The sequence below is a fragment of the Coptis chinensis genome, chromosome 9 (assembly GCF_015680905.1).
Source record: "Coptis chinensis isolate HL-2020 chromosome 9, ASM1568090v1, whole genome shotgun sequence".
NCBI classification, from domain to species: Eukaryota; Viridiplantae; Streptophyta; class Magnoliopsida; order Ranunculales; family Ranunculaceae; genus Coptis; species Coptis chinensis.
Window position 1 is genome coordinate 13,178,862 of NC_141464.1, and position 144,179 is coordinate 13,323,040.

The 144,179-nt window shown below is 37.4% G+C and overlaps 3 protein-coding genes and 1 pseudogene across 6 annotated transcripts; 2 read left to right on the plus strand and 2 right to left on the minus strand.

Moving 5' to 3' along the window:
* Positions 1 to 24,724: 24,724 nt before the first annotated feature.
* Positions 24,725 to 41,992, plus strand: LOC147474829 (uncharacterized; annotated as a pseudogene).
* A 1,595-nt stretch (positions 41,993 to 43,587) lies between these two features.
* LOC147474830 (germin-like protein subfamily 1 member 18) lies at positions 43,588 to 44,709 on the minus strand (the record flags this gene model as incomplete). Its single annotated transcript, XM_086582356.1, has 1 exon — positions 43,588 to 44,709. A coding segment is annotated over one exon (561 nt), but the record flags the coding sequence as incomplete, so codon positions are not given.
* Positions 44,710 to 53,176: 8,467 nt separating this feature from the next.
* On the plus strand, positions 53,177 to 54,445 carry LOC147474831 (ubiquitin-like-specific protease ESD4). Its single transcript, XM_086581658.1, has 6 exons — positions 53,177 to 53,279; positions 53,372 to 53,476; positions 53,558 to 53,621; positions 53,703 to 53,798; positions 53,907 to 54,010; positions 54,268 to 54,445. The coding sequence occupies exons 1-6, from the start codon at positions 53,206 to 53,208 to the stop codon at positions 54,296 to 54,298; spliced, it is 474 nt and encodes a 157-aa protein (XP_086437784.1). The 5' UTR covers positions 53,177 to 53,205; the 3' UTR covers positions 54,299 to 54,445.
* A 76,992-nt stretch (positions 54,446 to 131,437) lies between these two features.
* Positions 131,438 to 135,310, minus strand: LOC147474832 (soluble inorganic pyrophosphatase 4-like). Of its 4 annotated transcripts, none has more exons than XM_086582367.1 (6): positions 135,110 to 135,310; positions 134,925 to 135,003; positions 133,708 to 133,755; positions 133,079 to 133,196; positions 132,866 to 132,947; positions 131,438 to 132,335 (listed from the first exon to the last, which is right to left on the minus strand). In XM_086582367.1, the coding sequence occupies exons 3-6, from the start codon at positions 133,714 to 133,716 to the stop codon at positions 132,299 to 132,301; spliced, it is 246 nt and encodes an 81-aa protein (XP_086438493.1). In that variant the 5' UTR covers positions 133,717 to 133,755; positions 134,925 to 135,003; positions 135,110 to 135,310; the 3' UTR covers positions 131,438 to 132,298. The 4 variants fall into 4 exon arrangements, 2 of the variants coding, with proteins under 2 accessions (XP_086438493.1, XP_086438492.1); XM_086582366.1 differs by having other exon boundaries at positions 133,076 to 133,196; XR_015207599.1 differs by lacking the exon at positions 133,708 to 133,755 and having other exon boundaries at positions 132,866 to 133,196.
* Between the last annotated feature and the right edge of the window lie 8,869 nt (positions 135,311 to 144,179).

The window sequence follows — 144,179 nt, forward strand, 5'->3', positions numbered from 1 at the left end:
GGGCTAGTGTTAACTTACTCCCATTTTATTTGTATAGACAAATAGGTCTAGAGGAGCTACAACCCACTAAAATGACGTTGCAATTAGCTGATCGGTCTATTAAGTATCCTAAGGGTGTCATCGAAAATGTTCTGGTAAAAATTCAGGATTTTTACTATCCGGCTGATTTTGTCATTCTCGACACAGAAGTCGTTAACGACTCTATCCCGATCATCTTAGGGCGTCCTTTTCTGGCAACTACCAATGTGCTCATTAATTGCCGTGATGGTTCAATGTCCATGTCTTTTGGCCATCTTGCTGTTGAAGTCAATGTTTTTAAAACAAAGACACAATTACCCGATTCGTCTATGGATGGAGAGGTTAGCATGATCGAGAGCTTTGCTCGAGATTATTTCAACAACACGTTCCCTGATAATCATATGCCCAAATTTCTTTCCTTTGGAAGATCAGACTCCAACATTTCCATCCCTACATTAGTCGATACACATATTACGGATGAGGAGGAGATAGATGACTTTCTCAAAGATATAGAGGACTATCATAGTAACGTGGATATGACCAATCTAGATGAGCAATTCAATGAGTTTCTTAGAGCAGGTGATGATTCACCCTATCAAGAACTACTTTGCACAACAACCACCTCGATTCCCCTCCTTCCACCCTTTGAAAGGAATCTTGAGGTTGCACTCAATCCTTTTGTTTCCCCTGTGCTCCATAATTTTTTAAATCGACCTAGTAAACAAATACTTCAGAAGGACAACCCATTTGACACCTTCATTTTCAGACTTTAGACAATCCCTACACACACAATGAATGAGTTTTGTGCTAAAACCACATCTTCATTGTTTACAGGCTGTCTTTCTACAACTTATCCATATCCACCATATTCTCCACAACCATTCACTTTTCCACACTTATTTACTAGAACACCCACTCATTCAAAAATGAAAAAGAAGGTGCATGCTAGGTTACGTAATAGGGTTATCCGACTTCGCTTTCATTTCACTAGGTTGCGTCATAGGAAATATTGGTGCTTGATTGTGTTTGGATATGTTTTCTGTGATATTTATTTATGGAATGATCCATAACTATTTCGGTTGTTGATATATGGTAAACTGCATGTTCATACATACGTTTAGATAAAGTCTCGAGTATCTGACTATAAATGACTCAACTTTTGTATTTAGTGCATTTCCTTTCATTTCCATATATTGGTGAGTGCACCATTAAGGTAACCGGGCCCTCTCTATGGAGTGTGTGGCTGTAAGTACCGGATCCTAAGTCCACGTTTAAACATAATTGACATTTTCCACTCTTGTATGTTTTCTCGGATTTTTGAGTCATGTTTCTCTATGGGGTGAATTATGTCTTTCTTGTTTATTGTTTTCTTTTTAAAATTAAAAATAAATATATATATATATATATTAAAGAATAAACATAGTAATATAGGAAGTCTCGGGAATCTGACTTTAAAAGACCCACTGCTAAAAACAAATTTTCTAAGCTCCGTTGTAATATAGAGTGTTTTATGGATCATTGGATTGGAAATTCTGTCCTGATCATTTCCATATCTCATTCGCAAAAATCGGACCGGTAACGAAGCGGCAATTTTGATTTGAAGTTTCGAGAAAAATCGAAAAAATTCAAAAATTTCAATTTGGGCTTGGGCCCAACCCGCGCCCACCGACAGCGCGACCGCACCCTTACCTTAGCCAACAGTCGCGATCTTCTTCTCCATACCGCCATTAACGCCCAAAAGCTTCAAACAAACAAAAATAAAATAAAATAAAATAAAAAGAAAACCTAAATTAACCCACGCCCCCAATTCAAATCGATTTCAAATCTAACCTAAAAGCTTCCCACCACAACCCCCACCGATTTACATCACCAAAAACCACCGAAAACTCCAAATTTTAGTGCTGCCGCGCCACCACTCCACCACCACCACTGTTGCTTCAGTTGGTCGATTTAAATCCCACCACCACATCCCATTTAAACCCCCACTACATTCCAAACTTCCAATGGCTCAACAACGCCGAATTTTTCCGGAGCAAGCTTTTACCGGTGACCACTTCGCGCCGTTCTACGGTGACAAAATGATCAGTCGAGATTGGAATAGCTTGTGATACTCGACTGAAGCCTATTACCACGAGGACTTAGTCAGACGGTTCTACAATACGAGGGAGTTGGAAGGGACTAGGATTTTTGTTGTGGTGGCAAAGAGGAGGAAGGAAGTGACGACTGGTTGTTATCGAGATTCTAGGCATCCGCCTAGAATCCATCCGATGTCACCACCGCAGAGTCCCAACATAATGGGGTAGAGCCATTGATGAACGAGACAGTTATTGGAGGGGACTACAATGCGAGATCGCATTGTGTCCGACAGGCTTCCCTTAGGACCAACCAGCTGGCTGCAGCTCAGTGGATTTGTCGGAACGTCCTGGGGAAAGAGAAGGTCAGTGACATCGGCCTGAACTGCTTCCATATCTTATGGATACTCCAGGAGCAGAAGTACAAGTTCTGTATCTTGGAGTTTCTACTTAGCATGATTAGGGGAGTAGGGAAGTCTGTTGCCCCTCTCCCTGTGTTGATAACCAAGATCATGTTGAAGTTGAGAGCAGCTCAGGCGACTGATAGGACTTACATCACCCTACACCGTAACCCGCACATCTATAGGGAGTGTGTCTAACGAGTGTGGAGGTTGGCTGAGGATAGAGAAGAAGAAGAAGAGGCTGGTCGAGAGGAGAATGCCGAGGAGGCTGGGGGAAATCAGAATGCCTCGGAGGATGAGGAGGATTTGACGTGTTTTGATGCGGATGCCTTGGAGAGGTGTCGGGTCGATGCGTAACGCATGGATGTGATTCATCGTGGCATCGCTTAAGCTCAACACTATCTGCGAAGACCTCCGACTCGACAGGCAACGATGCATCATAACCGAGGTCCGTACCCAGAGAGAGGAGAGGTGGGAACAGATGAGGGCCGAGCTAGAAGCTCAGCGCCAGTTCCGGGAAGAGATGCTTACACGATTCCCACCTCACGGGGACTCTCCTTCTGAGGACACACCATCGAGGCACGAGCGTCGTCGCCGAAGGACGAATGGTGCTGGCCCATCAGGAGCCCAGGAGCAGTCTCCGGACCGTGTGCCCTCCGCTACCAGTACCGGAGTAGTTAGGGATAGCATCGTTTGATGTTTTTATGTTTATTTGTAGTTTCATTATTGTTATTTATTTTAATGTAAGTTTTATTTCCGTAATTTGAATTTTGTAGTGAAATGTACTCCGAATGAAAATTTTAATATAATGCGGTTATTTTTATTATGCCTGGTTGTCTCATATTGATCCCACCTTCCCAAATTGTTTGGGGGTGGTTTTATCTATTCAAGCATGATTTTTATATAACCCTCGTGTTAGAATTTATTGCGGAGTCAAGGTGAAAATATGGCCGTTTAGGCATATCCAGGAATAATTATAAGGGTAGGATGAAATCTAGATTAAATAGGTAGATTCTATCATAAATTCAACCTAAAAGATACTAGGTTTGAATTAGAATCAAGATAATGAGTTGTTTCCGTTTTCGGGTTTGGAAATTTTAGGATTTCCGAAAACTGCCGTAATTAGTTTTGGCAACTTCCCGATCCGTTTTAGCAACTTAAAACCTATATAAACTTCATACATTCTACACTCACAACTCACACTACACCTAAACTCCATCACTCACCTTTCACTCCCACGATTCCCACGTTTCGGCTCATTTTCCGAAGTTTCAAGAACTCCGAAGCTTTTCAGCCCTCACAGAGCGCGCTCGCATCTACATATTTTTTTTCTGAATTTTTGTCGAAAGACTTTCGCTTTTAAGCTGAGAGCGACCACGCGCTCAAACACTGGAAATTCCAACTATTTAGAGCGACTTTTCATACTTCTATCGAGCGCACTCAGCTACCGACTTCCGTGGACATAAAAATTTCCAGTTTTCTGCGGGTAGTATCTGGATCATTCATAGCTATTCTAGAGCGTAATTTTGAGATGACATCTCCAACACTGATACCGGAACAGTCTTTCGAAGATTTGTTCCAAAACACTACTTATGGTGCTTGGTTTCGCGAGGCGATCACATACGTTGGCTGGGAGCCGCTTATGGTAAGACCTGATGCACTTTATTCTCCAACACTAGCATCTTATTTTTACGATAACTGCATTTTCTTTGAAAGACCAGATGGAGAACAAGTGTTCTCCATCAACATTGATAATGAACCAATGGAAATTACCAGGTTCTTGCTAGCATTTGTTCTTGGACTTGCTATGCCCACTGAAATACAAGACCCATGGTGCTATTGGGTAGATAATATGTATGTCTACACTTACGAGTTCTTGCATGAGTCGTACGGCGCAGACAATTTCCGTATCGAGGACCAAGGGGACTATAAGGTCACTTTTGGTAGCCTGTCCATGAACATAGGAACTGTTATGTTTTGGATCATGCTAAACATTTTAGGGGAATGGCATTTTTCTTCTGTGAATGATGCCACTTGCAGCGTTTTCCTTGCTTTAGCCACAGGACGTATGTGTCATGACCTTCCCCGAACCTTGATGTCTAGTTTAGCTCGATCCCATAGCATGAGGCATAAGTTCCTTCTTATGCCTGTTCTAGTTTCCCGTATTATGCTATGTTTCTTTCCCCTGTTTTTGTACACGCTTTCACGGATTGGATTACGGTCGACGCATGCGACCCACCAATAGTATTATTCGATCCTTCCGTGTAATGACTTGGCAAAAGGTGGAGGATACAACCTCATCAGGTTGCACCCTACACCCCATCGACCAAAGTGGCTCTTAATAGGTTAGCAATAATAGATGATAAATGGCGTGAAGCCCGGCAAATTATCATGGCATGGCAGATCGCAAAGGAACCTCACTTCTTTAAGGAAGAAGAGGATGAGTAAGATGATGAGTAATCACGGGGAGATAAGGTAAGTTTTCATTCTAGTTAGTGTCTCGCTTATGTCCCAAGCAATTTCATTCTTGTTAACCCCATAATGGGTAGAACTTCATTATAGAGTTAAGTCGGTTTTATTTCCTATATTAGTACGCTCTAACTTTTTTTTGTAGATATCCCTGAATTTCACGCTTCAATCAATGGTATTTTTCTTACCCTCTTTATTTAAATGCTTTGAGGACAACGATGCTTCTTATTTGGGGGGCATAGAAACTTCGTGTAATTAAGGCATCCGTTAGGATATAGATAAAGTTAATATGCATTTGTTTTCTAGTTAAAATTTTAAAATTCAAAAATATAAATAAATAAGTTCATGCTATACACTTAGGAATAGTGGTATTGTTTTCCTTCTCTATGCTCTTAACAATCTAGAAATCTCAATGAGCTTTTGCATCGAATAATTTTTTAGAAACATAGGTTAATATGTAGGTAATAATCTTTGCATCTATTTATAAATATATTACATGAGTATCGATGATTGTTAGCGATAAAGTTTCTGAAATCTAGGCTAGAGTACTTATTCTACAAATCTTGTGAGAATATAGCCTAAAGCCTTATATGAGCGAAACATTTGAGAAATGACACAAGGGAGAAGTAAAATCCGGATAGAGATATCACACGTCCACTTGCTTGATCACTAAACCATATCCTAAGCGAGAATTTAGGCCCTCTTTGGATCGATATAGCCAGAAATTCAAACCTATGAATTATTGTCCGCTAGTCGCCCCTCTGAGCCTTTCTTTAGCCTTTCATAAACCACAAATCCTTTACCCTGTTACAAAAACAAAAACAAAATAAAAAAATAAATCAACCTACACAATTTAGAATAAGTCTGAGAATAGAATGAGGAAGAAAGAAGAAGAGAAAAACTTGTGTAAACAAAAGTTAGTTAATTGCTTCAGAAAATAAAGAAAAGAAGTTTCCATCCAAGGAAAAAAAAAATAGAAATAAATAAAAACTCCAAAAATAGAATAAAAGGGAGTCAAAAGCCAAAGAAAAGAAAAAGAAAAATATGGCTAAGGATGGAAACAAAGTATAGAAGCAAAAGAAAATAACAAGGTTTTCTCTAAGTTACATAATATGAAAACTCTATTATCTCAGACTTGTCCTTTTTGAATATCCATTTCCTTTCTTCTTAAACCATCTCCTAATCCCCTCAAGACCTAATAAAGACCTCTAGCTCAATTAGGAATAGGTTAGTGTGATAGTAAGTGGCAGATGTGTTTTGTCGACTCCGGCTTCCTTGTTGTCATTGAGATTGTAAGGTAAAGTGTGCCCACATCTGCACTAGAGTAGCTTAAAACTTGAGTGGAAAAATCAGAGTGTTGTATCTTGACTATTATTGTGAGAACCTACTTAAGGACGTTATTCCGAGTTTCAGAAACGAACCTGCTAGGCATTTCATAGTATTACTCATTGTATATATGTTTATTGTAGATGATTTATTATTATGCATATATTAGCTTAGGTTTTGACTTGAGTACTCTATATGCATTGCTAATGAGAGGTATAGATAATTTAGAGTATGAATAAGGAAACAATAGTTTTATTTCTTAGTCGTTGTAGTATAGATGAAGTTTGTGAGTACCTTCATTGGAAAACTCTCACGAGGCTATAACTCGTCCACTAGGGAATTCCTAGTGGTTTAAGGCCTTGTTGCATATGGTCAATGCAATCGCACTCAGGAAAACGAGAGTAGTTAGAACTCCATTTTTGGTCACTTATTATAATTTCTTATCTTTGCTTGAGGACAAGCAAAATGCTGTTTGGGGGTGGTTTGATAAGAGCCCAAAGCTGTAGTTTTAACCCTGTAACAGACATACTTTTAGACCAATTATGTGAGTAATAATTAAGAGTTAACACTGATTACGTGTTTTTATGCATTTCAGGCTTCAAAGTCCATTATGTGCAGAAATGTGCCACTTTAGCGAGATAAAGGAGCAAAGGTCAGTTACTAAGGAGTTCCATGATTAAAGGCCAAGATTCAAGAAGACAAAGCCTTTCTAAAGCCCGGTCAAAAGCTGAAAAGTCGACGTGGGCTGAAACAGCACACAAAGTCAGCAGAACTTCCGAAGGCCATATCTTTGGACTCAGACCTCAGAATGGGGCCTACCTTATGTCAAAACGACCGGCTCGGAAAGAGCTTTCCAATGGTCTAAGACGTGATCCAATCAGAGGAGGAGAAGTGGACGAAAAGTCTGTTGAAGCCAACTGTAGCTGAAGAGGCCTTTTTGGACTGAAAGAATTGGGTTTTGGGCCTGATTCTCTGGCCCAAAACATGGCTCCAAGCCCATGCACGATTTTTGGATCTGAAAGTATAAAAACAAAAGCTTAGCTCTTTGTTAATGGTAGATAGTTAATGGTAGATAGGTTAGAGTAAAAAGTAGCCATTAAAATAGCTTCTAGATCTAGTTTTTATTTAATTGTTTTTAATCAAGTTTAATTTCAAATCCAATTCTTGTTTTAGATTAAACTATTAGAATCATTACTCTTAATTAGTTTGATTAATAAAATAGCTAGTTGTTAAATTTCGATTCTTGTCATTTACATTTGTGTTAGATCTGATTCATTTATTACTTGTTATTCAATTCTTAGTTATTAATTAGATTTTAATTATTGTTTAAATTAGATTAGTAAATTGAAATTCTTTATATCATGTTTAGTTTAAATTTAATCGGAAATGATTGCGGAATAATTCTCGGCTAAACCTCCATTAGAGGGGGTTGAGAAGCCTTGATGAAAGCTTGATTCCGACTATCGTAGAATCGTCGTAATTTCCTTTCCACTCTAGAAACGATTAGTTCACCATGAGAATGGGTTTAATCGTTCACATGCTAGTTATGAATTGGTAGGAATGCCATGTGTAATTAGGGATTAGGAAGAACCAATTGTTCTGCGAAGCAGTTCAACTCGGATTCTGACGATTAAATTATTCGTTAATAGGATTAAGTCGAAGTTGAGGTGGAATCAATCCCCTCTAACTCCTTATCATAGAATCAACGTAGCATTCCCTTAGCTATTTTGATAACCGACTAGTTGCATCTTGTGGGTAGTTGCATCGTAGTCTAGTTGCCTTTTCGTAAATCTCTCATTAGACCTTAAGTAGAGTAATTACATGTGATAACACAGCATGCGGAAGGACTAGGAGTGGAACGAATCACTCTACTCCACTATATCTCATAGGATTGAGAGTAGAAATCTTTGATAAGCATATAGGATCATAATTAGTTTTAGTTTACTTACGTTTTGAGTTCATCGTTCATTTCGTAGGTAAGCTATTCAATTTAATCGTTTATCACCTACATATTAACCTAAGTTTCTAACAATTATTCTGATGCAAAAGCTACGTGAGACTTCTAGATTGTTAAGAGCATAGAGAAAGAAAACAATACCAATATTCCTAAGTGTATAGCAGAAACTTATTTATTTATATTTTTTGTAAATTTTTGAAACTTTAACTAGAAAACAAATGCATATTATACATATCTATATCCTAACAGATGCCTTAATTACACGTGTTTCTATGCCCCCCCCCCCCCCCCCCCAAACAAGAATCATGCTTTGTCCTCAAAGTATTGTAAATAAAGAGGGTAGGAAAAATACCATTGAAACGTGTGAAATTCAGGAACATCTGCAAAACAAAGTTAGAACGTACTAATATAGGAAATAAAAACTGACGCAACTCTATAAGAGTTCCACCCATTATGGGGTTAACCGAATGAAATTGCTTGGAACATAAGCAGACACTAACAAAACTAAAAACTTACCTTATCTCCCCGCTTTAGGCATCCTCTTCCCTCGTTAGTGAGACGAGGTTCCTTCGCATCCTGCCAGTCCATTGTAATTTGCCAAGCTTGCCGCCAGTTATCATCTACTAATGCTAACCTGTTAAGTGTTATCATGTCTGATGGGATGTACGGGGCAACCAAATGAGGCTGCACCTGCCATCCCGCCAAGTCATTACCGAACCACCCGATTGGTGGGTCTCATGACTTCAACCCTTTTCCAATCTGTGAATTGTGCACAGAATACATACAGGTAAACAACTACGCATGATGCGGCTTACTAACACAGGCATAAGAAGATACTTACGCCTCATGGTTTGGGCTCTCTTAAGACTAGCGACTAATACTTTCGGGGAATGTCATATCGGCGACGCCCCCGCCTAAAGCGAGGAAAATGTCACCAGCAGTATTGTTCGCAGAAATGAACTGCCATTCCCCCAAAATATTCATCAGGATGAATAACATGGTGGTGCCTATGTTTAGGGAAAGGCTACCAAGGGCAATGCTATATCGCCCCTGGTCCATTACTCGAAATACCCCTCCCCCATAATACTCATGGAAATATGTATAATCATAAAGATATGCATTATCGGTCATATATGCCCATGTGTGAACAGGATCAGGTATTGGTAATCCTGAAACTAAAGCGACCACATTTTTATCGAATTGATGTGCCGTGTCTTCGACTACGATGGAGAATTCTTGTTCTCCATCCTGATTACAATAGAATTTAACATGGTCATAGAAATAAGCAGTAAGCTCTGGTGAATATGAATCGTCATCACTTACCAGTAGATGACGCCATCCTAACTGCAGGATCCTGTGTTGGAACCAATGTCCATAGGTCTCGGTGCCCAACACATCTTCGAAAGACTGTTCAGGTATGACTATAGGAGATGTCATCTTAACTACTCCTTGAACAGTTCCAAAAAATCCTGGACTGACCCTCTGAAAATTGGAATTTCCCGCGTTAACAGAAGGCAGGGCGCGGGTGCGCTCACATAGGTGTGTTAATGCTTTTACAGTGTTTTGGGCGCGGGTCGCTTCTCGACAAAAATTTTGTGAAAATGTAGAGGGCGCAGGCGCGCTCGTAAGTGCTGAAACCGGGGTTTAGAGCAAAAAGAAAGAAAAACTTAGAGTGGAAGGTGCGGGATGATGGTGGGGTGTAGTGTGGTTTGTTAGTGTAGAAAGAAAGGAGTTTAAATAGGTTCTGAGCTACCAAAACGAATCGGGAAGTTCCCAAATTGTTTGAAGGCAATTTCCGGAAATAGAAAAATTCCAAACCCGAAAACGGAAACAAACCATTTCCATGATTTTCTATAAATCCTGGTATCTTTCATACTTGATTTAGAATAGTAACTTCTAAACTCTCATAGATTTCATGCTACCACCACACAAATTATAGATATGCCGATATCGGCCAAATTATCAACCTTTCCTCCAATACAACTTTACAGCAGATGATCATATAACGACTTATGCTCGGTATAAATATTTCCACCCCCAAACAAGTCGGGAAGGTGGGATTAATGATAAAACAAGCAGTACTCGAAAATAACCAATTATATTAAAAATAAAATTTAAATCCAAACAACATTAAATAAACACATTACTATTTAAATTTAACTACTTAATTAAAATCCAACTAATAAAACAAAATTATGAAATAACAGCGAACACAACTGATGGTGAACACCTAGTTCTGTGATGATGATGGGCCCTGGGATGGAGATTGGCTTGAACCATCTGTCCTTTGGCGACGACGCTCATGCCCAATGGGACTTGGCTGAAAACAGTCCTCTACGGGTGGCATGCGTCGTAGCATCTCTATTCGGAACAAGCGCTGGGCTTTCATCTCAGTACCGAGTACTGCATACTGGGTTTGTTGATGCTGGTGGATAGTCCCCATGTTAGACAAGATATCGTCCAGAACCCCTTCGAGAATTTCAAATCTCCTCTGAAGGTTCCCTTGCTTCTTTTGAACTACAATCTGTCTATCTCGGATATTTCCACAAATATCATAAACGCACCGCAAGGCAGTTTGCAACACTTGCATGCGTTCTAAATTAGAATTACAATTATCTAATGCATCTTCATCCAAACATGTCATATCTTCCCTTTCATCCTCTGACTCAACCATTTTTTCTCTAGACAACGGCCAAGTCTCTTGGATGCAATCCGTATAGATACTTGCATTAGAATGCAATTTGATCTTAATAGGAGCAGATCTTACGACAGCTCTAAAGGAGAGCATGATCTTAGTGATCAATACGGGAAGAGGCGCCAAGCTCTTCCCCACTCCTCGAATCACATTAAACATTAAATCAAGGATGCATAAATTATACTTATTTGTTTGCAAAATCCAGAGAACGTGCAGACATTACAGGCCGATATCACTGACTTTGTCTTTCCTGAGGACGTTCCTACCAATCCACCGAGCTCTGACCCGTTGATTGGTTCTCGAGGTGGATCATGGGACGAATGAGATGTCGGATTGTATTCACACTCTAGGACAGTATCCTTCATCAAAGCAGGAACTCCAGTATACTGGGATTCCTGAATTGTCATTACCAGGTTGCTTTCAAGTGTAATTCCTAACAGTTCGGCCAACAACTGTCTCGTTACTTCCCTCCTCGTTCCTCCTAACTTTATGAAAATCCTATCCCCTTCCAATTCTCGCTTTTTATAAAACTGTTCTACCAAATCATAGTGATAGAACTCCTCAGTCGAGTACCACAGTCCGTTCCAATGCCTCTTAATCATCTCCGCGTCGTAAAATGGCGCGAAACTGTCGGAAGCAAACGCGTGCTCCGGCAAAATTCTACGTCGTAGCGCCATTGAAGTTTCTTAGACAAGTAATGGTTTTGTAGACTGTGGGGGAGGCGAGTGTGAAGAAAAACTACTAAAAACACGGTGGTGGCGGTGGTTACTTGAACTGGTGGCTGTTTTTTCGGAGTTGGGGTGGTGGTGGTAATGGTTTAGAGAAGATTTAAGTTGGCTTTGATTATCTTGGTGTGGGTGTAGTTAGGTTTCCTTCTCTCTCTCTATTTTTTTTTTTATTTTGGTTTTCAAAGTTTGATTTAACTTGTAATTGGCGGGATTGAAAGGGAAACACTGTGCGTGCGGTTTGGGAAGGAAGGAGACGCACAGTCGTGCGTGCGGTTTGGGCCCAAGCCCAATTTGAATTCCGAAATTTTCCGATTTTTTGCGCAATTTCAAATTCAATTTGCCGCTTCGTTACTGGCCCGATTTTGGCGAATGAGTTATGGAAATGATCAGTAGAGAATTTCCAATCCAATGATCCATAAAACACTCAATTCCAACCATGGGTGACGTATAAGAGGGTGGAAGAACGCCTCTAAGTGCGTGTGTGACGTAAGTTATTCGAACGAAGGAATTCTAGCTTTAGATTACGTCAACCCAATTGAACTACAAGTAATGGGCCTAAGCAACACCAATGGAAAGTTTGAGCAATCCCGATGGAAAGATCGACTGCCCACCCCCAAACAAATTTTTAAACACAAAATTTGTTTAAAACGTGGGTCGTTTAAAGTCAGATTCCCAAGACTTGTTGGATTGCTATTTCTATGATTTTAGAATTTTTATTTTTATTTTATTTTTTATTTTATTTTATTTTTTATTAGTTTATTATAAGAAACACGAAAAACAATAAATACATAATTCACCCCATAGAGGAACATGACTCAAAAACCGAGAAAACATGTAAAAGTGGAAAACGTGAATTATGTTAACCGTGGACTTAGGATCCGGTACTTACAGCCACACACTCTATAGGGAGGTCCCGGTTACCTGAATGGTGCACTTACGACTATATGGGAGTGAAAGGAAGTACACCAAATGACAAGGTCAGTCCTCATAGACAGGGTCCTGTAAAAGGACTTCCTCTACATCAGGGGACAGAAGTTTGTGAAAATGTTTTAACCGTTGACCATTAACTTGAAAGGTACTATTGTCATTTGGATTTACCAAGGTGATTGCCCCGTAAGGGGTGACTTCATAACGAAAGGGCGGACCAAACGGTTTTAGTTTTCCTGGGCAAATATGTAGACGGGAGTTGTAAAGCAAGACCTTTTGACCGACCACAAACTCTTTGTGCAAGATATGCTTATCATGAACACGTTTCATGTTAGCTTTATAATCCTTCGCGAGATCGTACGAATCGCTACGGATTTCTTCAAGCTCATTCAATTGCAACTTGCGTTTGACACCGCCTCATCAATATTGAAGTTAAGGCTTTTATAGCCTACGTAGCACGGTGCTCTAATTCAACCGCAAATGACATGGTTTCCCAAATACAAGTCTAAAGGGAGACATACCTATAGGAGTTTTGAAAGCAGTTAAATGCGCCCATAAGGCATTCGATAGACGCTTTGACCAGATCTTTCCTATCGGGGTTTACAGTTTGTTTCTAAAATCTTTTGATTTCCCTATTAGAAACTTATACTTGTCCGCTAGTTTGTGGATGATAAGGAGTTGCTACTTTGTGTGTAACTCCATACTTTTTCACTAGGGATGCAACAACTCATTTGCAAAATGTGTTCCACCATCACTAATGATGGCTTTCGAATGCCAAACCCGATTTAAAATATATTCTTTAATAAAAAATACAACGGTCTTATGGTCATTGCTACGGCAAGCTAGGGCCTCTATCCATTTAGACACGTAGTCCACAACAACTAGAATATAAATGAAACCGTGGGAAACCAGGAAAGGACCCATGAAATCAATGCCCCAAACGTCAAAAATTTCTACTATCAAGATTGGATTTAATGGCATCATATTACGCCATGGATTCGCCCAAGTTGTTGGCAAATCTAATACACGCCTTGCAATGCACTTGGGCATCCTTAAAAGGGTAGGCCAATAAAATCCACATTGAAGAACTTTAGCAGCTGTTGTTTTCATCCCACTAAAATGGCCACCACACTTTCTGTCATGGCGAACGAGAGAACTTCATTGTATTCCCACCGGGAATACAACGGCGAATAATAATCTGATCCGCACAATACTTAAAAAGATAGGGCTCATCCCAAAGAGTATAACTTAACTCTGGCCAAGAACTTCTTACGTTCATTTCTTGACCAATTATAAGGCATAACATCAGCCGCTAAATAATTTACAATGTCAGTATACCATGGTGCTGAAAAAATGGCATACAGATGATCATCAGGAAAAGAGTCCGGTATGGACTCAGAATCAGTCTGATCGTCGTTTGTGAGTCTAGATAGGTGGTCGGCAACTACGTTTTCGACCCCTCTTTTGTCCTTTATTTCTAATGTGAACTCTTGCAGGAGAAGGATCCATCGAATTAATCTCTACTTAGCATCCTTCTTCGTAAGAAGATTCTTAAGGGCTGCATGGTCTGTGTAAACTAAGGTTTTAGAACCAACCAAATAAGGACAAAACTTATCTAAAGCATAAATGACGGCTAAGAATTCTTTTTTGGTAGTTGAATAATTCCGTTGAGCATCGTTTAATGTTTTACTAGCATAATAAATAACAGTGGACTTATTATCTAGTTTTTGTCCCAAGACTGCACCAACTGCATAGTCACTAGCATCACACATGAGTTCGAAAGGTTTAGACCAATCGGAGGTCAGATAATGGTGTGCGATGGTTAGGGGCGGCTTTTAAAGTTTCAAAAGCTTGCATACGCTTAAAATTAAAATCAAAGATTGCATCTTTCAAAAGCAGATTAGTTAAAGGCCAAGCTATTTTCGAGAAGTCTTTAATAAACCGCCTATAAAAACCTGCATGGCCTAGAAAGGCTCTAATATCACGGACAGTCCGTGGTTTAGGTAGAGTCGCTATCTTATCTAGTTTGGCCTTATCTACTTCGATGCCATCACTAGATACAATGTGACCTAGTACTATGCCCTTTTTCACCATAAAATGACACTTTTCCCAGTTTAAAACGAGGCTCTTTTCTTCACACCGTGTCAAAACCTTAGACAGGTTAGACAAACAGTCTGTGAAGGAGTCTCCATAGATAGAAAAATCATCCATGAAAACTTCCATAAAGCGTTCTACCATGTCACTAAATATATGAAGCATACACCGCTGGAAGGTTCCAGGAGCATTACAAAGGCCAAAAGGCATTCGTTTATAGGCATATGTTCCAAAGGGACATGTGAAGGTAGTCTTTTCTTGGTCATCAATATCAATAATAATCTGAAAATAGCTTGAGTAGCCATCCAGAAAACAATAAAAAGCATGACCAGCTAGGTGTTCGAGCATTTGATCTATAAAAGGTAAGGGAAAGTGATCCTTTCGTGTCATAGCATTTAACCATCTGTAATCAATACAGATCCTCCATTTCATAGGACCTTGTGTGACAACATAGTCACCCTTCCCATTTCGTACCATGGTAACTCCCGATTTCTTAGGAACTACATGAATGGGGCTTACCCATTCGCTATCAGAGATTGGGTATATGATACCCGCATCGAGTAATCGTAAGACTTCTTCCCTAACCACCTCTTTCATGGCAGGGTTCAAGCGACGCTGAGGTTCGCGAGAAGTCTTCGCGTTATCCTCCAAATGGATACGATGAGTGCAAACATTAGGGTCAATTCCCTTAATGTCGGCTAAGGACCAACCAATCGCAGACCGATGTTCCCTAATCACCCGGATTAAACGTGTCTCTTCATTCTTAGATAACAGAGAAGATATAATTACCGGATGACTACCATCCGGATCAAGTTGAATATATTTTAACTCTGGTGGAAGGGGTTTAAGCACTGGGGTGGAAGGAAAATCAATAGATGTTTTGTCGGGGTCCTCATTTTGCATAATGAATACTTGCTTAGGTAGCAAGTCTTCATACTCAATATGTGGAGCAACCGAAGTGTCTACAATTGGTGTGGACTCAAGGATGGTGTTGACTTCCTCTAAGTAGGAGTCATTTACAAAATCTGAAGTTCCAAAAGAAAGGAATTTGTACATATTATTTTCAGAAAACGTGTTGTTAAAATAATCTTGAGCTAAGCTCTCGATCATGCTAACCTCCCCATCTATAGACGAATCTGGTAATTGTTTCATCATTTTAAAAACATTTACCTCAATTGTAAGATGGCCAAAAGATAAGGACATCTTACCATCGCATCAATTTATAAGTGCGTTGGCAGTTGCTAAGAAGGGGCGCCCTAAGATGATCGGTACAAAGTCGTTGGCGACTTCTGTATCGAGGATAACAAAATCAGCAGGATAGTAAAAATCTTGAACCTTAACAAGCACGTTTTCCACTACACCCTTAGGATACTTAATTGACTTGTCCGCTAATTGCAACGTTATTTTTGTAGGTTGCATTTCTGTAGACCTATTTGTTTATACAAGTAATCACGGGGAGTAAGTTAACACTTCCCCGTGTCTAATAAAGCGGTCGTCGTGTGGGAATCTCCTAAGGTGCATTTTACAGTAGGACGACCAGGGTCCTTGTACTTAACGATTCCATTATTTTCGGATAAGTTGGGAATTGTTTAGTTAAAAAGGCGTCTTTAGGTATGTTGGTCTTACGCCTAGTAGTGCACAACTCTTTAAGAAACTTAGCGTGGTTAGGGAGCTTTTTAATAGCTTCGAGAAAAGGAAGGTTTATCGTTAGATTCTTGAAAACGCTTTCTAATCTCCTCAAAGTTTGTATCCCCGGTTAGCATGGCTAACTTCGAGGAATGGTGGTTTTGCTCTATATTTAGCGTATGGCTCGACTTGATGTGTTACCTTGGCTTTCTGTTCTTAGTTTGTTGTTTAACCGGTACCTCTACAGTGGTAGGGTCTTCAGTTTCTACTTCGGTATCTAGTTCGATATCCGGTGTAGGGAGTACTGATGGGGTAACTATAGGCATAGTTACTTTGTTATCAACCACTCTTCCAGAGCGGAGAGTGGTGATGGTATTTAGGTCACCTACTATTGTCATTTCCGTACTAGTATTACCGTTTACCTCAAAGGCTGTGTTTGTTGTTTTAGGGTTGGGTATGGATTGTCCTGGAAACACGCCTTTTGGTTGGGCTTTCTCTTGGGCTAACTGTTGTATGCCCTTATTTATGGATTGTAAGATCTGTTGGTTTGATTGAGTCATTGATTGGAAAAGTTGTTGGGTAACCTGTATAAAGGCGTCGATACGATCCGGTTGTGTAGGTGTAGTAGTCCGCGGTGGTGCGACCGAACCGCCTCCGCTGATTATTAATGGGTGGGTTGTGATAGTTACTATTGTTAACCGGAACGATACCTCTATTAGTATTATAACTATTATAATTATTCTGACCTTGTGCTACACCTTGTCGTGGTTGCACTTGGTTGTTATAATTATTATAATTTCCTTGACCTTGTCCCTGTCCTTGCCTAGGTGGAGCTTGATTATAGTTGTTTGCTTGCCTAACATTTTGGTTATTAAACCCTGGAGGTGTAACTTGTTGATTGTTTCGCCAACTAAAGTTGGGATGTTGTCTCCATGGGGCATTAGGAATAGGATAGTTATTAATAGAGCAAACATTATCTTGCTCTAATTGTTGTTGTTCCTAGGCGAGAGTACAATAGGAGTCAGGGTGCTCAGGACTCAAACAGAAATTACATGGGTTGGAGTTTACATTCATGATAGGGATAGGCTTTTGTTGAATAGAAATAGCCTCTACCTTTTTAGTTAGAGATTCGATTAAATTTTTAAGTTCTGGATCGGGTTTCATCTCAAACATACCGCGTGCCTTAATCGCTGTTGAAGAAGAATTAGCGAGGGGGGATATCATCACTCCCCCAATTGTTATTGCATTTAGTTTATTCTTCTAAAAATTTGTAAGCCTCCGAGGCTCCTTTACTTAGGAAACTACCCCATTCATTATGTCAAGGACTTCTTTATGGTGATGTTGAAGTCCTTTGAAAAGGCACGAAACTAACGTGTCTTTTGCTAGATTATGTTGTGGACACTCTATAAGCGGATCGGTGAACGATTCCAAGCCTCGAAAATGATTCATGAGGGTTACGCCGGAAGAAATGAATCTTGGAAAGCATCTCATCCGTCTTTAGGGGTGGGTAAAATGTTCCATAAATAGTCAAACAAGTTTAGCCCACGAGTCCACAGAGTTAGGCGCTTGGGCAGTTAACCAAGACGGTGCCTTATCGGCTAAGGTGAAGGGAAATACCCTCAGTTTAATTTGTTCCGCACCAACCGTAGGATGATGGAATGTTGTAAGGACTTGTTCAATCCTACGCATGTGTTGGTAAGGTTTTTCATGGCCTAAACCATGGGAAACGGGTAACAAATTAAATATGTTTGGGGATTCAAAATCCCCATTAGGTCTCCGCTAGAACGATGCAAGATTTAGGGCTATCGCCAAGGCTTTGTAAAAGTCGGAGAGAGAGTCTCTCTTTCTTCAGCCATTGTGTCAGGTGTGGTTGGTGGAATAGTAGTTAGAGGTGTAGTGATTGGTATACTCAATAGATTTGTTTGTTGACGTTGACGGTTAATTACGTTCGGTGTTTTCCTCCGACCAGACCTTAATCTCATGCAAGTCTAAGTCTAAACACGACAACAATCCAAACAATCTTGATATATTAGTATGAACCTCTAACCGAGATCACGAGGTATGGAAGAAAGGAATACCGATAGGGTCCTTGCTTCGCTTATGAATAAGCGTCTTGTTTATCGTGTTCGTTCGTGTAAATAACAAGTTAGAACACCTGAAAACTTAAAAATCGAAGTTTGAAACAAACTGTTGAAATCCGGGATTTTTGGCTTAGTGGCGCAAGCGCCGCGATAGAAGCCGGTCGCTCCTTGTTTTAGTGACTTAGCGCGGGTCGCGCTCGGTATGAGGGCGGGTTACGCTCGTGTTCCAGTAACTTAGGGCGGGTCATGCTCGGTCTGAGGGTGGGTCGCGCTCATGTTCCGCAGACTATATAGGCAGGTGCGCCCTTATAAGCGCGATGGCGCTCGAAGTAAATTTTGTCGCTGAATTTTTCGCTGAAACGGATAACCACAGTATGAATCAAACAAGGGTGGGTGGGTTTAATGGGACTTAAAAATGACTAATTCTATTATGAAAACAATGCTAAAGTGCAACTAAGATGGCAGTGGCGCCATTTGATAAAATATAAAATTGATTAGTTTTACCTACGAAATAAAGCGATGCTGACTCTATACGAAAGTAAAACTACAAACTATTTACGTGTCTATATTTATCAAAGATGTTTGTTTTCTACTCTCGAATCTATTGAAATAGAGTGGAGTCACAAAGTTCGTTCCACTCCTAGTGCTCTAGCATGGAATTGTTTTCTAATCTAATTAGTCGTTTTTAAGTCTAATGAGAGCTTTACGAAGGTGTGTTATACTACGATACCTATATGAAATTGATTATGTTGAATCTAACTACGAATGCTATGGAAATATGATTGTTTTGAATCTAGATAAAGGATTAGGGGGGAATTGAATCCACCTCGAATCCAACTTAATAGCCTAGCATAGATTCTTGTATCTCGATTCTTACGTTCTTATGGCAAGAAATTCGAGTTCTAATCCCTAGTGTTCATGGAATTTCTACCGAGTACTAACTAGCATGTGAGGTCGTCCACCCATTCTCATGGCGAATCACGACCTTCTAGATTGGAATAGATTCTACAATGCTTCTACACTATACCACTAAGTTTTCATCAAGGCTTCATCAACCCCTCTAATGGAGGTTTTAGCCTTGAATCATTCCGCAATCATTCCCATATGAATCTAAACTAAACATATTATCAAGATTCGAAATTTACTAATCTAAACTAAACGATAATTAAATTCTAATTAACAACTAAGAAATGGTAACCAACAATAATTAAAACTAGATCTAATAGATTGAAATAACACAATTCGAAATTGATAAAATAACTATTTTATTTATCTAATCAATCAAGAACAATGATTCAAAGACTTAATCTAAAACAAGAATTGAAAATGGAACTAAAACTTAATTTAATTAATTAAACTAGATCTAGAATTATCTATATTGTTTTAGGTCTAACTAGCTACCATTAACAAAGAGCTAAGCTTTGGTTTTTATATGTCCAGATCCAAAAATCGTGCATGGGCTTGGAGCCATGTTTTGGGCCAGAGAATCAGGCCCAAAACCCAATTCTTTCAGTCCAAAAAGGCCTCTTCAGCTGCAGTTGGCTTCAACAGACTTTTCGTCCACTTCTGCTCCTCTGATTGGGTCAAGTCTTAGACCATTGGAAAGCTCTTTCCGAGCCGGTCGTTTTGACATAAGGTAGGCCCAATTTTGAGGTCTGAGTCCAAAGATACGACTTTCGGAAGTTCTGCTGACTTGTGTGCTGTTTCAGCCCGCGTCGACTTTTCAGCTTTTGACTGGGCTTTAGAAACTCTTTGTCTTCTTGAATCTTGGCATTTAATCATGGAACTCCTTAGTAACCAACCTTAGCTCCTTTATCTCGCTAAAGTGGCACATTTCTGCACATAATGGACTTTGAAACCTGAAATGCATAAAAACACGTAATCAATGTTAACTCTTAATTATTACTCACATAATTGGTCTAAAAGTATGACTGTTATAGGGTTAAAACTACAGTTTTGGGCTTTTATCATTATTGGTACATTGGGCCTTCAGTACGATATTGTTCAGAATGATAAGAATCGTGTCACTGAAGTGTTTCTCCATACTGGTGGTTCCGATCATGAGTGCGACCATTATTCTGTTCACCACCTGAATTCCTCGGGACTTGCCAATAATCTATAGAACCTTGAGGTGCAGTCAGGCAGTTATTAGCATTACCTTGCCTACCGAGAATGTGACCGGGGGGAGGGGTGGTTGTTTCTCGGCGGAGGTCGGAGAATTTTGTGCCCATTACTTGGAACTCGTTGATGGCTGTTGCGAATATTGTGAATCTTATCGTCACCACTTAAACGATCCCACACACTGTTATGTTGTTGGCGTGTGTTACATTGTGGTGTGACAGATACAACATCATCTGCGAGTGGAGTGGGTCATTTCAGATGACGCTTGTAGTAGTTGTTCTATTTTCAGACACTCTTGAACTTTTTAAGAAGTGTTTCATGAGACATATGACTTACATTATCTGTATTAGATGATGGAGAATCGTCAGAGGCATTAACCTCGCACTGAATAATTTGGCGCATTGGTGGAACGGCAGTAGGGTCGCATGCAACCTGTGGTGGAAAAGGAGTAGGAGGGATTAGTCCGTTATCGCCAAGTTGACCTTGAACATCATGTTCATGATGATCATCAGTAATTGCATAGGGACCTTGAGCTCTTCGAGTATACATCATAACTTTTGCAGAACGTGATCGAGGGTGTTGAATAAGAACCACAGACGGCGCCAATTATGTTTCGACCAAATATGATCAAAACACTAAGTGGTGACGAAAGAGATGAATAACGTAGAAAAGTGATGGTGATCTAGAGAATGATGAGACTATACTTTTTGGTTGCCTATGTACCCAAATTATCGATGGGATCAAGTCTCAAGAATGTAGTTCTGTATGAAAAATAGTTTGGTATTTATATAGGTAGAGTAGTGACTTCTTGTAGCTCAGGTATCCTTGTTGCTCAAGTAATTGTAATTGAATATAACTCTCAACTGATAATTATCCTTTGATAAGAAATGAATATGGACATAAATTAATATATGAAAGTGGCAAGCCATGTGGCTAAGGTTCAGCCTTAGACACATGAGTTAATGAGTCTGTACATTGATCCCTGGTATTGCAAATTGGGTTTTAGCCCTATCGATCAAACGAATAAAGTGGACACCCTTACTAATGGACGTTTGTCATGTAGGTGGGGATCGAAACAAATCTCAACTCTTAATATAAACTTTTTTGAAGTATACTCACTATAATATTAAAGTTTTAAATGGCGGCACCATCATGGTTTGAAGGAGTGAGAGTGATTGGTTGAGAATCTAAAAAGGGAGCATCATTCTCATCTCTCCATTTTTATTTTTTTTTTAAATTTTTCATCATTTTATTTTTATTGTTTTCTGTACTGAGGTACTTTTTTACAAATCAGGCTGCAGGACAACAAAGCTGGAGAGGAGGTGATCAAATAGGCAAAAGACGACAACCATCCATTGGCACTAGCGGGCGACCGCGCAGGCATGGCGAGGGCGACCGCCCGGGTACCTCCACAGAAGTGTGTTTGATTTTTTCACATCCCAGTTCATTTGTGACAAGAAATTGTACTCCGAGCTCGGATTTTGTAATAGAGTAAGAGAAAACAGTGGAACTTGTTTGTAATAGTTAGTTATAAAAAGAAAAACGAAAAAAAAAAACTTGGTTTTTGATTTATTTCTTATGATGAACAAGACTTAAACTTGGTTTAAGTTTAATACTTACCAAGGGATTAAGGTTTTAATTGCCTTGGGAAGTTCAACTGTGTGAGGCAAGTTATGGATCATAGCTCAGACACTTTGAATCAACTTGGTAATTAACACTCTAAGTCCAATTGACTCTAGTTAATCTTGGTGATTAATCTAAAACTAGTTAATTTGGTTAGTATAATTTTAGTTTAGTTTTAAGTTGAGCCCTTGATGGTAAAGTTGTATAAATTGTCATAAACCCAACTTGTGGGCTTTTTAAGTGGGCCTTTATTGTAACTTAAAACTAGATAAAGCTTGAAAGGTTGGGCCTGATTCTTAGATCAAGCGCCAACCGACGGTGTCTTCTCCTCAAGCAGCGTGTAAGCATGGCTTGAGAGGTAAATTCTAAACCTACTTGAGGCCCAAGTAAGAGGATACTTGTGTGTTCAAGCATGCTTACGTGATTGTTTGAAATTTACTTTCCATACTGTAATTTACAATTGCGCATAAGCCTGAACCCGAGCCATAACAACCATTGGGAAGTCATTACCCAATGTAGGTAAATTGGACATTGCTTGATTCTTGAAAGCCATAGACCAAAACAATTAATTAAAATCTATCACTACAACAAAAAGTAGCAACAATAGTGACCACAAGATAGCCTACCTCATGGGCACGCTATTTCAACTAGCAATAGTAGCGAACCTAACCTGCTCGCAATTAAAACAGTAGCACACGCTGCCGGCTATTTCAATTCTTACCAAATAAAAAAAATAGCGTGCCGCAAGTGAAACCAAAAAAAGAAATCACAAGCACAAATCATTCCCCGGGTTTCCAAACTCTTGGGACCAAAAAATCGAGAAAAAACCTATAAAATCGAGAAAAAAGTGTCACTATTTTCTTTTTCCCCTTTTTCACTCTTTACTCCTCACATAAAATCGAGAGAACCCATTTCTATTTTGTCTAAAAAAAATAGGAGAGAGAAAACTCATTTCTCATAAACCAAGCGAAAACGAGGCGAGTGAAAATTAGGGATTTCAGATTTGATCATTTGGGATTTCAATGGTGATAAATTGATAATTAGGGATGTCAATGGTGATAATTACTAATTTCTGACATTTTTATGTAGATCAAATTGAATTTTGAGGCAGATCGATCTGTTTCTTCATTAAATTCGAGGAGATTTCGGGTTGTTCGTGTTGATTGATTTTCTGTTGTGTAGGTAACATACATATTTCATATTTATGTCATTTCATTGATGTTCGATTGAGTTATTGGAGTTTGAACTCATTTTATTTATGTTATTTCAATTTCTAGTTTATGTCATTATTGATTTCATTTGGTTATTTTGATACTAATATTGCTAGTTCAAACAAGAGTAGTGAGAGCATGTTTGAAACAGTTTAACTATATGCTTAGTATTGCATGGATTCATTGACATTAGTAGAATTGTTAGTTATTTGGACTTCAAACTTTTGTTTGTTTGACTTTGAAAATTGAATAGAGAGAGAGAGAGTGATGTGAGAAGATGGACAAGGAGTGGATGTCATATGATAGGTAAAACAACACCTTGCGTCAGTACCTTATCACTTCTTAAGTAGTTAGGTTGTTGATTCCTGTTTGTTACTTGTAGAAACACCAATGAGTATAAAGCTGGGGTTCGAGAGTTTATATTGTTTGCTAGGGGGAATGCTTTAAAAACTGGAGAAAACCTAGATAATATCTTATGCCCTTGCAAACAATGTAAGAACCTAATGCGTCAGAGTTGTGAAACTGTATGGGATCACCTAATAATTAAAGGGATGGATATGACATATGATACTTTCGTCTGTCATGGGGAGAAACCAAATAAAGTCATACCAAATTTTGAAATGTCAGAAACATATAACTTGTGTAGAGCTGCTTATATGGAGAATGAGAGGAAATCAGTAATTGATGATGATCGAACCAATGATGAGTTTAAGAATTACATGGAAAATGTTGAATCACCTTTATATCTTGGTTGTACAACGTACACAAGATTATCAACAATAGTGGTTTTATACAAATTTAAAGCTATCAGTGGCTGGTCTAACAAGAGTTTTAATAGGCTATTGGACATATTGTGGGAAATGCTTCCAAATAACCATACACTACCAGATTCTCTATATTCGGTGAAAAATCTACTAAAGGAGTTTGATTTAGAGGAGAGGAAAATCCATGCTTGTGTGAATGATTGTGTTCTTTTTAGGGGTGATCTAGAGCTTGCAAGTACATGCCCAAAATGTGGTTCTTCTCGATGGAAAGTAGATGACAGGACTAATAAGGTTTATAAGAAAGTTCCGGAAAAGGTGTTGAGGTACTTTCCTATAATTCCAAGGTTTAAGAGGATGTTTGGGTCAGTTGAGAAGGCTAAACTTTTGAGGTGGCATTTTAATAATAAAAGTAAAGATGGCTACATGCGCCATCCGGTGGATTCCTTTGCGTGGGACAAAATCAATAAAAATAGCCTTCTTTCTCAAATGATCCCCGAAATCTTAGACTTGCTTTGGCTGCTGATGGAATGAATCCTTACAGTGGTCTAAGTTCTAAGTATAGTATTTGGCCAGTAATGCTACTGATATACAACTTACCACTGTGGTTATGCATGAAAAAGGAATACATGATGTTGGCATTATTAATACTAGGGGATAAGCAACCGGGGGATGAATTAGACGTGTACTTACAACCACTTATAGATGACTTGCTTGAGTTATGGAATAAAGGGGTTCAAGTATATGATGCATTCACCAAAAGCTTTTTTCGTTTGAAGGCAGTTTTGATGTGTACTATAAGTGATTTTCCATCTTTTGGAAATTTAGCTGGATGTACAGTTAAGGGGAAAAAAGCATGTTCTGTGTGTGCCAATGAAACCTATTCATACTGGTTGCCTTTTAGTAAAAATTTTGCATACATGGGCAGTAGGAGATTTCTTCCTAGTAACCATCCTTATCGGCAGAAAAAGAGTTGGTTTAACGGGAAGAAAGAACTTGGAGAAAAGCCAAGTATATTGGCGGGCACAAGAGTTTTTGCAGAGGTTAAGAACATTCAAAATGATTTAGGGAAAGCCAGGATAGGAATGAAAAGAAAGAAGAAGTGTGGGCACATGTGGAAGAAGAGATCAATTTTCTTCGACTTGCCGTATTGGGAGGTAATAACTATCTTCAATTTGTATATAGTCCATATGTTTTTTTTTCCTAAGTTTGTAATAGATATTCATTTTGCAATGTGATAAAATAGTTCTTCATTCTGTTTTTCAACATCTAGTTTTGTTACACAACTTGGATGTGATGCATATGGAAAAAAACGTGTGTGAAAGCATTGTCGGGACATTATTGAATGTGAAAGAAAAATCTAAAGATGGACTTCATTCTCGCCAAGATTTACAAGAAATGGGAGTTAGGTGTGCATTGCATCCAAAAGATAATGGTAAAAGAACCTTTCTTCCTACTGCACCTCATACTTTATCAAAGAAAGACAAAAATATCAAGTATGTATAGTCTATTGTTCTTAATAGTTTTGTTCATAAGATTTTAAAACTTAAGAGGGAGTACTGTTTTTTTCCTTAGGCGATAAGTATGAAGTTCAAGAAGATGAGATCAAAACAGAATCTTCCACACACATGTAGTCGATAGGGATATGCTAGATTGGAGGCTGAAATGGTAAGATCATTCAATTATGATTATGTCATTTCTAAGGGAATAGTTAGCTTAATATATCTAGTTCACTGCTTAACTTGTTTAAAATTATATGTAGAAAGAAGAGACTTCCAACCCTTCCTCTATATCGAGAGCTGATGTGTGGGAGAAAGTACATACTAAGAAGAATGGTGAACCCGCCAATGATGCAGTTGTTGTGAAAGTGGTAAAATAATATCGTGTAAATATACTTGAATTTTTCTATTGTTTAATTTATTTAGTTATTGATGGTAAAGCCAAATATGGATGCTCAGGAAAAGATACAAGAATTTAGAGAAACCCAAGCAGAGTCGTCTTCCTTATCTCTCCAAGACGATGCTATTTCTCAGCTGTTTGGACCTGAACGCCGTGGTTGAGTGAGAGGATATGGGTTTGGTGTATGTTCGTCAATGTTGGGACTTATTTCTCAAAGCAACGAAACAGTGGCCCAACTGCAAAAAGTAGTTTCTGATTTAAACGAGAAAGTCGCTAGCATGGAAACTTTGAGAGATGAAATGCAACATCATATCATTGAAAAGAGGGAAATGCAAGAACAAATGAAAAATATGTAACAATTAATGACTCGGCTTATGCAAAGTCAGGCAAGTGTGTAAAGTAGTTTGGCTTTATTTATGTTTTTTTCAGTTTTAAATATTTGTCATATTAATATTGATTTACTTTTAAAACAGGGCATTTCATCATTTGTCCATGCTACTAAATCTCCACCCCAGGTATACAACCTTCACTGTTGTAGTTAAGTTTCTTTTTTGTTTGAAACTAGTTTGATTGTCTACTTATACAAACTTTCTGTGTTTAATTGTGCTTTTTTTTTGCTTTCTTATTTTATGATAGCCATCTTTTCAAGGTATTGAGTGCAAGTTGTTCAAGATGGATGAAGAGGATATAGTTGCTGAAGGAACATGGCTAACAGATGATTTGAATGCAATTTGCAACGGTGACAAACTTGGGCAAGGTGCTTGCAAGATTTGGGTAACTAATGCATTTGAACCTAGTGCAAAAGTTTGGAAACCGTCCAATGGGTTACGAACGATGGAGCAGGCTGTGATAAGATCGATAGCATGGCCCAGTGATCATATTATTAAAATGGGTATGTATCTTTTGTTTTTTCTTTTTTTGGATAAATTGCATGCATCTGTAGTAATGTGGTTTCCTGGAAAACTTCCTTCTCTATTAGTTCCTTCACATTTGCATGTTTACCCTGTTCAGCCACTTGTACTCGATTACCCTGTTCAGTCCCTTGTGTCTGATCTCTGTTGCTTGTTTGGAATGCAGGTTGACCCACTCTAGTGATTGGTTAGTTGCTGGAACTGTAGGCTGACTTCTGTGGAGCTTAGGTTGCTGAAATTTTAGACTGACCACTGTGGACATTCATGGAAAATTGAAGTATTGCATCAACGAACGTAGTTTCAGATATTTTGTAACATTGTTTTCAAGCTCCGAAAACATTTGAAAATCAGATTTTTGTTTTTATTATTATTGTTATTATTTGGAGGATAAATACATATGAGTGAGTGTATAATTGCATATTATGGTTTCAGTGATGAATACAATTAGAATTTGGGTTTCGATCAGTTGTCTTTGCAAATATTTGAATGCCAATATTTATAGTGAATGGGGTAATCTAGTAGCCACTGCAGGACAAAAAAAAAACACAAATAACTAGTCAATAATGGCGTGCAGTGGCATCCATCTTATTAATGGCTTGCATTTTAGACTATTGTTACATTTTATTAATAACGTGTAAAGCAGGCTATAAGTGGTTCAGCAGTCATAGCTTGTCAGGGGCGCTATGTTTGACTTGGCAGCAAAGATAGCAGGAGCTTTAATAGCTTCCACCTGAACGCTATTATAGATCTTTCATAGCTTTCTTTGGAAGCTATGGTTGTTATTTTCTGTTGCAGTGAATCAACTAGAGTCTAAGTAGTCACGCTCCTCTAGAAATGGACAAAAATTTAGCTATGAGGATTTAGAGTAATCAGTTACCAGATTCCGATGGGCCAACTACCTTCCTCACTCCCCTCCCCTAGATTCATCATGAGTGAGATTCTTGGTAGTACACCACTTGGTGAAGTGACTGCTTACTCTTCTGAGATGTAGTAGAGCCATCCTAGTCTCGCGCCCAATTGTTCCTCTGAATAGGGCATAGTAAAATTTATACCAAAAACAAAATTTTCAAAACTCCATAGTTGCAAAAACAAATTTCGATTTCTTGAGCATACATTGTACCATTTGCGCATGTTAGGATAGTTTTGGGGTCTTGCTAAAAGTGTATGATACTGAGTTCAAGCACTTCTAGTATTATCAAGAATAAAAATTACTCACGTAGGAGAGTTTTTCGACCTAGACAATCTCCTGTTTCTAGTCCTCTATCTCTTAAGATGGCTGACGAAGTAGTGCAAGCTGAAGAGCCTCTCTCCAACTTCTACACACCGTTGCAAGATGGGCCTCCATCTTATATATGACTCACACCGCTTATGAGCGGTTTAAGGATTCCATTGATCGTGTTCAATCTTCTACCCATATTCCATGGGTTGGAACATAAGTTACCGTACGAGCATTTACGCCGGATATATGAAGTATGTAATACCTTTCATCATCCGGGCGTCATTGACGATCAGGTTAAGCTACGAGTGTTTCATTTCACTCTAGCTGGCAAGAGTCACGCATGGCTTCTCTCACATAAGGCCGACTCTTTCGATACATGGGAAAAGTTTGTGTTCTCCTTCATGAAAAAGTACTTTCCGCCGAAGAAAGCAAAAGAGAGAAGAAGTAAGATATAGTTCTTCAGACAGAGTCTGACTGAGACATTTTCCGAAGCATGGGATATATTCTCTGACCTACTCAATTCATGTCCTCACCATAAACTAGAAAAATCCACTCTTGTCCAATGTTTCTTCAAAGGCCTTCTCCTATAACACAAAGTAACCCTCGACATCATGAGTAATGGTAATTTTTTGGATAGAGGTGCAACCGAAGCTTTAACCTTTCTTGAAAACCAAGTTGAAAAGAGTACCCATTAGGGTGACATAAATAATTCCAGAACAGCCCAACCCAGTACAACTAAGACTAGTGGTATTTTTTAGGTGAAATCAGATCCAGAAATCAAAACCCTAATAGAAACCCTCACAAAAAAGATAGATGCCCTCCAAACCAAACAAAAAGACCAAACCCCTTATCCTGTCATGAACGTGAATTACCATGCAATTTCTGTCTAAGCTTAAATCATATAGATGCCACATGTCCCTTGATCACAAACCTATCATCACTTTAGCTAGAAGAATTATGTGTTTTCAATGTACCAAATGCACCGTGGAGACAACATCCAAACTTTGCATGGACCAACATTCCACAAAACCAAACACCCCCAGGTTTTAACAAACCAACAAATACCTTCAGACAAGGATAAGGACAAGGTACTTATAACAATCAGAACAGAGCATTGGTTCCATCCCAGTTTAACCAGAACTATTAACAACCAAAGATACCTAGTTCCCGTTACACCATCAACTAGTGTCTAAACAGATAAGCCCACCGAAATAATGATATCTATTATACAACAGCAAACCCAAATCCTATCATCCATACAACAATCTCTGAACTTGTTAGCCCAAGATAAAACCAAAAAAGGTGTGTTCCTAGGTCAAGCTATTCCTAATCCTAAACCAACAAACACATTCTTTGAAGCAACAAGTGATGTGAACGAAGCTGAAGCACTAAAAATTCTTTCTTAATCATCCCATCTACGAGGATTGACTCCTCCTGTTCCGATGTATCCCTTTTCTTTCCATTCCATTTTTTGCTTTAAGGGGATACATCAATAAGGTAACCAGACCTCTCCACTTGGAGGGTGTGCTTGTAAGTGCCAGAGACTTAGTCCACAGTATATCTCGCATATTCTTTGTAAAACAATTTTTACTCGTCATTGGAGTAAGTGTGAACCTGTGGAGCGAGTATACAATTTTTCTTTTCTTTATTTTACACTTCTTTTTAGAATAGTTTTTCTATTCCTGTCTTTTACAATTCCTATCTTTATTTTCATTTTCCTGTTTTATGTTTTTACATAAGCATTTTTCTTTCAATCTCACCTTTGACGTTGAGTAGTCTTTCCTCTATAAAGAAGAGATGTGAAACAAAGCAGAGGGCGATGGGGATTGAGTGAAGGTGTCTTACAGTTGTCTCTCATGGTTGTTTAGCATGTCTCGTCTTCCATAGGCATGCCAAACTGTGGAATGGTTTGCAATTGGAGCCCTTGATTTTGAATTTTTTTTCCTTCTATGGGTGATTTCTAATTGTTTCGAGCTTCGTCTTTCTCTCTGGTTGGAATGGCTTTAACTAGGGCTAACTAGAGAGTAAGAGTGGAGGGACTAGATTATCTAGAAATAGAGCTAGTCCTCTTCAGTAGATTTGCCTACTTGCAAAACAAGAGGTGGAAGATCTAGGGAGGCAAAACCATGAGGTGGTTCGTGATCTGTTTATAAAACAGCGGCCGGGTTTGTCATTTCGTTCGCATTTCAATAAAATTGCGAAAGTTTATTTATAAACAAAAACTAATTCGATCACGTGATGTTTGTGAAAATAGATTTAGGTGAGAAAATAATAAAAATAAAAGAAAATAGACTTTGATTTTGGAGATAGAAAATCAGTTTGAGCAAATCATATCTCTGTTAAAAGAATTAGTCTCCATTTTTTATCCCTAATAACGACTCTTCATCTCTGAATGAGCGTTATTAGCATGTGGAATTGATTCAGAACCCCATCTCTGGGTGAACTTACTCAGTTCATAATCGTTATAATTATCGAAACACCCTCCCTAACGAATATAATCCTCACTCGGGCAGAGTTTCTGCTCTGAGATCACAGAACTAAAGTGTTATTCTAACTAACATAAAATAAAACTAAATTAAAAACATTTTAATTAAAAACTGGAAATTAAATTCTTCATTACACTAGGAAAACAGTAAACTACTCTACTCCTACTGATGGAATGCTAACCATTGCATCAGAAAAACTAAAACTAGAACCTTCTAGTTATAGTTTTTCTGACGGTCTAGATTCAATCCATCTAATCTAAATCTAACGATTACAAATAAAATATAATATCCCAGGGAATATTCTAGGAATATTCTAGGGAATATTCTAATAATATTCTCCAGGGAGTATTCTCTAGAATAGTAATGGGCTTGTAGTAAATAGTAACAGGCTTTGGCGTTATCTTCATATTCCAAACCGTACGACCATTTTTTGGAAGCTAGATATCATTGTGTAAAGTTTTCTGTGCTGCTCATTTTAGCTAGTCGAATGCTTGAATCAGAGTTAGGAGATGGAAGATATCGCCGTTTGAAGTTTTCTCCTGACTTTCGGGCTGATTTAGGTCTGTTTGACCAAAATCTCTTATTTAGCTGGCTTAGGGACTCAAGTTTGGATTCTTCAAATTGTTTCATGGTTCTCTGTGTAGGAACCATTATGGTTTCGCCAAATGATTTACTACGAACAGCGAAACACCCACGCGCAGCGGAATAAGGGGTGTCATGGTTTGGTTAGAAATTTACCTTTTAGATTCGGCTATGATAACTCTGAGAATCCAATAGCTATGCAATCCGAAATCAACCTCTTGATCTTCTGTTGTATTCCTATGCACAGAGTGGACGTTGTGTGGGCAACGATCTTCCAACCTCTTCTTTCTCTCTTGGCCTCTCTCACTCACAAAATTGGATCCGATTTCTGGATCTATTTTTCTTGAGCAAAACCTTGATTTTTTTTGGTGTAGAAAATGGCCAAAGAAAAAGGTTTCCTTTATATAGGCTACAACAGGGACCATGAGGAGAAATTAGGGTTAGGCCTCTTGACGGCATGGGCTTCCCATGTTCGCCCAGAACACACGACCTAAGTCTGTCAACAAATGACTTATTCCACTAAAGGCCATTGTTGCACTACCGCCCTAATCCCAAATTATGTGTCAGCGTTTATGGGCTCCATATTATATACTTGTGGATCTCCCCGTGTTTAAGATATCGAATGCCCATTGATTAAGTCAAGTTACTAACAACTACATTAATCAAGTTCTTATGTCCTTGAGTAGTACCACTCAACCTCATTGTCATGTCAAAATAAATCCACCTGCAGGGTTTACATGACAATCTTTTTGAGCTCCTCAAGGGGACATCATCAACCCGACTTCCAGCGGGTCACGGATTCCTTCTATAATTAACAATACACCTTACATACAATGTCATTACCCAATCCAACAAGTTTGTTGATTAACAAATGAATCTCACTCATTGATGATTTAAACCAATGTACAATGTACATAAGTGTCCGTTATTATATCCGGATTAAGAGGACAAGCATCCATAATAACAAAGGTGTTTGTCCTCTTATATGGTCAGTATAAAGAGAAACAACCTCACTTGGTCCTGTTCAATACACACAAAGTGTACTAGTGTAATCCTATAGTCAAGATAGACTAATACCAGATTATACTACAACCGTACCAATGGTTTGTCCAAATCCATTTAGGTTGTGAATGTTTACTTATACTTTATAAGGTACTGATGATATGATCTTCTGTGTCAACACACACCATATCATCTACAATATAAAGTATTAGACACATGCATATAACTAATAACATATATAATATGCATAACATTTGCCCATATGATTCTCATTCAAAATATAAAGAATTAGAGTTATTACAAAAGTAATGCTTTTAGTATATAACCCTATCACTCTGAGCCCATGATCTTTGCTGGCAGTTTGGAGGTTTAAATGAGTTGATACTGAAGATTTCAAGTCCAAGCTTTATTCGGCTGTATTTCATGCTAAAATGTAGGTTCTCTGTGTATTTTATCGTTGTCTGTTAAAACCTATGAAAACATGAAAATACAATTAATTTACATTTATTAAACACATAATTGACCCAAATTTAATGTCTCTACGGGGTTTAAAACACAGTTTTGGGTACTTATCAACCACCCCCAAACAGCACTTTGCTTGTCCTCAAGCAAAGAAAAGACACTAAAACAGACAAGTGGCCAAAAATGTGTAGTCTTCAGCTAATTCTCGTTTCGCAGAGTACGATTGCATTGACCGTATGCAACAAGGCCTTAAAGCACTAGGAATTCTCTAGTGGACGAGTTTTAGCCTCGGGAGAGTTTTCCAGAGAAGATACCCACAAACTTCACCTATACTACAATGACTCAGTAATAAAAGCTTGTTCCCTAAATTAGATATCAGATATCTATACATCTCACTAGCGGGGAACGAAGATTAATTCCTTTGAAACCTACGTTAATAAATGTACAATAATCAAAACACTTACATATAAATATGCATGTAGTGACTTTTTACAATGAAATGTACAAACAGGGCCATTCATGGATCCTTCGGAGAGCGTCCTTAAGTAGGTTCTCACAGGTATGTGTCGAAACACAAATTCTCTCATAATTTTTACCACTCAGATTTTGCTTAATCTAGTGTGTAGTGGGCACACGTTTCCTCACATTCTCAATGACGTCCAAGGAAGCCAAGGTCGATCAATCACATCTACCACTTACTATCACACTAACATATCCTAATTGAGTTAGATGACTTTTATTAGGTATTACGGGGCTTAGGAAGTGGTTTAGAAGGAAGGGAAGGGATAACAAAATAATGAGTTAGAGAAAATATGGTCTTCAAATATATAATTACTAGAGAAAACCTAGTGTTCTTCTGTTTCAAAACTGTTCCATACTTCGTCCTTTTTGGCTTTTCTACTCCATTTGATTTTTTTTTTGGAGTTTATAACTTTGATTTTTTTTTTCATGCAATTTACTTTTTCTTGGTTTTGACACAGCTAACTGGATTCATCAAGCGGTGCCAACTGATAGAACGAATTTTCGTATTTGTATAGGTCTTTCTCTTTTCTTTTATGTTTTTCATCATATTTCTCATACTCATAAGATATTAATATGGGTAAGGAAATAATTGTTGAAAAATGAAATGGCTAATACAAAGGCTCAATGGGGAAATTAAAACTAGGGGAAATATATATTTTTTTGGGTTTGTATATTTTTTATTTGGCTAAATCGGTCCAAAGAATGCCTAAATTCTCTCCTAGGATATGGTATAATGATCAAGCAAGTGGACGTGTGATTTCTTTCTACTCGGAATTGCTTCATCCTTGGGTCATTACTCAGATACACATATGTTGAGGTTTTTTGGCTAGATTCTCACTGGATTTGGAAATTAAGTAGTCTAACCATGGGTCCCAGAAAATTACTGCTATATACAGTCATTGACACTAGCTCATTGCATGAATATTTATGAAAAGATATAAAAACTATTGCGTACGTATTAACATAAGTTTATAGTAACCAATCCTAATTCTAATGGTAATGTGAGATTTCTAGACAATTTTTATCATATAAAAGGAAACAAGACCTTTATTACTAAATACGACTAACTAATTTTTTAATTTTTTTTAATAAAGAAAAATAAATAACCTAACAGTACCTAATTTTTGCAAAATGTTTCTCTCCCACCCCCCAAACAGATGGATGTTTTGTCCTTAAAGTATCAAGAGAGATAGGGAAAGAAATTACCTGAGAAATGTGAGCAAAAATTCGGCTGAAAAAATTACAGCATGCAACAAGAAAATTGAAAATAGCAAACAGTAAAAAATACACACATATATAGACATAATAATTTTGGTCGTTTATAGTCAGATTCTGAAGGCTTTTATCAAGCATAAGGGTTTGTAGAAACCCTTGGCATTCACACCCAGATGGTGGAATGATTTAGCAAATACAAATTATTCGCTAATATGTTGAACAAATAAACTCGTGTCGTTGATAAACATTACCCTACCACCCATCAGGTACTAAATTGGAATACACAAGTTATTTGGACAAAGGAACCAACGCTTACAACTATCTCTCCAAATAGAAGGGGTGCAGTTACCTTATTGTGGCATTACTTGAATCACTACTAAAAAAAGGGCTTTCTATGACGGCTATTTTTTTTCTACCTTGACGACTTCCGTATAACCCGTCATTATTTCTAACTCACCATTAATTTTATGACGCTTGATGTCAAATGTTGACGGTTATAGGTCATGCGTCATAAATATATGTGACGTTTTTTATCAATGTGTCAAGTTAGTGACTAACAATTGTATACTTATCGTTCATTTTATGACGCATGATGTTAATGTTGACTGTTATACGCTAGCCGTCATAAATATCTTTGACGTTTTTTATTAATGTGTCAAGTTTGGTGTCTAATTTATGAGGTCATTCTCACAAACGTCAACTAAAAAATTGTATAATTTTTTCCTTCTGGCACTAACCGGTGTTTAATTAATTGTCTAACCATTTGGGAACAATTAAAAACGAAACCATTATAACCGACTGGTCGAGTGAACTGTGAATATGAATAATTGGGTTAAGTCTTGAGTCAGTAATAGTATACCCATAGTTCATGATTCCGAACGAAACTTTGGAATTTCGCCCGGAATTTCGGTTTTTCAAAAAAACGGAATTCCAAATAAAGAGTCGAAATATCCGAAATTTCGAATGTGATAGGGGTCGAAATTTAATGAATTTTGGATTTTGGATTTGTCGAATTCGAATTCGAATTCGAAATTCGAAATTCGAAATTCAAATTCAAATTCGAACTATGAGTATACCGAATTCTTAATAACCAAACTCTTTTTTTTTTGGTAACTCAATAACCAAACATCGCAAATAACCAAAACTGTGATTCCCTATCTAATACCGAAGGTAATAAAATCAATATGGAGAAAGAATTTCCCCGCTCAACAAATATACAACGCGCGCTTTCTAATCTAATTCCCGGATTCTCCTAAACCATAACAGTTTATTATTGTAAGTTGTCAAATTGGGATTAGAGATTGGTTAACGCGCGAAAGAGGTAAATATTCCCCTTCACTCTGATTCATAGGGATTTGCTTTGGAAACCCTAGCATAGTATCTCAATTATATATAAATTTAAATGTCTGCATCTTTTAACTCATCTTGAATTTCAGAATCGTAGCAGTGTTCTCTTAGAGTCGAACTTGGAGTGGAGTGCGTTGCTTTTGCCAAGGAAGTGATTTCTTATTAGCAAGTAAGATTTTACTTTTGTTTTTTTGCTATCTGTTAAGCATTCTATAAAGGTTTTATAATGTTGTTTTGATTTAAAATTTCATTAAATAGGGTGTTTGGAATTTTTTTAAAGGTATTATCTATACATAACTTGTTTTGGCTGCAATCTTGTTTAACACGACCGGATTCGGATTGCTTCAAATGATTCTTTTGGGTACTCAACTGGATGCTTATTGCTGATGCTATTTTCTGTTGTAAAACTCTGATGTATATATATCAGAGTTTAAAACTCTGATGCTATTTTCTGTTGTAAAACTCTGGATGCTTATTGCTGATGCTATTTTCTGTTGTAAAACTCAACTGGATTCTGGATTGCTGATGCTATTTTCTGTTGTTTAACACGTATCTGGATTTCTTGTTTGTAAAACTCTTCTGAACCATGCCATAGTTTCCGAGGGATGTTTTAACATTATATTTTTAAGTGAACTTAGTTCTCCTTATTGAATTTGATTTGAACTTATATTCTTCCGCATTTGTGTGTGTATATATATATCAGGTCAAGTAGTAAGAAATGTGTCATAAAAATTACACCGGCATTAACACTCATACTTACTCAAGCCTGAACAGATTGGCCATCAATTTTGGTCACACTAGCCTTCTCTCGAAGTTAAAAGCTTGTTTAGAACCATTAACCTTTGCATCACAGTGGGGTAGCAAGTTTGGTCGAGTTGGGCTTCTTCACTTGTTTAAAACCACTAATCTTAGCATCACCGGAAGGAACAATGAGTACCGAAAAGTTCTTTTAGTTTATTCTTATTTGCCACCTACTTCTTTTTCCCCTAAGCTTGGTCTTTTTTATATTGCCACTACCCTTAGCTGGAGTCGAAATGGCTACTTCCACCTTCGCCTCCTTCTCTCCATCTTTGGGCTTTGCCACATTAATTTTTTTCTGCACTGATTTGGTAGTAGCATCTGAAGCACTCTTTTTGACTGACCCTGCAACGTGCCCATTAGAACTGCTGCTACGAACAATAAATGCCTTTGCCGGCTTACGAAATATACTAACCAGGTTAGCAGTAGCACTCTTCACTCCATTACTATCATTTAACTTGGTCGGTTTAACTGAAAAGAACCTCCTACCGATACATTCTTTCGAACCAAAATTGAATCTCACGGTACTCTCTAGACGAGTATATGTTGTGATCATACAAGATTTTCCGCCGTACGAATGCTTTCTCTCCTCCTCGGCTGATGATCAATGAAAATATGGTGGAACTAGCAGATCGAGATCGGTGGCACATCGCATTAGTTTTAGTTGGCTTGCAAGAGCTCGTTCGGTGAAAAGTAGCTATAGGGAAAGCAGAAGTAAGGGAAGCAACGCTTGGTAAGTAGTCAGTAAGGTAACCTGAAGTCGACTACGACTTGTCATTGTCCCTCCGATCGATCATTCCAGTTACAACCCGTTCCATAGGTGATAAAAGACTGGTCCGTTCGCCTTGTTTGAGGGCGTTAAAGGTAGAAGATAGGCCTTGTAGTTCCGGAGAGTAGGGCGTTATTGACCGATATGAGGGTTGTATTTACTATTGAGGGAGACAGTTCTTGTTGTTGAAGTAGTCAAGGCCTTCTTGTAAGAACTATAGGTAGAATGAGCTAACATAGAAGCCACTGTCATCATCACTTTTGATGTCTTAAGCAAATCAAGAAATCGACCGAAGTCCGATCCCCGACTCGAGATCCTGTGCCTAGGTAACTGTGATAGAGTCCTACCTTTATGAGAGGTTAACGAAGTTTCGGGGTGGCTGAAAGAGAAACGGGTTTCCTCCGAATTGGATGTTTTCACAAGTGAATTATACAAGTGCCCCCTTCTTTTCTAAACTTAAGGTGCGAACTACATTTACTATAGTTAACACTATTACTGAATGGAGAATATTGTAAACAACTCCCTGAATAATTCTGCAGTGTCCTGTATTGTGACTGTCGAGCAAAACCACAAATAAGTGTAAGAGAATTGCTAGCGTCCTCACCCCTTTAAGGGGTAGGACCATCCTACCTCTAATTAAAACAAGAAAAGGTGACCAGTAAATGTTTTGAGCTGCTTTCTTTAAAATCATTTTTTTAAAGTGGGTTGAGTCCAATTAAAAACAAGAAACAAGAAAAAGGGAAATAGAAGAGAATTCCAGAGACACAAGCTATGTAATTTCTTTTGATGTTTGAGTTGGTCTTCTTCAAATTGATTAAGTCATTTTCTCTTGGTTAGTTATGAACAATTATCAACATATCTTGTGGCAAAGTTGCTTTCCAAATCTGTTCCTCTTTAAATTCATAAATCTTCCAAGAAAGGTTCTTTACAACATAAGCAATCCACTAAAGCATTTGAAATTTGAACAAATCACACAAGTAGTTATATCTTGTATTGTGGTCATAGTGGAAGTGTGGAACCATGATGGGATGGAACAAAGAAAGTGAGTGCTCCAGACCAGATCCCGTACAAAATATAAGAGAACGTTATGACGGAATTCAGGGGTATGATATGTTCATCACTAGACCAGTTCTAGTGGGACTTTCAGTGAGGGTCGGTCTGTTTTTAGTTTGGATGAGAAGGTAGTGAGTCAACTCACTTCTTGATTTTTGGTCTTTACTTCATTTAGTTTTAATAAAAGAGGAACCTCTAGAAATGGTCAACAAGTAAGTTCTTTTGTCAGATATAGAGGTAGGATGGTCCTACCCCTTAAAGGGGGAGGACGCTAGCAATTCTCTAAGTGTAAATAATAATAATAATAATAATAATAATAATAATAATAATAATAATAATAATAATAAAATGAATAGAATTAGAGTGTGAAAAGTTAGAAGAAATAATTATTACCATGATTTGTAAACGAGATGAAGTAGAAAACTTACCGGGTAAAGAACCGAATACAAAGAGTCTATTAAGTTGAAACGCCATTTAGAGATAATGATTATAATAATATGTTGGAATGATAATTTGTTTAGCAGTCAAACAATCCATTTAGAGTGGAGTACGCTCATTGCGTGAAAAATGAGAGAGAGAGAGTCATAGAGCAGTGTCTCCTTTTATATATAGAAGAAGTGTGAACAGTGTGTTACGGACTTACATTGAACTAGTAATCAAATTGAGATTGTTAGTAAGTAAATTAATTTGCTCCACTGCAAATGTCTACTGGAAAGTAGTAGTGATACAAAAATTAGAGCACTTTTATGGTGCCTATGAGAATACATAGTAATAGAGAAGAATAAAATCACTAATAGATTTAATGATCTTGAAGCGATTATTTTTATTTTTATTTTCTTAACTAAAAAAGTGCAAAATTTGGGTGTTTTCAGGATTTTTGTGTTATACTTTATTCGAAATGGACAAAATGTGGATGTCCAAGGATAGGCTAACAGATGAATATATTGTTGGGGTTAAGAATTTTCTTCTGTTTGCAAATCCAACAGAGAGTGAGACCATTCTCATAAGATGTCCATGCAAACACTGTGTGAATCTTTGTGAGTTTACTCAAAAGGAGGTTAGAAACCACCTTTTTGAATCTGGTATCGACCAACACTATACTAGCTGGATATATCACGGGGAGAAAAGTCATAATGCAGCCCCTTCTAGTGTCGATGGAAATGGAGACCATCAAGATTATCACAATATGGAAACTCCAGAAGATGCAGCAAGTACAAAAAACTTGCTAGATGCTGGACGTGACCAATTCACCGGTGATCCTGTAGAGTTTGAACAATTGCTCCAAGATGCTGAGAAACCATTATATGAAGGGTGTACAAAGTTTACCAAGTTATCAATGGTGGTTAAACTATTCAATCTAAAAGCCAAAGGTGGGTGGTCAGACAAGACTTTTTCAGAGTTACTGAAATTGTTTGGAGAGGCGCTTCCGGAAGGTCATTTACTACCGTCCTCACTGAATAAGGTCAAGAAGACATTGTCCGTCTATGGAATGAAGTATGAAAAGATACATGCATGTCCTAACGATCGCATCTGTCATGAGGTGACACGTATAAGGATCTTCTTGTGTGTCCTACTTGTGGAGCATCAAGATATAAGGAGAATAAAAAAAATATGACCGAGACAAGTAAAGGTGTGCCTGCAAAGTTTTGTGGTATTTTCCACCCATCCCAAGGTTCAAAAGATGTTTCACCAGGCAAACAAAGAAAGGATTTGACATGGCATGCTGATGCAAGAGAAGTTGATGACAAATTGCGTCACCCAGCAGATTCCCGAGCATGGAAGACTGTAGATTGCATGTGGCCAGAGTTTGCAGCAGATTCACGAAATTTGCGTCTCGCACTCTCTCCAGATGGTGTCAATCCACACGGTTCTATGAGTAGTAGGTATAGTTGTTGGCCAGTTATGTTGATCACTTACAACCTTCCACCATGGTTGTGCGTGAAGAGAAAGTTTATGATGCTTACATTGTTGATATCAGTCCACGACAACCGGGGAACGATATTGATGATGTACTTGAGGCCCTTGATTGACGACTTAAAAAATTTTATGGAATACCGGGGTCGATGCTTATGATGCTTACCGACATGAATCCTTTACATTGAGAGCTGTGCTAATGTGGACAATAAATGATTTTCCCCCGCACTTGGTAACCTATCCGGGTCATTGCGTTAAAAGGATATTATGCTTGTCCAATATCGCGGTGAGAATACACCTTCGCCGGTGAAGCATTCTAAGAAGATTGTATACATGTCCACCAGAAGATTCCTCCCAAAGAACCACCCTTACGAAAGCGAAGAAGATGTTTAACGGTAAACAAGAGTTTCGATCACAACCGAACCATTAACCGGTGAGAAAGTAAAAGAAAAGGTTAAACCGCTTAATATTTCTTGGGGAAAAAGTTAAGAATGTAACTGTGAAGAATTTAGCAAAACCAAAAGGGCGGAAAGAAGTTAGGAAACGAAAATTGAAGAAGTCAATGGGTAAAAGGAAGCGACAGGGTGCAGAGAAAAAGGCAAAGACGTCAACCACATCAGCAAGGGTTGATAATGGAGTCGATGATATTTTGAAATGTTGGAAAAAGTCGTCAATATTTTTTGAACTGGACTATTGGGAGTATTTGCCTGTTAGACACAACTTGGATGTCATGCATATTGAGAAGAATGTTTGTGACAGTATTATTGGTACATTGCTTAACATTCCTTTCAAAACAAAGGATACTGTTAACGGTCGTCTTGATCTTGAGGAGATGGGAAGGGCGGAGTTGGCACCAAAGATAGGTAAAAGTAAAACTTTCCTACCCCCAGCTTGTTTTACATTATCTAGGGATGAAAAAAGAAGAGTTTGCCAAACATTGCATGAGCTGAAAGTCCCCGAAGGATACTCTTCTAATTTCAAGCCCCGTGTTTCAATGGATGATCTAAAATTGCAAGGGCTGAAGTCGCATACGATTGCCACGTTTTGATGCAGCAGTTGCTTCCTGTGGCAATACGATCTGTCTTGCCAAAGCATGTGAGATATGCAATTGTCAGGTTGTGCTTCTTCTTCAGTGCACTTTGTGCAAAAGTAATAGATGTGCAGCAGTTGAGTCAAATTCAAAGGGATGTTGTTGTCACCGTATGTATGCTGGAAAAATACTTTCCCCCGTCATTCTTTGATATCATGGTTCATCTCACGATTCATCTTGTTAGAGAGGTGAAGCTTTGTGGTCCAGTTTTCTTCCGATGGATGTACCCATTTGAGAGGTAAACCAACTTACTGAGCTTTCCTTTATCCTCGGTTCGTATGACATAGTAAGCATTATTGTACCATTTTCCCATTGAAATGTCTTAGGTACATGGTGGTCTTTGTTATGTTATGTCTGAAACCGTAATCGTCCAGAAGGTTGCATTGCTGAAAATTATATTGCAGAGGAAGCAATTGAGTTTTGCAGTGAATTCTTATCTGACTTGGATGCAATTGGAGTTCCTCCCAATTGTAAAATCACTCCTGATGATATGTTGGTGGAGGGAGTTACCCCTGTAGGGGGTTCTGCTGCTGAAGTTGATAGTACTGCCTTGGAGCAAGCGCATCTTTATGTGTTGCACAACACAGGAGTTGTTGAGCCTTACATAGGGTAAAATATGTTGATAGTTTACTTCCATTCTTCCATTGGTTTAGAATTCCTATAGCTAAATGTGAGATTGCTTTCGGTAACTAAATAGGGAGCACATGGACTACCTGAAGAAAATCCACCCCCGTCAGTCAAAGAAACCAACATGGTTACAAGAAGAACACAATCGTACCTTTAGTGATTGGCTTAAAGAAAGGGTACAATTAAGCAATTCTAAAGTACCATTTCTTCTGTAAACTCCATTTAATCATTACTAACTCTTATAAGAACACAGGTTTCACAAGAGCGACGCATCACCAATAACAAAGTCTCGGATACCTTGATGTGGATATCTCAAGGGCCTCGGATGCATGTATTAAATTATGAGAGCTATATCATCAATGGTTATCGGTTTTCCACAAAAAATCGGGATGCTTCACGTGTCACTCAAAACAGTGGTGTGAGCTTGGTCGCCGCATCAATGCAAGTTGCAAGTGCGAAGGATAAGAAACCAGCCTTTTCTGATATGTCCTTTTATGGAGTTATTGTTGAAATATGGCTGCTTGATTATTTTAATTTTCACGTTCCAGTGTTCAGGTGTGATTGGGTTGAGAGTAGGAATGGTATCAAGAGAGATGATTTGGGTTTCACATTAGTTGATCTTGGTAGAGTTGGGCATAAATCTGATTCGTTTATCTTAGCTTCTCAAGCCAAGCAAGTCTTTTTTGTTCCTGACCAACTTGATCCTAAGTGGTCAGTTGCTCTGGCAGCTCCTAAAAGATGTTATAATGTTGGCGATATTGGTAATGACGTGTTTGATGGGGACATAGGAGACAAGGTTCATTTCGAAGTATTTCCAAGTGCTGATTCTTTTGATTTGATTGATGAATCTCGGTTAGTTTACACACGTGAAGACTGTGAGGGAATATGGGTTGAGAATGAATCATCTAAAACCTAGTCATTTTGTTTTTTTTTTCTTCTCTTTTGTTTCTGCGATTTTTTTATTGTAAGATTCTCTATAAGTTGTCAATTGATCAAGATTTTTTAAGCCTTCAGTGAATCTTGTATTTAGTTATTTCTATTAGTCACTTTTTCTGTTTTTCCATTTGGAGCTTTACTTATTTCATGAGTAGACTTCATCTATGCCAGGTATTATTCAAACAAATTTTTTAGCTTTCATTATACTTGAAATACAAATATTTGTTGTATTACAATTCATTCTAGAGAGATAATTAGCAGAATCTGTCAATCACTTATAACATCTTCTATAATTGTAGAATTCCAAGCCTAATGACGACATGACCAACAATAAAAAGAAGCTTGTTATACATTTTCAAACCCAGGCCAATTAGTCAACATAGCCTATCTTCATATCTTGTCTACACGGTTCCCCTTTGCGCTTTTTTGCATCGGTTGTTAGTCCGATAAATGTTTCTTTCTTTCTTAAAATCGGTATTTTTGTTGCTTCTTTGCCCTAAAATGGATGATGGGCACTTATTGCAACATGAGTAGGAAGAATCGATGGCCCCACCAAGTTCAATCCCATCACTACATCTTGGTCCCCTTCGAGGGAAAATAATGGGGAGATAGCCATTCAAGGGAGGGCGGAACCACGATCAAAAGTTCTCATAATCCTCAAACCATTATCTCACTGGGAAACTAGCTGTAGAAACCTGTGATGATCCATTCCTTCGGGTATGGCACTGCAATAAATGTTTTGCAACTTCGTCCCAGTCAGGGATACGCTGATAATCTGGTTCTATTCCATTTCCATTGATGTCCATATGATTTGGCGTTACATACTTCCCAACAGTGACTACCACACCCGATCCATCATTAAGTTAGAATACGATTGAATTAGACCCTTATCGAAAGTCTTCTCCCCAACAAGAACAGCTCTGCAGTTATCATGAAGTGCAGTAGCTACTATTTCACTTGAACTAGCAGTCTTGTTGTTGACCAATACAATTAGGGGAGCTGTAACCAGAGGCACAGTCTCAGCAACTATAGTATTATGGTACTTGGGATCCTTTCCAACTGTGTATATCACCGTATCCCCCTTACTGAAAGTCTTCTCAGCAACTATAGTATTATGGTACTTGGGATCCTTTCTTATTTCTATAGCCAATCACAGACTATATGGCAGTAGTAGTACATACAAACAGCAGTAGTATTTTCGCAGTTCTAGGCAATGTCCATCCCGAATTTAGCTTGAAGATTATCAACCACATTCTTGTCAAGCTGGAACGCCTTGGCAAGAACATCATCGGAGATAGGCGGATTGGATCCAAAGATGTTGTTGGCAATAGTAATCACACCAGGGTTCTGGCTGCTTATACCAACAAACGCAACAGCTTGAGTGTTACCAGTGTTGAACTGGAAGTGAATAAGGCCTACGGGGATCACAAACACATCACCCTGATAAAGTACTTTGGTGATGAAACGATTATCTGGATTGGATGTGACAAATCCGACATAAAGTGTACCCTCCACGACTACTACGATCTCAGTTGCTCGAGGGTGCGTATGCGGCGAGGTTAGACCATAGGGTGCAAAGTCAACACGAGCCAAAGAGATGCCTAGAGTGTTAAGTCCAGGTATTTGAGCCACATTTGCTGGAGTGATCGCTGAACCAAGTTGGTTCGATGTGTTCCCCGGCATATGAAGCCCGCTGAAAAAGAAATCATTGGCTGTAGCAAGCTTTGGGTCCTTGCAAAATTTCCCATTCACGAAAACTGCAAAACGTTAAACGTTTATAAATTAGCATGAAAGTACTAAGAACTAAAAGAAGTAATAACAACTCTATATATATATATATATATATAGCAATATGATATGACTGACCACCATCCGTGATTTTAACGTAAAACCTATGTAATATATATATGGAACCTAAAAGATTAGAGCTTATTATATGCAGCAGACTCTTAGTTCTATTCTAGATTGACTTATGTGCAGGGCACTCCTCTGTTTGCCCACCAAACTTTGACAAACGGTACTGGAGTGCTTGACTTCAAACTGTAGCGAGAATGCCAAGTCTTGCAGCCCAAAACCATAGGCGTTAAACCCATGAGCCAAAAAAAAAGAATGGGTTAAGACGTAAACTGAGAATAATAGCTACACGAAATGAATTTAAGAGAAACATTTACACAAATTAGTTCTTGAAACTCGAGTTCTGTCGTCTTTTAAAACTCTTGAATTTTGTTTCTTTCCATAAGCAGTAGGAGACAACACAACCTTCTAAATGTCATGGTCGGTTCTCGTGTTATTCATTGGCAGAAAGTCTAAAGGATCCAGATGAAACTATAGTAGGAGTTCTTAATCCTATGCTTTCACTATACGTAGTGAATCATACAAAACAAATTATGCAAATCTGAGGGCTTTGCTTAAAAATATATCCATAAAAAAGGATAACAATAAAGTACCAAAGGAACTTGTATAGTCCATTAAAATGCAACACTGAATAACATGTACATCTCAATAAAACATCAAATGACTAATGTACATGGGTTGAAAAACACATTATATCTACTTTTCGTATGCATACCTTAATAACGAGTATTGTCGAAGACTCATGTGTCTTGACTTCCCATTGTAAGGCGGCCTACCTTAATAAGCGTAGCTTAGCCATTGCAAATTCGACAACAACCTTTGGAGTTGGTTTCCTCCATAGTGGTATGTCCACCGACAGTTTCTTCACCATTCTCGCCGTTATCATTTCGACAACATGGTTGAGTCGAATTACAATCTGTTCTTGAACCTCCCCAAGATACAAAGAACAACACCACCCAATTTCTATATCTACCCAATCGTGGACATTGTGTGGGACTCTATGCTGTATCCATTAGACAGCAGTCTTACTACAACTTTTAATGAGGATATTATAGGCAGGTTACATCTCAGATTTCAAATACAGTAGGATACCCTTGAAAATACAACTATAGTTCATAGTCACTTTCAAATATCTTACAATTATAGAAATATGAGATACTATGTTAACTCAGTGTTAATGTAGCACCAAAAGAAGTAACCAGAGGCACGCCTCTACGGCACCACGGACTATTTCACTTGAACTAGCAGTCTTGTTGTTGACCAATACAATTAGGGGAGTCAGAACCCAGGGCACGCGGTCAAAGAACTATAGTATTATGGTACTTGGGATCCTTTGTTTGTTAGCTACTTTGATATGAGGTATTTTGTTGAAAAAGAATTTGCACAAAAAAACATTTACATAAGGTTTTCCTTGAATGAAGTGTGTTTTACCAAAACATTTACATAAGGTTTTCCTTGAATGAAGTGTGTTACAGCGTGATTTTGGCTCTCAAGAGCTGAAATCACTCAAGTCACAAGTTTCCTGAATTTAGACCTCGCTATTCTGAGAATCCAACCATGTCACCTAGCCCTTCACCAGCGGAAATGATTCTACAATTACAGAAAAAGAAGGAAGTGTAAGGGGGAAAAACCGTTAAGTGAGATGACATGTTACACAATCACTAAGCATTGAACTTGCTATCATACATACCAAAAGTTTCTTCAACTTGTTCTTCTTCTTCTTCTTTTTATCTACATAGGCTTCAAGTTCCTTCTCACGGACAAGGGCATCCTCCAGAGCCTGCGAAAAACAAGAATAATCGGTCTGAATAAAAAGCATTCGACGTTTTTTCCTTGAATGTGCCACTTGCTAGTAGTCATTACCTTGGGCCAAATACATACAATGAGTTCTAGCAATCAAGAAGAGTAGAGCAGGTGTTAGTATTTCAAATTCAAAACCATGAGTCTATAAAATTACCCGTTTGGTTGCCATGAGTTCTTGTTCTAGGGCATCGACACGTTCACGCCAAAGATTCAAAGCATTTCCTCTTTCTCGCCAGGCATTGTAGGCCGGTTTTTGTGAGAACGGTGACCTTCTCTTCCAGTCACCATGCGCTTCATGACGACATATGTATTTAGCGGCGGATATGGTAGGTCCAGTAACCGGTGGGGTAGTTGGCGCTTAATGTTGTGGTCTACAGAGTCAATAGTCTTTGGAATAGAGGTTGGCATCGATGAGCTTCTTTGGTATGTTGAAATAATCTGATCATAGTGACAACACCCATGACAAACGCCGGGGCCTTGAGAAGATTTGAGCTTTAGCTTGTCGAAACCTTGCATTCATCATAAGGAGAGAAACAACCTGAAATTCAAATAGTAGCATTTGATGGCTCGGTTATCTGACAAAGAAAACGTAAACACTTGGCAATACAATATTATTAGGTTATGACACCACCACGGTGTTCTCTTTTTGATTCGAAACTTATTTACAAGAAATACAATTTTCTTGGTGTGCATTTGCTATTACTAGGTGTTTATTATATATATATATATATATATATATATATATATATATATATATATTTATATTTATTTTTCCTTTTACACATATTCCCTGTTCATCTCATATAATACTAATTAATGTCCCGCTTATATTTTTTCAGCTTAGCCTAGCCATGGATCCGGATGAGGTTGTCCATTCTGAAGATGAGGTTGTCCATTCTGAAGACGAAACACCTATAAGTACTAGGGTAGAAAGGAGAGGCGCAACTGTAATGCATTGTCTTTCTGGTGATTGGGATGGTATCATCATAAGAGTTCACTTTGATGGGAAAGGTAGGCCTATAGGTCAAAAAGTTTGTAATAAGCTTTCTGGTTGGGAAGGTGCTCTTGCGAGGAGTCTGATTCCCCTAAGTGCTTTTCAAAAGTGGACGAAAGCACCACCAGAACTTTTAAAACTATTATGGGCTGGCATACTGGTAATTTATTTTGAATTTTGAATTTTGAATTTTTATTTTCTGTTGTTTCTTATCTTGCTTGTAACTTGGATTCGGTTTATTTATTCGTGACCCAGATAAGATTCGATATAGATATCAGGTATAGGAAGTCAGTTTTGAAATCGTTTGGAGTTAGATGGAGGACCTTCAAGAATATGCTGACTGTCAAATATATTATTCCATTTAAAGATGATCCCGAGGCACTCTCAAAACCACCTGCAAAGTATAAGCTAATTAAAAAAGCTGACTGGGATGCATTTGTGAAATCGAGATTAACAGAAGAGTTCCAGGTATGTGTGAGACATTTAAATAGGTATATTGTTCTATTTAAATTAATAATTTTTTTTTATCTATTATAGGAGAAGAGTAAGTTACAATCTGCACGAAGGGCAAAAAGGTAAGTATAATCACCGAAGTTAGCGGGGCTTGGATATGCCGGGCTTGATAGATAAGATGGTGAGGACTTGTACAACTTTTTAAAATCTTAATGTATATAGTAAACCATATCAAATACTTCATAACTAAATTGATTTTTTTTTTGTATATCTCATTATAGCAAGAAGAGTTGGGAGAATCGTTTGATGAGGATGATAGAGCAGGCTTGTGGCTTTTAGCTCGGCAGAACAAGAGTGGCGAATACTTTAATGATGATATAAGGAAGGTGGCAGAAAAAATTGTAAGTTTTGAGCTATGCTAGCACGGGTAATAGACTAAAGTACTAATGTTCTAGTTCATGTCAGACCTTGTTCAGTCTTCCCGCCCATGCCGCCACTGTTGCTCCTGTCGGTGGAGTCACTGTGTGCCTCTCCTTAACTAGTACCAATGGAAAAGGAACGATGTTTATATAAATGAAAAATTAAGCCCATCCATTATATAGAATTTTCTTTTGTGTGTTTCCAAAACCCGGAGATCCACACTCCCACTGGCAGAGTCCTGTGTTTTTAATAAACAGTCGCTACCCCCTGGTAGGTGCTAGGAAGAAGAGTTCTGTAGCCATTGGGGTGAAAGCTTAAAGACCTTTAAGTACACTAGAAGAGTACTGTCTAGTGTATATGAACTTTAAGTACGGTAATAGTAGTTTAATTTGTATATACCTCTTTAGTCCTCGAAAGCAGGTGAGTCAGTTAATTCTTAGTTTTCACTAGATCAGTTGATTTAATTGATCATTTTGGATTGCTGTGAGCCTGTACCAAAAAGGGCTTCAATAAAATCTTAAAACCAACTAATATATTTCTAGATCACCCAACTTTATGTAACTCATGCATATGGTACCATTCTATGGATTTTCTCTGGGGAAATGATATTGGTGAAGCAATGTTACATGAGGTGGAAAATTTTTGCGCCTATTATTGGAACATGTGTGATGAAAGTTAAAGAATTTCCACCAATTAAGTTTCTGGCTGTAGGCTAGTAAATCACATACCTGTGGAAGTTGTAGGCATTTACTAATTTTCAACACAAGCTTTCCTCAAGGCATAGAACGCAGAGGTTTAAGAATATAATGATGCATGTAAGCCACACTCTGACTACTGTATTGTCTGTACGCAGTATAGATAAATATGGGCAATTGGGCATGAATTATAATTTGTCTGTCTCAAAAACCAATAACTCCATAGTCAATACTTATATAATCTTGTAAAACCAGTTATTAGATTCTCATAGTTGGCCTCATTACTGGACAGCCAAGTATTGAAGTTGATGTATTATAAAGGCTGCTTTCACTCCAAATAAACTAAAGGACTAACTACTATTATATTCCAGCCCATGTCAGAATATGTTCAGCACCCCACAGGCCTGTTCTAGCCCATGTCAGACCTTGTTCAGTCTTCTAGCCCATGTCGGACCCTGTTCAGTTCCAAACCCCATGTCGGACCCCTTGCTCAGTCCCTTTACAAATCAATATCAAGCTTCAACAGACCATGTCCATACCATTCATGTCCACCCGCAATACTTAACAGGTCAAAAAAGCATTGGCAGTCCACCAGTCAGCCCATGACAAGCCGTCAACCGTCCCAATTAGGCATGGCCAGTCCACCAGTTAGCTACACTCACTAAGAAAACACACATTGAGAATGATGGGTTGATATTTTCTTTCTCAGTAAATGTATGATCTACCTTGCTTAAGAAGAGAGAATGTTTTCGCAGGAACAACTAAAAAAGGAAGAGGCTGAAGGGAAGTTAGTAACCCAAGGAAGCGATGATGTTCTTACGAAGGCATTGGGGACTCCAGAACATTGTGGCAGGGTTAGAGCAGGAGGGAAATATGTCACTCCAACTACTTACTTTAATCTCCCTAAACGGGGATCAAAAGCACATAGAGCAGAGATGGAGTCCACGATCCGTAAGAAAGAAGAAGAAAACCAGGCATTAAAGGAAAGAGTGAGAGAGTTGGAGACCTTACAAGGAGTGATTAGCTCACAACACATAGAGAAAGTTGCCTCCAATGGTTCCAAGAATAATAGTAAAAAGCGAATGGAAAGTCCAAATGATGATGTATTATCTTCTGGCACTAACAACAAGACAATTAATAAATGTCTTGAGAGAGCATTGGGTGTGAATTCGAGAAAGAAGTCGAGAAAGGTATTACTTTAAATAAATGGCTACTCAATGTAAATATTTTTTCAGTTTTGAATTAACTTGTTCAATATGTGTGTAGGCAATTAGTGGTGCTAAATCTAAAAGCGATGAAGGCGCCTCTAAACAAAAATTAGGAAATGAGCGGTATATGTTATTTAACGTGCAATCTTTAAATGTTACTTAAAAGATTGTTGATTTTAAATTCATTGTTATGTCTCTTAGGATGTGGGCTTGAAGAACAGTAGTGTTGCTAAACTTAATAGCAAAGTGGCAGTCTTTCAACATAAGTCGGGCGCAAAGCGGGTAATAGTTTTTTTTTTTTTTAATGAGTTAGAGAGGCATAGGAAGGTAAATGTTTTTACAACGGTGATAAACTCAAAAGTGATATGCCAATATCTATTCTGTCGTTAGGAGTATGGAGTGTGAGCCTTGTAAACAGTTACGCTTTTCATTGGTATGACACAACTTTTTTTCGTATGTCAACCTGACATAAATGAGTTTATCTGAGGTTGGAACCGTTAGTATAGCTCGGATACTCTTACATAGGGTTTTACCCAAGTGATGAATAGTGTACTATTGTTCCCATCTGGAGTTTCTATAATCAGAGAGAGAGAGTGCACATGATGTGATATGGTTAGTGTGCATGACTGTTGAAACCACAGCGTGTACCAGGATCAACTTGTACACGCTGTCTTAAGAAACTTAAAAGTATACACTAGAATATTCATCAAATTAGCCACCAAACCTACTTGAGCAGTTCACAAAAGTATCAATAGAGCTCACGTGCCAAAGGCTTTATTTGTGGCTTAGAAAGATATTAGTTAATATTAATAGAACAGATTAAAATACACAATATTCACAGGCAGTATGGGAGTAACGTACACTCCTACGCTACTAACACTAGGATGCAGGTGGATTTGCAAATATATGCCGCTGAAACATACTTGCAAATAGTTAGTAGCACAATATTCTAAATACTTATATAGACACTTTACAGGAAAGTTAAGGGGTAGGTACAAAAAAAAAAAAAGGGGGGGTTTATAATTTATCTTCAAGGAATTTTTAACTTAATTATAGATAGGAAACAAGCATAATGGTGTGTCATTATCAAAATACAATAGCTTTAAAAGATGGAAAAAAATGACAATAGCTTAGCTTACCGTACTCTTATCCGTCCTAGTTCCTATGCAATAATAGTGAAAGTACAAGAGTCATGGTGTTATTGAGGGTGCGAGAGATGAGCGAGAATGAAAAACATCACCCCACAATGTTTTCACCCATTTTCATTTGTTTTCAATTTTTTTTTTTTTTTTTTTTTACGTCACACTTTATTATCCATCACATAATATTGGGTATGTGTTAGGAAATAAATCAAGTATTTGCCTACAAAATAGGTAACGGTTGGTAATATTTCTAACATAAAACTTGTGTGACAAACATTATAACGGATGAATAAGTGTTAGCAATCAATTTTACTATATGTTGCAAATTAAGTGTTATGGTGTAGTTCTACCAATAATGTTATACTCAATTGTTTTGTTGTTTCAAAAGTGTAAAAGCTGGCTTTTGGGGTCCAAAAGCAATATTGTTGGGATGCTAGTCTAATTGAGGGGTTCGGACCGATGACAATATCCATAATGTTAAAATGGGGAAGGCTATGTGCGTGTACAAATCATAATGCGCAATTTTGGCAAATTCTCTTCTGCCAAGACCGATTCGGATGATGATATTACCACCATAGGAGGTGCAGTTGGCTACCACGTGGCTTGGCCAAGTGACTTTGTGGTATTTGACAATTTGGCTATCTCAAAACCTATGTTAGGAAACAAGCAGGTACTTGTCATTTTGATATTAACTAAAAGTGATAGTTATATATAGTTTACAAATATCTATTAAAATTGTCCTTATAATGTTTGTTAGGTCATGGGATCAAAAGACAGTGATAATGGTGCTAAAGCCAGATCAAAAGGCAATGATAATGGTGCTAATAAAGCCAAAAGTGTTATGCCAATCTCTAAACCTAAATCAGGAAATGAGAAGGTAAAATCTCTAATTTTTAAAATCATTAATCATGGTACTCACTAGAATTTTTAATTTATAATTATTTTAATGTTTGTGGTTGTTTTAAAGTGTAAACTTGGTTTTGGGTCCAAAAAGCAATGTTGTTGCTGATGCTTGTATAATTGAGGGATTTGGACCGATGACAAGATCCATAATGATAGAATGGGTGAAGGCTATGTGCGTGTACAAATAATACGCAATTTCAGCGATTGCTCTTCTACCAAGACCAATTCCTCGATGATGACATTACCGGGGTAGGTGGTGCGGTCGGTACCACGTGGCTTGGCCTCGTTTGGTTTTGTCATACTTGATAATAAGGTAAAACGTATTCTATTATATTTTTTCTATCAATATTTATATAAATTAGCACCTATTTGTATTTATTATTCATTGTTTATTTATTTATTTTTATAGAAAAATGAGGTCGACTGATGAGCATGACTAAAATTATATTTGAAGAATTTACGGTTTTGGTCGGCAATATAATGAAGGGAAATCATATAAGTGAAATGGACATGAGGATTTTGAGCGTGAACTGCAGTTTTATATTGCAAAAGATGAAATAATGGATATTTGTCATAAGCAAATGTTGAATGCCAATTGCATTGTAGTATATATCCGGTGAGTGGAATCTTGGATTTTATTTTTAAGAGATGAGTTGTTTAATTTATGCGCATATGTCGTACTAATGGTAGTATACTTTACTTTTAGATATTTGTATGAGAAATCACGAAAGTTCTCGACAGGTTTGGATTCATTATCTGGCGATTTCAACTTGTATGCAGACAAAAAAGAGATGAATCGTCTGGTCTCAAATAGATTAATGGCAAGACAAGGAGACCAAATTATTTTTCTTCCGTACAATTCGGGGTATGCTTGTTGGTCATGTTATTTAATATATATGCATTCTCATTTTATTTTTATTTATTGTACTTTCTTAACTCCTATATATGGTTGTATAGGATCCATTGGGTTTTGGTAATTATTGACGTAAGTGCAAAAAAAGTATATTTTCTTGATTCAACTGGAGGTGTCCCTGATATAAAACTAAGATGCATGGTGAACACGTGAGTTGATTAATCTTATTTTTATTTTGTATGTCATATATGCAAACAACTTGTAACTTAATTGTAAAGTTTGTTTTTTAGTGGGATGAAGACATTAGCATTAAGTGAAGGAAAAAGAGTGGAACCAGAGTGGGACTATGTCAAGGTAAATATACAATATTTGAATGTGAAAGATTTACTTAGTGTATTGAATGTGTTTTGACAATTTGTTTATGTTTTCGTGTAGTGCCCAATTCAACCAGGAGGATACGAGTGTGGATATTATGTCTTGCGGTTCATGAGACATTTTATGATGGATCCTAGTCAATCAATTAAGACAAAGGTTAGCAAGTCTTTCTTGTTAATATATTCTAAAATATCTATGTAATTTTTTCTTGTAAACGTATATCATATATATTAAATTTTTTGTTGACTTGACGTACTCGTGTAGCTAATGGAGCTGGCCAACACTATCACCTATACCAATGCTGAGCTTATTGAAATTCGTATGGAGTTTATTGACTTTATCGAACGATTTATATCGCCAAGCCAAAGGTATGAGTATGTATTGCGATAATAGTATTTTGTTTTTATTTTGTTTGCTACTTTTTGAGGTATGGGATGACTTTAAATGTAGTAGTGTATATCTTGAATCACACCCCATTTGCATTGTAGGTATTTTCATTTATTTTTACTTCCGTTGTGAGAACTAGGTCCCATCGCATTGTTATCGTCATGCTTATATGAAATAGTCTGCTTTTGGTCAGTGGCAAATTTACTAATAATATTTCTTTACTTTATTTGTTTCTTAGGTTTGACAACGTTCGATCGATCGATGGATAATATTTAATTTGTTGATGATGGAGTTTATTAGAATGACTTTTAGTTTGGTTGAATGTGCTATCAAATAAATGTATCTAGCATTTTTCAGTGATGTTGGATAAATGATAAATTGATGTAAAGAATAAGTGTTTCTGAATGGTTTGAAAATATATGGGTTGCAGTTATTGTGGATGTTTTAATATTATTTTTGAGAATTTTATAGCTGTTTTATTGTTAAGTTCTGAAAATTGAAGTTTTATTAGGTAGGAATTGAATTACGAGGTTATTATCGCGATATTTGAATTACGGGTTATTAGGTAGGAATTGAATTACGAGGTTATTATGCAGTATTTTTACAGGGGAAAATATAATAATAATATATATAATATAAATTAAAAAATAATTAAAAATAAAAAAATAAAAATAGATGACGGTTGTAGACGAAACCGTCCGCATGTAAATTATTTGTTGACGTATTTTTTCTTCCATAAAATGACGGTTTTGTAGTAGTTGATAGGCATTTCATGACGGTTCTACAATAGTCAATGGGCATTTCATGACAGTTCAACAAGAGTCAATGGGCATTTCATGACGGTTCCACATTAGTCAATTGGCATTTCATGATGGTTATGGCGTGAACTGTTAGAAAATATTGTTAATTTCTTGGCGGTTCTAACTATAATTAATGACGGTTATATATGAGGTGTCATAATAAAACTTACCTACTATGACATTTTAAAGACTAATATATGTCATAATGGGAGGACCTTCTAAGACATCTTTCTATGAACCGTCATAAATTTAATGACGGTTTTGGTTGACTTTTATGACACCCTCGAAATGGCGGCTAGATTTTCAATCGAGAAAGTGTCATGATATGTATTTCATGACAACTAAAAAATTGTCATAAAAAATACTTTTTTAGTAGTGAGATGATGAGTAATCGCGGAGATAAGGTAAGTTTTCATTCTAGTTAGTGTCTGCTTATGTCCCAAGCAATTTCATTCTTGTTAACCCCATAATGGGTAGAACTTCGTATAAAGTTAAGTCGGTTTTTTTCCTATATTTAGTATCGTTCTAACTTTGTTTTTTGCGATGTTCCTGAATTTCACACGTTTCAATGGTATTTTTCCTACCCTTTTTATTTACAATACTTTGAGGACAAAGAATGCTTCTTGTTTGGGGGCATAGAAACACGTGTAATTAAGGCATCTGTTAGGATATAGATATGTATAATATGCATTTGTCTTCTAGTTAAAATTTCAAAAATTCAAAAATATAAATAAATAAGTTATGCTATACACTTAGGAATAGTGGTATTGTTTTCTTTCTCTATGCTCTTAACAATCTAGAAGTCTCACGTAGCTTTTGCATTAGAATAATTGTTAGAAACTTAGGTTAATATGTAGGTAATAATCTTTGCATCTATCTATAAATATATTACATGAGTATCTATGATTGTTAGCGATAAGTTTCTGAAATCTAGGCTAGAGTACTTATTCTACAAATCTGTGAGAATATAGCCTAAAGCCTTATATGAGCCGAAACATTTGAGAAATGACACAAGGGAGAAGTAAAATCTGGATAGAGAAATCACACGTCCACTTGCTTGATCACTAAACCATATCCTAAGCGAGAATTTAGGCCCTCTTTGGATCGATATAGCCCGAAAATTCAACCCTATGAATTATTTTCCGCTAGTTAAGCCCCTCTGAGCCTTTCTTTAGCCTTCCATAAACCACAAATCCTTTACCCTGTTACAAAAAAACAAAACAAAATAAAAAATTCAACTTACCCAATCTAGAATAAGTCCGATAATAGAATGAGTTAAGAAAGAAGAAGAGAAAACACATGTAAACAAAAATTAGTTAGTTGCTTTAGAAAAAAAAGAAAAGAAGTTTCCATCCAAGGAAAAGAAAAAAAATAGAAATAAATAAAAACTCCAAAAATAGAATAAAAGGGAGTCAAAAGCCAAAGAAAAGAAAAAGAAAAATATGGCTAAGGATGGAAACAAAGTATAGAAGCAAAAGTTAATAAAAAAGGTTTTCTCTAGTTACATAATATGAAAACTCTATTATCTCAGACTTGTCCTTTTTGAATATCCATTTATTTCCTTCTTAAACCATCTCCTAATCCCCGCAACACCTAATAAAGACCTCTAGCTCAATTAGGAATAGGTTAGCGTGATAGTAAGTGGCGATGTGTTTGATCGACTCGAACTTCCTTGTTGTCATTGAGATTGTAAGGTAAAGTGTGCCCACTTTGCAATCGAGTAGGAAACTTGAGTGGAAAAATCAGAGTGTTGTATCTTGACTATTATTGTGAGAACCTACTTAAGGACGCTATTCCGAGTTTCAGAAACGGACCTGCTAGGCATTTCATAGTATTACTCATTGTATATATGTCTATTGTAGATGATTGATTATTATGCATATATTAGCGTAGGTTTCGACTTGATTACTCTATATGCATTGCTAGTGAGAGGTATAGTTAATTTAGAGCATAGATAAGGAAACAATAGTTTTATTTCTTAGTCGTTGTAGTATAGATGAAGTTTGTGAGTACCTTCATTTGGAAAACTCTCCGCGAGGCTATAACTTCGTCCACTAGGGAATTCCTAGTGGCTTAAGGCCTTGTTGCATATGGTCAATGCAATCGCACTCAGCGAAACGAGAGTAGTTAGAACTCCATTTTTGGTCACTTATTCTAATTTATCATCTTTGCTTGAGGACAAGCAAAATGCTGTTTGGGGGTGGTTTGATAAGAGCCCAAAACTGTAGTTTTAACCCTGTTAACATCATACTATTAGACCAATATTGTGAGTAATAATTAAGAGTTAACACTGATTACGTGTTTTTATGCATTTCAGGCTTCAAAGTCCATTATGTGCAGAAATGTGCCACTTTAGCGAGATAAAGGAGCAAAGGTCGGTTACTAAGGAGTTCCGTGATTAAAGGCCAAGTTTCAAGAAGACAAAGCCTTTCTAAAGCCCGGTCAAAAGCTGAAAAGTCGACGCGGGCAGAAACAGCACACAAGTCAGCAGAACTTTCGAAGACCGTATCTTTGGACTCAGACCTCGGAATGGGGCCTATCTTATGTCAAAACGACCATCTCGGAAAGAGCTTTGCAATGGTCTAAGCCATGATCCAATCAGAGGAGCAAAAGTGGACGAAAAGTCTGTTGAAGCCAACTGCAGCTGAAGAGGCCTTTTTGGACTGAAAGAATTGGGTTTTTGGCCTGATTCTCTAGCCCAAACCATGGCTCCAAGCCCATGCATGATTTTTGGATCTGAAAGTATAAAAACCAAAGCTTAGCTCTTTGTTAATGGTAGATAAGAGGTAGAGAATAGTAGATAGAAAGTAGCCATTAGAATAGCTTCTAGATCTAGATTTAATTAGTTTTAATTAAGTTTAATTTCAAATCCAATCCTTGTTTTAGATTAAACTCTTAGAATCATTACTCTTAATTAGTTTGATTAATAAAATAGCTAGTTTGTTAATTTCGATTCTTGTCATTTACATTTGTGTTAGATCTGATTTCATTTATTACTTGTTATTCAATTCTTAGTTATTAATTAGATTTTAATTATTGTTTAATTTAGATTAGTAAAATTTCAATTCTTTATATTATGTTTAGTTTTATTTTAATCGGAAATAATTGCGTAATGATTCTCGGCTAAACCTCTATTAGAGGGGGTTGAGAAGCCTTGATGAAAGCTTGATTCCGATTATCATAGAGTCGTCGTAATTTCCTTTCCACTCTAGAAACGATTAGTTCACCATGAGAATGGGTTTAATCGTTCACATGCTAATTATGAATTGGTAGAAATGCCATGTGTAATTAGGGATTAGGAAGAACCAATTGTTCTGCTTGAAGCGATTCAAATTCGGTTCGACGATTAAATGGTTAATAGGATTAAGTGGAGTTAAGGTGGAATCAATCCCCCTCTAACTCCTTATCATCGAATCAACGTAGCATAACCATAGTTATTTTGATAACCGACTAGTTGCATCTTGTGGGTAGTTGCATCGTAGTCTAGTTGCCACTTCGTAAATCTCTCATTAGACTTAGAGTTAAGAGTACTTATACGTAGAAAACACAGCATGCGGAAGGACTAGGAGTGGAACAAACTTCATACTCCACTATATCTCATAGGATTGAGAGTAGAATCTTTGATAAATTAGGCACTTAAGATAGTTTTAGTTTACTTACGTTTTGAGTTCATCATTCATTTCGTAGGTAGACTATTCATTTTTATGTTTTACTTACGTTTAGTTTTACTTACGTTTAGAGTTTCATCGCTTTATTCATTAGTAAAATTATTCTTTTTATGTTTTATCAATATACCTTTCATACTCCATCTCATTTTTTTGACTAACTCCAGATCTGTTTTTTCCTTTCTTATTCAATTTCGAGTAGCTTCCTCAATTCTCTATATATATTGATATCAATCTCATCCTTGGCAAACCGTTCTTGTCAGGATTAAATCTCTATTGTGTTTTGAGATTGGCGATCAGATTATGATGAAGGCTTAACTTGGTTTGATAATTCATTGAATTCTAACCAATCATATCTTCCGGCTTTTGTTCAAGAGTTTCAAACTTATATTGATTCATCAAATCAAACAATTAATCGAAATGTCACGACCAAGGGGTTGAATGAGAGAACTTGAATCTGATTGATCCCCATCATTACCCTGATGACCAGAATGATCAGCCGGTGAAAGAGAGAGATTTTTGGTTAATTAGTTGTTTGATTTGGGGATTAGTTTTTTGGTTGCTTGATTTTTGGTTAATTAGTTGCTTGATCAGGCAGTTCCAATGATCACGTCCAATTAGTTGCTTGATTTTTGGTTAATTAGTTGCCTGATTTGGGGATTGAGGTTTAATTAGGTTTTTTAATTTGAGAATTTGGGATTTGGGGAAACACGTGTAACCTGCGTGAAATTTGTTTATCAAAACAAAAACTTGCGTGAAATTTTGGTGACATTTCGGAGAATTTTCGGAGCCACATCACCGGTTATTAGGTGGGCACCTCAATGGTGCCACATGAGCATTTGGTCGGACACATATACATCCGGCATGCCACATATGCATATGAATTAACGGAAAGCTAACGGTGGCCCAAACTGATAAAAAAAAGAAAGGTCATGGCCCAATTTGCTCAAAAAAAAGTTCTTGGCCCAAATTGATAAAACCAGCAAAGTTCATGGTACTAAACGACCATTTTTTCTATTATCTTAATCTAAACATACATAAACAATAATTAATGAAAAATAAAACCTAAACTAATTTTAACTTTTAACCTTGCTGATGGATTACTAATTCATTTTAATTAAAAAAAAACATTTTTAATTTTTAAATTGCATTTTTAACTAAATTTTTGGTTTTTGAAACTCATAAACTTGTAAATCTATCTACTTTTTATCTACTAAAAGTTAAATTAAAAAGACCTAGGGGAATTAAAGTGGACTTACATATGAAGATTCCTAGCCAACGGAATCTTCATATGATAAAAATGAGGTGCGCCAGTCGAAGGAGGAGCGGTCGCGTGTCATTTACGTCCGATGGGAAATGGTTCGCGGGTGCGTGTTGTACGCAGATGCGAGGAATGGTTCGCGGGCACATTTTTCACACGAGCGCGCGTGTGGCCGGGGTGGCGCGAGTTTTTTTTTCTCAGTTTGCACTATGTTTTCTATAGCAAGTTTCGGTAGGTCTTCTCGTGCTACTATCGGACTTCGTTTGCGCAGAAATATACTGGAAACACACAAAAACGAAACATCAGTAACGAAAATTAGAAAAAAACTAAAAAATTGAAATGAAGATTAAGAAGAAGGGTTCAATGATTGTTGTTCTTCTCCATCTTCCTCTTTCCATATGAATCCATGACGGCGGCGCCATTTGAAGAAGATTTATTGATAGTGGTGGAAAGGGTTTTGTTGTTCATCTTAGATTCTTTGTTTAGAGAAGGGTTTTTGATGGATGAAACACTAAACTTTGTAACTCTTCTCTCCTAGTCTCTTTTGGCTATTTGGAATTACTCTCAATCTTAAACTTGTATTGAAATGATTAAGAAAACTTGTATTGAATTGATTAAGAACTTGCTTTACACTAAAGCTTGAAGAACATGAAAATGGAAAATAAGGAAATGAAAATTTAAAATAAAAACATTTACCCTACTCCTAATGACCAAAGATTTAGATATAGGGTTCTCCTCCTAACAAACCAAATGGTTTGGACCCTAATACATTGGATAAGAAATTCTCTATATCTCTTTGGTTTATATAGGACACCATTTACAATTATTCCTTTCCTTCTAGAAACAATATTATGGGCCTTTGACCTAAGCCCATACACTAGAAGTCTTGAAATTGGCTTTAGCTCCCTGGGTCAGTAACTTTCATTCTTGAATCCTTGCGTCCTTGACTTTGACAGTTAACTTGACTTTTGACTTTAACATTTGATTTTGACTTTCCGGCACTGTTGCTCCTAAGTTGGAATCTTCCCAAGCAACGTAAATAGCCATCCTTTTTATGTCAAAATGCACGTATTAGGAATATACGTCCTAAATGACATGTATCCTGCAAATGGTAACAAAAGTTCATTAAGCATAAGAAGGGCATATTTGAAGCATTGTAAATGTACTAAAACACACATTTGGTGATTGATCATGCATCACGATTGTCAAGGATGGACGTTCGCTGGAGCTCACAAAGGAGGTGGTGAGTGCAGTTTTGGGGATTCCTCTGAAGGCTTATGTTTAGACGAAACAATCCCGAGACGATAAGACCATCGATGTGATGATAGTAGAGACACTTCTCGAGGGGGTGAAAAACCTCAAGTCTCATTGTGCTTTTCAGAGTTTGCTATGAATGAACCAGTTAGGAGTATCTCAGTAGACATCCTACAACCTACTAGGCTCAGCCAAGCCTTCAGATATAGGTAAGACGATGCTTCATCTTTTATGGATTCTTCAAGAACAGAAGAATAGCTTCTGTATCATCTCTTTTATGTTTGAGTAACTTTGCTAACCAAAGAAGTCTACTGCTCCTTTACCAGTGCTGGTCACCAAGATCATGCAGCACTGGGGGTTCCAGGCCACAGATGCCCTAGTGGAGGTCAAGGATGCTACAACAAGTTATATATATGCCCACTGTGTCTAGAAGTTATGGCTTCCACATGAAGCCAGAGCCACTGAGCAAGCACGCCTGACTGAGAAAGTGGATTACTTCCCTAAAGATGCCACTCAATAGTTCACTCAGCCTATGGAAATAATTCACTTCCTCTATGGCGGTCAGAGGATTCTGCATTCGTATCTCCACCAGCTCAGGGGAACTCAGGGGAATATTATAGCGGAATAGCAGACCTTCAGAGAGGAGTAGCAGTCCATCCAGCAGGAGCAACGACATTTTCATCACAGTGTCACTAGAACATTGCAAAGCATCAGAGATGCGCTCCTGCGTAGTGAAAGACATGCTACGACCCGACGTCATCAAGGAGAAGGATCTTCTCGACGTCGAGACGAGTCACACACGGATTCTGACTAGGCATTTCCTTAGTGTCCGTATAGTTAGATATATTTATTTTCTCTTTTTCTTTCTTACGTGTATGATGTTAGTATAAGTTTAATTATATGTTTAATATTATATTTTTGTTAGTTTTGTTTTGTTTTCTTATGGAATTTGGTATTTGAGTAGAAGGTAAAACAAATACATCATGCCAAAATTTTCCATTTTTCTTTCATGCATTTCATATATGTTTTCAAAAATACAAAAAAACCAAAAAGATTTCATAGTAGAATAAATATCCCTAGTATAATAAACCATGTATCTCTCGTTCTATATCAAACAACCCGTGCCCCAAACTTATTTAGTGGTGGCATATTTTCATCATGAAGAACAGAATATAGGTGTATCGCCATTTTTGCTCATGTTTCTATGGTAATCTCTTTCCTCATCTCTTCATACTTTGAGGACAAAACATAGTTCTATTTAGGGGTGGTATAGTAACATTTTGCAAAAATTAGGCATTTTCTATATAGTAGATATAATAGTATATTTTTTCTTTTCTAATTTTTTTTCGAAAAAGACCAAAAATATTTTTTCGTCTAGTATCAAAAAGTCTTGTTTCTTTTTTCTATAATAAATAAAAAGTTTAGAAGTCTCTTTATAGCAATAGAGTAAAGATTCGTTCTTCGTACTTAATTAGACTAATATACGTACAATAGATTCTGCATCTTTTCATGAATGGCATGCATCAGCATTTGTTTGTATATAGCAGTATGTTTCCGAAGTCAAGGTTAGAACAATTAAGTTCCATATCCTGTGAGAATCTAGCCAAAAGACTCATCTGAATGATTAATTGAGTGATGCCACAAAGGATGTCTGGATAGAAAGACCACACGTCTACTTGCTTGATCACCATGCCATATCCTAAGAGAGAATTTAGGCCATTTTTGGATTGATATAGCCAAATAAACATTAAAACCCCAAAAAGATAGTTTTTCTTTAGTTACCCCTCTTGAGCCTTCACCTTTTTCTAAAAGCCTTTTAATTCTTCACCACATATTCCTAACACAATAAAAAGCATACTCAGCTGACAAGTTGAGAACTGCATGGATACCAGAAAAAAGAAAGAGAATACCTTGTACAAAAATAGAACAATTATTTGCTTAAAAAAGAAAAGAAAGACCCATCCAAAAACCAAAAGGTGTCAAAAAAATCGAATCTCCCAAAAGTTCAAAATCAAAAGGAGATGATATCAAAACCAAAAAGAAACAAAAGAAAAGTTAGAACTCCCAAAAATTCACAATCATATGGAGTCACAAAGCTAAAGGTCTAAAAGAATGTATCACAATTTGGAAACAAAAGAATAAAATGAGGTTCTTCTCTGGTTACAAGTATCTTGAAGACCCAGTTTCTCAACTTATCGGATTTTGTTTTTCCCTTCCTTTTTCTTTATAACCCATCACCCTAACCCTGTAACTCCTAATAAAATACCTCTAGCCCGATTAGGAATAGGATGGTGTGATAATAAGTGGCAAGCGTGATCATCGACCCCCAGTTTCTTTGGACGTCATTTGAGTATGCGAGGAATATAAGTGCCCACTACACTTAAGTGAATGAACCTTGAGTGAATCTATCAGAGAGTTGTGATTGCAACACACCCCTATGAGAACCCACCTTAAGGACGCTCTCCAAAATTCATGGAAACAACTCTGCTTTTGCATTTTATTGCTCATGTTTTGCACATTTATCTTTAGATGATTAAATTACTGTACATATGTTATTCTAAGTTCAAAGGAGCTTGTCTGTATTCTCCGCTAATGAGATGTATGAACTTCTGAGAATAAATAAGGAAACAAGACCTTTGTACTACATAGAAGAAGTTTGTGAGTACTTCCACTGGAAAACTTTCACGAGGCCTTGTTGCATATGGTTACCCTTGTTGCACTCTGTGAAACGAGATTAGTATAACTTATAATAAATCACTCATTTGTGATCTTAGTTTTCTTTTTCTCTCATCCTTGCTTGAGGACAAGCAAGTTGCTATTTGGGGGTGATGATCAGCTCCCAAATGTGCGTTTTATTACCCTTATATTACTGCATTATAGCCCATCTTACCCTTAAAGAAAAGACAACTCATAGGTTTTATTGCCTTTTTCAGGATATGGAGAATTTCAGACCACTTATCATAAAAGTTGTGTCTTAGCACCAAAAGGAGCCTTAATCACGTTTACTATGAAGACCAAAAGCTGCTATGGAAAAGTGCTAAAAAAGTCAAATTCAATGGTCAAAGTCAACGATCAAGGTCAAAGGTTAAAGCCTTCAACTCATAAGACCAAAGATGGAGGCCCTTATCTCAAAATATGATATTCTCCAAAACCTACCTTGGTCAAGAAGAAATCAAAAAGCAAAAGTGAAGTGTGAGGTGTCTCAAAAGTGATAGAGGAGGGCAAATCAGTAAAAGGCAAACGTAGGGGTATATAATCTAAAAGTTAGGGAGAGAGAAAACATCCATTGCTTTAGGGTCCAAACCATTTGGTTTGTTTTAATTTTCTTGTCTAGTTTTCAATTCAAGTCTTTTACTTTATTGTTCGATCTTCATTTCCTTTTATTTAAATCTTGTTATTTTGCTTTGTTTGTTTTAATCAATCAATCTTATCTTGTTGTTCTTGTTTCAATCTTCAATCAATACTTATTTCAATGTTTTCATGTCATTTCCATACCAAACAACTTGAGTTTTCATGTTTTCATTAGCTTAAAACTAATATAATATATACCGAAAGTCTACCTTTCTTCTTCTTAACTCCCACACTCAAACTCTAAACAATTTATGATGAACCACACTTCTTACAAACTCTTTTGAAGATTACATACTACAATCTAAAACTTTAACACCCGGATGGTGAAAAGTATTACATACTTCATGTATCTAGTGTAGATGCTTGTATGGTAACTCACGTTATAACCCGTGGAAGATGGGTAGAAGATTGAACACGTTTGGTGGAATGCAAAAATCGATCGTGAGCAGTATGAGTCGTATACAAGATGGAGGCCCATCTTACAATGGTATGTAGAAGTTGGAGAGAGGCTCTTCAGCTTGCACTACTTCATCGGCCATCTTAGTAGATGGATAACTAGAAACAGGAGATTGTCTAGGATGGCGTGCTCTCCTACGTGAGTAAGTTTTATTCTGGATAATACCAATAGTGCCTGAACGCAGTATCATGCACTTTTAGCAAGATCGCAAAACTATCCTAACATGCACAAATGGTGCAATGTATGCTCGAGAAATCGAAATTAGTTTTTGCAAGTATGGCATTTTGAAAACTTTGCTTTGGTCTATATCTTACTATGCCCTGTTCAGGGGAACAATTGGGCGCGAGACTAGGATGGATCTACTACACGTCTTAGAAGAGTAGGCAGTCACTTCACTAAGTGGTGTGCTACCAAGAATCTCACTCATAATGAATCCGGGGAAAAGAGTGAGGAAGGTAGTTGGTCCACCGGAATCTGGTAACTGATTACTCTAAATCCTCATGGCTATATTTTTGTCATTTTTTGGAGGAGCGTGACTACTTTGGGATCTGGTTAATTGATTTTAATTCATTTTCTTTGGTCTAGGGCTTTCAAGAAACAAGCAACATCCAATTTACCTACATTGGGGAATGACTTCCCAATGGTTGTTATGTGGCTCGGGTTCAGCCTTATGTGCGAATGTAAATTGTAGTGCGGAAATTAAATTTCAAATAATCACGTAAGCATGCTTGAAGACACAAGGTATCCTCTTACGTGGGCTTCGAAGAGGTTTAGAATTTACCTCTCAGGCTGTGCTTACACACTGCTTGAGGAGAAGGCGACGTCAGTTGGCGTGTGATCTGAGAATCAGGCCCAACCTTTCGAGCTTTACCATGTTTTAAGTTACAATAAAGGTTCACTTAAAAAACCCACAAGTTGGGTTTTTGATAATTAAACTGCCTTCAAGGGCCCAAAACTTAAAACTAAACTAATATTATACTAATCTAATAGATTAACTAGAGTTAATTAACTTAGAGTGTTGATTACCAAGTTAATTCAAAGTGTGTAATCTATGATTCACAACTTGCCTCACACACTTGAACTTCCCAAAGCAAAGAAAACTCTAATCCCTTGGTAAGTATACAACGTCAACCAAGTTCAACTCATGTTCATCCACAAAATTCAATCAAAAACCATTTTTCCTAAAAAAAATTTCGTTTTTCTTTTTATCTCTAACTATTGTAAACAAGTTCCATTGGTTTATCCTACTTTATTACAAAATCTAGGCTCTTAGATCAACTCAACATCGAAAAACATCTACATCTGGAAAAAACTGGATGGTAGTGTGCCAAGACGTGTATAGGCGGTCACGCACAATGGTAGGTGCAGACGCACGCACGATCGCTCACCGGCTCCGACCATGTTGTGTCGTCTTCCGTCAACAAGTTTAGCTCATCTCCATCAATCCCTGGCAGCGGCGCCATTTGAAGTTGTGATAGAGGTTTGTTTCTTCAAAAGATTGTAAGAAGCGAGGTCCATCCTAGATTGTTTAGAGTTTGAATGGTTGGGAGTTGAAGAAATTAAGGTAGGATCTTATTTAGGACAAGTTTTGGTTCTAAGTAATGAAGAACATTGAAAACTAAAGTAGTTTTGAAGATTGACAAGACATAAACTTAAAATCAAATAGAAGGAAATAATTAATTGATTGATTGATTAAAATGTAAAAAACAAGAATAAGATGGAATTCAAAAACAAGAAAGTAAATGACTTAATTGAAAAACTAGGCAAGAAAATAAATCCTACATTACACTAGATTAAGTCTAGATGCATTCTCTCTCCCTAACTTTTAGATTATATACCCCTACTTTTGCCTTTTACTGATTTGCCCTCCTCCATTACTTTTGAGACACCTCACACTTCACTTTTTATTTTTATTTTTGTTTTGCTTTTTGATTTCTTCTTGACCAAGGTAGGTTTTTGAGAATGCCATATTTTGAGATAAGGGCCTCCATCTCTGGTCTTCTGAGTTGAGGGCTTTGACCTTTGACTTTGACCGTTGACTTTGACTATTTCAGCACTTTTTCATAGCAGCTTCTGGTCTTCATAATAAGAGTAATTAAGGCTCCTTTAGGTGCTAAGACGCAGCTTTTATGATAAGTGGTCTGAAATTCTCTGTAAACTGAAAAAGGCAATAAAAGCTATGAGTTGTCTTTTCATTAGGCATAAGAAGGGCTGTAATGCAGCAATATAAGGGTAATAAAATGCACATTTGGGAGTTGATCAGATGCTCACAGTGGCTACAACACCAAATCCCTTTGGCAGAAGAAGACCAAGAGAGAACCTTATTCATAACAGAACAAGGGATTTACTGTTACAACGTCCTCCCGTTCGGTCTCAAGAACGCTGGAGCGACCTACCAACGACTTGTCACAGAAATGTTCCAAGACATGTTAGGAGATACCATGGAAGTCTACATAGATGACAAGGTTGTCAAAAGCACGAAATTTGTAGATCACTTAGATCATCTTCCAAAAGTGTTCTTCATATTGCAACGAACTCAAATGAAATTGAACCCCGAGAAATGCCTCTTTGGAGCATCCTCTGGAAAATTTCTGGGGTATCAGGTCTCACAGCAAGGGATAGAAGCCAACCCAGATCAGATTTGAGCGTTCTTGAAAATGCCCGATCCAAAAACAAAGAAGCAAATACATAAACTATCGAGAATGGTGGTAGCTCTAAACCGATCCATATCAAGAGCATCAGACAAATGCCGACCTTTCCTACAAATTCTCAAGAAGGGAGAACAGTTCTCATGGAATGAGCAATGCCACCAAGCGTTCTCTACTCTCAAAGACTACCTATCAACACCACATGTGCTGGCAAAACCAATTGATGGTGAAACACTGGGGCTATACTTAGTTGTGTCTGACTTCACTATCAATTCAGTTCTCTTAAAAGAGGAACAGAATCCAGAAAAACCAATCTACTTCACAAGCAAGACATTATTTCCAGCTGAGAAAAACTACTCCCACATTGAAAAGGCAGTACTGACATTACTTTATTCAGCAAGAAAATTCAGACCATACTTCTAAGCATATCCAATCAAAGTGCTCACCGACTTCCCACTAAATAAGATCATTCTTAAAGCTAACAAAACAACTCGCATGACAATATGGGCAGAAGAACTCGGTGAACACCACATTGAGTTCACCCCTAGAACATTTTAGAATGGCCAAGTCATTGCAGATTTCTTAGCAGACTTCCCAGTTGATGGCCTAAACTGGGAACCAGAGGTCGACATCCCAACCTCTAAACAACACGATGCGTCAGTATGGTCACTCTTCATGGATGGAGCTAGCAATCCAGGTGGCAGCGGAGTCAGAGTAGTCCTAGTGTCACCAGATGGCGTTATGGTGGAAAAATCAGTTCGCATTGATTTTGCAACCTCCAATAATAAAGCTGAGTACAAAGCCCTGGTCATAGGGCTCCGTATGGCGTTGGAACTCAAAGTTCAGGAGTTCAAGGTATTTAGCGATTCACAACTGGTCGTTCGCCAGGTTGCCAACGAATGCACCACTAACGAAGGTAACCTTTCTAAGTACCTTCAAGTTCTACATCAAATTCTTCCCTATTTAAAAAAAGCCACCATACATCACTTCCTACGGGAAGAGAATCATCAGGCTGATAGTTTGGTGTACCTCGCTACCCAAACAACAAACTGCGACCCTAGGAAACTACTTATCGAAGCAATTGATACACCAGCATACCAAAATGAGTGTCCTAGAAATAAGCAACCTGTGCCCACTCTCTAACTCTCAGATGAGTCAAACATGGATGCAACCTATCATAGATTATATCCAGCTAGGCAAAACACCAACAGATTGTGCCAAGGCTTGATAAGTTTAATACCAGTCAGGTCGCTACTGCCTAGTAAACGGCAAACTTTTCAAAAATCCATCGGAGGGCTACATCAGAGGTGCATAAGCCCAGAACAAGGTCAGATGATTTTCGTAGAGATCCATGAGGGAGAATGCGGGAATCATGCAGGAGGTCACTCCTTGGCTCACAAAGCGATCTCACAAGGATACTTCTGGCCAAGAAAGCTGATCGATGCCAAGAAATATGTACTGAAATGCATTAAGTGCCAAATATTTGGCCACAATATTATTCAGCCAGCTCGAGAACTCATCATCATTGCCAGCCCTTGGCCATTTCACATATGAGGCTTGGACATCATGTGTCCATTCATTCCACAGAAAAGCACAAGCTTCCGGTTCGTCATAGCGGCAACTGATTACTTCACCAAATGGGTGGAAGCGATCCCCTTGTCTCATGTCAAAGAATTTAATGTCAAAAACTTCATCTGGACCAACATCATTACCAAATTTGGCCTTCCCCACACGTTGGTGATGGACAATGGCTCCCAGTTCAAGGGAAAAACAGTTAAGGAGTTTTTGGCCAAGCGGAACATCGTTCACGCGTTCTCCACCCCCCAATATGCACAAAGCAATGGTCAGGCAGAAGACAACAACAAGGCAATTCTACAGAACTTAAAGAACAAGATTGAAAAGAACAAGAGCCAGTGGCCAATGCAGCTAGAAAACATTTTATGGGCTTACATAACTACAGCTCGCTCTAGTATAGGCGAGTCACCGTTCTCACTATGCTACGGCATTGAGGTCGTCATTCCCTCTAAGCTGACAATTACAACGACTCACTCTGAGATCGTTAAATCTGGTCATAATGATTCCATTCTTGCTCAAGAGGTCGACTTACTTGAAGAAGGCAATGACCTAGCAGCCATTCGAGTTGCATCCTACCACCAAACTCTGAGGAAGTCATACAACAAGCGAGTAAACCCTCGAAGTTTTCAACCTGGCGACCTAGTCTTGAAAAATACTAAAGATGACTCGAAACTGGCACCAACATGGAAAGGCCCTTACATAGTGGAACAAGTCGTTAGTAATGGAGCATATTGGATCAAAACTCAAGACGAGCAGACATTACCACGTCCTTGGAATACTTTCTTGTTAAAGAAATTTTATCAATAAAAGATTCCATTTGCATGAGTTCTTACTCTTGTCACTATACACATAGTTCTTGTTTGCATCAATGCATAGCAGCCTCTCAATGTTAACAAACAAACGCACAGCTCGCTCTTTAAGAGCAAAATGCTTACTTGAACTAAAACATTCACCATAGCTAAAATGTTCTTAATGACAAAACGCTCACTCGAGCTCAAGGGCTACATAGCTCCAACATTTCTCACTCGTTGGAGACCTACACTTCTAGGGTCAACTTAGTGAAGAACACTCTCTAAGTGCAACACGCTTACTCAAGCTAAAACGCTCACTCGAGCTCAAGGGCTTCATCGCTCAAACACTTCTCACTAGTTTGATACCTACACTTCTAGGGTCAACTCAGTGTAGAACGTTCACTAAGAGCAACACACTTACCCAAGCTAAAATGCTCACTGGAGTAAAACGCTCACTCGAGGTCAAGGGCTTCATCGCTCAAACACTTCTCACTAGTTGGAGACCTACACTTCTAAGGTTAACTCAATGTAAAATGCTCAATAAAAGCAACATACTTACTTAAGCTAAAATGCTCACTAGAGTAAAAGACTCACTCGAGCTCTAAAACTACACAGCAACTCACTCAATTGAGTAGAAGGCTCACAATGATCACTAAAGTACGACGATCACTCAAGCCACAATTGATAAGCACCCAAAATTGTAATATTAAACCCTATTAAGACACATAAATTTGGTTAAATATGTGTTTAATAATCATGAAATAAGTATATTTTCGTACTTTTGCAGGTATTCGCAGTAAACATAAAAAATTGGTTAAACCTGCGTTAAAGCACGGGGAACGACGTATATATGAATTCTTCCAAATCCGCACAGAAGCATCAAACTTCCGAAGCCCCTACCTCTTGAACCAGGACTCCAAATGCAACAAGTGAGCTGCTCAGACAATTAGGGCGATGAACTCTACGCATAGGCGGGAAGTTGTAAAATTACCAAAAGACTGGACCGCCACTAGACTGCACGTGGACCCACTATACAGACCCACAAGATTTGATGAGTCATCAATCATGGAGCATGTCAAGACAAAAATGACAAATTATTAGTGCAAAATTGACACCTTGCATGTAATTAATTAGATTAGGTGTTAATAGTGAAAAAAAAGGCAAGGTGTCACTTTGTTTTAATGTGGTGGATAAAAATGAAGTAAATGAGGTTTGGTGTTTCACGTGGGATGAGGGGGAAGAATTGAAAAAGGAAGGAAGAAAACAAACAAGGGGGGAGACACTCCATTTACTCCCTTGACTTCTTTTCCTTTACCATGTATTATTTTAGTTCCTTAGTCTTGGATATTATTTTAGATTTTAGTTTTGAAAGAAATAGCTTGTAATAGTTTTAATGGAGGAAACCTTGTGTTCCTCTTGAAAAATTCTCACTTCTTCATGCAAGTGAGTTTATAAATAAATAGTTTTCTTCTTTTTGTTCTCTCTCCCTCTATTTTACATTCTACATTAGTCATTTTTTAGCCCAAGGACCATGAGCTAACTTTCCCTTTGTGGGGAGTTAGTAATACTCATGTGAGGGAAAATTCTTGTTATTTGGTTTGGTAAGTTGTTTAGGAAGAACAACTAGACCTACATCCTATCCCAAAATGATAGTTGGTGTAGAGTCTAGTTAGGGATCAAGTAATGAGCTTAGAGATAAGTTATTGCTTTGGTTCCACATGCTAGCATGTATGAGCTTAGAGATGAGTCATATATGTTAGGGATCAAGTTTTCTTTTATTAGGACTTGTCTATGAGTTCTAGGAAGATAAAAATGAACTTATTAAAATCAAATAACAAAAGTTATCTTCACATGAGGAGTATTAACTCTCCACTTTTGTTTTAGTAAAATTGTATTATGTCTTAGTTGCATGATTACGTAACTTAATGTTTTTAATTTTTGTGTAGTAAAGAAACCAAATATTTAGTATTAATATAATCATATTTAAACTTACTCACTAGTTCCCTAAAAGAGTAAAAACCAAGTTGAGTTGGTCCTAGAATTTAGGTTGGTTCGAATCCTTACTCCAAACTATATGAACACGAAAATCGTGAGTAAGAAAAATCTTTGAATTCGCACTTTCGCCAAAGAAGAGATTCAAATCTCTAACGTAGCAAAAAGGTGAATATCAACAATCTTATTAGATTTTGCAAAACATGCACTCCTAAGTTCAACTCAAATTTGGATATCATAACAGCAAGCACTGGCAATCAAAATAGAAGAGAAATAAGAAAGCAAATAAGCATGCATTTCATAAAAGCAAAATATGAACAACCTGAACAGACTCGGGAAACTAGTTTATCAACTAATTGAGCTGCTGGGTCATCCCAGAAAATTAACTCGCTTAGAACACAAACTACCATTCTGAACTACCCAGAACATTCCAGGAAACCAGGTTGTCCAAGTCTTAAGACTAAAAATAGATAATAGATCGAACTTCCCAGGTCACCCCAGGTTATCAGCTCTTAATGTATCTGGCCTATGCCACCACTATTTGGAAACGAACTGCCCAGGCAAACCCAGAAAATCAGCTCTATTGTATATCCACCACTTACAAGCGACTTACAAATTCAAGAAACAAACAAAAACCTCACAATCTCAAGACTTAGAAGGAATCAGACAACATTGTTCAAGGACTCTGTCTGTAACGGATCTAGTTCCTCAGGTGCAACTTTTTCAGTTCCAACATCAACAGGCAAAGCGGCAGTTATCGGTTCAGGGAGGTCGACAAGCGCTTCAGCTCGCTCACCAGACACAACACTGGTAGAAGGAACGTTACTTGCATCTCCAGGTACGACTAACTGTTTTGCACCTGGAGCCCCATGTTCATGCTCCTCCTTCAGCTGCACCTACACCAAGTCCAGCTCATCATACTCCTTGCACACAGCGTTGTACGTTTGCTATGCTTCATGGGCAACCAACTTGCACGTCTTGGCATACTCAATCACCTTAGCCAACTGCTCTCTAAGCTCTCCAACCGAGCTGATTAGAACCCTCTTCTCCAAGACAACATCATTGTACAATTTCTTTAACCCCTCCAGCTCTTTCTTTTACATATCCTAAACGACCTGCACGTTTGCCAGTTTTTCCTTCACCCTTTCCAGCTCTCCCTTCTTGGCCTCACTAATTTGTGTCATTTGCTTCAATTTCTGATACCCAACAAGCAGCTGCACACAAACTACAATATTAACTCAAGTTACAAGACCAACGAAAACTAAAGACAAATTAACACTTACCAAATAGTGAGCCATATCCATCGTCCCCAAATTCTCATCCAAGTCCTTGGTATCGAGCTCATTTTGGTCTCCATCCAGAACTACCCCATCCAAGATGCAGCTAGCAATGGGGGCAGACCTAAAGCTGACATCATATCACTTGACTACATGCTTCCTCCAAGTCTTCTCACTAACATAGACCAGGTTTCGATCCAGATAGTCACCTTTTCCACGGGGAGAGGTTGCCTTGCCTACTTCCTTATTAGCGAACCCCCCCCCCCTTGCCAGCCACCGGTAGACACGAACCCTTTTCAAAGTTATCAAGATCAAGCAGACCAAGATCGAACTGGGGCATCGTCCTAGAACTCCGGGCCCCTTTCCCTCCAATTCGCTCCAGAGTAGCACCCAAGCCTTAACCAATAGAAGAGTCCACAATCTTAGCCAACTTGGTGGTCTAAGGCTCAGGTGCCTCTGCCTTCCACTTGGCCAAGTGGCTGGGTCCTCGAGTAACAAAACTAATTTCCTCCAGTTCCAGTGGGTACCCCTCTTTCACTCTCCCCACGAGAACGACCCCACCACCATTACCTCCACCTAAATGCACAGGTCGCCTCACCGACCCACCCCCTGACCCCGAGGTGCCAACACCTTCCGTAGGTCACCCATGCCCAGCACGGTTCCTGTTCCTTGCCTCCCTCGTCATAATGCCACTATCTTCCTTTTACATGATAGATTATATAGAAAATGAACTACCAGATTGACCACGAGCTCGTTTTTTTTTTGTTCCTTCTCTTCAACCGTATTTCCCGACCTCCCCTCTCTACAAAGTAACTCGCTACTTCAGGCAGTGATAGAATGTAAATTACACTTTTACTCCTACTTAGCTAAAGAGACTAGGAAGAAGTAAACTATATTTTCAAATCTTTTTATATGAAAGTTCTACTCTCAATTATCATGTAATAAAACTAGAGTAAGAATTCATTCCACTCCTAATTGCTTAGATAATAACTAATTACACTAATGATGAACAATTAAATAGCATGAGAGTAATGATTTAAAATAGAACTAATATGGTGAGAACTAATATTGAATATATACTAAATTAAACTATGGCAATGAAATATTAAGATGTGAATATGAAGAAGGAATTAGGGAGATTTGAAATCCACCTTGATTAATCCCTAACATGCTAGTATACAGTTTGTTGCAACCTTAATCTTTACTTTTTCACCCAAGGTTCAACATAAAGGTTAGGTCTTTTTATCCATAATTATTCATGGTATCTCTAGCCAACTAATAATTAGCATGAGAGGAAGTTGAAACCCATTCTCATTGTGAATGAACTACCCTCTAGCCTAAGTTTATTTTACTTATTGCTAAATAGAAAACCCTAGACTTAAAGCTCTTAAATACAACTATTCTATACTAACATATCAAGTCCTCATCAAAGCTTCAATCAAACCCTTCTAATGGAGGTTTAGCTATGGTTCATTAGACTATCATGGAATAACTAATGAGAAGAAGAAGACATAATTAAAAGAATACTTGTATTAAAAATTACTTAAATTGTATTAATGGTAGCTAGGCTAATAAAACATAAACTTTTAAAACTATAGATTGAACTAAAGAGAAAAGATAGAAGAGAATTAGAGTTTTACCTTAGACCTCTTTATATAGGAAAGGGCTAGGTTTACAATTTTGTGCATGGGCTTTGGAGCTATATAGCTACTAAAAGAAGGGGTTTTTGTGTCACTTTTTAAGTCCACTAAATCAAGCCCAAAACCTAATTATTTAAGTCCAAAATGGGTTTATCTATAAGAAATTACTGTAACAATGTTTTTGTCCACTTTTACTCATCTGATTTGATAAGGGCTTGAACCATTAGAAAGCTCTTTCCGAGCCGGTCGTTTTAAAATATAATAGGTCCAATTCCGAGGTTTGAGTCGAAAGATACAGTCTACAGAAGTTTTGTTAACTTTTATGCTCTATTTCTACCCGCGTTGACTTTGGCTTTTCAGCTTTGACTGGGCTTTAAAAAGGCTTTTTCTCCTTGAAACTTTTTTTTTGCACGCAAGTAAGGAAATTTATTAATTGAAGGAGTTGTCAAAGATAATACAAGTTACATTTTTTTTCATCCAAATCGATAGTAGGTCCTAAAGGGACTTTCTATCTTAGTGACAAAGTCTGGTCTACTAGTGCTCCATACTGAAGTGTCAGGCAATAAGGTGGATCCCTTCCTTGCTGCTGCATCCGCACTAAAGTTGCCTTCTCTCCAAACATGTGATAGCTTCCAGTGTTGTAATAGTGCAATTGCTCGCTTCCATCTCACTCTAAACCTCCATGGAATTGCATCGCCATTGAAGGCCTTTACAGCAACTTCTGAGTCGGCTTCAATCCATATGCAACCCTAATTTATCTCCACAAAATTTCTCCTTGAAACTTGGGCTTTAACCATAGAACTTCTTAGCAACCAATTTTTGCTCATTTCTTTTGCAAAAGTGGCATATTTCTTCACATAGTTGACTCCAAGACCTGAAATACACAAAAGTATGTAAACAGTGCTAACTCTTATTTATTATAAATATAATTGGTCTAAATGTAATATTATTAAGGGGTTAAAACTACAGTTTTGGGCTCTTATCAAACCACCCCCCAAACAGTATTTTGCTTGTCCTCAAAAAGATGAGAAATTAAAATAAGTGACCAAAAATGGAGTTCTAACTAATCTCTTTTTGCCGAGTGCGATTGCATTGACCATATCCAATAAGACCTTAAACCACTATGATTTCCCTAGTGGAGGAGTTATAGTCTTGTAAGAGTTTTACAGAGAAGATACTCACAAACTTTATTTATACTACAACGACTAAGAAATAAAATTAATTTTTCCTTATTTATTCCCAGATATCTATATATCTCACTAGCAATGAATAAAGAATAATCAATTCGAAACTTAAGCTAATACATGCATAATAATCAAATCATCTATGGATAAACATATATATAATAAACTATGCTATAAAATGCAATAATAGATCCGTTTCTGAAACTTTGGAATAGTGTCCTTAAGTAGGTCCTCACAAATATGTCAAGACAAAAATACTCTAATTTTTCTACTCAAGTTTCGCTCACTCCAGTGTGTAGTGGGCACACTTTTCTTCACAATCTCAATGACGTACAAGGGAGCCGAAGTCGATCAAACACATCTGCCATTTACTATCACACTAATCTATTCCTAGTTGAGCTAGAGGTATTTATTAGGTGTTGCGAGGATTAGGTGATGGTTTAAAAGGCAGGAAATGGATATTCAAAAGGACAAGTCTGAGATAATAAGATCTTCAAAATATGTAACTAGATAAAACCTTGTTCTTACTTTGCTTCTACACTTTGTTTCCATCCTTAGCTATTTTTTCTTTTTCTTTTTGCTTTTGACTCATTTGATTCTGTTTTTGGAGTTCTACAATTTTATTTTTTTTCTTTTCTTTAGATGAAAACTTTCTTTTCTTTTCTTATTTGAAGTAACTAAAAATTGGTTTTCCACAGGTCTTTCTCTTTTCTTTTCTCCATTTCATCCTACTTCTCAAGCTCATTCAAAAATAGGTAAGCTGATCATATTTTTATTTTGTTTCTATAAAAGGGTCAAGGATTTGTGGTTTATGAAAAGGCTAAAGAAAGGCTCAGAGGGGCGACTAGCGGAAAATAATTCATATAGGTTTGAATTTATGACTATATCGATCCAAAAATAGCCTAAAATTCTCGCTTACACTACAAGAATACTGAGCATTGGCCACGGCCATAGACCGTGACTAAAGCCCTTTTGCCACAGTTTATGGCCGTTGCACGACCGTTGCCAATGCGCCTGTGGCTAACCTTTTGCCACGGCTATGGGATGTGGCCATGGTTTTTGCCCATGGTTTTGGGCCGTTCAATAGGCTGTGGCAGATACCCCTTTTCCCACAGTTGTTAATCGTGGCCAATGCTTAGATGAACCGTGGGGATTGTTTTTCTTGAACTAAATCAATAATTTAGCCACGGTTCTAAGCCGTGGCAAATGTTTTGAATTGGGTAAAAAAAATATGATTCCAGCGCCTTTATACAACACCTGTAATTCATACAAAGATATATAATTCCATTCAAACCCACAAAAATCATAATTTTTCACAATTTAACATTTCATACACAATGTGTACTTGACATGAACGTTTTTACATCATAGATTCCATTTGAAATCCAAACTAACATAGAGAAAAAAAAATATAGTACTCTTTAAGAAATTTGAAATATTATTAGGACTCCCCCAAAAAAATGAAAACATCACCAGATAGACATAGCGCCCAAACTCGATAGACTATATTTCTAGCCATCTATACAGCACCTCAACTTCTTTGGATCAAAGTCCGCATATTTCGGTTCGCTTGCTTGTACCTCATCATGTTAGACAATAGGACAGGCATTGAAGATATAGCTAAAACCATATAAAATCAATCATTAGAACTTGAACTACACACACATCTTCACAGAAAAATTACGTCGATATTTAAGATTCAGTCATCATCAAATAGAAAGTTTAATAGTACAAAACACTAATAATATCAGCACCAGCCTCTGCTCACTGGGAATGGTTTAAAGCCTCTGAAGCTGCTCCTATAAAGGCCTCACATGAGTTTTATAGACATGAGCGTCCCCAGTAACATGGTGATACGAACAAATTTATATAAACTAAACTATCTATGTGTAAATACAAATAATCAATCAACTAAATAAGTGTTTATATCAATATTTCTACTCTCAAATAATAATGAAGTAATATAAAGAGTACAGATTCATTCCACTCCTAAACTACCAAGACATAAAAAAAAATCAACTAATTTAAATCACAAAGAAACAATGGTAAGAGTAATATTATGTTAAGAGATTTCTATTCTATGATTATATTATGGATTCAAATAAATCTAAATTAACTAAACTAATAGAAATAGAATTTTGATGGAAGAGAAAGTTATAGAGAAGAGTAATCAATCCACCTAATAATTAGTTTCAAGCAAGAATATAATTATTAATAAAAAAGATATCATCTTTAGGTTTCCACACAATGATCCAACCTAAAGCCTCAAACTTTATCATCCCTAGCAACAACCTACATCTCTATTGTTATTATTACTAGCATGTAGGATTATTACAATTAAATCTATCGACTTAATTACAACAATCCCTAGTTTAATTTAATATATACTTATTTTGGAAGTCATACAATAAACTAAACTCATTGAAATATATACACAATTAAATAATTATAATAAGCAATCAATTCCTCATTATGCTTCATAATCACTCCCTCTAATGGGGGGGGGGGGGGGATTAGCCTAATATCATTGGATTAATTAAACTAAAATAATAAAATAAAGACATAATATAAAGAAGAAGTAATTAAATTGAATAAACTAAAGTTTTTCTTAAAATGTTCTAATGGAGGCTACAATTATAAACCATAATTACTTAAACTATACTAAACTAAAGAAGATGGGGAAAGAAAGAGAGCTAAATTATTCTAACTAATGGGAGGGAGCGAGATAGTTTAGGGTTTTTATTCTCTTATATCATAATACAAAATCGTGCATGGGTTTTTAGGTTAGGTTATTGACCCATAAATCAAGTCTATAACCTAATTGGTTAAATCTAAGACTTCTAATTCTGATTGTGTTACTGTAGCACACGTTTTAACTAACTTATGCTACTCTGATTGAATCAAGGCCTAGACCTTTGGAAAGAGCTTTCAGAGCCAGTCATATTGATATAAAATGGGCCCAAATCCTAGGCCTGAGTCCAATGATAAGGCTTTTTAAAGTTCTGTTGACTTTTCTTCAGCTCTCTAATCCGGTTTGACTTTCACTTAATAGTGTTGACTTGGGCTTTTTAAGGGTTTTTTATCCCATTAAACTTGGGCTTTCTTTATGGAACTTCTCTAGCAATCACTTTAGCTCCTTTTAGCGCCTAATTAGTAACGAATTGACATTTATTTAACTCCGAAGCCTGAAATACTCAAAAGCACGTAATTAGTGATAAACTTATACTATTAATAACATAATTGGTTAAATAGAAATACTATTAAAAGGTTTAAACTACAGTTTTGGGCTCTTATCAAACCACCCCCAAACAGGATTTTGCTTGTCCTCAAGCAAATATGTGAAATTAAAATAAGTGGCCAAAAATGTATTTTTAACTAGTCTCGTTTCGCTGAGTGCGACTATATTGACCATATGCAATAAGGCCTTAAACCACTGGAAATTTCCTAGTGGACTAGTTATAGCCTCGTGAGAGTTTTCTAGAGAAGGTACTCACAAACTTCATTTATACCATAATGACTAATAAATAAAAGTAATTGTTCCCTAGTTTTATCTCAGAATCTATACATCTCACTAGTATTTAAACAAGGATGATCATTCTAAAACTTAAATTAATACATGCATAATAATCAAATCATCTTAAGATAAACAACTATACAATGAACTATGATATGAAATACAGTGGCAGGTCTTTTTCTGAAACTTTTGGGTAGCATACCTAATTAGGTTTTCACAATGAATGTGTAAAGACACATAATACTCTAATTTGTCCACTCAAGTTTGCTAACTCAAGTGTGCAGTGGGAACACGTTTCCTCACAATCTCAATGACAATCCAAGGAAGTCGAGGTCGATCAAACACATCTACCACTTACTATCACACTAACCTATTCCTAATTGAGCTAGAGAGGTCTTTATTAGGTGATACGAGGCATATGTATTGGTTAAAGAATGAAAGAAATGGATATTCAGAAAGACAAATCTGAGAAAATAGGGTCTTCATATTATGTAACTAGAGAAAACCTTGTTCTTATTTTGCTTCTACACTTTGTTTCTATCCTTAGCCTTTTTATTTTGGCTTTTTTACTCCTTTTATTCTATTTTTGGAGTTTTTATTTTATTCTATTTTTCTTTTCTTTTCTTTCGATGAAAACTTTCTTTTCTGAAACAACTAACTAATTTTTGTTTACACAGGTTTTTCTCTTCTCTTTTCTTCACTCATCCTATTTCTCAGACTTATCTAGATAGGTAGGCTGATTTTATTTTTTTATTTTGTTTTATTGGGTAAAGGATTTGTGGTTTGTTAAAAGGCTAACAAAAGGCTCAGTGGGACAACTAGCGGATAATAAATTTCATATAGGTGTGAATTTCTAGCTATATCGACCTAAAGAGGGCCTGAATTCTCGCTTAGGATATGGTGTGGTGATCAACCAAGTGGATGCATGATTTCTCTACTCGGAATTTACTTCTCCCTTGTGTCATCACCCAGATATTTCACTCTTATGAGGTTTTTAGGCTAGATGCTCACAGGATATGTATTAAGTACTCTAACCTAGGTCTCAAAAAAAAATACTACCAAGTACAATCAAAGATGCTCATGCAAGATGTTCATGATGAAAAGGCACAATGACTATTACCTATATATTAATCTAAGTTTCAAAAATTAAATCCTAATGCAAGTATTACGTGAGATTTCTAATGCAAGATGTTCATGAAAAGATGCAATGACTATTACCTATATATTAATCTAAGTTTCAAAAATTAAATTCTAATTCAAGTACTACGTGAGATTTCTAAACTAATATCATCATGGAGAAGGGAACAATACCATTATCACTAAGTGCCTAGTATAAACAATATTTATGATTTTTAATATTTTATAAAGAAAAGTGTATAATTTACATCCTAAAAGTGCCTAATTTTTGCAAATGTTTCTATCCCACCCCCAAACAATTGAATGTTTTGTCCTCAAAGTGTAAAGAGATAAGGAATGAATTTACCATAGAAACGTGGCAAAAATTGGCAGTACATGTAACATAAATATTGTAAAGATGGTATGATAACATGAAGCACAATTAAATTGTTACGTACTAACTAACACAAACTCTACTAGAGTAAAAATGACAGGCAAAGGGTGGCAAAAAGTGTTGAAATGAAAGACCAAAATACGCCACCTCCAAACAAAATTGGAAAACTAATTTTATGTTTGAAAATTTTTGTTTGGCCTATACTCCAGAAAGGTGATATTGTACAAAAACTTGGGTCTTTTAAAGTCTGATTCTCGAGATTTAATATGATATATATGTATTAACATGCAGTTTACCATATATCAATAATCTAAATAATTGTGGATCTTTCTATAAATAGTTAACACGGAATGTACCATCAAACAGAATCAAACACCAAGATTTCCTATGACATGGCTTAGTGGAATGGGAGTGAATTCTGATGGATCTAGAACCTAATCGAGCATACAGTTTCTTCTTTTTCCTCCTACGAAAAGAAGGCCAAGTGAATGAGCGTGAGAAAATGGATGGTTTTGGAAAATACGTGGGATGTGGATAAGTTTTAGAAGGATGGAATAGAAAAAATGGTTGGATTCCATGAGGGATTAGCTCAGGAGAATGGTGGTCGGGTGGTGCTCTTGGTAGTGTTTGAGAGGGTGGTTCATCACAGGCTCTTAGAAACTCATAGAATTCCTCATCTAGCTTGGTCGCATCCACATAATTATGGTATTCATCTCCATCTTTGAGGAATTCATCTATCTTGTCTATTGTGAGATTGACTTCATCTCTCATAGGGTCGGAAGGAGTCAAAATTGTGATCTTTGTCTTCTTCCATAAAAGGGGTATCTACTAGTGTGGGGAAGAGATCGTTGGAAGCACTAATGTGATATACAAAACTCTCAATGGACTTCACTTCTCCTTCTATAGGAAAACCTAGTTGTCCCTGCTTTTGTCTAAACATGTTAACTTCCATAGAAAGATTTCCAAAAGAAAGAGTCATTGACCCGTCCCGACAATTGATTTGGGCATTGGCGGTTGCCAAGAAAGGACGCCCTAAGATGATGAGAATGGAATCATGAGCAACTTCTGTGTTGAGAATAACGAAGTCGACTGGATAGTAAAAATCCTGAACTTTAACGAGAATGTTTTCAACTACACCCTTGGGATACTTAATAGAACAATCGGCTAACTATAAAATCATTTTGGTTGGTTGAAGTTTTTTTAGGCCTAGTTGTTTATATAAATAAAAAGGGAGTAAGTTAACATTCCCCGGTCTAATAGAGCAGTTGTTATGAAGTAATCACCCAAGGTGCATTGTACAGTAGGACGACCAGGGTCCTTGTACTTAATAATTCCATTATGTTCAGATAAAGAGGGATATTGTAAAGTTAAGAATGCTTTGTTAGGTATGTTGGTTTTCCTCTTCTTGGTGCACAACTCTTTTAGAAACTTAGCGTGTCCAGGTAGACATTTTATAGCATCTCGAAAAGGTAGGTTTATAGTCAAATTTTTAAATACTTCCCTAATCTCATCAAAATTATCATCCTTTTTAGACACAACTAGTCTTTGGGGATACGGTGGTTTATCTCTATATTTAGCATAAAGTTCAAAAGTATTATTAGTCTTTGCTTTATCTTTATCCATTTTCCATCTAGGTGTCCATATTGGAACTTCTACAGGTGTAGGATCATCAATATCTATGGTGGTATTTAGTAAGGTTGTACCTTTTGGTTGTGGTTAGACTGGAACTTCTACAGTTGTAGGGTCTTCAGTTTCTATGATAGTATTTAGAATGGTGTCATTTTCAGCTTCTGTTTGCAGGCGATCTTTAGACAAAGTTACTTTGTTATCAACTACTCTCCCTAAACAAAGGGTAGTGACTGCATGTAGGTCCCCTTGGTTTATATCACCATTACAGTGAATACTATTTATTTCAAAAGCGGTGTTTGTTGACTTAGGATTATACACTGCTTGACCTGGAAACACACCTGTTTGGTTATTATTTTGGCTAGGAGACATGTCAATAACCTTTTGGCATAAAGACTGGATCATTTGTATCATTTGTTGCATCATTTTAGAGTTTTGATCATGTTGATCTTTTATTAAGTTGGAGTTTTGTTACTTAATTTGATTTTTTTTTCCAACAAGGTCACTACTATTTTGTTTGTAGATGGTTGAACTAGAATTAAGGCTTGTTGAGCATTCATGTCTTGATGTTGATAGTTCTGGGTCATGGGCACTAAACCACTATTCTGTTCATCTAAGTTTCCTTGTCCTTGAGGTTGAGTTAACTGGTTGAAGTTTGATGGTTATGGTGGTGGTTGTGCATAGACAAGAGAACAATAGAAGTCAGAATGCTCAAGACTAAAATAGACATTACAATTAGTAGAGTTAATGTTAATGACTGGAGTGGAGTGGGTTGTTGTTTAACAGAGAGGGCATCTACTTTTTTAGTGAGGGCATCGATAAGAGTTTTAAGCTCTAGATCAGGTTTAACCTCAAAAGAAGAAGGAGTATAGTGGGAAGAGTCTTTACCTCCCCAATTGTTGTTTCTCTTATATTGATCTTCTAAGAATTTATAAGCCTTCAAGGTTCCTTTACTAAAAAAACTACCCCCAGTCATGATATCTAGAACCTCCTTATGATGTTGTGAAAGCCCCTTGAAAAAGGCACGAACAAGCGTGTCTTTCGCAAGGTTATGATGCGGACATTCTATGAGAAGATCAGTGAAATGGTTCAAGGCCTCTAAAAAGGATTCATGAGGGTTCTGGTGGAAGAAATGAATCTTTTGAAGCACTTCATTAGTCTTCAGTGGTGGGTAAAACTGTTCCATTAAACAATTGAACAAGTTTAGCCCATGAGTCCACAGAATTTGGCGTTTGGGCAGTTAACCAAGATGTCGCCTTGTCGGCTAGGGTGAATGGAAACACCCTAAGTTTAACTTGATCCGGACTTACGCTAGAATGATGGAATGTAGTGAGAACTTGTTCTATCCTACACATGTGTTGATAAGGCTTCTTGTGGTCTAAACCATGAAAAACTGGTAACAAGTTAAATATATTTGGGGGAATTCGAAAATCCCCTACTAGGTCTACAAGAATGATGCACGACTTAGGGCCATCGTTTAGTGCTTTATAAAAATCAGAGAGAGGAGTTTATGGTTCTTTAGCCATTGATGCAGGTGTAGTGTGTGAAATTCTAGATAGGCGTGTGGTATTGCATTTACAAAAAACAAGCCTGATTATACTAGAATTAAAATTCCTCTGACAAAAGAAATAAGGAGTGGAAGAAGGAGTACCTGAATGCCTCCTTGCTACATGTGTGAATAACGTCTTGTATACACAATCCTAGTGTATTTAAGAAGTTGGAAACACTGAAAATATATATAAATATGAACAAAACGAGAGCCGGTGACTAACCTGTGAAAATCGGGCTTCCTTCAGAAGGGGTGTGGGTGTGCTCAAGTATAGGGTAAACAAGGACGCAGGCGCGCTCAAGGTACTGTTCGCAAAAACATTCCAGTAACAAGAGGGCAAGCATGCTAAAATGATAGGATTAAGAGGGCGCAGGCGCGCTCCAAAAAATTTGAAATTTTTACAATAGTTTGCTAAGACGTTTAGTAAGTTGCCTATAAAATTTCAGAACAATTGGAGTTATGAAAGTCCTTCTACTGCCCTTGATGTTTAGTAAGATGCTCTTGACCTTTTTCAATGAATCCTTCTAGTTGCTTCATATAGATGGTTTCCTCAAGACTTCCATTAGGGAAAGTTGTCTTGATATCCATTTTATAGACCCACTTGCATCCAATGGGTTTTACACCATTGGGTGGCTCTACAAGCTCCCAGACCTGATTAGAATCCATAGATTCCATCTCAGAATTCATTACCTTTCACCAAGATTCTACATCTCTATCTTGGAGTGCTTCATTGTAGGTCCAGGGATCAAGATCTTGGTTATCAGTGGTTATGTTTGAAGACATTCCCAAACCAATCCACCTGTCAGGTTGTCTAACAACCCTCCCACTACGATGAAGCACCTCTTGTTCTTGTACGTCATTAGTGACATGTTGTGGTTCCTGTTCTTGTACTATTGGTACTGAAGGAGTTTAATGTCTCTCCTCTCAATTCTTCTAGAATAATACTACTCAGGGTAATAATTTAATGCACTGTGGGTGGAATAAGATTAATGATGTATAAATTGCCTTCTAATGCACTAGAACAGATAAAATGTTTATTTTTCTTAATGACGATCTTGTCATTTAAAAGAAACAGGATACCCATCCTTAATTAACATAGAAACTGAAATCAAGTTCTTTCTAAAATTAGGCACATAAAGACAATTCTTTAACACCATAGTCTTATTTCTACCAAAAGATAAACAAACATCTCCCACTGCAACATCTACTACTATCGTAGCACCCCCCCCCCTGATATGGTAATCTCTCCAGCACTAAGTTTTCTGGTTTCCTGGAACCTCTGCAATGAAATGCAGACATGGTTAGTGGCTTCCGTATCTACACACCAGGTACTGTTGGATAACACCGCTAAACATGTTAAATGACTAGTGCATAAGACATACCTCCATTATTCTCTTGGTTGAGAAGAGGACAATCTGGCTTCCAGTGTCCTGGCTGCTTGCACTTGAAGCACTTGCCCTTAGGCTTTTTCACAGTTCCTTCAGGTCCCATGCCCTTCTTTGCCATATTCTTATGCTTCTAAACATTATTCTTCTTCTTACCGCCATTAGGCGTAGAAGTAGAAACCTCCTCAGTAGCATAAACCTGAACATAACTCTGCTTAAAGAGACTCTCACCGACCGGTTACGTCATAAAGTTCGCCAAAGAATACAACCTTTTGTTCATGTTGTAGTTAAAGGCGTAATCCATTCAAACCTTTCGTGCAAATCATGAGAATGATATCGACCTGCATTTCCGCATCGATATCAGCTCCAAGGATCTCCAACTCATTCAGATAAGCCATCATCCTGAGTATATGATCCCTTACAGGAGTCCCTTCAGTCATAGTTGTGGTCATCAAGTTTTTCATGGCAGTTTGCCTAGCAGCCCTATTCTAGTGTCCGAAGAGTTCCTTGAGATTGATCATCATATCATAAGCCATGGTCATGGCCTGATGCTGATGTTGCAGCACACCTAACATAGATGCCAGAATGTAACACCGCGACATCTCATCTACCCTGATCCACTTCTTATATGTACCGTTCTCCTCTTCTCCAGCACCATCTTTAGGCTTAGGTGGGCATTCCTCATTGAGTACATATTTGTACTCTTCAGCAGTCAACACAATATCCAAGTTGTGTTTCCAGTCTATGTAATTAGGACCAAGAAGTTTGTTTTCCTTAAGAATAGTTTCTAGTGGATTGAAAGTAACCATTTTGAAAACCTGAGAGTCACATAAAATTAACTATTACGTAGGGCAAAAACTTCTTGAGTTAATAACAAAAATCAATTAATTAATCAACCTGTCAGCATCCTACACACTGAGAAGTAGTAAGTCACGATAGTGTGGACGTTTACCATTCTACATTCGTGGAAATACTTTTGGAGTTAACTTAAAAAATTAATTAATTAACCCGTCAGCACCCTACACACCGAGAAATAGTAAGCCATGATAGTGTGGACGTTTACCATATCTACATTCGTGTAGAAAGGTTTTTCCTATTAGTTCTACTTCTCGTCAACTTAACAGCACACCACTCGTTAGAGTGGACACATGCCATCTAGACAAGTAAAACTAAAATGCTGACCTTTCTTTGGTCCTACAAATAATAGCAGTGACTCCGATGGGGAGGATACCATTACTTGCATCTAAGTGTATACCATTACTAAACACTTAGTCCATTATTTGTAATGAATCCCTTTAGATGGGGAAGTGAATCCATTCATTAATAATTTCATATAGTTGTCTTTTAGAAGTTTGTTCTGGTGATCCGTAATTAGACTCATCCGATATGGAGGAAGGCACTAAAACCAATGCGCAAGTATAATTATATTACTAACAAACCAGTAATGGAGACCGTGGGATTTATACGAAACAAAATTCACGCTCCTACTTAGTTATTTAGAACTGAGGATTTTTCTGTTTACTGGTCAGACCTATGTCCATGTTATCTATTATTCATGTGGGCTTAGTTTTTAACAAACATCCACAAATAAAAACATGCATTTAGAATAAGCAAATATGAATAATAAAATGGAAAATAAATTCCTAACTGTTATGGCCCACATTCATTACTCCATCCTGTTCACTGGAAACCTCACGAAATCACCGCATAGACCCCCGAACAGCAAACAGTTTTCACCTTGTAGAGAGAAAAAAAATTCTCTTTCTGTCGTGAAGGGCGCGACACACGCTTTTTTTATGTCTGCATAAGGCGCGTGGCGCGCTCATGCCTTCAATGACTTCCAGGCGCATCAGTCGCGACCCGCGCTCAACCCGTGCTCCACTAAAAAGAACTCTTTTTCGGATCTGAACCAATCCAACTTTTGATCTTTTGATCTTACAGAAGATTACATCATGGATAAAAAACAACAACACGATACATACCATGATTTAAATTATATCCATCATTAAACAAATACAAAAAAAAAAATTGATATTAAAAAACAAGTTGTTTTAACAAAATCGATCCATTTCTTTCCAGAAATCATTCTGACCATAACAGTTGGTCTAGATGCCTCGAAAGCCATGTTAGAACAGTTCTACATCTACAAACAAATCTACATGCTCCGATACCAATTGTAGGAACCGTTATGGTTTTACCAAATGATTTACTAACTGCGAAACACCATGCACAGCGGAATAAAGGTGTTCACGGTTTGGTTTAGAAATTCATACCTTTAGATCGGCTATGATATCTCTGAGAATTCAAGATCTACAAAATCAGCAACCTCTTGATCTTCTGTTGTATTCCTATCCTTAGAATGGACGTTGTGTGGGCAACGATCTTCCAGCCTCTTCTTTCTCTCTTGGCCTCTCTCACTCATAAAGTTAGAACCGATTTTGGATCTATCTTTCCTTTAGCAAAACCTGAGTTTTTCTTACGTAAAAAATGGCCAGAAAAAGAATTTTCTATTTATAGGCTACAACAGGGACCATGAGGAGAAATTAGGATTGGGCCTCCTAACGGGCTTGGGCTTCCCATGTTCCCCCAGAACACACGGCCCAAGTCCGTCAACAAATGGCTTGTTCCCTTAAAGGCCATTGTTGCACTACCGCCCTAATCCCAAATTATGTGTTACGTTTATGGGCTCCATATTATATGCTTGTTGATCTCCCCGTGTTTAAGATATCAAATGCCCATTGATTAAGTCAAGTTACTAACAACTACATTAATCAACTTCTTATGTCCTTGAGTAGTACCACTCAACCTCATTGTCATGTCAGATTAAATCCACCTGCAGGGTTTACATGACAATCCTTATGAGCTCCTCAAAGGGACATCATCAACCCGACTTCCTGCGGGTCATGGATTCCTTCTATAATTAACATCACACATTACATACAATGTCATTACCCAATCCATCGAGTTTGTTGATTCACAAATGAATCTCACTCATTGATGATATAAAGCAATGTACAATGCACGTAAGTGCCCGTTATTATATCCGGATTAAGAGGACAAGCATCCATAATAATAGAGGTGTTTGTTCTCTTATATAGTCAGTATAAAGAGAAACAACCTCACTTGGTCCTATTCAATACACACAAAGTGTACTAGTGTAATCCTGTAGTCAAGATAGACTAATACCATATTATACTACAACCGTACCAATGGTTTATCCAAATCCATCTAGGTTGTGAACGTTTAGTTATACTTTATAAGGTACTGATGATATGATTTTCTGTGTGTCACTACACACCATATCATCTACAACATAAAGTATTAGACATATGCATATAACTAATAACATGTATAATATGCATAACATTTACCCATATGATTCTCATTCAAAATATGAAGAATTACAGTTAATACAAAAGTAATGTTTTTAGTATATAACCCTATCACATGGCACTTATTTCATCAAATGAATAGCATATAACAACATAAACAATTAAAATTAGAAAACCTTAAATTAGCATCTAACATCAAAATAAGTAAAAACAAAAACGAATATGAGAGTGAAATCGAACCTGGTACACGTGACCCTAGAGAGAGAGAGAGAGAGTATGTGAGAAAGAAAAAAAAAAAAAAACTAAATGCCTGTCCTCGATCTTTAGCCAGGGTAAAAGAGATAGAGAGGGGAAGGGAAGATCTATTAGAGGAGAGAAGAGAAGCTCATGTTTATAAAGGAGAGAAAGAAAGGAAACAAACCTGGAGAACGACTCGAGTCTGCTTCTTCTTCGATTTTTGGTAGTTGTTTCACGGCTCCTCCTTATTTTCACAAGGGTTTTCATTAGATCTTAACCGAACATTAAAAGCCAAGTCTAATCTAACGGTGGATGAAACTATGGACACAACCGTGGCCAAAATGCGAAGTAAACCCAAACTACACAAACGATTCCCGACGGCCACTTAAAAACTTGGCCACGGCTATGGGCTGTTGGACCCTGGCAACAGCTAATGATCGTGGCTAAACCTAGGTTGTACCTGTGGCCAAAGCTCAATTTTCTTGTAGTTTTAGGATATGGTATAGTGATCAAGCAAGTAGACGTGTGATTTCTCTATTCGGAATTTACTTCTCCCTTGTGTAATTACTCAGATATTTCACTCATATAAGGCTTTTAGGCTATATTCTCACAGGATTTGTAGAATAAGTATTCTAGCCTAGATTTCATAAACTTACTGCCAATACCAACATAGATGCTCATGCAATATATTTATGGAAAGATGCAATGACTATTACCTACATATTAACCTAAGTTTCTAAAAACTATTATAATTTAAGAGGTAAAGTGAAACTTCTAGACTACTATCATCACAGAAAAAGAAATAATACCAATATTCCTAAGTGCATAGTATAAATATTTTTTATTTATATTTTTATTATTTTTTCTAATTTTTTACTAGAAAGCAAAGTGCATATTATACATATATATATCCTAATAGGTGCCTTAAATTCCGCGTGTTTCTATGCCACCCCCAAACAAAACATGTTTTGTCCTCAAAGTATAGAAATAAAAAGGATAGAAAATACCATGGAAACGCGTGGAAATTTTAGAGCACTTGCAAAACAAATTTAGAACATACAAATAAAGGTAAAAAAAACGCAACTCCTATATGAGTTCCACCCGTTATGGGAATAACAAGAATTAAATTGCTTGGAACATAAGTAGACACTAATAGAAAGTAAAACTTGCTTTATATCCAGCACTAAGTGTTGTCCTCCCTTCCTATAAAGAAGTGAGGTTCCTTTGCGTCCTACCAAGCCGTGATAATCTGCCAGGCCTCACGCCATTTTATCATCTATCTTTTCTAACCTGTTAAGCGCTACTTGGTCTGATGGGGTGTAAGGGGTAACCTTATGAGGTTGTAGACGATGCCCTAGCCAATTCATAGCACGTAAAGAGCGTACAATGCAATTGGTGAGTCGCATAATGTCAACCCCAACCCAATCCGTGAAACGGGTACAGAACTCAGGAAAGAAACATAGCATTATACAGTAAACCAAGACAGGCATAAGAAGGTACTTATGATTCAAACTATGGGCTCGTTCTAAACTAGACACTAAGGTCTGGGGAACGTCATACAGCATACGTCCCTCAGCTAGAGCAAGGAAAATGTCACAAGTGGCGTTATTCACAAAAGAAAAACGCCTTTCCCCTAAAATATTCAGCATAATAAGGAAGATAATAGTGCCTAAGTTAATAGACAGGCTACCAAGGGCTACGTTATATTGCCCTTGGTCCTTTACACGAAAAATCCCCGCCCCATAGGTCTCATGGAAATTCTCATAATTGTAGATGTACACATTATCAGACATATAGCCCCATGAGTCTTGGGCAACAGGTATAGAAAGTCCAATAGCATAGGCTAACAAAAAATTACTTAAATCCATTGTTTCATCATTAATTTTGACAGAGAACACTTGTTCCTAATCTGGTCGATAAAAAACCTACAATTATCATAGAAATAAGCAGTAAGTGTAGGAGAATAAGATTCATCGGCACTTACCATTAGAGGCTGCCATCCTAACTACACAATCATGTCGCGGAACAAGAACCCATATGTGCCACTCTCTAGCAATTCTTTAAAGGACTCCTCCGGTATGATTTGAGGAGATTTCATAGCAAACAAACACACTACTGAACTCTTGGAATTTATTGCAGAAAAACCATAAAAATAGTACTGGATGTATGTTGAACTAAGGGCACGGGTGCGCTCAGAATGACTTATGTCAGAGGGCGGGCGTGCTATCTTCTAACAAAATCAAATTCTGCGATACTGGATTACAGCGCAGGTGCGCTCTGTGTTAATGCAATATAAGGGCGTGCGCGCTCTGAGCAAGACTTGTGATATGAATTTGAAAGGTGCAGAGTGAAGTACATGGCGTGCCATGTATTTATAGAACACAAGTTTCTTAAACAAAGGTCCCCAAGGTTCCCAAATTGATAAGGAAAGTGATGGAATAAGAAAAAGACTTCTAAAACCAAAATAGAAACAAATGAGAGCGCACTCCAAAGACCAAACCTATATGTTTTTAAGCATGGAATCAAAAGCAATCTTAATGCTTCTAACCCTTGAGGTTGCACCAAACAACAGTAGCTAATTCTAGCTACACCCTATTAGCAGGATGGTCATATAAACTATATTCCTTATGCATTGCAATATTAATTCTAAAAACATGCGGATATGGTAAAATACAGTGATAAGCAAAATTATGCCACCCCCAAACAGGTCGGAAGGGTGGGATTCATGAAAAATAGATAGCATGCATAGACAAAAATTAAACCAACTTAAAATTCAAATAACAACCAACTTACATAATCCAATATTGACTACTTAAACTAACAACTGGGAGTACTAATTCTATTGAACATGGAAATTTTCTTAAATATAATACAAATGAACTAGCCACGACAGGACGAAGGCCCAGAGCCATCCGTCCTACATCGATGACGCTCACGCGTTTCAGAGTCACCAGAGGAGGAACCATCATGAGGTGGCAAGCATCGTAGAACTTCGTCTTGAAACATGCAATGTTGTTCCCATAAAATATCCATGGCTTCCCAACGCTCATTATGGGTATGAGCAAGAGTCTCCATATTAGCATGGAGATCCTGGTGACTATTACTAAGCAACTGAAAATTTTGATGAAGCTTATCTTGGTTACGGATAATGGTACCTTGCCTAGTCTAGATGGCCTCATAGAGGTCACTAAGAGAACGTTGGCCTATTTGAATCGTCTCATACTAGTTATGGAGAGATCACAGGCCACGATGAAGTAATGAGAAATGGGTTATATCCGTACTAGCCCTTTCCAAGGCTCCTGCATCAAAATAGGATGCATCTTCCTCCTCCTCCTCCGATTCTATCTCAGCAGCCAAAACTTCAGGCAAATTCCACTCCTTCTGAATACACTCTCGATAAATACGTGCATTCTCATGCAACTTCAACTTAACCTTACTAGATTCTGGAACACATCCCCAATATAACATAATCTTTGTGATCAACGCAGGGAAAGCTGTGGTATATTGACCAACTGCTATAATCTCATGTAATAAAAATTCCAGGATGCAAAACCCATACCTTCTATTCTGAAAGGTCCAGAGAATGTGCAGACAACTGAAATTTATGTCACTAGCTTTCGTGGTGGCAATAACATTCCTTCCAACCCACTGAGCCACTGCCAGTTGGTTTCTTCTCAGAGACGACTGACGAACACAATGCGACCCAGGATTGTAACGTCCTTCCAACACCATCTCCATCATCAAAGTACCAATACCCCCAAGTTGAGATTTCTGCATGGTGACTACGATGTCTTTTTGCTCAATGCCAGTTATCTCAACCAACGACACTGCTGTAGTCAACTCCTTACGACTACCATTCTCATCCATAAAAATCTTACGATTCACAACCTCCCTCTTCTGGTAAAATGCAAGCACCAAATCAGTGTGATAAAAATCTTGAGTAGAATAACACAACCCTTCCCACTTCCTAATATGCATTTCGGTATCGAAGAAAGGTGCAAACTGTGCACTGGAAAAAAAAACTTGTTCTGGAAGAATTTTTGGGGTTTTAGGAGCCATCGAGATCTGGAATCGAAAATTGTGGTGATGGTTAAGGTGTGGGAGAGTGAAAAAATAACTCTGTTGAAATTGGAAGGGTAGGTGTGTGGAGATAAGGGCGCGGGCGCACTCAATATGGGTTGATCCAAAGGGCGTGCTTTAATTTGGCTAGGTTCAGGCGAAGTTCTTGAGTGGAGGCGAGGAAGAAGACAGGAAAAAAAAACGCATGGTGTTTTAAAATAGGGAGTCGCATGCGTGGCACGTGACCTCATAGGGTTTTAATTTTCGGACCGAAGCCCAAAACAAATCTATAATACCCATCCTATCATATGCCTCATATAACTTAAAACTAAAATTTCCGATTTGTTAACGGTCCGATTCTGGCGAATGAGCTATGAAAATGATCAGCAGAGAAAATACAATCTAATGATCTATAAAAAAAAACACTCAAATCTAACCGTGGTTGACACATAAAGAGATAGAAAATGCCTCAAAATGCGTGAATAGCATAAGTTATGTGATCGAAAGAAATCTAAATTCATAGATAGTGTCTATCCAAATCAAAATACGACTAAACGGCATAATCAACAAGAATAGGAAGTTGAGCGATCAAGAATGGAAATACCAAACACCCCACCCCCAAACAAATTTTTGAAAATAAGGTTTAGAAAATTTGTTTTAAAATGTGGGTCTTTTAAAGTTAGATTCCCAAGACTTACTAGACTAATGTTTATTAAGTTCACTACACCATATCAGTCTATTTGTAACAGATGTACATCCGTTACAAAAAATATTAGTAACGGTTATCTTGCGTTGACACAAAAACGTGACAAATATTAGTAACGAAAATTAGTAACACTTAATATCCATTAGAAAATTTACTAACGGATATTAAGTGTCATTGAAATTAATTTCAGTAACAGATACGTAACCGTTACAATGTATTAGTAATGGATACCAAAAATTTTAATTCTCCATTAGTAACGGATATAAGTGTCACTATGATTTTATAGTAAGAGATTTTGTCCGTTAGTATTAGAATGTTTCTAATGGTTTCCTATCCATTACTAATGATTCATTGTTTTAAAAAAAAAATTATTGTGCTGTATTTTGCTGGCACACCACCTACAGTATTGTTCCTAGGCTACATGCACCTGGTTCTACCATACATTCCTAATATATTACTAAACCTGTCCATCCCATTAGACATACACTTCGGTACAATAGCAAGAAAGAAAAGAAACACTTAAACCAAACATATTCCATAATTCATTAATAAGTTGCAAGTCTCAATTCTAATTACAGTTTATTCAACAATGAGAATGAGATGATATCCAAGAGTATAATAACAACTAGTAAATTCATCAAGTCTTTTGTAAACACTACACCAAAATAGTCTATTAGTCCATATAAGACTTTATTAAGATTTCATTCCCCATGACACCACCTTTAATCCTTGCCCATTCTTCTAACAACTCTATCTCTATCATATTTGACACGAACATACCATTACCGCGTAAAGCTTTCTTGATTATTTCTCCCATCAATGCTTGCATTACTGACCTGCAACCAATAAATCAAATGCACAATCACTAATTTATCCATTTGATACAATTTGTTAACCTATAACACATGCTACATATACATCAATATAACCAACATCTGCTTATAAGTGACGAAATCAGTTCATATATTAAATATGGAGAATGGTTAGAGAAGCAAACCAAACACTAAAACTACTCTAGAAGTTGATATAAGAAAACCATGTGGTTATAAACACATGTAGCATGGAGTATTGTGATAACCATAAATGAACCTACACAACTTCAGATGTTTTCTTAACTCTACTTGGCAGTTAATGTACTCTCATCAGCAACAACAACAACAAAAACATTGTTTATTGTGGAATATGAAATGCAAGGAACAAACACCCATGACAACTAATATGAGCAAATAACATTTCTACAAGAGATCATGAGCTAGGAAGAAGGGGGAAAAGAGATCCGTTCGTTCAGTATATAAGTTAAGAATGTGTGAAATCAACTCGAAAGAGAGTAATAACTAATGAGTCAACAATCTGGCACATAAGCAGTTGTATAACCATGGCTATATAAGTGTAAGACCAACACACACCTGTCCTTAAGTCTTTATAATGAGATCCATGGCTGTATAAGAGTAAGACCGAGCATAACTTCTGACTATCGTAGCCAAATGCAACAAAAGAAGATTCACTAGAAAACAAGACATAAAATATTATCTTTTTATGTAGGCTGCTAAAACCTAAATTTGATTCAAACTATGTCAAAAGGCTGTTGGAAATCAGTCCAAGCTACTCTTGGATCAAGGCGTATTCTAACACCGTGTAATAAGCTAGCTAGCTAGAAAACAAGCAAGCAAACTATTCTATGAATAAATTAGAGTACGTACTATTTTTAATATGTGGAAATTCTATGAATAAATTAGAGTTCGTACTTATTTTTAATATGTGGAAAATAAGTGGCATGATAACGGCGATGAATCCTAAATAAATGCAATCACATAGTCACTGGTAGAACACACATTTTTCCGTAAGCTCAGAAAACTATTTCATTCAATCGAGGTAACTTCGGGAAAAAAAAATGAGATTGAGAACTGAAAAATGTAAAAGAGTTCTAGCAAAAATATCAATATAGATGCCTCACTGCATTTAAGATGTCGAGCCCTTGACTCTTTAATGGCATCAGTTGCACTTCGCATGAGAGCATGACATTGCTCAACAAATATGTCAAAAAACACCAACAATTAATGTTGATACGTAGAGATGTATGTTATGAATTAGTTGAGCCCTTTACAAGTTTACTTAAAGTCTACACTATAAGAGTATAAGTACAAGATTGAATATGCCGTCTCAAGTTGTTACTAGAGCCCAGCTACAGCAACAACAACTGCAAAACTCAGGAAAAAGAGGTAGAGGCAAGGCCAAAGGCTCGGGTAACAAGGGAAAAAACAAAAGATGATCCCATGAAGATTTGCACTCATAATGTTAGGGGTTTAAATGATGTGAATAAAGCGAAGGCTCTAAATGCTTTCAGAATCAAGAATAAACTAGCTTGTTTTTGCCTTTTGGAAACAAAAGTTCGGCAAGCAAAATTTTTGAGTATCAGCAATGTCTGCTGCCCGTCTTGGAAGTTTGAACATAATTACTCCAGTGCAGTTGCTAGACGCATTTGGTTCTCATGGGACCCTTCAGTTCTTGGGGTTCAAAAGATTTTGGAGAGCGATCAATTCATACATGCTCAGGTCACCATCCTTGCTTCAGCACAGATGTTTCATTTTACAGTAGTCTATGCAAGTAATAATAGAGCGGAAAGGTTGATTCTCTGGCAAGATCTTATCAATCTTAACACATCCTTCTCGGGTCCTTGGTGTGTGGCTGGTGATTTTAACAATGTCCTCTATTCTTATGAAAGGATTGGTACTGACTTGGTGCACCCTAGGGAAACTACTCCCTTTGCAAATTGTCTTAACACCGTAAGTCTCTATGATCATAAATCCAGTGGAGGGTTCTTTACTTAGACTAACAATGGTTCTGGTTCTATGCGGAGATGGTCTAAGATAGATAGGTGTCTTATCAATTCCTTGTGGGCTACCCATTTCTCATCTTCTGGAGTGGAAGTTTTACCGCAAGGTCTTTCTGACCATACACCTATAATTATCTCGATCTCCAACTCTCATACATGCAGGGCACCTTTCAGGTTCTGTAATTACTGGGTTGTGAATCCTTCCTTCAAGGACACTCTTATAAAGTGTTGGTTGATAAGAGCCCAAAACTGTAGTTTTAACCCTTTAACAGTCATACTTTTGGACCAATTATGTGAGTAATAATTAAGAGTTAACACTGATTACGTGTTTTTATGCATTTCAGGCTTCAAAGTCCATTATATGCAGAAAAGTGCCACTTTAGTGAGATAAAGGAGAAAAGGTCGGTTACTAAGGAGTTCCGTGATTAAAGGCCAAGATTCAAGAAGATAAAGCCTTCCTAAAGCCCGGTCAAAAGCTGAAAAGTCGACACGGGCTGAAACAGCAAACAAGTCAGCAGAACTTCCGAAAGCCGTATCTTTGGACTCAGACCTCGGAATTGGGCCTACCTTATGTCAAAACGACCGGCTCGGAAAGAGCTCTCCAATGGTCTAAGCCTTGATCCAATCAGAGGAGCAAAAGTGGACGAAAAGTCTGTGGAAGCCAACTGCAACTGAAGAGGCCTTTTTGGACTGAAAGAATTGGGTTTTGGGCCTGATTCTCTGGCCCAAAACATGGCTCCAAGCCCATGCACGATTTTTGGATCTGAAAGTATAAAAACAAAAGTTTAGCTCTTTGTTAATGGTAGCTAGTTAGACCTAAAATATTATAGATAATTCTAGATCTGTTTTCATTAATTAAATTAAGCTTTAGTTCCATTTTCAATTCTTGTTTTAGATTAAGTCTTTGAATCATTGTTCTTGATTGATTAGATAAATAAAATAGTTGCTTTCTCAATTTTGATTTGTGTTATTTCAATTTATAGATCTGATTTTAATTCTTGTTGATTATCATTCTGTAGTTTAAATAGATTGAACCATTGTTAGTTAATTTAGTTAAGTTAGAATTTTAATATGATGTGTAGTTATAATGAAATGGGATATGATGGTTTGATGACTCAAGGCTAAAACCTCCATTAGAGGGGTTGATGAAGCCTTGATGAAAACTTAGTGGTATAGTGTAGAAACATTGTAGAATCTATTCCAATCTAGAAGGTCGTGGATTAAGCCATGAGAATGGGTGGGCGACCTCACATGCTAGTTAGTACTTTCGGTAGAAATGCCATGAACACTAGGGATTAGAACTTCGAATTTCTTGCCGTAAGAACGTAAGAATCGAGATACAAGAATCTATGTTAGGCTATTAAGTTGGATTCGAGGTGGATTCAATTCCCCTAAATCCTTTATCTAGATTCAAGCACAATCATATTTCCATAGCATTCGTAGTTAAATTCAAGTAATCAAATTCAGTAAGTATCGTAGTATATCACCTTCGTAAAGCTCTCATTGACTTAAGACCGACTAATTAGATTAGAAAACATTCCATGCTAGAGCACTAAGAGTGGAACGAACTTTCTACTCCACTATATCTCATAGGATTGAGAGTAGAGAAAACTTTGATAAATATAAGCATCATAAGATAGTTTTAGTTTACTTACGTTTTGAGTTCATCGTTCATTTCGTAGGTAGACTATTCATTTCATCCTTTTATCAAATGGCGCCGCTGCCATCTTAGTTGCACTTTAGCATTGTTTTCATAGTAGAATTAGTCATTGTTAAGTCCCATTAAACCCACCCACCCTTGTTTGATTCATACTGTGGTTATTCGTTTCAGCGTTGAAAAAATTCCGAAAAAAATTACACAAAGCAATCAATCGCTTTATAAGGAGCGCCGCTGCGCTATATAGTCTGGACTTTGAGCGACCACCCTCACTTATCGGACTTCGAGCGCGCCACCAGCCCTCTTACCAAAGCGACCAGCCACGTCTTGGACTAGGAGCGACACCGCCATCACTCCCGAAATGCTGCGCATACTAAGCAAAATTTTGCTGATTTCTACAGGTTTGTTTCGAACTTCGATTTTTTAAGTTTTTCAGTGTTCTAACTTGTTATTTACACTGAACACGCGTAAACAAGACGCTATTCATAAGCGAAGCAAGGACGCTTTCAGGTATTCCTTTCTTCCATACCTCGCATCTCCAGTTAGAGGTTCATACTAATATATCAAGATTGTTTGGGTTGTTTTCGTGTTTAGACTTAGACTTGCATGAGATTAAGGTCTGGTCGGAGAAAAACACCGAACTTAAATAACCGTCAACAAACAAACATATCGAGTATACCAATCATAACACCTCTAACTACTATTCCACCAACCATACCTGACATAATGGGTGAAGAAAGAGAGACTCCTCTCTCCGACTTCTACAAAGCTTTGAGCGATAGCCCTAAATCTTGCATCGTTCTAGCAGACCCAGTGGGGGATTTTGAATCCCCAAACATATTTAATTTGTTACCCGTTTTCCATGGTTTAGGCCATGAAAAACCTTACCAACACATGCGTAGGATTGAACAAGTCCTTACAACATTCCATCATCCTACGGTTGGTGCAGAACAAATTAAACTGAGGGTATTTCCCTTAACCTTAGCCGATAAGGCAGCGTCTTGGTTAACTGCCCAAGCGCCTAACTCTGTGGACTCGTGGGCTAAACTTGTTCAGCTATTTATGGAACATTTTTACCCACCCCTAAAGACGAATGAAATGCTTTCCAAGATTCATTTCTTCCGGCGTAACCCCTCATGAATCATTTTCTGAGGCTTGGAATCGTTTCACCGATTTGCTAATAGAGTGTCCACACTATAACCTAGCAAAAGACACGTTAGTTCGTGCCTTTTTCAAAGGACTTCAACATCACCATAAAGAAGTCCTTGACATAATGAATGGGGGTAGTTTCCTAAGTAAAGGAGCCTCAAAGGCTTATAAATTTTTAGAAGAACAAACTAAACGCTAATAACAATTGGGGAGTGATGATATCCCCCCCCTGCTAGTTCTTCTTCAACAGCTTAAGGCACGCGGTATGTTCGAGATGAAACCCGACCCGAACTTAAAAATTTAATCGAATCTCTAACTAAAAAGTAGAGGCTATTTCTATTCAACAAAAGCCTATTCCCGTCATGAATGTCAACTCCAACCCATGTAATTTCTGTTTGAGTCCTGAGCACCCTGACTCCTATTGTCCTCTCGCCTATGAACAACAACAATTAGAGCAAGATAATGTTTGCTCCATTAATAACTATCCTATTCCTAATGCCCCATGGAGACAACATCCCAACTTTAGTTGGCTAAAACAATCAACAAGTTACAACTCGAGTGGTTTAATAACCAAAATGTTAGGCAAACAAACAACTATAATCAAGCTCCACCTAGGCAAGGACAGGGACAAGGTCAGGGAAATTATAATAATTATAACAACCAAGCGTAACCACGACAAGGTGTAGCACAAGGTCAGAATAATTATAATAATTATAATACCAATAGAGGTATCGTTCTGGTTAACAATAGTAACTATCAAAACCCACCCATAAATAATCAACGTGAGATAGTTCGGTCAAATGCACCACCGTGACTACTACACCTACACAACCGACCGTGATCGACGCCTTTATACAAAGTTACCCAACAACTTTTCCAATCAATGACTCAATCAAACCAACAGATATTACAATCCATAAATCGGGGCATACAACAGGTTAGCCCAAGAGAAAGCCCAACCAAAAGGCATGTTTCCAGGACAAGCGATACCAAACCCTAAAACAACAAACACAGCCTTTGAGGTAAACGGTAATACTAGTACGGAAATGACAATAGTAGGTGACACGAATGCCATCACCACCCTTCGGCTCGGAAAGGTGGTTGATAACAAAGTAACTATGCCTATAGTTACCCCATCAAGATTCTCCTACCGGATATCGAACTAGATAATTGAAATAGAAACCGAGGAACCTACCAATCGTAGAGGTACCAGTTAAACCACAACCTAAGAAACAGAAAGCCAAGGTTACACATCAAGTCGAGCCATACGCTAAATATAGAGCGAAACCACCATTCCCTCAAAAATTAGCCATGCTAACCAGGGATATGATAAATGTAACAATAGTAGAATCCTAATATCATGTTAACAACACTAATACGTAATCCTACCGTTCTTACGTTTAAATCAATTCTTCTTACTCTCAAGGCATAATCATGCAATATAATGAGTAAGGATTCGTTCCACTCTTAAACCTCAAGACTTAAACTAATTCAACTAATCAAACCCAAAAGGAACAATGGTGAGAGTAATGATTTGATGTGAAATTTCTATTCTACCATTCCCAACAATTGAATCTAAACAAGACATAATATAAAGATTTGAACTTTATTTATTTAAACTCAATTTGAAACTACTCATGCAATAATTGATTTAAACTAATAGTGACAAATACTAAATCAATGAATTGCAATAGATGTTTAAGGGAAAATGAAGCTAGATTATCAAAAACAACTAACTTTATTAATCTAATGAAAAGTAACAATGATTCAATAATCTATATTAAAACAAGGTATGAAAACTAATTAATTAATGGGATAAAACTCAAAACTAGATCTAGATCTATCTTTTTCTAACCCTAAACTCCATTAACATTAGCTTCCTAACCTAACTGCCATTAACAAAGAGTCAAGCTTTTGTTTTTATACTTCTAGATCCAAAAATCGTGCATGGGCTTGGAGCCATGTTTTGGGCCGGAAAATCGGGCCCAAAACCCAATTTCTTTAGTCCAAAATGGGCTCTTCAGCTGCAGTTGGCTTCGACAGATGTTTCATCCACTTTTTCTCCTCTGATTGGGCCAAGGCTTAGACCATTGGAAAGCTATTTCCGAGCCGGTCGTTTTGACATAAAATACTCCCAATTCCGAGGTCTGAGTCCAAAGATACGGCCTTCGGAAGTTCTCTCGACTTGTGGTAATCAAGCTTACGCCGTGTTGAATTTTCAGCTTTTGACCGGGCTTTACAAAGGCTTTGTCTCCTTGAATCTTGGCCTTTATTCACAGAACTCCTTAGCAACCGACCTTTGCTCCTTTATCTCGCTAAAGTGGCACATTTCTGCACATAATAGACTTTGAAGCCTGAAATGCATAAAAACACGTAATCAGTATTAACTCTTAATTATTACTCACATAATTAGTCTAAAAGTATGATTGTTAAGGGGTTAAAACTACAGTTTTGGGCTCTTATCAAACCACCCCCAAACAGCATTTTGCTTGTCCTCAAGCAAAGATGAGAAATTAGAATAAGTGACCAAAAATGGAGTTCTATCTACTCTCGTTTCGCTGAGTGCGATTGCATTGACCATATGCAACAAGGCCTTAAACCACTAGGAATTCCCTAGTGGACGAGTTATAGCCTCGTGAAAGTTTTCTAGTGAAGGTACTCACAAACTTCATCTATACTACAACGACTAAGAAATAAAACTATTGTTTCCTTATTTATGTCTCACTTATCTATACATCTCACTAGTAATGAATACAGAATAATCATGTCAAAACCTAAGCTAATATATGCATAATAATGAATCATCTATGATACCAATATATATACTATGAGTAATACTATGAAATGCCTAGCAGGTTCGTTTCTGAAAACTCGGAATAGCGTCCTTAAGTAGGTCCTCACATAAATGTCAAGACAAAACCACTCGATTTTTCCTTCAAGTTTATTTACTCCAGTGTGTCGCAGTGGGCACACTTTTTACCCGACAATCTCAATGACAAACAAGGAAGTCGAGTCGATCAAACACATCTCGCCACTTACTATCACACTAACCTATTCCTAATTGAGCTAGAGGTCTTTATTAGGTGTTCATGGGGATTAGGAGATGGTTTAAGAAGGAAGGAAATGGATATTCAAAAGGACAAGTCCGAGATAATAGAGTCTTCATATTATGTAACTTAGAAAAAACTTGTTATTTTCTTTTGCTTCTATACTTTGTTTCCATCCTTAGCAATATTTTTTTTTTTTTTTTTTTCTTTGGCTTTTGACTCCCTTTTATTCTATTTTTTGGAGTTTTTATTTATTTCTATTTTTTTTTTTTCCTTGGATGGAAACTTCTTTTCTTTTCCAAAGCAACTAACTAATTTTTGTTTACATACGTTTTTCTTCTTCTTTCTTCACTCATTCTATTCTCGGACTTATTCTAGATTGGGTAGGTTGATTTTTTTTTTTTTTTATTTTGTTTTTTGTTTTGTAACAGGGTAAAGGAATTGTGGTTTATGGAAGGCTAAAGAAAGGCTCGATTAATGACTAGCGGAAAAATATACTTAGGTCAGAATTTCTAGCTATATCGATCCAAAAGGGCCTAAATTCTCTCTTAGGACATGGTATAGTGGTCAAGCAAGTGGACGTGTGATTTCTTTATTCGAATATACTTCTCCCTTGTGTCATTTCTCAAATGTTTCACTCATATAAGGCTTTAGGCTATATTCTCACAGATTTGTAGAATAAGTACTCTAGCCTAGATTTTAAACTTATGCTAAACAATCATAGATACTCATGTAATATATTTATAGATAGATGCAAAGATTATTACCTACATATTAATCTAAGTTTCTAAAAACTATTCTAATGCAAAAGCTACGTGAGACTTCTAGATTATTAAGAGCATAGAGAAAGAAACAATACCAATATTCCTAAGTGTATAACATAAACTTTTTATTTTTATTTTTATTATTTTTAAGACAAATAATACGTAATATACAACCTAATATGTGCTTAACATTTACATCGTGTTTCTATACCACCCCCAAACAATTTGGGAGAAGGGGGTTCATGAAACAATTCAATAGCACAATTAAATTATGTAACTAACTAATTTTTATAATTTTTAATATTTTATAAATAAAAGTGCGTAATTTACATCCTAAAAGTGTCTAATTTTTGCAAATGTTTCTATCCCACCCACAAACAATCGAACGCTTTGTCCTCAAAGTGTAAAGAGATAAGGAAAGAATTTACCATAGAAACGTGGCAAAATTGGCGCACTGTAATGAAATATTGTAAAGATGATATGATAATATGAAGCACAATGAAACTGGTACGTACTAACTAACACAAACTCTACTGGAGTAAACATGACAGGCTTAGGGTGGCAACATGATTTGAAATGAATACCAAAATACACCACCCCCAAACAAAATTGGAAGACTCTTTTTAAGTTTGAAAAGTTTGTTTGGCCTATACTCTAGAAAGTTGGTATTGTACGAAAACTTGGGTCTTTTAAAGTCAGATTCCCTAGACTTACTAATATATATGTATTAAAATGCAGTTTACCATATATCAACAATCGAAAAAGTTGTGGGTCTTTCCACAAATAATTAACATGGAATGCACCATCAAACAGAATTAAGCACCAAGATTTCCTATGACGTAGCTTAGTGGAATGAGAGCAACGCCTTATAGATCGAAAACCTAATCGAGCATACAGTTTCTTCTTTGTCCTCCTACGGAGGGGATGCCAAGTAAATGAACGTGAGAAAATTGATGGTTGTGGAAGATACGTGGGATGTGGATAATTTTGAGAAGGAAAAAATGGAAAAAATGGAAAATTGTCAGGTGGCTTGTCCTTGGGTGTTACTTCTTCACCAATTGGTTTTAGATAGTTATGAAGCATAGGAGAAACACCAAGGTCAAGTACAAACTCAATGGTTCTTTGAAAAGGTAGAGGGCTTGAAAACATTCGTGATGGAAGGTGAAAGAGTGACATGAGGATGTGAGGTGGGTGAATGGTGTTCAACTAGTGTTCTTAGGTCTATATCATCAGAGGCCTTGAGATATGCAAGACATTCCTCAATAGGTGGGTAAGAAGAATCACTGGGATAGAGGGTGAAAAATTCTTCTTCCTCACATCATTCGTCAAGAGATGAATGGATGTCAATAGGAGAGAACTCATGAGGCGACAAAGAAGGGTTGCAAAAAGAGTCGAAGGAAATCCTCCTTGATGTTATCTACGCCTAGGGAGTAGAAATTGTGATCCTTGTCTTCTTCCATAAGAGGGGTATCTACTAGTGTGGGGACTAAAGTGTCACCGCACTAATGTGAGGTACAAAACTCTCAATGGACTTCACTTCCCTTCTACAGGCAAACCCTAGTTTTCCCCTGTTTTTGTCTAAACATGTTAACTTCTACGTAAAGATTTCCAAAAGAAAGAGTCATTGAGCCATCCCGACAATTGATTTGGGCATTAGCGGTTGCCAAGAAATGACGCCCTAAGATGATAGGAATGGAATCATGAGCAACTTCTGTATCAAGAATAACAAAGTCGGCTGGATAGTAAAAATCCTGCACTTTAACGAGAATGTTTTCAACCACACCCTTAGGATACTTAATAGAACGATCGGCTAACTGCAAAGTCATTATGGTTGGTTGAAGTTTTGTTAGACCCAGTTGTTTATATAAATAAAAGGGAGTAAGTTAACACTTCCCCCGTGTCTAATAAAGCAGTTGTTATAAAGGTATCACCTAAGGTGCATTGTGCAAGTGGGGATCTAACCGGTGGTCCTTGTACTTAACAATTCCGTTATGTTCGAGATAAAGAGGATATTGTTCGTTAAGAAGGCTTCGGGGGGTATGTTGGTTTTCCTTTCTTGGTGCACAACTCTTTTAGAAACTTAAGCGTGTCCGGTAGACTTTTTAGCATCTAGAAAAAAGGTAGGTTGATAGTTAGATTTTTAAACACTTCTCTAATCTCATCAAAATTCTCGCTTTTTTAGACACAATTAGTCTCGGGATACGGTGGTTTATCTTTATGCCTAATATGAGGGGAACATATTTGTTAACCGTTGCTTTATCTTTTATCACTTTCAACTAGGTTTCCATATTGGAACCTCTACAGTGTAAGGGTCTTCACTTTCTATTATTGGGTCTTGTAATATTTTCCCTTTTGGTTGTGGTTTAACCGGTACTTCTACAGTTTGTAGGGTCTTCAGTTTCTATTATAGTATTTGGTATGGTATCATTTTTAGTTTGCGGGTAATCTTTAGGCATAGTCACTTGGTTATCAACTACTCTCCCTGAACGAAGGGTAGTGACTGCCTGTAGGTCCCCTTGGTTTATATTACCATTACACTGAATACTTTTTATTTCAAAGGCGGTGTTTGTTGACTTAGGATTAGGCATTGCTTGACTTGGAAACATGCCGGTTTGGTTATTATTTTGGTTAGAAGACATGTCAATAACCTTTTGGCACAAAGACTGCATCATTTGCATCGTTTGTTTCATCATATTAGAGTTTTGATCATGCTGATCTTTCATCAAGTTGGAGTTTTGTTGCATAATTTGATTTTGTTTCTCCAACAAGGTCACTACTACTTTGTCTGTATATGGTTGTATTGGAATTAAAGCTTGTTGAGCGTTCATGTCTTGATGTTGATAGTTCTGGGTTATGGGTACTAAACCTCTATTCTGGTCACCTAAGTTCCCTTGTCCTTGATGTTGAGTTAACTGGTTGAAGTGTGGTGGTTGTGGTGGTGTTTGTGCATAGACAAGAGGACAATAGAAGTCGGAATGCTCAAGACTACAACAGACATTACAACGAGTAGAGTTAATGTTCATGACTGGAGTGGGTTGTTGTTGAACAGAGATGGCATCTACCTTTTTAGTGAGGGCATCGATAAGAGTTTTAAGCTTCGGGATCATGTTTAACCTCAAGAGAAGAAGGAGAGGAGCGGGAGGAATCGTTACCTCCCCAATTGTTGTTCCTCTTAGATTGATCTTCTAAGAATGTATAAGCCTCCAAGGCTCCTTTACTAAAAAACTACCCCCACCATGATATCTAGAACCTCCTTATGATAATGTGAAAGCCCCTTGAAGAAAGCACGAACAAGCGTGTCTTTCACAAGATTATGATCTGGGCATTCAATGAGAAGATCGATGAAAACGATTCCGTGCCTCCTCAAAAGGATTCATGAGGATTATGGTGGAAGAAATGAATCTTGTGAAGCATTTCATCCGTCTTCGCAGGGTAAAACTGTTCCATGAACAATTGAACAAGTTGAGCCCATGAGTCCACGAGAGTTTGGCGTTTGGGCAGTTAACCAAGACGCCGCCTTTGTCGGCTAGGGTGAAAGGAAACACCCTAAGTTTAACTTGTTCGGACTTACGCTAGGATGATGGAATGTAGTGAGAACTTGGTCTATCCTACGCATGTGCTGGTAAGGCTTCTCATGGTCTAAACCATGAAAAACCGGTAACAAGTTAAATATATTAGGGGGGATTCGAAAATCCCCCACTAGGTCTGCAAGAACGATGCACGACTTAGGGCCATCGTTTAGGGCTTTATAAAAATCAGAGAGAGGAGTCTCTTGTTCTTTAGCCATTGATGCAAGTGTAGTGTGTGAAATTCTAGATAGGCGTGTTGTATTTATTTCTTCGAAAAACAAGCCTGATTCTACTAGAATTAAAACTCCTCTGACAGAAGAGGCGAGGAGTGAAAGAAGGAGTACCTGAATGCTTCCTTGCTTCGCTTACGAATAGCGTCTTGTATACGTGATTTCAGTGTATTTAACAAGTTAGAAACACTTAATAACTTTAAGGAATAGAAATTTGAACTTTCCTGTGAAAATTGGGCTATTCACGATGAATTTTCCTTGTAGGGCGCGGGTTGGGCGCGAGTTGGGCGCGAGTGCCCTCTGTTTTGTCGAATGTCCAGTGTTTTGGGCGCGGTCACGCTCAGTTTGGGCGCGGGTCGCGCTCCAGGGTTTTCAAGTTTTAGGCCTTTTATCGTACTCCAAAATATTTGAAATTTTTATAGTAATTTTCTAAGACGTCTATCAAGTAGCCTGTAAAATTTCAGATCAATCGAAGCAGTGAAAGTCCCTCTACAGCCCTTCAAAGTTTGCAAAACGGTTTTCGGACACAATACAAACAACCGAATAGTTAACCCATCAAAAAAAATCCAAAAATTGCCAAATTTTTACTGAAGACTCCTGACAGATCCTACTTGTTCCTGTAAAAAATTTAGAGCAATTGGAGTTCTACAACCTCTCCTTATTGGCTGGTGTTTCAGATATTAAGTGTTTGCAACACTGCAGAAACACACTGGAAACACTCTACTATTTAGGAGGTCAAAACAAATCAAAAACTCATCAAATTTTTACTACAAACTCCTTAGTTAGGATAGATACTCCTGTAAAAATTATAGAATTTTTAGAACTCCCTAAGTAACCTTTACTCGTCTGTTTTTCAAGAACATACGGTGTGAAAACTGAAATGCAGCACTGTAAAGATCGTATTTTTTTTTTTTTTCAAGGTAAAACAACTTTGAAAAATTTGAAAATATTCCAATAAATCAACAACACATTAAATAATATGTATGAAAAATTTTCAGAATTTTCGAAAATTTAGAAATACCTTCACCGCAGTGTTTTTCTCTGTGAATCCGCAGCCCCTATGCCTGAAATGTTGAAGGAACAGCCCTTAAATTCAAGAAACAAGAATGAAAAATTAAAAAGGGTGGGTGGGTAGAGAATGGGGATTGCCCCTTGGATTCAAGCAATTGAATTCTTGTCTTGAATGAGATTAAGATGGCAGCGGCGCCATTTGATAAATGTAACAATAGTTGAATCCTAATATCATGTTAACAACACTAATACGTAATCCTACCGTTCTTACGTTTAAATCAATTCTTCTTACTCTCAAGTCATAATCATGCAATATAATGAGTAAGGATTCGTTCCACTCTTAAACCTCAAGACTTAAACAAATTCAACTAATCAAACCCAAAAGGAACAATGGTGAGAGTAATGATTTGATGTGAAATTTCTATTCTACCATTCCCAACAATTGAATCTAAACAAGACATAATATAAAGATTTGAACTTTATTTATTTAAACTCAATTTGAAACTACTCATGCAATAATTGATTTAAACTAATAGTGACAAATACTAAATCAATGAATTGCAATAGATGTTTAATGGAAAATGAAGCTAGATTATCAAAAACAACTAACTTTATTAATCTAATGAAAAGTAACAATGATTCAATAATCTATATTTAAAAAAGGTATGAAAACTAATTAATTAATGGGATAAAACTCAAAACTAGATCTAGATCTATCTTTTTCTAACCCTAAACTCCATTAACATTAGCTTCCTAACCTAACTGCCATTAACAAAGAGTCGAGCTTTTGTTTTTATACTTCTAGATCCAAAAATCGTGCATGGGCTTGGAGCCATGTTTTGGGCCGGAAAATCGGGCCCAAAACCCAATTTCTTTAGTCCAAAATGGGCTCTTCAGCTGCAGTTGGCTTCGACAGATGTTTCGTCCACTTTTTCTCCTCTGATTAGGCCAAGGCTTGGACCATTGGAAAGCTATTTCTGAGCCGGTCGTTTTGACATAAGATACTCCCAATTCCGAGGTCTGAGTCCAAAGATACGGTCTTCGGAAGTTCTGCTGACTTGTGCACTATTTCTTCCCGTGTTGACTTTTCAGCTTTTGACCGGGCTTTACAAAGGCTTTGTCTCCTTGAATCTTGGCCTTTATTCACAGAACTCCTTAGCAACCGACCTTTGCTCCTTTATCTCGCTAAAGTGGCACATTTCTGCACATAATAGACTTTGAAGCCTGAAATGCATAAAAACACGTAATCAGTATTAACTCTTAATTATTACTCACATAATTGGTCTAAAAGTATGATTGTTAAGGGGTTAAAACTACAGTTTTGGGCTCTTATCAGGATACCAACTTCGAGGAGATTAGGAACGTTTTCAAAAATCTAACGATAAACCTTCCTTTTCTCGGCTATTAAAAAGCTACCTAATCACGCTTAAGTTTCTAAAAGAGTTGTGCACTACTAGGCGAAGACCAACATACCTAAAGACGCTTTTTAACCTAACAATTCCCAACTTTATCCGAAAATAATGGAATTGTTAAGTACAAGGACCCCGGTCGCCCCATCAGAAAATGCACCTTAGGAGATTCCCACACGGCGACCGCTTTATTAGACACGGGGCGAAAGTGTTAACTTACTCCCGTATTACTTGTATAAACAAATAGGTCTACAGGAAATGCAACCTACAAAAATAACGTTGCAATTAGCGGACAGGTCTATTAAGTATCCTAAGGGTGTAGTGGAAAACGTGCTTGTTAAGGTTCAGATTTCTACTATCCTGCTGGATTTTGTTATCCTCGATACAGAAGTCGCTAATGACTTTGTACCGATCATCTTAGGGCCCCTTTTTAGCAACTGCCAACGCACTTATTAATTGCCGCGATGGTAAGATGTCCTTATCTTTTGGCCATCTCACAGTTGAGGTAAATGTTTTTAAAATGATGAAACAGTTTACCGATTCGCCTATAGATGGGGAGGTTAGCATGATCGAGAGCTTAGCTCAAGATTATTTTAACAACACGTTTCCTGAAAACAATATGTACAAATTCCTTTCTTTTGGAAAGTCAAATTTTGTAAATGACTCCTACTTAGAGGAAGTCAACACCATCGTTGAGTCCACACCAATTGTAGACACTTCGGTTGCTCCACATATTGAGTATGAAGACTTGCTACCTAAGCAAGTATTCATTATGCAAAATGAGGACCCCGACGAAACATCTATTGATTTTCCTCCCACCCCAGTGCTTAAACCCCTTCCCCCAGAGTTAAAATATATACAACTTGATCCGATGGTAATCATCCGGTAATTATATCTTCTCTCATTATCTAAGGATGAAGAGACACGCGTTTAATCCGGGTGATTAGGGAACATCGGTCTGCGATTGGTTGGTCCCTAGCTGACATTAAGGGAATTGACCCTAATGTTTGCACTCATCGTATCCATTTGGAGGATAACGCGAAGACTTCTCGTGAACCTCAGCGTCGCTTGAACCCTGCCATGAAAGAGGGAAGAAGTCTTACGATTACTCGATGCGGGTATCATATACCCCATCTCTGATAGCGAATGGGTAAGCCCCATTCATGTAGTTCCAAAAAAATCAGGAGTTACCATGGTTCGTAACAAAAAAGGTGACTATGTTGTCACACAAGGTCCTATGAAATGGAGGATCTGTATTGATTACAGACGTTTAAATGCTATGACACGAAAGGATCACTTTCCTTTACCCTTTATAGATCAAATGCTCGAACGCCTAGCTGGTCATGCTTTTTATTGTTTTCTGGATGGCTACTCAGGCTATTTTCAGATTATTATTGATATTGATGACCAAGAAAAGAGTACCTTCACATGTCCCTTTGGAACATATGCCTATAAACAAATGCCTTTTGGCCTTTGTAATGCTCCTGGAACCTTCTAGCGGTGTATACTTCATATATTTAGTGACATGGTAGAGCGCTTTATGGAAGTTTTCATGGATGATTTTTCTATCTATGGAGACTCCTTCACAGACTGTTTGTCTAACCTGTCTAAGGTTTTGACAAGGTGTGAAGAAAAGAGCCTCGCTTTTAAACCGGGAAAAGTGTCATTTCATAGTGAAAAAAGGCATAGTACTTAGGTCACATTGTATCTAGTGATGGCATCAAGTAGATAAGGCCAAACTAGATAAGATAGCGACTTCTACCTAAACCACCGACCGTCCGTGATATTAGAGCCTTTCTAGGCCATGCGGGTTTTATAGGCAATTTATTAAAAAACTCTCGAAAAATAGCTAGGCCTTTAACTAATCTGCTTTTGAAAGATGCAATCTTTGATTTTAATTTTAACTCGTAAGCAGCTTTTGAAACTTTAAAAGCTGCCCTAACCTCTCTCGCACCAATTATACAGCCTCCGATTGGTCTAAACCTTTTGAACTCATGTGTGATGCTAGTGATTATGCAGTTGGTGCGATCTTGGGACAAAACTAGATAATAAGTCCACTGTCATTTATTATGCTAGTAAAACATTAAACGATGCTCAACGAAATTATTCAACTACAGAAAAAGAATTCTTAGCCATCATTTATGCTTTAAATAAGTTTCGTCCTTATTTGGTTGGTTCTAAAACTTTAGTTTACACGGACCATGCAGCCATTAAGTACCTTCTTGCAAAGAAGGATGCTAAGCGTAGATTAATCCGATGGATCCTTCTCCTAAAGAGTTCACATTAGAAATAAAGGACAAAAGAGGGTCGAAAACGTAGTTGCCGACCACTTATCTAGACTCACAAACGACGATCGATCGATTCTCGAGTCCATACCGACTCTTTTCCCCGATGAGCATCGATGCCATTTTTTCAAAGCACCATGGTATCGACATTGTAAATTATCTAGCGGCTGATGTTATGCCTTATAATTGGTCAAGAAATGAACGTAAGAAGTTTTTGGCCGAGTTAAGTTATACTACCGGATGAGCCCTACCTTTTTAAGTATTGTGCGGATCAGATTATTCGTCGTTGTATTCCCCAGTGGAAATACAATGAAGTTCTATCGTTCTGCCATGACAAAGAGTGTGGTGGCCATTTTAGTGGGATGAAAACAGCCGCTAAAGTTCTTCAATGTGGATTTTATTGGCCTACCCTTTTTAAGGATGCCCAAGTGCATTGCAAGACGTGTATTCGTTGCCAACAACTTGGGCGAATCACGAAGCGTAATATGATGCCATTAAATCCAATCTTGATAGTTGAAATTTTCGATGTTTGGGGCATTGATTTCATGGGTCCTTTCTCGGTTTCCCACAGTTTCATTTATATTCTAGTTGTCATAGACTACGTGTCAAAATGGATAGAGGCCCTAGCTTGCCGTAGCAATGACCATAAGACCGTTGTATTTTTTATCAAAGAATATATTTTCTGTCGGTTTGGCATTCCTAAAGCCATCATTAGTGATGGTGGAACACATTTTTGCAACAGAGTTGTTGCATCCCTAGTGAAAAAGTATGGAGTTACACACAAAGTAGTAACTCCTTATCATCCACAAACTAGCGGACAAGTAGAAGTTTCTAATAGGGAAATCAAAAAGATTTTAGAAACAACTGAAACCCCGATAGGAAAGACCGGGTCAAAGCGCCTATCGAATGCCTTATGGGCGATAGAACTGCTTTCAAAACTCCTATAGGTATGTCTCCCTTTAGACTTGTATTTGGGAAACCATGTCATTTGCCCGTTGAATTAGAGCACCACCGTGCTCTCGTGGGCTATAAAAAGCCTTAACTTCAATATTGAGGAGGTAGGTGTCAAACGCAAGTTGCAATTGAATGAGCTTGAAGAAATCCGTGGCGATTCGCATGCGATCTCTCGCGAAGGATTATAAAGCTAACATGAAACGTGTTCATGATAAGCATATCTTAGCGCAAAAGAGTTTGTGGTCGGTCAAAAGGTTTTGCTTTACAACTCCCGCCTACATGTTTTCCCGTGCAAACTAAAACCCGTTGGTCCGCCCCTTTTCTAGTTATCTTGAAGTCACCCCTTTACGGGGCAATCACCTTGGTAAATCCAAATGACAACAGTACCTTTCAAGTTAATGGTCAACGGTTAAAATATTTTCACGAACTTCTGTCCCCTGATGTAGAGGAAGTCCTTTTACAAGACCCTGTCTATGAGGACTGACCCTTGTCATTTGGTGTACTTACTTTCATTTCCATATACTGATAAGTACACCATTCAGGTAACCGAGCCCTCCCTATGGAGTGTGTGGCTGTAAGTACCGGATCCTAAGTCCACAGTTCACATAATTCACATTTTCTACTTTTGCATGTTTTCTCGGTTTTTGAGTCATCTTCCTCTATGGAGTGAATTATGTATTTATTGTTTTTCGTGTTTCTTATAATAAACAAATAAAATTAAAATTAAAATTCTTAAAATCATAGAAATAGCAATCCAACAAGTCTTGGGAATCGACTTTAAACGACCCACGCTTGTAAACAAATTTTGTGTTTACAAATTTGTTTTGAGGGTGGGCAAATGATCTTTTACATCGATTGCTCGAACTTTCCATTGGTTTAGTTTAGGCCCATTAGTTCAATTGGGTTGACGTAATCTAAACTTAGATTTCCTTCGTTAAGCATAACTTACGCCACACACGCGCCTTCTCGAGGCATTCTTCCACCCTCTTATACATCACCCATGGTTGGAATTGAGTGTTTTATGGATCATTGGATTGGAAATTCTCTACTGATCATTTCCATAACTCATTCGCCAAAATCGGGCCAGTAACGAAGCGGCAAATTGAGTTTGAAATTGCACGAAAAATCGGAAAATTTCGCAATTCAAACTGGGCTTAGGCCCAAACCGCACGCACGTTGCGCGTCTCCTTCCTTCCAACCCACACGCACAGTGTTTCCACTTCAACCCCAAACCGCCGGTTACAAGTTGGAAACCAAAATAAAAAATAAATAAATAAATATAGAGAGAGGGAAGAAAACCTAATAACACCTACAACAAGGAAATCAAATCCACCTTAAATCTTCTCTAAACAATCATCACCACCAACCCAACTTCGAAAAACACCCACCAATTACAGTTTCCACCACCACCACCACCACCAACGCCGTTTTAGTAGTTTTCTTCAAACTCGCCTCCCCCACAGTCTACAAACCATTAGTAGTCTAAGAAATTTCAATGGCGCTACGACGTAGAATTTTGCCGGAAAACGCGTTTGCTTCCGATAGCCATTCGCCATTTTATGACGCGGAGATGTTCAAGAGACATTGGAACGGACTGTGGTACTCAACTGAGGAGTTCTATCACTATGATTTGGTAGAACAGTTTTATAAAAAGCGAGAATTGGAAGGGGATAGGATTTTCATAAAGTTAGGAGGAACGCGGAGAGAAGTAACGCGACAGTTGTTAGCTGAACTGTTAGGAATTACGGCTTTGAAAGCAACCTAGTAACGACAATTCAGGAACCCCAAGATAATCGGAGTTCCCGCTTTGATGAAGGATACTTGTTGTGGAGGGTGAATACAATCCGACATCCCATTGCATCCGCCAGACCACCACGAAACCAATCAACCGGGTCAGTAGCTCGGTGGATTGGTAGGAACGCCCTCGGAAAGACAAAGTCGATGATATCGGCCGCAATGTATCCGCATGTTCTCCTCGATTTTGCAAACAAAGAAGTATAATTTCTGCTTCCTTGATTTAATGTTTAATGTGATTCGAGGAGTGGGGAAGAGTTTAGCCTCTTCCCCAGTATTGATCACTAAGATCATGCTCTCCTTTAGAGTCTGTCGCAAGATCTGCTCCTATTAAGATCAAATTGCATTCTAATGCAAGTATCTATAATGGATTGCATCCAAGAGACTTGGCGTTGTCCAAGAAAAAAGGGATGAGTCGGAGGATGAAAGGGAAGATATGACATGGAGGGATGAAGATGCATTAGAGAAGTGTAATTCTAATGTAGAACGATGGAAGTGTTGCAAACCGCCTTTGCGGTGCGTTTATGGTATTTGTGGAGATATCCGAAATAGACGGATAGTAGTTCAAAAGAAGCAAGGGAACCTTCAGAGGAGATTTGAAATGCTCGAAGGGGTTCTGGACGATATCTTGTATAACATGGAGACTATCCACCAGCAACAACAAACCCAGTATGCAGTACTCGATACTGAGTTGGAAGCCCAACGCTTGTTCCAAATAGAGATGCTACGACGCATGCCACCCGTGGAGGACTCTATTTCAGCTGAGTCCGACAGGCATGAGCGTCGTCGCCGAAGGACAGATGGTTCAAGCCATTCTCCATCCCAGAGCCAATCTCCATCTCAGGGTCCATCATCATCACAAAACTAGGTGCTCACCCCAATTGGAGTTCGCTGTTATTTCATAATTTCGTTTTATTAGAAGGATTTTAATTCAGTAGTTAAATTTAAATAGTAATGTGTTTATTTAATGTTGTTTGGATTTATATTTTATTTTATTTTTAATATAATGGGTTATTTTCGAAAATCTTGCTTGTTTTATCATTTATCCCACCTTCCCGACTTGGTTGGGGGTGGAAATATTTAGACCGAGCATAAGTCGTTATATTATCATATATATGTTACGTTGTCTTGGAGGAAAAGTTGATAATTTGGCCGATATCGGCATATCTATGACTTGTGTGGTGGTAGCATGAAATCTAGGAGAGTTTAGAAGTTACTATTCTAAATCCAAAGATGAAAGATACCGGATTTTTAGGAAATCATGAAAATGGCTTGTTTCGTTTTGGTTTTTGGGAATTTTCCTATTTCCTCGAAATTGCCTTCAAACAAATAGGGAACTTCCCGATTCGTTTTGGAAGCTCATAACCTATTTAAACTCCCTTCTTTCTACACTAACAAACCACAATACATTCCACCATCATCTCGCACCATTCACTCCAAGTTTTACTTTCTTTTTCATCTAAACTCCGGTTTCAAACTACTTTACGAAGCCAAGGCTTTGTCGAGCGCTTTAATTTTTTTTTTTTTTTTTTTTTGAAGAATTTTTTCGAGCGCCGACCGCCCTCATAATCGAGCCGCCCTCGCCCAACTATCGGACCTAGAGCGCGACCATTCGGCCATACCATAACACCAGCGCCATAACACCGTAATCGCATTTACACAAGAGCCGAAGCCGCCCTACACGAAGCGAAGCCATACCGGTTTTCGTGAATCGCGGAAATTTCCAATTTTCGACAGTCATTCCAGGATTTTTGTGGAACTGTTCAAAGAGTTTTGTGATGACATCTCCTATAGTCATACGAACAGTCTTTTTGAAGATGTGTTGGGCACCGACCTATGGACACCGGTTCCGGCTACGGGATCCTGCGGTTAGGATGGCGCCATCTCATCGGTAAGTGATGACGAGTCATATTCACCACAACTTATCGCTTATTTCTATGACCACGTTAAATTCTATTGTAATCGGGATGGAGATCAAGAATTATCCGTCGTGAGTCGATGACACGACACATGAATTCAATAAAAATTTGGTCGCCTTTAGTTTTAGGAATACCAATACCGATCCTGTTCACACATGGGCATATATGACCGATAATGCATATCTTTATGATTATACATATTTCCATGATTATTATGGGGAGGGGTATTTCGAAAGTAATGGACCCGGCTTATATAGCATTGCCCTTGGTAGCCTTTCCTTAAACGTAGGCACCACCATGTTATTTATCCTGATGAATATTTTAGGGGAATGGCAGTTCACTTCTGCAAACAGTACTGCTGGTGACATTTTCCTCGCTTTAGCTGAGGGACGTCGCCACTATGACATTCCCCGAGTTTTGGTCACTAGTTTTAAGAGAGCCCAAACCATGAGGCATAAGTATCTTCTTATGCCTGTGTTGGTAAGCCGCATCATGCGTAGTTGTTTACCTGTATTCTGTGCACAATTCACAGATTGGAAAAGGGTTGAAGTCATGAGACCCACCAATAGGGTGGTTCGCTCATTGCGAATAATGACTTGGCTGGGATGGCAGGTGCAGCCTCATTTGGTCGCCCCGTACATCCCATCAGACATAATAACACTTAACAGGTTAGCATTAGTAGATGATAAATGGCGGCAAGCTTGGCAAGTTATAATGGACTGGCAGGATGCGAAGGAACCTCATATCTTTAATGAGGAGGAGGATGCTTAAGCGGGAGATAAGGTAAGTTTTTAGTTTTTTAGTGTCTGCTTATGTCCCAAGCAATTTCATTTTTGTTAACCCCATAATGGGTGGAACTCGTATAGAGTTGCGTAAGTTTATTTCCTATAGTAGTACGCGTTCTAACTTTGTTTTGCGATGTTCCCTAATTTCACACGCTTTCAATGGTATTTTTCCTACCTTCTTTATTTACAATACTTTGAGGACAAAGCATGATTCTTGTTTGGGGGCATAGAAACACGTGTAATTGAGGCATCTGTTAGGATATAAATATGTATAATATGCATTTGTTTTCTAGTTAAAATTTTTAAAAAAAAATCAAAAATATAAATAAATAAGTTACGATATACACTTAGGAATATTGGTATTGTTTTCTTTCTCCATGCTCTTAACAATCTAGAAGTCTCACGTAGCTTTTGCATCAGAATAATTGCTAGAACTTAGGTTAATATATAGGTAATAATCTTTGCATCTATCTATAAATATATTACATGAGTATCTATGATTGTTAGCAGTAAGTTTCTGAAATCTAGGCTAGAGTACTTATTCTACAAATCCTGTGAGAATATAGCCTAAAAGCCTTATATGAGCGAAACATTTGAGAAATGACACAAGGAAGAAGTAAAATCCGGATAGAGATATCACACGTCCACTTGCTTGATCACTATGTCATATCCTAAGCGAGAATTTAGGCCCTCTTTGGATCGATATAGCCAGAAATTCAAACCTATGAATTATTTTCCGCTAGTCGCCCCTCTGTGCCTTTCTTTAGCCTTCCATAAACCACAATTCCTTTACCCTGTTACAAAAACAAAACAAAATAGAAAAAAAAAATAAATCAACCTACCCAATTTAGAATAAGTCCGAGAATAGAATGAGTGAAGAAAGAAGAAGAGAAAACCTCGTGTAAACAAAAAATTAGTTAGTTGCTTTCAAAAAGAAGTTTCCATCCAAGGAAAAGAAAAAAATATATAGAAATAAATAAAACTCCAAAAATAGAATAAAAGGGAGTCAAAAGCCAAAGAAAAAAAAAAAAAAATATGGCTAAGGATGGAAACAAAGTATAGAAGAAAAAACAAAATAACAAGGTTTTCTCTAAGTTACATAATATGAAGACTCTATTATCTCGGACTTGTCCTTTTGAATATCCATTTCCTTCTTTCTTAAACCATCTCCTAATCCCCGCAACACCTAATAAAGACCTCTAGCTCAATTAGGAATAGGTTAGTGTGATAGTAAGTGGCGATGTGTTTGATCGACCCCGCTTCCTTGTTGTCATTGAGATTGTAAGGTAAAGTGTGCCCACTACCTGCAATCGGAGTAGCTAAACTTGAGTGGAAAAATCGAGTGGTTTTGTCTTGACATTTATGTGAGGACCTACTTAAGGACGCTTATTCGAAGTTTTCAAAACTAACCTGCTAGGCATTTCATAGTATTACTCATAGTATATATTTTTTTGTATCATAGATGATTGATTATTATGCATATATTAGCTTAGGTTTTGACTTGGTTATTCTTATTCATTTGCTAGTGAGATGTATAGATAGTTGGGACATGAATGAGGAAACAATAGTTTTATTTCTTAGTCGCCAGTAGTATAGTTGAAGTTTGTGAGTACCTTCATCGAAAACTCTCACGAGGTTATAACTCGTCCACTAGGGAATTCCTAGTGGTTTAAGGCCTTATCATAGGGTCAATGCAATCGCACTCACTCAAAAACGAGAGTAGATAGAACTCCATTTTTGGTCACTTATTTTAATTTCTCATATTTGCTTGAGGACAAGCAAAATGCTGTTTGGGGTGGTTTGATAAGAGCCCAAAACTGTAGTTTTAACCCTTTAACAGTCATACTTTTGGACCAATTATGTGAGTAATAATTAAGAGTTAACACTGATTACGTGTTTTTATGCATTTCAGGCTTCAAAGTCCATTATGTGCAGAAATGTGCCACTTTAGTGAGATAAAGGAGAAAAGGTCGGTTACTAAGGAGTTCCGTGATTAAAGGCCAAGATTCAAGAAGATAAAGCCTTCCTAAAGCCCGGTCAAAAGCTGAAAAGTCGACACGGGCTGAAACAGCACACAAGTCAGCAGAACTTCCGAAAGCCGTATCTTTGGACTCAGACCTCGGAATTGGGCCTACCTTATGTCAAAACGACCGGCTCGGAAAGAGTTTTCCAATGGTCTAAGCCTTGACCCAATCAGAGGAGCAAAAGTGGACAAAAAGTCTATGGAAGCCAACTGCAGCTGAAGAGGCTTTTTTGGACTGAAAGAATTGGGTTTTGGGCCTGATTCTCTGGCCCAAAACATGGCTCCAAGCCCATGCACGATTTTTGGATCTGAAAGTATAAAAACAAAAGTTTAGCTCTTTGTTAATGGTAGCTAGTTAGACCTAAAATATTATAGATAATTCTAGATCTGTTTTCATTAATTAAATTAAGCTTTAGTTCCATTTTCAATTCTTATTTTAGATTAAGTCATTGAATCATTGTTCTTGATTGATTAGATAAATAAAATAGTTGCTTTCTCAATTTCAATTTGTGTTATTTCAATTTATAGATCTGATTTTAATTCTTGTTGATTATCATTCCGTAGTTTAAATAGATTGAACCATTGTTAGTTAATTTAGTTAAGTTAGAATTTTAATATGATGTGTAGTTATAATGAAATGGGAAATGATGGTTTGATGACTCAAGGCTAAAACCTCCATTAGAGGGGTTGATGAAGCCTTGATGAAAACTTAGTGGTATAGTGTAGAAACATTGTAGAATCTATTCCAATCTAGAAGGTCGTGATTCGCCATGGGAATGGGTGGACGACCTCACATGCTAGTTAGTACTTTCGGTAGAAATGCCATGAACACTAGGGATTAGAACTTCGAATTTCTTGCCGTAAGAACGTAAGAATCGAGATACAAGAATCTATGTTAGGCTATTAAGTTGGATTCGAGGTGGATTCAATTCCCCTCTAATCCTTTATCTAGATTCAAGCACAATCATATTTTCATAGCATTCGTAGTTAAATTCAAGTAATCAAATTCAGTAAGTATCGTAGTATATCACCTTCGTAAAGCTCTCATTGACTTAAGACCGACTAATTAGATTAGAAAACATTCCATGCTAGAGCACTAGGAGTGGAACGAACTTTCTACTCCACTATATCTCATAGGATTGAGAGTAGAGAAAACTTTGATAAATATAAGCATCATAAGATAGTTTTAGTTTACTTACGTTTTGAGTTCATCGTTCATTTCGTAGGTAGACTATTCATTTTATCCTTTTATCATTGGTCTATCCCTAGACAAGGTAATCCATCGTTCATGCTTTGTAAGAAATTAAAGATGTTCAAGGAAGCTCTCAAAGGCTGGCCTAAATTTAGTTCCACGGATCATCAAAATCAAGTGGTAGCTGCTAGGGCCAATCTAGAAGACATCCAAATGCATATGCAGAAGCATCCTCATGCAGTAGATCTGATCTTTCTAATCTAGAAAGAAGCCGTAGATTTGAGCTTTGCGATCTTATGCTTATGGAGGAGTATGACCTCATGCAGAGGACCAACACTGACTGGTTAACGCTTTCTTCCACAATGCTGTAAAGGAAAAGAAGACAAGGAACAACATTTGGTCTATATTGGATACTTAAGGAAATCAGCAGGAGGGCCAGGCTAATGTTGCTCAGGCTTTCATATCCTTCTATAGAAATCTGTTGGGTACTTCTTCTTCACCCTCTTGTAACCCTCGGTTTTTGGAGTAGCTTAATCTTCAGGAGTTGCCACCTGAGAGGGCAACTAGATTGAACAAGGATTTCGATATCATGGAAATCAAGGAGGCACTCTTTTCTATGGATGATAACAAAACGCATGGGCATGATGGTTTCAATGTTTTCTTCTTTAAGAAAGCCTGGGATATAGTTGGTGAAGACTTCTCTCTTGTAATTCAGCATATGTTCAAACGGAAGTCCATATCAAGAGGTATAATGTCACACCCCGAATTTCGACAGAATTCGGAAAAAACATTATTTGTTCCCGACTCTTCGATCTCCGAGGTGTGACGCACTCTCAACTTCCAAAAACCCATAAACAGTTTTAAATATGCGGATAATTAAAACCAAAAAAATTTCGCTTAAACAAATGTCCTCTTCATTACAAAAATTTACAACTAAGATTAGGTTACAAATCTCTTTTCAATAACTCCTTATTTAAAATTACAAATGAAAGTACAAATACATTGTCTAGACTGAAAATCTATATCACCTTAAGGGAAAACAAAATACATCCTGAAATGCAATGCTAACGCAAACCACACGCAGCAGCCAACCTTCTTCAACACTAAACCTGTCAAAACTTATCAACTATGTTCATTGAATGAACACACCCGATAAGCAAACATGCAAATCGGGTCAGCATTATAAAAATGCTGGTGTGAGTAGCTCTAAAAACAATATATACTTATACAAATATATACATAATCCATACGGCAGTTAGTTCCTCCACCGAGGCGCATTAACATTCAATGACTAATACAACATCCTTAAGTACAATAATCTAGGCAGGTAGTTCCTCCACTGAGGCGCCTTAAATTCCCACTAACCACACAACAAACTATACGCATCATAAATAAGGCATGTAGTTCCTCCATCGAGGCGCCTTAGGTTCGAACTAAACCAATAACCAACCAATCTTATTACCATAATTATATTATTTCAGGCTTTCTTTGAGTGTCCCTAAAATCACGTCGTATCTATGTCTTACCTAGTTTTCCTGGCTACCACAATCGCTACCCAACGCCGAACATGTACATCCACATGCCTCCCCTTACATAATGAACCACTCCGTGCGTAACCACCCTGGCGAAAAGGATGCCGCCACACCGTAAATCCTCATCACACGGAAGCAATTATGTAAGTAATGCCACTATTCGACATAAAATATTTGCGATCATCGCTTCTATTTTGCGAACGGAATAATCAAGCCACTATTCGCTACGCCCAGGGGGCCATTCAGCTTTTATGAAACGCCGGAAGGCCAATCATATTACTTTCACCGAAGGCCATTCAGATTAACTGAACGCCGGGGGCCAATCACATGAGTTGTGGTAGCTAGGTTCTAGGATTTTCGCTTCGTAATTTATTCAAGTGTCATACATTAATGACTCATAATAAATCCACTATATCACGTCGCGGTCAATTGCCTTATTGCACTAAGCCACAATATATAGAAATATCTCAATATATCTCATAACCATTTTCATACTTTCACGTGCAATATATTATTGCACTACACCACACTCCGTGGGCAAATTCACCAATACTATGCTACCTCATAGTAGCATCTCACATATATAATAATGGAGTGTTTATACATTTATTTCTCCCAAACATATTGCATTATATATATATCCCAACATATTATATAATGTCACAATATCAACGTCAAATCTTAATTAGATAATGACCAACCAAGTTATATAACATCGACAATATTTTATTACTATATTTGTCCATACAAATCAAATAGGTGAAAAACTGGAAAAGTCAACATTTCATAGTCAACGGTCAAAGGTCAAAATCAACATGTCATGGTCAAAGTCAAAGTCAACCGTCAATGGTCAAAGGTCAACATGTCCTGGTCAAAGTCAAACTATCCTGGTCAAAGTCAACATGACATGGTCAAAGTCAAACTGTCGTTTTCGTGTTCGACAAGTCCAGGGTCATAGCCATGGTTCATGGCTAAGGTCAATGGTGCATGGCTCATGGGCTCATGACTAAGGTAATGGTTCAGACCCAACTGGCCAAGCCCAAACCTTAGAACCCGGAAGTCTAAATATTTAAAGACCCAAACAGATCTATTTTAAGTCCAATAGACTGGTCCCAAGCAATATTAGATACGGGCCCAAAAACAGTTAAGTGGTTCGGTCCAAAAATAAAAGAAAACTGGCCCACAATTACAAAAATTAGAACTGGCCCATAACAAGTTATCAACTAATAGGAAAAGGGCCTAAACAAAAAAATAGAAATGAACTGGCCCAATACTTTAGAACATAATCGGCCCAATATGGGCCAACCAAAAACTAGAATAAGCCCAAGGCCCAAATCCAACCGAAATCTACCGCTTCATCATCTTCACACCACCAACACCACCCAAAATCCGCCACCACTCCTCCACACACCACCCATTTTTAACTAGGCGGTTTTACTCCTTGCAAAAACCCCTACCTCTTTAACAAACACACATTCCTCAAATCCTTAAATCCGACATCACCAAACTAGATCTGGAACCAACTTTCCGCCGCCATTAAAGCTTGTTCCAAGCTCAAGTCGACAACCCCTACCATCCCCACTACCACCAAACATCATCCCATCAACCCACCATACAAAAACACAGTTCAAACACAACCAAATAAACCCAAATTTCAAAACCTTTCAAGAGCCTAAGTAATGGCGATGCGCCATTAACGATGGCTCAAGCTTTCTCAAGCTTCACCGCCTCTTTCGACATCCCCACACACACAACCCAACAAACCATTCAAGCCGACGAAATTAAAAACAAACAAAACGATTTCTGTGGCTGACGCCATTGTCGTCTGTCGAAGCTTCGACAGAGCTTCGAAAGCCCAATATCAACCAACGAATTTCAACCAAATCCACAGTTCAACTAAAAGTATTGACACCAATATCAATGTCGACAGTATAGACACAGTATCCCAGTTCGACAGTTTAATTACAAAAAACGAAATTTAACAAAGTTAAATAATACAAAGACACGAAGTCCAATACAACAGGTTTTAACAATGCTACAGGACGCCGAGTAATGAACAGTAAAATTAGTGAAACCATAGGACAATAAAACGGTTTTTGTATTCGGTGAAATAGCAAAGAGCTACTCACCAGATGAATCGACTCTACTTAATTTCTCCGAGTCCGAGCCATCGCGCTCCACCCTCCAGAAATCCAGCTTTCATCTCTGCCTCCATTTTTAATATTCTATTATTCTCTGAATCCTATTTTCCAGAACAATGTGTTTATATACTTGGGTCCGAAACCCAAGCCCAACACAGACTCGGGCCCAAAACCAAGCCCACGTATCCCGAATCCGATCCGACGAATTTTTAAAATAAATAATTTAATTAATTAATAAAAATAGAAAAATACGTATTTAAAAGTACCGGCGTTACAGCTATACACATCTCAAAAGAATCTCGTCCCGAGATTCGGAAGTAAAGCTATACGAACAAAAAAAGTTATTCGCTTAGAACATACACAAGAATGCACGTTGATTAAACTTAAACAAGATAACATTGGTATTAATTATTTTAATTAATTTCAGAATATATGTCCTCATGCCATTACAAAACCTATTACAGTTTAGCTGTCTATATTAAAACAATTATTATGGTCACTTAAATGCAAGATAAACATATCATTTCTTTTTAGCATGCAGTTTCTTGACACGTAGCAAACTCTACGAAAAATATTCTACTTAACTAATCAATAATACAGGGTAAGTTCATCACTGCATAAAACATTATGGAGTCTTTCATTATCATGCACCAAAGAAAAATGTGTGCCCTAATACACTCAAAACAAAAAGGTCCCTCATGTCATTGATACTACCATAAAACTTTATATTTACTTTAGTCATGCTCTCAGAAATATTAAATTTAAAACAACCCTTGAATCCTAATTCATACTTGCAACTGGATCAAATATAGCACGTATCAAAAAAAAAAAAAATCATATTCATCTATCAAAATCATTTAGACTGAAACAAAACAATTAAGAACAAATACTCGACGCTCATTGCTATTATTATTATTACTAATTATTTTAAACGGTGAAAAGATTCAAAAATTAATCTCCATATACAGTGACAATTAACATAAGACTTGTTACCGTATAACAAGAATTTTAAAAAATTTAGGATAATATAAACTCACTTCTAATATATCACCCATAACAAGTTATATTCTCACGGTAATATTTATGAACCATAAATCAATGTATATATGTAAGAATACTCGAATATGCAAAATCATGTGAAACTAATTTAACGATATTAATCAATCATATACGCACGGTAATAGTACACCTATATACAATAATATAAAAACGTGTATACACAAGTATACACATCTCAAAAAGAACACATGTGTATACGCCAGTATACACATCTCAAAAAGAATACACGTGTATACGCAGGTATACACATCTCAAAAAGAATACACGTATACACATCTCAAAAGAATACACGAATACACATCTCAAAAAGAATACACGTGTATACGCAAGTATACACGTCTCAAAAAGAATACACATATATTTTATTTATTATTCTTTCTATTTATAATTAATCACATATAACAAATTAATCTCTTATACTTCAAAATACTATTCATCCATTAAAGTGTACGAGTGAGGCGAGATAGTTCCTCCAACACCGAGGCAATTTGTTCCTTACTTCGTACGTCACAAGGTCATCAGATAATACAGCTCATTCAATATATATTAAAATATCTTATTATTTCTCGAATAATAACATAGCACTCAAATACAAAGTTCACAGACATGTGGTCGTACTCAATCCATACTCCACGTGAAAATGAACACAAACAATAAAACAATATTATAACAGCACACATCATTTTGATCAAACCCGTTAATAATTAACATATTACACATATAACCACTCCTCATATGATAAAGAAAAATAAAATCATTTCTTATGCATTCCACCATAGTAACTAATATAAATATACACATTACACATACAAACAAATCAAGAAAAATATTGACTCTCTTTATTTCTATATCTCTTTCTTTTTCTTTGTAATAATAAAACAACTAGCAGAAATAGTTTTGAAAATAATACTTCCTAAACACTACCCATAAACTACGATCCGAGAATCACCTAGACTCACCTAAGTCTAAGCTAACCAAATGCTCTGATACCAAACTGTCACACCCCGAATTTCGACAGAATTCGGAAAAAACATTATTTGTTCCCGACTCTTCGATCTCCGAGGTGTGACCAACTCTCAACTTCCAAAAACCCATAAACAGTTTTAAATATGCCGATAATTAAAAACCAATAAAAATTTCAGTTAAACAAATGTCCTCTTCATTACAAAAATTTACAACTAAGATTAGGTTACAAATCTCTTTTCAATAACTCCTTATTTAAAATTACAAATGAAAGTACAAATACATTGTCTAGACTGAAAATCTATATCACCTTAAGGGAAAACAAAATACATCCTGAAATGCAATGCTAACGCAAACCACACGCAGTAGCCAACCTTCTTCAACACTAAACTTCTCAAAACTTATCAACTTTGTTCATTGAATGAACACACCCGATAAGCAAACATGCAAATCGGGTCAGCATTATAAAAATGCTGGTGTGAGTAGCTCTAAAAACAATATATACTTATACAAATATATACATAATCCATACGGCAGTTAGTTCCTCCACCGAGGCGCCTTAACTTTCAACGACTAATACAACATTCTTAAGTACAATAATCTAGGCAGGTAGTTCTTCCACTGAGACGCCTTAACTTCCCACTAACCACACAACAAACTATACACATCATAAATAAGGCATGTAGTTCCTCCATCGAGGCGCCTTAGGTTCGAACTAAACCAATAACCAACCAATCTTATTACCATAATTATATTATTTCAGGCTTTCTTTGAGTGTCCCTAAAATCACGTCGTATCTATGTCTTACCTAGTTTCCCTACTACCAATGTCGCTACCCAACGCCAAACATGTACATCCACATGCCTCCCCTTACATAATGAACCACTCCGTGCGTAACCACCCGAAATGGATGCCGCGACACCGTAAATCCTCACACGGAAGCAATTATGTAAGTAATGTCACTATTCGCATAAAATATTATGCATCATCGTTCTATTTTGCGAACGGAATAATCAAGCCACTATTCGGCTCGCCCGGAGAGGGCCATTCAAATTTTATGAAACGCCGAAGGGCCAATCACATTACTTACGCCGAAGGCCATTCAGATTAACCGAACGCCCGGAAGGTCCCTCAAGGCCATTCAGATTAACCGCCCGGAAGGGCCAATCACATGATTTGTGGTAGCTAGGTTCTAGGATTTTCGTTACGTAATTTATTCAAGTGTCATACATTAATGACTCATAATAAATCCACTATATCACGTCGCGGCGTGTCAATTGCCTTATTGCACTAAGCCACAATATATAGAAATATCTCAATATATCTCATAACCATTTTCATACTTTCACGTGCCAATATATATTGCACTACACCACCACACCCCCGGCAAATATTCACCAATACTATGCTACCTCATAGTAGCATCTCACATATATAATAATGGAGTGTTTATACATTTATTTCTCCCAAACATATTGCATTATATATATATCCCAACATATTATATAATGTCACAATATCAACGTCAAATCTTAATTAGATAATGACCAACCAAGTTATATAATATCGACAATATTTTATTACTATATTTGTCCATACAAATCAAATAGGTGAAAAACTGGAAAAGTCAACATTTCATAGTCAACGGTCAAAGGTCAAAGTCAACATGTCATGGTCAAAGTCAAAGTCAACCGTCAATGGTCAAAGGTCAACATGTCCTGGTCAAAGTCAAACTATCCTGGTCAAAGTCAACATGACATGGTCAAAGTCAAACTGTCGTTTTCGTGTTCGACAAGTCCAGGGTCATAGCCATGGTTCATGGCTAAGGTCAATGGTGCATGGCTCATGGGCTCATGACTAAGGTAATGGTTCAGACCCAACTGGCCAAGCCCAAACCTTAGAACCCGGAAGTCTAAACATTTAAAGACCCAAACAGATCTATTTTAAGTCCAATGGACTGGTCCCAAGCAATATTAGATACGGGCCCAAAAACAGTTAAGTGGTTCGGTCCAAAAATAAAAGAAAACCGGCCCACAATTACAAAAATTAGAACTGGCCCATAACAAGTTATCAACTAATAGGAAAAGGGCCCAAACAAAAAAATAGAAATGAACTAGCCCAATACTTTTAGAACATAATCGGACCAACCCTCTAAAATAGAATCCGCCCAACCAATTAAACTAGCTAAGCCCAAGGCCCAAATCCAACCGAAATCTACTTCATCATCTTCACACCACCAACACCACCAAAATCCGCCACCACTCCTCCACACACCACCCATTTTAACTAGGCGGTTTTACTCCCCGCAAAAACCCCTACCTCTTTAACAAACACACATTCCTCAAATCCTTAATCCGACATCACCAAACTAGATCTTGAACCAACTTTCCATCACATTAAAGCTTGTTCCAAGCTCAAATCGACAACCCCTACCATCCCCACTACCACCAAACATCATCCCATCAACCCACCATACAAAAACACAGTTCAAACACAACCAAATAAACCCAAATTTCAAAACCTTCAGTAGCCCAGTAATGGCAGTAACGCCATTAACGATGGCTCAAGCTTTCTCCAAGCTTCACTGCCCTCACTCGACATCCCCACACACACAACCCAACAAACCATTCAAGCTGACGAAATTAAAAACAAACAAAACGATTTCTGTGGCTGACGCCATTGTCGTCTGTCGAAGCTTCGACAGAGCTTCGAAAGCCCAATATCAACCAACGAATTTCAACCAAATCCACAGTTCAACTAAAAGTATTGACACCAATATCAATGTCGACAGTATAGACACAGTATCCCAGTTCGACAGTTTAATTACAAAAACAAAATTTAACAAAGTTAAATAATACAAAGACACGAAGTCCAATACAACAGGTTTTAACAATGCTACAGACGAGAGTAATGAATGCGAGAATTAGTGAAACCATAGGACAATAAAACGGTTTCAGATTCCGTGAAATAGCAAAAGAGCTACTCACTGTATGAATAAAATCCTACTTATTTCTCCGAAGTTCGAGCCGTCATCCCCACCCTCCGTAAATCCGGCTTTTCATCTCTGCCTCCATTTTTAATATTCTATTATTCTCTGAATCCTATTTTCCAGAACAATGTGTTTATATACTTGGGTCCGAAACCCAAGCCCAACACAGACTCGGGCCCAAAACCAGGCCCACGTATCCCGAATCCGATCCGACGAATTTTTAAAATAAATAATTTAATTAATTAATAAAAATAGAAAAATATGTATTTAAAAGTACGGGCGTTACATATAAACTCCACTCTTCTTTGCTTGATTCCAAAAAATCTTGCACCTTCAAAGGTTGATGAATTCAATCCCATTGCTTGCTGTAACACTATTTAAAAATGTGTGGCCAAGCTTCTAACAAGCAGGATGAAAGAATATATGCCACTCTTAATCTCTTCGGCTCAGTCTGCCTTTGTACCAGGCAGGAACATCCAAGATAATATTATACTTGCGCATGAGCTTATAGAAGGTTACACCAGGAAATATGGCACCAGGAATTGTGCAATCAAGATAGACATAAAGAAGGCTTTTGATTCAGTCAATTGGGAAGCTATGGGTATGATTTTGTAGAGATTTGGGTTTCCTCCTCTCTTTATAGAATGGCTATCGATGTGCTTCACCACCCCTTCTTATTCCATTAACATCAATGGAACATCTGAAGGATTCTTTGAAGGTGAACAAGAACAAGGACTTCGGCAGGGCGACCCAATTTCACCGTATCTATTTGTCCTGGTGATGGAGGTGCTCTCTGGCCTTCTAAATCAAGCTCTCTATGTTGGACACATTCATCCTCATTCTAAATGCTGGAGGCTGAGTATCTGTCACTTATTTTTTGCGGACGATGCTATTTTTTTTTGCAAAGGAGATATGGCTTCTATTCTTGCAATAAAGGAAATTCTTCTACAGTTTTCGCTCTTCACAGGTTTGAATATCAACTCAGAAAAATCATCTCTGTTGGTTGTATGTCTCATGAAGCAGGATTGGACTTGGCTAATGCTTTGGGTATACCCCTTATATCTCCGCCTCTTATATATCTTGGACTACCTCTTACTTCTTCAAGGCTAGGTATATGAGATTGTCTACCTTTGGTAGAGAGATTGACTTCACGTATCTCTAATTGGAAGAAGATATCCTTGTCAAGGGCCGGTAGACTTGAACTTATCCAGTCAGTTCTCTCATCCTTTCAAGTCTACTAGTCAAAAACCTTTGTTTTACCAAAGAAAGTTTTGGACAATGTATCTAAGATTTGCAACCGTTTTTTATGGTCTGGTCCCAATATGACAAGGAAGATGCATCATGCCAGCCAAGAAATATTGAGGTATGCTAAGGAGCAAGGTGGACTGGGTATGATAGATGCCAGAACTTGGAACAAGGTGGCTTACTGCGGCCTAATTTTCAGATTAGCTGAGAAGGATGGATCACTGTGGTCAAACTGGACATGGAGCCAACAGATAAAGCAATCCTACTTTTGGACTATGAAAACACCGGCAAGCTGCTCTTGGGTATGGAGGGGGATACTGAAGCATCGGAACATTCCTCAGAAATATGTCCGATATGTTATAGCAAACGGGACTAACACCCTCTTCTGGCATGACCCATGGTGCTCAAGTCAACCGCTTTGGGAATCAACAGTTGAGAGAAATTCATTTGCGCTACCAAAGGATGCAAAGGTGAGTGATATTTTGAATCAAGGTAACTAGTCCTCTCTGGTGACATCTATCTCAGACAGTTCCTTGAAAAATCTCATCTTAGGTACGGAAGTGAATTGTTATCTAGACAAAGATGAGGTTATTTGGTCACCGAGTAGCTCGGGAGAATTCTCAGTAAAATCAGCGTATGCAGTTCTGCGAAAAGAGAGACCAAAGGCAAAATGGTACAGAGTGGTCTGGGGAAAGCTCTCTATCCCAAAATTCTCATTTACATTGTGGCAATTGCTCTCAAATTGTCTTCCCACTCAAGATCGCTTGATACAGAAGAAGACCTTGCAATTCTCTAAATGCAGTCTTTACGGTATATCTTCGGAGCACTCAAAGCATTTATTCTTCAACTGTCACTACTCTAAACAGGTCTGGGCCTCTGTGAAAAACAATCTTGGACTAGGGGAGCTTGTCAAAGACTCATCTTCTAAATGGTATAGTATTTTCAGGTTATGTCGGCAAAACACCACCTGTGTCGATATCTTTAAAGCTTTTGTTAGAGCCATTGTCCACGAACTCTGGTGCGAAAGGAAAAGACGGAAGAAGAAGAACATCTTGTTGACGACCCAACAGCTAACCTAAAGGATTATGGCCACAATGAAGCTGTACATTCAGAAAAATTTGTCAGAGGTCAAACACTCATACTCTCTTCGAGCTCTTGCTGATAGGTTGGGACTGCAAATGAACTTCAAGCCTTAGGAAGTTCTTTGGTGTAGGTGAAGTCAGCGGAACAGGGAGCTTACATGCTCAATACTGATGGTTCGGTCCAGGAAAATGTAAGTGGGTATGGAGGGACTATACGAGATGGCTTGGGGAATGTTGTTCGCGCTTATGCAGGGTGCTCGTCAAGGAACTCAGTCATACATCAGGAAATTCAAGCCATTGCAGTTAGGCTTAAGCAGGCCCAAGAGATGGGTATAGAATATCTGGAAGTCAATTCGGACTCTCTGGGAGCCATAAACATTTTGAAAGGGAGTGAGCGCTACCCATGGCATTGTTCTAATATGGCTGCCTGTATTAGAAGTATTACTCGCACATTTGTTAAATGCTATTTTAGTCATATCTTTCGAGAAGGAAATCGGGCAGCCGACTACCTTTCAAAAATGTATAGATCGCCAAAAGAAGGTGTTGTTTTATTTTCACTTCCTCTAGATGAAAAGTTACACCATATCATAGAGGAAGATAGAATAGGCACTATGTATCCCCGTTTTTCTTCTAATACAGGTTGAGGTTAGCCATAACCTCTAGATTATTTTTTTTTTTTTAAAAAGTAGAAGGTCTACAAATTTCTAGTTAATAAAACCTTTAAACTTAGATTTGAACATGACAATAACAGCTAAACTATCAATAACCAACCATTCTGAAATTCTCAACAGATATGCGTCCATCTCTATTTGGTTCTAAGAGAACTAAGCCCTGAGGTAGACAAGTTCATCCTCTGTTAGACTGCAAGTAGAGAACATCAAGGTCTGAGACTGAAGCACTATAAAAATAAAAAAGGATCCCCTCCCCCTCCACACACATTAACAAATAAACAAATAAATCCTTTGCTAGTAATATGCATATAAGCAAATATAATATATATATATATATATATATATATATATATATATATATATATATATATATATATATATATATATATATATATATCTTCCTGATTGAAAAAGGAAAGCTCTGACTTGTTTGAAGTATGCATCCCATCTAAAAAGTTAAATATGAAACTTAAATGTCATTTAACAAATAATTGCTCTCCAAAGCTACAAACCTACAATCCATTATTTTTCTATGAGTGGAATGCACAAAAAAATAACCTAACTAATAGCAAGATTGAACCTCAAAGCAATTGGGCATGATCAGTATATAGAGAACAGTATATAGAGAACAATATATAGAGAAATGGCCAATTATAGGCATTTCTTCCAACACACATATAAAAAATACAACCAAGTGATTTAGAAAAAAATGACCCTTACATAGAATATTGGATGGCTTCATAGGCAGCAGAGGGAGGAAGGAAGTCATTCACTAAAACATCCTTGTTTTCATTTTCCTTGTCTGAGTATTAATTGTTAAATAAAACAAAATGCATGTCAACCTTTTAGGTTAGAAATTCGGGACAATATGATATGCCCAAAAGAAAACTTAAAAAAGATATAGGTGCAAATGGTGCACAAAAAGGATACAACCTTCAAAGAAGCGTGTAATCTCAGCCAATTGATGAGGTAGGAGCTCCTTGATATCATTGTAGTGCCCATATTCAGGATCATTAGTACAAACAACAATGATTTTATCGTCTTTCTCTCCCTGCATTCATTGACATTAGATTCCCTAAGGTCTTTTTTCAAAGCCCATATAACTCTTCTATGGAGGAATTATATACCAGATCAATCATAGGCATAAGACATATGCCTTTAACACGAAGAAAGCTTCATGGAAAATGATAAGGACTTAAGGCACCAAGAAAAAAATGAAGTTTATCCAACTAATTAATATTTCCCACACATTGCAATATATTGGAAAAGCAATACATTAAATATAAATTCCACTTACAAGTATGTGAGACGCTACATCTATTCAAGGTTGCATATAAGTGATATGGTAATTAAGATATTGAGATAAAAAAAGAACAAGGCCTACATGAGGAGTAAGACATCCATGGGGTCATTATCCTCACAAAGAGTACGTGGGATGAAGCCATAGTTGTGAGGGTACACAACAGAGGAATACAGTATTCGATCAACCTGCTTAAATGAATATAAAATATCAACCGTTGTGATACAACAAGAAGTTAACCACTAATACACTTCACAATTACCTTAATCATTCCAATTTTTTTGTCCAGTTCATATTTCAAGGTCCATGACTGCAGCAAATTAGAAAATGATACAAGTGGAAGAATGTAAACATCAAGTCAAGTTTTATCTTTCATCATTTCTAGTCACAAGCAATGAGGACATATATCCACAACCTTTGTTAAGATGCTACTAATACAATAAATTAGAGGCAGGCATGATTCCAGTTTAGAACTAAACAACTTATGCATTATCAAGATGCAAACAAAACAGCTCACGGATTACCAAATCTAATATAACAACAATGTATACAATTACTCGATAAATAAGTTAAGATCTGACTAAAATTTAAGTTAGTGGGCCAAGGCAAATGCAGCAAATAGGAATATAATTGGAGCATTTTGTTTTTAAATACAACCACCAATGGGCCACTAAAATTAGGCTTGGTGCCTCTTATGATAGGGGCATTAGAAGTGGAGCAATATTAAACACAACACGCAGAAATGGCAGATCTTCCGGCAAGTAAAATGAAGCTGGAGGCTGGTGGTACTGCTGGAAGGATCCACTTGTGTCATTAGAACTATAAAACATCAAAACACCCTCAGAAACCATGCAGTTTCTTATTAACTCTAGGTCTGATTTAAAAAAGTGTTAGTGTCTCTTGTCTTGTCCATCTACATTCCCTCCACATTCAAATACTAGTATACACCTTCCATCTCCAATACACATATTGAAGCTACATCAAGAAATAAGTCCAACACCATGTTTTTTGTCAACCCATAACCAACATACTAATTATATATTTAACCAAACAACCAAAAAGGTTACATCTTTGCCCCTTAACAACATACTTCCAATGAAAATTCTTCATAAGCAAATTTTATCAACTTATTAAACAATGAAGGAACTCTATCCACACCCAATTTATACTAGCAAAACAATTGAATAAATTCTTCACCTAAATCATCATAAAATCTATTGAATTAACCAATCCATGAAAAATATAATGGCTACAAACAAAATCAAAATTAAAACAAAGCATACCCACTTTATACTTTATGATTGGAAGCAATATTTCACACCTTCAAGCATCAATTCAGGATATATTAGTGGAGGTGGGGATGAGCATTCAAGAACAGGTTGTTAAATAAAGTAACAACCTTTTAAAAATTAAAAGCCTAGCTAGTTAAAAATCAAACTTTGAAAAATTGAAACCCTAGAACCCAATACAGTGTGTTACCTTGCCAAAAGAACAACAATCTTGAGTAGATCGAGCAACTGTTGTGATAAATTAAGTACCAAACAACTTCTCAAAACACCTTAAAAAATCAAAACAAATATCAAACATTGTTATGAAAGGCGGAGGAAGGAAGGAAAAATGGGAGGATGAACAAAATAGAAGAAGATAAGTAGATGACAACTTACCCCAATTGGCAGCATCAACAACAATTTAAGTTTTTTTTTCTATTCCCTTGCGTTTGTGTTTTTTTTTTTCTTCATTTTGTTAATGGTTTGTGTGGTTGTGTGAGATGAGCGTGATAGTGAATACAAGAAATTGGGCTAGAGAGTCCCATTTAAAAAAAAAAACAACTCAAAAGCCCTATCCATAATTTTTTTGGGTTTTAATACCCCTCCATTGTTTTTATCAGCCGTAAGTGTTTTTTTATAGAAAATCTTTAGAATCTAAGCTTTTGACTCGAGACCAGGTGCCACCTGTTATTTTTAATATAAATTATTCTCTTTTTCACCCTTCCAAGATAACTACTTGTTGATAAGATAACTACCATAATAAAATTGGATAAGATAACTACTTTTAGATAAGATAACTACTAGAACAAAAAGAGTAGATTTTGGGTTTGAATAAAATTTAGCAAAAAGTACCGTGTATTGCTCCAAAAGTTAAATTTGACACTACCTGTTTTCATCCGAATATGGACGTTATAAACTTATACATTTTAAAATGCAGATGCACCATGTTATAAACTTATATATTTTAAAATGCAGATGCACCACGTTATAAACTTATATATTTTAAAATGCAGATGCACCATGTTATAAACTTATACATTTTAAAATGCATACACACCACGATTTTTAAAAAATGCGCATACAAAATGCATTTGATTATTTATTTTTTGGGTTTGATTAACTACTATTAAATGAAACGGGTTGGTTTAGGGTTTAATGTTTATAAATTTAGGATATAGGGATTAGGGTTTAGTGTCTTAAGGTTTAGGCTTTAGGCTTAGGGTCTAGTTTATAGGGGTTAGGGTTTAGTGTCTTAAGGTTTAGGGTTTAGGCTTAGGGTCTAGTTTATAATGATTTTGGGTTTAGTGTCTAGTGGTTTGGAGTTTAGACTTAACGACTAGTGTCAAATGCCTCCACAAAATATTGGAGGCATAATATTTTTAGTTTTTTCATTACCGAAAAGCTAGTGTGCGCAGGGTGTACTCAGCGTATAGCATCTGGGCCACTCATATAGGCACAAGATCTTGGTGTATTTCAAAGAAAGAAGTATTGTCCAAGGGCTCTCATTCCTGCGCACTCATACACTTTGATGCACCCTAGATGTCCTCTTTTCATTATATCCATTTTTAAATGTGAAGGCAGGTAGTTATAAGTGAATTTTTTGTGTGAAATTCAATTTTTTGTTTTGTATCCCACTATGTTACTGGGTAGATAGTCGGTTATGTTTGTTTCCAAGTGAGGATATTTTCGTCTATTCCTGGTAAAGTTGGATAACAGGTGGTTAGTTCTATATTCTAGTCAAATTGGGGTATTAAATGCTAAACAAATTTAAGAGGAGTCGTAGGACTACTAAATATTTATAACTAACTCCTCGAGACTAATTTTCTGATAGTGAATATACCTCTTCTGATTTTGAAAGTGTTTTAATTTTTCACATTTCATTTTACATTTGGTTATGTTTCACGAACCGTCACTTAATATCTATATAATTGTGAAAAAGAAATTCTACTATTACACAGAAATTAGGTGACGGTTACAATAATTCCTAATGGAAAACAAGTGTTAAAAATTTCCTAACGGTTGAATAAGTGTTACTAATGAAAATTCTTAAATGTTGCAAAATCACTCAAATGGTGTAGTGGTTTTAATATTTTTTTTACTTTTTATGAATAAGGTTTAATATAAAAGAAAACAATAAAGCAATAAGGACGCAAATCACTCCATAGATAAACGCGACTCAAAAACAAGAAAACATGCAAGAGTGGAAAGCGTGAATTGCGTTAAACGTGGACTTAGGATTCGGTACTTACAGCCACACACTCTTAATCTAGCACTTACTAATATATATGGAAATGAAATGAAGTACACCAAACATCAAAGGTCAATCCTCATAGACAGGGTCCTGTAAAATGACATTCTCCACATCTGGGGACCTTAACTCGTGAAAATATTTTAAACGTTGGCCATTGACTTGAAAGGTATTGTTGTCCTTGAGATTTACCAAGGTGATTGCCCCGTGAGGGGTGACTTCAGTAACCAGAAAAGGACCAGACCAATGGGTTTTTAATTTCCTTAGGAAAATAATCAAATATGAGTTGTAAAGCAAAACCTTTTGACCAACTACAAACTATTTACGCAAAATCTATTTATCATGAACACGTTTCATATTAGCTTTATAATCCTTCGCGAGATTATAAGAATCGCTACGGATTTCTTCAAGCTCATTTAATTACAATTTACACTTGACACCCGCCTCATCAATATTGAAGTTTAGGCTTTTTATAGCCCACATAGCACAGTGCTCCAATTCAACGGGCAAGTGACAAGGTTATCCAAACACAAGTCTAAAGGGAGACATTCCAATAGGAGTTTTAAAAGTTGTCTGATACACCCATAAGGCATCTGTTAGACGCTTAGACCAATCTTTCCAATCAGGATTGACTGTCGTTTCTAATATTTTTTTAATTTTCCTATTAGAGAATTCTACTTGGCCACTAGTTTGCGGATGATAAGGAGTTGCCACCTTATGGGTAACTCCATATTTCTTAACTAAATAAGTAACAACTCTATTTCAAAAATGCATTCCGCCATCACTGATGATGGCTTTAGGGATGCCAAAACGAGATAAAATATATTCCTTAACAAAAAAACACAATTGTCGTATGGTCATTGCTACGACAAGCATGGCCTCTATCCATTTAGAAATATAGTCCACGTCAACAAGAATAAAACTAAACTGTGGGAAACAGGAAAATGACTCATGAAATCAATGCCCCATACATCAAACAATTTCACTACCATAATGGGATTTAAAGACATCATATTACGTTTAATGGTACGCCCAAGTTGTTAGTAACGAACACACGTCCTACAGTAAACTTGGGCATCTTTAAAAAGGGTAGGCCAATAAAAACCACATTAAAGAACTTTAGCTGCCATTTTCATACCACTAAAATGGCCACCACATACACGCTTTGTCATGGCAAAAGGATAAAACCTCATTATATTCCCACTAGGGAATACAACGACGAATAATCTAATCCGTACAATACATAAAAAGCGTGGGCTCATCCCAATAGTATAGCTGAACTCTGGCCAAAAATTTCTTACACTCACTTTTTGACCAAACATCAGGAATAATATCAGAAGTTAAAAAATTCACAATGTCGGCATACCAAGGTGCAGAAAAAATAGAATAAAGGTGCTCATCAGGAAAAGAATCAGGTATGGACTCAGAATCACTATCACTGTCATTGGTTAGTCTAGATAAGTTATCAGCAACTACATTTTTGACCCCTCGTTTATGCTTAATTTCTAAGGTAAACTCTTGTAGGAGAAGGATCCATCGGATCAATCTCTGTTTAGCATCCTTCTTGGCTAGAAGGTACCTAAGAGATGCATGGTCAGTATACACTAAGGTCTTTGAACCAACTAAATAAGGACGGAACTTATCTAAAGCATAAACTAGAGCTAAAAATTCCTTTTTTCCGCTGTAGTATAATTTTTTGGAGCATCATTTAAAGTCTTACTAGCATAATAAATAACGATAGACTTACCATCTAGTTTCTGGCCTAAGACAGCACCAACAGCATAATCGCTAGAGTCACACATAAGTTCGAAAGATTTAAACCGATCGAGAGGTTATATAATCGGTGCAGATGTTAAAGCGGTTTTTAATATTTCAAAAGCCTGTTTGCATTCATGATTGAAATCAAAGATGACATCTTTTAAAAGCAGATTAGTTAAAGGCCTAGCTAATTTTGAAAAATCATTGATAAAACGTCTATAGAAACATGTATGGCCTAAAAAGGCTCTAATGTCACGGATAGGTCATGGTATAGGTAGAGATGCTATTTTATCTAATTTGGCCTTATCTACTTCTATGATGTCACTAGATACAATATGACCTAGAACTATTCCTCTTTTAACCATAAAATGACATTTCTCCCAATTTAACACCAGATTCTTTTCCTCACACCATGTCAACACCTTGGAATGGTTAGACAGGTAGTCACTGAAAGAGTTTCCATAGATAGAAAAATCATCCATGAAAACTTCCATAAAGCGCTCCACTATTTCACTAAAGATATGAAGTATATACCGCTGGAAGCTACCATGAGCATTACAAAGGCCGAAAGGCATTCGTTTATAGGCATATGTTCCAAAAGGACATGTGAAGGTAGTCTTGTCTTGGTCATCAGGATCGATAATTATCTGAAAATAGCTAGAGTAGCCATCTAAAAAATAGTAATAAGAATGACCAGCTAGACGTTCAAGTATCTGATCTATAAAAGGTAAAGGAAAGTGATCATTTTGTGTCATGGCATTTAAGCGTCTGTAGTCAATACAGATCCTCTATTTCATTGGAACTCGTGTGGAAACATATTCACCATCAACATTACGTACAATGGTAACATCCGATTTCTTAGGAACTATGTGAATGGGGCTTACCCATTCGCTATTGGAGATGGGATATATGATACCTGCATCGAGTAACTGTAAGACTTCTTCCCTGACCACCTCTTTTATGGCAGGGTTCAAGAGATACTGAGGTTTGCATGAAGTCTTTGCATTATCCTCCAAATGTATGTGATGTGGGCATACGCTAGGGTCATTCCCCTTAATGTCATCTAGGGACCAACCGATCGCGGAACGATGTTTCCTAATCACCCTAATCAAATGTGTCTCTTCATCAGCAGACAACTGAGAAGATATGATCACCGAATGACTACCATCCAGATCAAGATGGATATATTTCAACTAAACAGGAAGAGGTTTAAGCACAGGGGTGGGAAGAATGGGTAGAAAGGCTTCTAAAGGGTCTTTGTCTCGAGTAGTAAAGACTTGTTTAGGCAAGAGGTCTTCAAACTCGGAATATGGAGCTACAAAAGGATCTAAGATAGGAGTAAACTCGAAAAGGGCATTGACTTCCTCTACGTAGGAGTCATTGTCGAAGTCGAAACTTATGAAGGAAAGGAATTGGTGCATCTGATTCTTTGGAAACATGTTAAAATAATCTTGAGCTAAGCTCTCGATCATGTTAATTTCTCCATCGATAGTCATATCGGATAACTATTGCATCATTTTGAAAACATTCACCTCAACAGAAAGGTGTCCAAAGGACATGGACATCAAACCATTGTGGTAGTTTATGAGCGCATTAGCGGTTGCCAAGAAGGGACGCCCTAAGATGATAGGAACAGAGTCGTTAGCGACTTCTGTGTCAAGGATAACAAAATTGGCTGGGTAGTAAAAATCTTGAACTTTAACAAGCATGTTTTCAACAACACCCTTAGGATACTTAATAGAACGGTCAACTAATTGTAACATCATTTTAGTTGGTTGCATCTATTGTAGTCCTATTTATTTATATAGATAATAAGGGAGTAAGTTAACACTCGCCCTCAGGTCTAATAGAGCAGTTGTCGTATGGGTATCCCCTAAGGTGCATTATATAGTAGGACGACCAGGGTCCTTGTACTAAACGATTCCATTATGTTCAAATAGAGTGAGAAATTGAAAAGCGTCTTTTGGAATGTTTGTTTTGTGCCTAGTAGTGCATAACTCTTTTAGAAACTTAGCATGTTGTGGTAATTTTTTAATAGCTTCAAGAAAAGGTAAGTTTATTGTTAGATTTTTAAAAACTTTCCTAATCTCATCAAAATTTGTATTCTTTTTTAAGATGGCTAGTCTCTGGGAAAACGGTGGTCTATCTCTATATTTAGCATATGGGTCAATAGGATTTTTATCTTTAGCCGCTTTCCTCTTGGGTTGGGGTTTAACTGGTACCTCTACAGGGGTAGGATCTTCAGTTTCTATTTTGGTATCTAGTAAAGTTTCATTTTCAATGACCAATGGTGGTGTATCAATGGGCATAGTTACGACATTATCAACCACTTTACCAAAACGGAGAGTGGTGATGGCATTTAACTCACCTACGTTTAAATTTTCTTTACTAGTATTACCGGTTACTTCAAAGGCTGTGTTTGACATTTTAGAATTAGGTATAGCTTGACCTGGAAACACACCTTTTGGTTGGGCTTTATCTTCGGTTAACTGTTGTATAGATTGTTGAATGGATTGTAGAATTTGTTGTTGAGCTTGCATGTAGGCATCAAAACGATCCGGTTGTGAAAGTGTAGTGGTCACAGGTATGATAGGAACTATCTCACGTTGATTATTAACGGGTGGGTTATGATAGCTGCTATTAACCGAAATGATACCTCTATTATTATTATTATTATTATTACCTGGTCCTTGTACTTGTCTCGGTGGAGCTGGGTTATAGTTGTTTGTTGGCCTAACATTTTGATTATTAAACCCCGGAGGTGTAACTGGTTGATTGTTACTCCAACTGAAGTTAGGGTTTTGTCTCCAAGGTGTGTTAGGAAGGCTATTTAAGGAGCAAACATTGTTTGGCTATGCGAGTGGTTGTTCATAGACAATAAGACAATAGGAGTCGGTATGCTCAAGGCTAAAATAGAAATTACATGGAAGAGAGTTGATGTTCATGACAGGAGTAGGCTTATGGTGAACAAAAATCACTTCTACCCTTTTTGTGAGGGATTCGATTAGAGTTCTAAGCTCGGGATCAAGTTTAACCTCAAACATACTGGCAGCCTTGGCTGTGGAAGAAGAAGTAGCGGAGCGAGGGATGTCGTTACCCCCCCCCCCTAGTTATTATTACGCTTTGATTGATCTTCTAAAAACCTATAAGCCTCTGAGGCTCCTTTACTAAGGAAACTATCCCCATTCATTATATCAAGAACCTCCTTATGATGATGTGAAATCCTTTTGAAAAAGGCACGAACAAGCGTGTCTTTCGCAAGGTTATGATGTGGACACTCTATAAGAAAATCAGTGTACCGGTTCCAGGCCTCTGAAAAGGATTCATGAGGGTTCTGGCGGAAGAAATGAATCTTTTGAATCATTTCATCTATCTTTAGTGGTGAGTAAAACTGTTCCATGAATAATTGAACAAGTTTGGCCCATGAGTCTAGGGAATTAGGCATTTGGGTAGTAAACCAAGATGCCGCCTTATCGGTTAGGGTGAAAGGAAACACCCTCAGTTTAATTTGTTTAGAACCTACATTAGGATGATGGAATGTAGTGAGAACTTGTTCTATCCTATGCATATGCTGATAACGCTTTTCGTGGTCTAAACCATGAAAAACGGGTAACAAATTAAAAATATTTGGGTGAATTTGAAAATCCCCCACTAGGTCTACAAGAACGATGCATGACTTAGGGCCATCATTTAGGGCTTTGTAAAAATCAGAGAGAGGAGTCTCTACTTCTTTAGCCATTGATGCAAGTGTAGTGTGTGATATTCTAGATAGGCATGTGCGTTGACATTTATGATAGATAACGTTAGATGGTTTTCTCTTACTAGACTTTAATCTCATGCAAGGCTAAGTACAATATGAAAGAAATACGAACAGCAGTCAAACAAAAACCTGATATACTAGAATTAAACTCCTCTGACAGAAGAGACGAGGAGTGAAAGGAGGAGAACCTGAAGGCCTCCTTGCTACGCTTATAAATAATGTCTTTAATATGAACCTCAGTGTCCTGTAGGAGCTTGATAAGTGCTCAAAAAGTGCAATTCAACCCTCGATTATGCCTCTTGTTTAGCCATCTTAGTGGACTAATAGTGTTTGTAAGTTATGTTTTAAGATTCTACAGATGAAAAAGTGAGTTTTGTAGAATATTAGAGAAAATGGGGTAAAACGAAGCAATTTGGAGCATTAAGGATCACATGGGAGGCCCATGGACAATCATGGAGAAGGCCAAGGAATTGGAGCTATTAAAGATGCGACTTGGACCTATTTTAAAGTCTATTTGGAAGCCCAAGGCCAAAGGATTCGTTGCTTGGACCAAAGCCCGCAAAAGAGGATAGAAGGATAGAGCAGAAGAGAGAAAATAGGCGTATGTGTCTGGGACGCATGGATCGAGCGTCCAGACACATTGATTAAGTCTGGGACGCATGAATCGACACTGTAGCCAATTCCTTCTCAGTTTTGGAGACGAAGTTGGACTATAAAAGAAGTCTATTTGTATTAGGAAACAAATGACGGTTTGGAATGCTTCTAGAGCTCATTGTAACCCCTATAAATAGAGGACCTAAGTGCCTCATGTAATTTGCCAATTCACTTATATTCTTGTCTCCAGAACTTGAGGCAGAGAGAGATTAATAATAAAAGATCGGTTTTAACTAGCTGAGTCTTAATAAATTAGTCTTTCTAGTCTTATGTTATTCGACTTTTCTTCTTCTCGTTCTTCGTGTTCTTCCTTCTATATGGAAGGCTAATCTTCTCCTTCAAGGGAGGAGATGAAGCCGGTGCTTAAGGTTTAATGATTCATCTGGTTCATGGTGTTCTTCAATCAGGTTAGTTCTTTATGTTTTTAGTTATTAGTTCCATTGCCCACACCAGGGGATTGAAGTATAGAATAGGGTTTATGTTTTGCAATATTAATATCATGCTAGTGTTCTTTACTTTTCTTCTAGTAGTGTAATTCTTTAGAGTTAGGGAAGTATTCTATGTGTTACCTTAGAAGGGGTAGCTCAGGGAGTGGCTGCCTAGGGGAAGTATTCTTTGTGTTTGCCTTAAGTGGTGATTCATTGAATGGCCACCCTATTAGGAAGTACTCCTTGATGTTGCTCTTGGTAATACATTGAATGGTTTCCCGATCTTACATAAAAGGAAAGAAGATATTAATAGCATAAACATAGGAACAACCTTAAGTAGAGTTAATTGTTAACGATGTTTCATCCAAGAGGGCATCGGCACTCGCTCGATTGCCTAATTGTAGTCTACTTGTAAGAACAACCATGAAGCAGAAGGTCATAGATCAAAAGTATTGGTGGATTCTAACCTCTTGAATTCTCTCTCTTATAAATTCTCAATAGTTTAGTTAATTTAGTTTAGTTTAGCATTAGAATCTACAATATCTATAATAATAGTTTTTAATCCCTCAAACCCCCTTTCCAGTCCTGTCCTTCACATAACATACACTTAAAAGTGGA

What these genes read in the sequence shown, in the direction of transcription:
- LOC147474831 (XM_086581658.1), top strand. Translation starts at nt 53,206, where the DNA reads ATGAATCGTCTGGTCTCAAATAGATTAATGGCAAGACAAGGAGACCAA. An exon ending in CTAAGATGCATGGTGAACAC is followed by an intron (nt 53,477 to 53,557) that starts GTGAGTTGATTA and finishes TTTGTTTTTTAG; the next exon opens with TGGGATGAAGACATTAGCAT. An exon ending in GTCAATCAATTAAGACAAAG is followed by an intron (nt 53,799 to 53,906) that starts GTTAGCAAGTCT and finishes GTACTCGTGTAG; the next exon opens with CTAATGGAGCTGGCCAACAC.
- LOC147474832 (XM_086582366.1), bottom strand. An exon ending in TACACGCTTCTTTGAAGGTT is followed by an intron (nt 132,948 to 133,075) that starts GTATCCTTTTTG and finishes ATTAATACTCAG; the next exon opens with ACAAGGAAAATGAAAACAAG. An exon ending in GAAGCCATCCAATATTCTAT is followed by an intron (nt 132,336 to 132,865) that starts GTAAGGGTCATT and finishes CTCTACTTGCAG; the next exon opens with TCTAACAGAGGATGAACTTG.